General features: G+C 38.3%; 1 protein-coding gene across 1 annotated transcript; it reads right to left on the minus strand.

The window, feature by feature from the left end:
* Positions 1-2,535: 2,535 nt before the first annotated feature.
* ROS1 (ROS proto-oncogene 1, receptor tyrosine kinase) lies at positions 2,536-117,623 on the minus strand. The gene is made up of 44 exons (XM_039246027.1): positions 117,501-117,623; positions 111,070-111,114; positions 109,898-109,957; positions 108,197-108,223; positions 101,441-101,501; positions 93,872-94,020; positions 93,086-93,224; positions 89,202-89,403; positions 88,417-88,493; positions 86,823-86,945; positions 86,468-86,652; positions 84,980-85,077; positions 80,690-81,186; positions 79,092-79,304; positions 77,803-77,913; positions 76,609-76,787; positions 75,419-75,610; positions 71,276-71,376; positions 63,653-63,867; positions 62,816-62,976; positions 61,854-61,998; positions 59,327-59,589; positions 56,832-56,895; positions 56,086-56,288; positions 54,337-54,542; positions 52,928-53,214; positions 49,621-49,797; positions 47,512-47,714; positions 45,704-45,848; positions 44,714-44,946; positions 44,450-44,626; positions 40,001-40,169; positions 39,159-39,276; positions 36,030-36,220; positions 33,958-34,041; positions 30,840-30,975; positions 29,469-29,631; positions 27,777-27,841; positions 26,738-26,867; positions 20,935-21,032; positions 20,516-20,719; positions 19,403-19,537; positions 11,546-11,709; positions 2,536-2,834 (listed from the first exon to the last, which is right to left on the minus strand). Exons 1-44 carry the CDS (start codon positions 117,621-117,623, stop codon positions 2,536-2,538), a joined length of 7,017 nt encoding a protein of 2,338 aa, XP_039101958.1.
* Between the last annotated feature and the right edge of the window lie 18,916 nt (positions 117,624-136,539).

Raw genomic sequence — 136,539 nt, forward strand, 5'->3', positions numbered from 1 at the left:
TCAATAAGAAAAGAAAAACAAATAAACTAAAATGAAAGTTAGATATATTGATTGACTTTTGTATTATTGTATTTTGTTTCTACCAATTATGCCTTTTGCCTTTGGAGCTATTATTTTTTCCAAGTCATATTTTGCAGATAAAATATTTATCACTAAGATTTTATTTCTCCCATTAATTTTTAGTGGAGAATAATTTTAACAAGTACTATTTTTAGCCATTGCCAATTTCTCCCTCTTGATTACAAAGTCTAATATTTCCAGAATTAACTTACATAGTTTTCAATATTACCACTTGTATTTTATCACTTTTATCTGTATAAATTTAACCCGGAGATTCCAGCCACTATTTTAGTTTGCATTATATATTTCTGTCAATATTATTTATCACAAATTATTAAAAAATCCACTAGTTTACATTTATATCCTAGCTGAAACATGATATTTTATGGGCTCTTCCCCTCAGATATTCTATAACTTTCTCTGTTGTCCAAACTGTGATGCACATGGACAGAAAATCCAATTCTTTAGACACTTCTGATTTCTTTGTGTCTTCCAAAATAAAGGTCCATGCCACTGGCAGAGCACATGCACTGTTGCTGCAAGCAACAGAAACAGACTCTGGCTGATTTAGAAGAAAAGCATTTATTAAAAGGATATGAGGGTAACTCACAGAATCCCTGGGGAGGGCTTGAGAGCCAGCCGGGAGCCAGGAGCACTGGCTCAAAGCAGACAGCAGAGCCAGTCTGATCTGGCCACTCCATCTGCTAGGGGCCTCAGGTTCCACATTTGCTCTGCAGACTCTCCTGGCCCTGGACACCGGTTGCCAGAGTCAGACCAACTGCAGTTGCCACCACCCACCACCAGGGAAGACTCACTGTGGTCCCTGTTTCTTTGCTTCCTTACCTCTCAATTTTAGAAGCCAGTGGTGGGTGTGTCTGAGTGGTGGGGGTCACATGCCTGCCTTCTTGCTGTAAGAGATCTTGGGGAAGCAAATGGAACGTAGCTCCCACCCAGAAGATAAGGTAGAGGAATTTCCCAACATGGGAAGGGGCATCACATGCTGGACTATCAAAAAAGAATGATAAATGTCCATTAGAACATCAGAAGATTAGACAGAAAATATCTTGCCCCGTTCAGTGGAATACAGATGTAGCAGAAGCCACAGATTCTGGACCTTTACTTGGGGGCTGTTTGCCACAGAACTTCCCTGTGTTCCTCACCACATAGCCAAACATCCGTGCAGCTTCTCAGGCAGTAAGCAACGAACTAAATTATCCAAGATGGAAATGGATATGCGATCCTCTTCCAGGAGTAATTTTTAGCAAATTTTATAATCACAGTGTTTTCTATACCTAGCAAACATCCTGTATACTACAACAGAATAATAACATAAAGAATGCTTTCATTAGTATTGCTGCTAGAGTACTTGAAGCATTCAGATTTAAATGGGTAGCTGCGAAGAAGAAGAAGAAGAAGAAGAAGAAGAAGAAGAAGAAGAAGAAGAAGGAGGAGGAGGAGGAGGAGGAGGAGGAGGAGGAGGAGGAGGAGAAGAAGGAGGAGGAGGAGAAGAAAAAGAGAGAAGAAGAAGAAAGGAAGAAAGAAAGAGCAAAAAAGAAAAGATTGGCTTTAAATCAGTGTTTCTCTGAAGAAATTTTTTTAATAGTTCTCATTTCGATATTTATTATTTCACGTAGTTTTAAAAATCACAGAGCTTAAATTAACATCATATTATCATTAATATTTAATTTTAAGTATAATTGATACTAAATGTAATCTTAAGTATTTTATGGGGAAGATAGATGTGGCAAATAAAAACGATCTCAATATTAGCTAATTTCCATAGCAGCACACAATCACAGAGCTATTTTCATACGACTCAAAGTCCGTGGAATGCTAAGCTTTAGGATTTAGAACGATCTTCATGGTCCTGTTTTCAATATGATTGAAGCTGCTGTTCCAAGCTTCCAAAATACAAAGTATTTTAGAGTAGTCATTAAAGACAATATTTTACAGTAATAGCTTTCCAGATGATTTCTCATGTCCTAGATGTTGGTTCCTTCTCTATGTGTAGAATTATTTAGTCATTTCCTCACGGGTATACATAAATCCCTTTGGGATAATCTGTAGTTCAGTCATTCCCCTGAGCACGTTCTTCATTCTCCTCCTTCAGGTCCCTGAACAGAGCTGTTTTGTGTCTCACCATCTAACCAAGAGGCTCCCGGTGCAGTGCAGACTGAAGGGCGGGCAATGGACTAAGGGACCTCAGGGGAGAATGGGAGCAGTTTCCTTCCAGATTCTTGAGTCTTCCTAAGCTTTCCAAATGTTCAGTGCTTCACTTCAGGATTCTGCTGAAGGGTAGGCAGTTGTTATGGGGATTGCCACAATTGAAATCAAAGGGCCCTTGGAACTTTGCGATGTTAATTTGGAGTCACAGACTACCACAACATCTATAGTCTATCGTTCTACTAGGGTTTTCTTTCAGTAACTACTTAATGGGAGTGTTTATCTCAACCCTGCATTTCCCAAACAGAGCTATTAATCAGACCCACTGTGAGTGAGACAGGCATAGTTCAGGCCTTCAGGCTTGCCAGCAGGGCAGTAAGCCACTTGTTTTTCTTGGCAGATATCTTTGTCTGCATGTGGTTCCTTCTCTTCTTTCCTCAGACCACAAGATTCAGATTCCTTGGAGCCTAGAGGACCCTCAGAATTTTCTTCACCTTGACTACACTCTGTAGCAAGTACCATATAGTTTAGCCCTTCTTGGTTTTTGGTTTCCATTAAAGCAACTGGCATAACATCACCTGAACTCAAACAGACCACACTGCCATCTTCATCTGTGAAAAAAAAAATGTAAAAGTTATGCTGGTATCTTTGACTTCCTGTATCTGTAATATACAGGCTGTACAAGAATTATAACAATGCCAACCTTACACATTGGCTCAGAAAACATTTATGAGGACCACCAAGAGAATACAAAAATAAACAAAACATGCTCCTTGTCCTTGAGGCTATTAGAGTCTCGCAGAGGAGCAGAAACACTACTATAGATGACGAGGTATGCTGTATATAATAAAGGAATATGTAAAAGGTGGTGAGAGCACAGAGATGATAACTCTGCCAAACTGAAAAGGTCACAGCCTCGGTGATAGCAATTAAGTGCCCTTACATTGGCCCTTTCTGTCTGAAGCACTTAATTTTCATTCCACGTTTTAATCCCCCTTTAAAGATTGTGTAACTTAATCATTTATTAAGATGATATTTATTGGACGCCTACCACATGCCAGGCTGTGTTCTAGGTATTGATGAGGCAAGAATGGAAAAAACAAAGTTGTCCCTCTTTGGGGTTTACATTCTGATGGGAGAGAGACAGACAATAAACTAACAGACAACTAAGTCTATGTCAGGGTGTGATGAGTACTATGAAGGAAAATTTGGAAGAAAAACAGAGCAAGAAAATAATGGTGGGGGTGAAGGGGGCTGCTATTTTAGATGAAATGTCAGCCAAGTCCTCTCTAACGAGGTAAAATTCAAGTAGATACCTGAATTAAGTGAGACAGTTGGACACGTGGACATCTGAGGGAGAACATTCAAGGAAAAGAGAACAGAAAGAGCACATCATGTATGGATCGATATGGCTGGTCCCCCTCAACGATCTCCCTGGGACAAGCTGCATTAATACTAATTAGCAAATAAATAAACTAGCATGCTTATGACCTCATAAGGCTGATAGGGAATGGATAGGTCTGGCAAGTTTTGATGACAGAGTTGAGGGAGAAGGAAAATGACATGAAATATAATAGTGATTATTATTGTTGTTGTTAACATAGAGTATGTACTACGTACCAGGCACTGTTCTGAACTATATACATATATTAACTCATTCTTCTATTAAGTAAATGCTAGTATTATCCTCACTTAACGGTTGAGGAAACTGAGGCACAGAGGGGTGAAATAATTTGCCCAAGGTCACACAGCTGTAATTTGAACCCAGACTATGTCCCCATATTCACCCTCCCCAGTGGCAGCCGTGCTCTGTGAGAAGGAGCTAGGTGGGTGGGCAGTCTGCCCCATAGGAGTTTGAAAGTCACAGATTCTGGACATGCATGTGTGTGGGGTCAGGGTGGAGCAGAAAAATGGGCAGCCAGAAGCTAATTGACCTTCTTCACAATTATGTTCATCTTATTTTGTCTTTCTTTACTTAAAGACTGATCTTGGGGCACCTGGGTGGCTTAGTCGGTTAAGTGTCCGACTTTCGCTTAGGTCATGATCTCGCGGTTCGTGGGTTCGGGCCCCGTGTCGGGCTCTGTGCTGACTGGCAGCTCAGAGCCTGGAGCCTGTTTCAGTCTGTGCCTCCCTCTCTCTCTGACCCTCCCCTGCTCACGCTGTCTCTCTCTCTCTCCTAAAAATAAATAAAAACACTAAAAAAAAAATTTAAAAAAAAATAAATAAATAAAAAATAAAAATAAATAAAAAAAAAAAGACTGATCTTTTTACATAGAAAAGTGCAAGCATTCTTGCTGAAACCTAACAGCAGAGCTTCTGAAACATTTCACAAGATTCTAGGTAATCAAAAGGGATAAATACACAATCTAAACATAAATATATAAATGAGTGTTGTGGGGATGGTTTTTTTGATCAATGATTTTCAACTGCTGAGTGTTACTACCTAGATGAAAAATTTATGAACAGAAATATTACTGTTCTTGGGGATGCCTGGGTGGCTCAGTGGGTTAAGCATCTGACTTCAGCTCAGGTCATGATCTCACAGATCATGAGTTTGAGCCCTGCGTCAGGCTCTATGCTGACAACTCAGAGCCTGGAGCTCACTTTGGATTCTGTGTCTCCCTTTCTCCCTCGGCCACCTTCCCCTGCTATTATCTCTCTCTCTCAAAAATAACTATTATATTTTTTTATAAAGAAATATTACTGCTATTTCAGAACATATCATATTTTACAAATCTGAAACATTTCAGGCCATAGATGATGCTCCTTCCTTTGTCCTCATCCTCCTTCCCTCAAGAGAGCATCCAGGAGGGTGACCAATTTCAAAAGACTAAGGCAGGCACCATTGTACCTACTTTTTGCCAACGGAATTTATTGGATCTACCTATTTTTCAAGTTCCAAATCTGATCTACAAAGCTCATTTTATTGTAAGAGCATATGACCTCTGTCCCTGCTCTGTCTTACTAGGTGCACCTTTCTTTTGCAGGTCTTCCCACATGGCTGAAGGACACGATGGGTGAGCTACAGACCCACAGACATGACACATCATCTCATGTTCCTTCATCGTTCAGACATCATTATAGCATATTTCAAACCACATGGATCATCACATAGTGTAATAAAATATCTCTCCCACAGAAATAACTTTATCAGATGCCAAGTTTTGTTAATGCTTAAGCTTAATATCTATAGAAGCATCCTACTGTTATGATTATGGTCAATAAGTACTAAGAGCCACCGAGAAACTCATAAGAATAATTTCTTATATATGATAATAGCAATCAAAACTATCAAAAGAAATAAAAGATTTTACTCTAAATAGTCCAGTGACCGAGATTGAGGAATTTGGATGTTCCTAAAGGGCTTAAAGAAATTAGGCTAAAGGAAAGTTAGAAAATTTCAAAACTAAAACTATGATATATAGGTCTAGCTGCTTATGCTATCAGATGCTTCATTTTTATACGTTTAGTTCATTAAATAACATACTGGGAAGCTTTCTACTCATACATGATTTAAATTCTTTTTTTGCCTCTTGCTGAGTTATTTGAAAAAAATTTTTATATAAGGCAAATAAATTTTTTTACAAATTCTGGCACCGTGTGTCCAAGAAAAATCATTAGCTAAGTACTCCATTGGTTTATAGTCCTTAGAGCAATATTTAGTAACTTGACCCTGGCAAGCTTTCAGCAATTAGTACATCTTATTGCATAAAGAACTTATGAGAGATGGTGGGGAGGAGGGTGTTTTGTTTGTTTATTTTTGTTGAAAGCGAAATAGAAAGCCTGCAGTTCAGACCTTAAAGCAGAGATCCTGAACAAAGATAGCATGTGCTCAGCAACTCTTTCTTTAAGAGGAAAATATTAAAATAAAGACTTCCAAGCAAGACAGGGTATTTACAGACGAGACATATGCCTGCTGACTGGCTATGTTTAGAACAGCAGAGGAGCATTTAGATTTGTTTCCTGTAGAACTCTCTGGGACTGATGAGGTGATGTTTACAAAAATGTCTGGATGAAGTCACCGGGATATTTTTACTAGATGGCCAGATACGTTACTAATCTTCTCTCTCTATCCCCTCTCTACTCCATTAGGTCAGTAGGACCATAGGATAGGCATGGTATTATTGTTCCCTGTAATCCTAATACCCCACCCCCTTTTTTCAAAAAAGTCTTTCCAATGGCTTTCTTATTTTCTTATGTATCTCCAATAATAACAGTCAAGACAGACGACATCTTCCTGCTTTGCTAAATATGCCCAGCAGTCAGCAGAGCAGTAAACTATTATTAAACACATTCTCTCTTATTAAAAAGGTAATTAGGTTTAGGCTTCCCTTGAAGGGATGTTTTGTGATTTCTATCCTTTGCAAATATGCAAACTCTGCCTGTCAGCCTATTTCTTCTCTCTCTGCCCCTTTTGCTCAGTTGCATCTCCACAATCAAAAACTTTGTGATTCCCATAATCCTTTTCATTTCTTTACCTTCAGTACTTACATTCATTGTCAATAACAGAACAAGAATTTCTTTTCTACTAAAATGCAATTTCTGTCATGGCACAGAATTGCTTGTTTCTGGCTAAATTATCAAAGTTTGATTATATTCCCTGTTAAACTCTTCCTGCTTCACTATTCTGCATGTTTGTCTGCTACTCTATTTTTTGAATATTACTTAAAATTTTAATTCACTCTGCCAATAATAATTGGCACCTAAATAACCAGGACAAACTGGTGTATCTTTTCTAGCAAGCCATAAGTAATAAGTTCTTTCACTATACCTGGCTACACAGCACACTACTGATTACAAACTGGGGGAAGGGAAATTACCACAGCCATGTCTCTGTGAAGGCTTAGAGCAAAGGTTCTAGAATAGAAGCCATACTCCAACCCCACCTCAGCAGTATAACCATTGGCAAGTTGCTAAACCTCAGTCTTCTCATCTGTAAGATGGTGATATAATAATACCATTTCATAAGGCTATTGTGAGGATTTAATGAATTAACCCATATAGCACAGTGAAAGACACATTAAAAAGTACTAAAAGGGGCAGCCTGGGTGGCTCAGTAGGTTAAGTGTCCGACCGCGGCTCAGGTCCTGATTTCACATTTTGTCGGTTCGAGCTCTGCATTGGGCTCTGTGCTGACAGCTCAGAGTCTGGAGCCTCCTTCCGATTCTGTGTCTCCCTCTCTCTCTGACCCTCCCCTGCTCATGCTCTGTCTTTCTCTCTGTCTCAAAAATAAATAAACATTAAAAAATTTTTAAATAAAAATAAAATAAAAAGTACTAAAATAAGATTAGCTAATATGATGATTAAAAGCCACTCACAAAAAGAATTTTGTTCTATGTATTTAATGTGAGGATTGTTTGCTACTTATCTCAGCCTCACAAGTGAACTAAGTAATGCAACAGAGTAAAAAGATCTTAAGTGTTCATAGAGACTTCTGGTAGAGGCACAGGTAAAGCTCAGCTCTCAGGCCCTCCTAAACCTGTTATGGCAGCCTCTGTGATTTTCACAGACTATCTTCACACATTAGAAGGGAAGGATTCCATGAATAAAGAGTGAAATTTTAAAATACAAGTCAACTGTAAAATCCTTACAAATACTGCAGTATTTGACCACTGCCTCCTTCATGAGGCTTTCTCTTTCAGATTTGACGATACTCTCTTACGACCTTCCTATCTTCTTATGGCTTCTTTCTGTCCACTATCTTTCTTTGTCATTCCCTAATATATTGGCTGTTCCTAGGTCCCATCTACCATTCACTTCTCTTCTTATTTTATACACCTAAGTTGAATGACCTCATCTATACCCTTGACTTTAACTACCTGTATTTACAGGACAGACCTTTCAGCTGAATACTAGGCTTCTTCACTTATCCCACAGTCAAATTAAAACAAACATGTGCAAAGCTACTCTTCCTCCTAAGCCCCTCGTCTTTGGGAAGAGCACTACTTTGTACCTACTTTCACAAATCACTGGGATTCACCATTGTCTCATCTCTCTCTGTCACTCAGTTAGATGCCAAGTACTACAACATCTACCTCTGAGCTTCATTTCCTCCTCTCTACACTTATTACCATTCATTAACTCAGCTTCTATTAATTTTCATTTTTTTACCTGATTGTTTATATATGACCCATATCCCTCCAATTTCATCACTTGCCATTTCCCACCCTTGTGTGTGATAAATTACATGCAGTTTTGGGAATACCCTCTATTCACTATTATCCCTTGCCTTTTTACATACTGTTTCTTCCACCGTGAAATATTATTTCCCTGCAAAATTCAGCTTTTATTGACTCTCTGACACACGATATGGATTTGGCATCCTTTCTCTGGACTCACACAGAACATGGATTCCCTCTCAATGGCAATAGAGAATGCTTCCTGGCTCTGCAGAAGATTTAGCATAAAGTCATCCGCTCCCCAAATCCTTACATATCAGCTCACTTATAAGAAAATAAAAATAGTATAAAGCTGACTAGAGAATCTATATCCCACTCATTCCTTTAGATTACATAAATTTTATCTCTAAATCCAGCCAATACATGTATAAACATATATAAATGAACATTTCTGTCAACGGTTCCATATGCCTATAAAATATCTAAAAGCATATAACCAAATTGTTAACTATGGCAGTACTGGAGAGTAAGAATAGGGAGGAAGTAGCAGACTTTGCTGTTCATACTGTTTAGATAGTTTTGTATGGTTTTTAGCAATAAACATAAATTACTTTCATAACAGAGATCTTTAAAATATAAATACAGTTATATAATAATATAGCAAGAGCGGTTACTATGATTAATTATCAGAAAAATTCAAAGGAAAACTGGAAAGGAATCAGGGGTAATTTTTCCGATTGACATAAAATAACATAGAATTTATTTTTCAGCCTTTAAAAGATAATAATTGTGCTTAATTTTATAAAGTCTACGAAAAAGATATTCACAAACAAATTCGAATCAGAGTCTTATCAGTTAAGTGTTGCTTACAGAAATAAGAGCAGTGATCAAGTTGTGAAGTCACCACAAATAAGAACCAGGCCAAGCAAGAGCAGATTCAAATGGCTTCAGCAAAACTCTAGGGATAGACACCGTCTTATGACAAGGAAAGCCCATAAAAGCAGCGCTATTAAACTTTACTCACAAAATTGAAGAAACTGACTCTAAAGTTTCTCAAGGGAAAGAAAAACTCTTGCCTCCTTTTGTTTTTTCTTAAACCCAATGGAACACATTAAACTTAGGTGCTTAACACTATGCCTTGCAACAAGTCAATAAGTATCTGTGGATATACTTTTTTCTTATCAAAATTTCATTTAGAAATATACACTAAGTACAAGCTGAGAAAATGAGAAGGACTTAATAGTGTCTAGAACGGCTTACAATCTGTCTTTCCTTATCCTGTGTGATCGTCACACAGGTACGTATATGTGCAGAAACCCCCAAAAGGTGGGGTTGTTGCTGCAGTTGTAACCCCTCAGGACTAGGTCACTGGCACTCAGAATTAGCTGAGTTCCGTGATGAGACTGCAGGTGGAGCCGATGTGAGACTATCAAAAAGGCTCGGTGGACGAGGGTTAAGGCGCATGCTCCAGACAAGCACAGCCCTTTCCGGTCTGTCGCTTGGCTATTAATGCTAAAGAAGCCAATGATCAGTTTTATTTCCACGCATGTCATGGATCCTCGTTTACCCCAAATAGGTATTCAGAAACACGGCATCCAAGACAAGTAGATGTCCACCCTGTGCTTCTTATTCTTCCCTACTTATTAGTCAGGTGCATCACCCCAGCGAAGGTGTCATGCCCCATTCCACAACAATGGTCAGCCTCCTGTAGTCAGTCACTGCAAACCTTAAGAGGCCTGATTTCTGAGAAATTCCTGACTCGTGGTCCATCTTGCCAGCTGTATTTTTATTTTTTAATGTTTATTTATTTTTGAGAGACAGAGCAGCAGAGAAAGATAGGGAGACACAGAATCCGAAGCAGGCTCCAGGCTCGGAGCTGTCAGCACAGAGCCCTATGTGGGGCTTGAGTCCACGAACCGTGAGATCATGACCTGAGCCGAAGCCGGACGCTTAACCGACTGAGCCACCCAGGTGCCCCTTGCCAGCTTTATTTTTAAGCAAAAATGTCTGTATTCACAAAGGGCCCTGTAAACGTTTAGTAGCTGGAAGTTCTAGAGCAGCTGGAGAGGATCATCTGAAAATTCAGTGTCCCATAGCCCAGTGCACAAAGGTATGATAAATCTAATTTTGAAAATGAATTAAGTGACTACTGCATTTTAATTCCATTTTGTACTTTTCATTGAACTAAAAAAGGTTAGTCTATCACAGTTGAATGATTCCAGAAGATTGCTGCCTTACTTACCAAATTCCTAAAGTTGTGGGATCAGACTAGACCTTCACAAGGCATGAGCCACTACAATGATCCTAGCAAAATTCCCAAGCCAAGGATTAGACATCTACGCAGCAACATGGATGGGCTCTTAAACACATAGCGCTCAATGAAAGAGAGAAGAAGCTTTACAAACACAGTAGCATATGTGCACACAAAACAACACATTTTGCAGCAAAACATACAAATGAAAAGATACACATTAAAGACACTAGAACGGTTCCTGGCAAGAGGAGGGAGGAGCTACAGCAGGAGAAGAATATGGAGATAAAGGGACTAAACAAACAAACAGGAGAGAAGCCCTGCACAGACCCATGATCATGAGATACCACCAACTAACAGTCTGTAATTAACTCAAGGTGAATTACTGGTATGAGGGTGAAAAACTCGTATGAGGAGTGGAGGGGAATGAAAACAGATCTCACGAAAACATAGTCTAATATGTTCACTCTCCTCCTTACTATCTTAGATTATAAATCCAGGGGCCACGTCACTATTCTTTTTTTTTTTTTTAATTTAGTGCACAAATCAAAACAATTTCCAGGGGCAATTTCCAGGGTGGCTTAGTCGGTTCAGTCTCTAATTCTTGATTTTGGCTCAGGTCATGGTACCAGGGTCATGGGATCTAGCCCTGCCTCTGGCTCTGCACTGAGCAGATCCTCTCTTTCTCTCTCCGTCTGTCTCTCTCTCTCTTCTTCCCTCTCTCCTTCTGCCCCTCCCCACACATGCATGCATGCGTGTGCATTGCCACGCTCTAAAAAAATTTTTTAAGAAAAAAAAATCATAATAATTTCCAAAGAGGAGTACAACGAATACATGGTACCAGTATATTATTTTTCTTACCATAAAATGTCTTCTAGGTATACCCCATTTTAATCTATTCAATTCAGACTAGGGAGAAAACCAGAAAATTCTGAGAAAGAATCAAACTTACCTTCAAAGCCCTCATTTATGACTCCACTGGGATCTGCTTCTTCTCTGCATTGAGAAAAACTATTTATGGAAACATTTTTGAATAACTGAAGCTGGTCTTGTATTTTGTGGAAAGTAGGTCTTTGGTCAGGTTCTTGAGCCCAGCACTGGGTCAACAGATTCCATCTGGATACACAGGCAAAGACACAAAAGTAAATGGTGATTGGAGATTACTAGACAACCAGTACTGATAACCCAGGTAAGGTTATTTTAGAAGGCAACAAATTTGAGTTATTGCCCTTTTTTCATAATTAGTATAAATAAGCCAGAACAAAATCTTTGGTTTCAGCTGATAGTGCCTTCCAATATTACAACTGTTGTTAGATAACACCTTTTTTATTTCAAAAAGCTATTATTTTTAAATAGATGAATAGATGGTTGGAAAATGATTGCTCAAAACATAAAGGCACTAACAGCTATAGAAATTACTAAAAATATGAATGGGTTGCCTAATGGCTCAGTCGGTAAAGCGTCCCACTTTAGCTCAGGTCATGGTTTCATGGCTTGTGAGTTTGAGCCCCACATTGGGCTCTGTACTGAAAGCTTAGAGCCTGGTGCCTCCTTCCAATTCTGTGTCTCCCCTCTCGCTCAGCCCCCTGCTCCCCCCTGCTCATGCTCATGCTCATGCTCTGTCTCTCTCTGTCTCTCTCTCTCTCTCTCAAGAATAAATAAAACAGTTTTTAAAAATTAAAAAAAAGAAATTACTAAGAATATGAAGACTTCACATTCACACACTGATATCTAAAACAAAATCTAAGATTACGCTAAACCACATAGATCTTTAGCAGCAGAACCCGAGATAGAAACCACATTCAGTTCTAATGCTTTTAACTCCTCATTACACTCATTACACTGTCAAGTTAAGTAAGAGTGGTTTCCTCAGATGTTAGTAGCTGGTTTATTAAACATTATTTTTTCCTTAACAGTTGTCTAAGAAATGTCTGTGTAACACTCTTAACTGTGTTAATTCATTCAGCAAAGATTTGTTGGAAACATATTAAATGCTAGTAATATATACAGAGCTAGGGATAGTGGCTCCCGTCCTCTTAGAAATACATATAGTAAATGTAAGAAGGTGACAAAAATTTATCTCACTACAAATCATGTGAGCAGGAAAAAAATGTAGCTCTCTTATATTGTCTGCTAATAATTAGGTCTTTCTTAGAGCCCCCACCTTGAAGGAAAAAAAATTAACTCCATTAAGTACAATGGTGTTTAAAACCTGGTGCAATTCAATATTTTAAACAATCTTTTAACATAATGCTCCATCTTTTCTGGATAATAACTCAATCTGTAGTTTTAGGCTATTCCTACCCCCTCTGTCTTCTTCAAGATGTTGGCAGGATATATGTTGGGTGAAAGTCTTATATGACTTATGATGACACAGTGAAAAATCCGTTGGACTCCACTTTGCCTTACAGATCTTTGCTAGTCTCAGAATAGAATGATTAGGAATTCAATAAGGGGTAACCAGTCTGGTCCATTCTGTAGGCATCAGCTGCTATCTGCAATCTCTGATTTCTTTACCTTTTCTTTGTATCCTCCCTCCTTCCCACCCCCCACTGAACTGGTCTTCCCTTTTCTGTTTCTAGCCATAACCATCTCAGAGACTGCACCATGTCCTGTACATGCTGACAAGGCCCAGGGGATCCTTACCTGTTTCTGTTGTGAGGCTAAAGGATGCTCCTTGCCCTAATCTCTAGCATTCAACAAAATGTCCACACTGAATGGGAAACAAAGGAGGCTCGGAATGCAAGCTTGACCTTCTCTGTCTGTACATGCCCTTCTACCTTATTCATGATGCTAGGTCTTCATGTCAGTATGGGAGAGGGGTCCACGGCTCAATGATCTACTTGCCATCCTCCCAAATTGGGAGAGGTGGGCAGTTGTCCACACTTAATCTTACTGAACCTTACACAAGAGGTTTTTCAGGACCTAGATACTCAATTTCTTTGCCGTCCAACCTCTATCTGTCAAGACTTTCCCAGGGCTTTAAAGAAATGGGGCATCTACTCCTCCCTCTTTTTAATTAGATTATCCTTATATAGCATTACAGGTTCTAATCACTCAAACCTGGCATTTATCATACTAACAAGAAGCTAAAGGATTCTAGATAACCACTCCTTCCTTCAAACCTAGATTTCAAGTATACTGATTTACCAAAAAGTTCAAATATCTGCTCTTTTTTTTTTTTTTTTTTTTTTTTTACTTTTTTACTCTGGAGCTAGAGGGCATATTGTGGGGCAGGGAAAGAAAAACTGATAAAGAAATGTGAGATGGAAACTTTAAAAATATTAGTACTACTATATCAACAGATTAATATACAATTACAAATGGCAAGTTCTAAAAAAAAAAGTACTAAAGAAAACAAACGTGAAATCTAATAGAGATGGAACATTTTTAGTAAGTTGCTCTCAGAAGCACACTCTGAAAAGGTGACATTTAAGCCAAAGAACTTCATAGGAAAATAAGATGCTAGTCATGAGAATAGGGTGGGGATGGGAGTCAGGGAACACATTAGAAGAGGGAAAAACATGTGTAAAATCCTAAATTAGGAAACAACGTGGCTCGTTTTAGAATCTGAAAGAAAGCCAGTTTGGCTGAAGAGCAGTCATTGAGGGGGGGAGTGTAAGAGAGGAGATGGGAAGAAGTAGCAGAAAGCATGCAGGTCTCACAGGCCAGACTAGGATTGGATTTTATGACACTACAATGGGAAGCTGTTGAACGTTTTTAAGAAGGCATGATCTTAAATTATAAAAAAAAAAAAATTACTCCAGCTGACATATGTGGAGAGTGAATTGTAGATGGGAAAGTTAGAAGCAAAGAAATTATAAAGACAAAGGGAGAGATCATGAAGGTTTGGACTAAAGTTATGGCAATGGTACTAGAGTATGGATGTATTAAATCACTAGGTGACAATGACCAAGAAGTCATTATAGGTATTGGATTTAAAATAGCTAGTGTCTATTAAGAAATTATAATGGAAACTCCATTCCATTATAGTATGGCATGCAAAGCCCACTTCTATCTCTTTCATTTCTTGACAAGCGCCTCAGGTCAGAGATAGTACTCAAAGTCAGAATGTAATGGGGAAACCTAATATTGGTCTACTTTCCAATACTCATCTGATGACTTCACATATATTACATGGAATTTACATTTTAGATATAGAATATGAAATTTGACTTTATTTCTTAAAAATTAGAATCACAGCCAAGAACCTCTCTTTTACATATTTCTTTATAACCTCTCATTTAAAAATAGGGATGACAGAATGACATAAATGAAAGATGGTTAGACTCTGAAATAAAATATTATAACATATTCAATCATGAAATTTAAAGCAATAGTTAAAGTAAAATCTTGTTGATTAACCTAAGGGTTGTCCTAAGAGATGAGACGAGAAAGTATAATTCACCATGGGAATCATATCCCTTCTGTCGTGATTCAAAGGTATTGCCAAAATGTAAGTAGACTCTCTCAAGACTTGTCATATTTTAATTATGAAAATTTTTTACTTATTTGTTTATAACTGCCTCACTTCTACAAAGGACTCAAGATCCTTAATGGAGATTATTTAGAAGGAGAGAAAAGACAAAGCAAGAAATGGGGCACCTGGGTGGCTCAGTCAGTTAGGCATCTGACTTGTGGTTTCAGCTCAGGTCATGATCTCACAGGCCCTGAGTTTGAGCCCTGTGTCAGATCCTACTTGGAATTCTCTCTCCCTCTGTCTCTGCCCCTCCCCTTCTCTCTCTCTCTCTCTCCCTTTCAAAATAAATAAGTAAACTTTTTTTTAAAAGTGAGAAGGAACAAGGAAGGGGAGAAGGAGGGAGAGTGGAAAGAAGAATGCCATCCTTTCAGTTGTCACTTAGCCAGACTGTTTCTTACCCACTCACACCACCCTCTAAACCTTCAGGCTCTTGTTTAATCCATGTAATGTATTTAAACAAACTTTCCTATTATTTTTCATCTATGGATGCTTTAATTTACATTGAACCCAATTATTCATTATTCTAAATTTTCTGATGGCAAAAATATATGACATGAAAGTATATCAAATCTTTCTTTCCCGCCATCCTTGAACGAACATGGAATTGCACTACATTAAGAAAGGAGGAACTCCATAAAGCAATAGCTATTTAAAAGTAAAGAGTACAACTTGCGCTCTTAAACAGCATTAAGCTGACAATGGAATGAAAAGGATTTTATGAATTTAACAACTTCTAAAAAGTGGATTTCTTGGGGCACCTGTGTGGCTCAGTCAGCTGAGCATCCCACTCTTGATTTCAACTCATGATTTCTTGGTTCGTGGGTTCGAGTCCCACATGAGGCTCTGTACTGACAGCGCAGACCCTGCTTGAGATTCTCTCCCTCCTTCTCTCTCTGTCCGCCCCCCTCCCCACTGCTTGTGCTCACTCACTCTCTCTCAAAATAAATAAAACTTAAAAAAATGGATCTCTTATATCTTTCAGGTAAATTAATAACAACTATACCTTTGGCACTGGGTCTTCCCTTACAAATATGTACTTGTCACAATTCAATATCATGCATTCAATATTTGACTAAGGTATAGTTACAAATATTCTATCATGTTACTCCAAATAAATTTACAGGTCATTCACTTTGTAAAAATTTCCCTACCCTCGTGTTTCTAGCTAAGTAAAATACTCACTCATACTTGAAATATCTCACTTGTCTAAGTGTTCAAGTTCAAATTTCTCCATTCACATGCCAACCGTTTAGTCTTCTTTGCCTCAGTGTTTTTTTTAAAATAGCATGAGACTCACTAGCCACATTCATTATTGGTCTCAATAAGTATTAAAGTCCTTGAATTCATAAAGCAATTGAAATTCAACAGATGAGGGGTTCCTGGGTGGCTCAGTCAGTTACGTGTCCAACTTCGGCTCAGGTCATGAGCTCAAGGTTCATGGGTTCGAGCCCCCCATCAGGCTCTGTGCTGACAGCCCAGAGCCTGGAGCCTGCTTCGGATTGTGTGTCTCCCTCTCTCTCTCTCTCTGCTCCCTCCCCTGCTCACACTCTGTCTCTCTCTCTCTCTCTCAAAAATAAATAAAAACATTTAAAAAATGTTAAAAAAAAGAAATTCAACAGATGAAAATTTCATATCATCTTTCAGTTTAATAATGAAATCGCCTTTAATAGGGGATGCGTTTCTATAGGAATTGAAACAAAGCACATAAAATACAGATTTTTAAGCACTCTTTTACTCATTATACCCAACCCCAGAGAGACCAAACTAGCATCTAAGTGTATATATATGTTTAAGAGGTAAAAATAAGATGGTGAACCTTCATGTTCTCCCATTGTTGCCTCCTACTTATGGGAGACTCTCCAGTTAGTCCAGTTGCCACTGTGTTACACCTGTCACAGAACCCCAAAGAGCTCTCACTTGAAGTAGATTGCCCTTTGATCCTGTTTCTTCTCAAGAGTGGCGCAGATATTGTGCAAACTTAAAGTTGAAGAGAATACTGAGGACTGGGCTTTCCACCATACATCCCAGGCTGCGAAAAGAAGGGCAGGAATGCTCTGAACTCCTGCATTCCATTAATAGCTGAGCACAGCGTAGCCATCTATGGGCTCACCTGACCCAGAGTGCATCCAGGTGCTGAGCATTTAGGCAGTGAATAGAAGGTGCAGCATGGCTCAGTGCAGACTTTCAACCCTCTAAGCTGGGCCTGTGATCTCAGAGAACTGCTTCAAATAAAAATCAGTTCCCTCTGTACTCTAAGGCGAGTAGTTAATCTTTATCATGACAACTTAAGGCCACGGCCAGATTGAATGGCATGGCTGAGAGCTCCATTTCCTAGCACAGCTTGTTTTCCTGGTTGGCAATGGATCCTTAACCCTTCCCAGGGCTCTGAGAGCATGTAACACTCAGGGGGCTGGGAGCATTGTTTACTTTTTAATTACAGATGTCCCCAGTGAACTTCAAAATCACCAATGGAAAACTCTGGCTTTAAGAAAACTGTATTTTTTATAAAATTAGCTCAATAATATAATGAATTATTCAAGATAAAGTTGTATAGAATATTATATGACTTGTAGAAATATTTGCTTTATAAATATATCACATCAATGTTATATAAAATATCTTTTTCTGCCTGTAAACAGGAATGTTCTTCTAGCTCTTTTATAGCATCTCTTCCTCCTTCTCCTTCTAGTTGCGTTTTTGGATCTATTTGGGTAAAGTCCAACATACCTACATTTTTCTGCTCCACAACCACCAAGTAATTATTCACCTCCATCCTCCCCAAAATAAAGGTAGGTATGATTTATATCAATCAAAATGTATAATTCTGTGATTGAATCATAAAGTGCCTATTCAAAAAAATGCATAATTGTGATGAGGTACCCCCTAGAGGGGAAATATGCCAGATATAGTTCTAACAGGATAATGAAAATTTTGTGCATTTGAAATTCTGGGGGAAATTTCTGAGTGTTTGACAGATATGTAAGAGATGTACAGCAGTGGCTACTTTACTAATAAAAATGTATTTCGTGCTTACGTATGCTGGGATTTCCTCAAACCCAAGATGAAAGATTTTCAAATTGTGTATAATTTCTTACTTCTAATTTCCAGAATATTTTCCATCTCCCCCAAGAGGATCATGAATCATTTTTTAAGCATGGTCCCCAAACTTGATCAGGTATGTGTACATCTGATCTCCCTGTAAATGTCCTGGTAAAAGCTAAATCAGAAACAAGCAGTGACTCAAATCTTCTTCTTCTGACTGGAAGATTTAAATAATACAAAACCATTCAGCAGTAGAACATCCAACCAAGGTGCCCAGTTCTTAATCATCTTTTGGCTCCAGTCTGAATAATCCTCTAAAATAACACAGCATAGTCAAGGCAGTACAACCACGGTGTGTATCCGCATACTGCTAATTCCTTTTGCACTTGTCTGTACCACACAGTTTAGCACTTTATTACATGTTGGCTTGTTATCCAACTGTTCCATGTGTGTTTCTTCTCTTTCAAAATACATTCTGAGACTGTGAAGCACCGGGGCCATTATTTAAACACCATGTATTCCATACAATACGTGGCACGATACCGTGCACATAACAGAGGAGTTTATACTTGGTCAATATGTGCTCCTTTCAAAACATGTCTTGGGTAAAACATCCTTTGGAAAAAGTTTTAAAACTTCTTTCTTTCTGCTGATGTTCTTCACAGGAAGGTAGATTATTACTCGACAAAATAACTGAGCTTATTTTCTTTTGTAACTAGATCAAAGTCACCTACTCTCCTGAGAATCATAATTTATTAGACTTCAAGAGGATCCAGAATCAGTTTGATAGAGTCACTAATACTTAGTCACTTTGTGTTAAGTTCATAAATAAATCACAACCTGTGTAGCTTTTAGCAGTACTATATCCCAATATCAGCTGCATCAACAAAGGGAATCCAACTTTTAAACAATATATTCCTCTTTAATAGAATTTCTTAAAATGCAAATTAAGATATTAGCCAAATTAGGTCTTCCAAGGTAAAATGAGTATGTGTATGTATAGAGACACACCCAAAGCTTTTATTTATTTATTAGAATTCATCTCTCAAGAATATAAATATATTCTACTCTTCTAAATATTGTTTCTGAAATGAAATATCATGTATATATAAAAGAGACCATTATGCATTTAGTAAATTAACTGTTACAACCAACTTACATTCTGTGTAGACAACACAAATATACAAATCTCAGTTTTTATTTTAAAATACCATGCCAATGAGGCATAAAATTGCATAAGCACATGGTTTTGGTTTTTAGGTGTTTATATTAGCATAATTAACTTACAAATCATCAGGACAATTTCTCGGTGGCTCCAGTCTCCCTCCTGTTTGCACATAGTTTAAAACATCAAGGTTGGAATGAGCTGGATAAGGTTGATGACCAAGAGTTAAAATCTCCCAAATCAGAATTCCAAAAGACCTAAGGATGTTAAAGAGTTTACTTTAATTATACTTACTACAAGCATCATGTTTACAGTAGGTTCTCCAATGTAATTTTTCCTGGGGCTATTTGGGTCTACTTTGTGATTGGCATTATTGGCCCCATAAAAGGCAAATGGGAGACTTAAAAGCAAGCTGACCTCAAAAAAAAGTAGCAAAAGCAACTGCCTACCAGCAACACTTCAAAGGTGATAGGAAGACTTAGTGGGGGCGCGCGCGCGCGCGCGTGCCCACGCACACACACACACACACACACACACACACACACACACACACTTCGTTCCTCCTACCCGGCTGAAACTGCACTGCAGACCTTCACTATGTAAGGCTTTCATAGCATCAGTATGCAGACTCACATAGGGGTAAGCAAGAAGGCATTTCACCCTTTTCTTCCTGAGTTTGAATGCTAGCAAATGTGGAGACAAAAGGCATGAATGTGAACTGGCAACACTAGGGACCAATTTTATCTCCTCACCAATTTTGCCTATGGCCAGCTCAGCTTGAAAGTTATTAAACAAATCTTTACATTTTGAGTAGCTCTAATCAAAATTTGGGATCAAAAAGCAAAAATGAGGGCTCCTATTCTAATAATAAATAGACATCCAAACCTCCTCAATGTCATAATGTTTTTGAGATCCATGATTTAAAATCTACCTATAAATTAATGATCACACATGCCAAAAGAGTAGGCATTTGGACATATGCTTGGACATCAATTCTGTGTACCAATTCCTATTAGTTATAGCCTCTATGCTTTTGGACTGTGATAAAATACTTGAAGTAAACGTACATATTTCACATATACTTGTAAGATAACAGATCAAAACTGATTAGGGTGAGAAGTGAAAATATTGAGATCCAGGAATAGTCTCACAAGGTTAGATGACCTCTCAAGTTCTTTTCTGGCCCTGACATTGGGTGGTTCTGCCTAAATTTCTCTGTGTGCTGTTAAACTTACCACACGTCAGATTGAGTAGTGAAGATTCCATCCATCAAACTTTCTGGAGCCATCCACCGAACAGGGAGTAGGCCTTCCCCTCTCTTTCTATAGTAATCATTTTTATAGATGTCCCTTGCAAGTCCAAAGTCCCCAATCTTCACTACCCGTGATGGACTGGTATAGTCTTTCACAGAGACAAGGCAATTCCGAGCTGCCAGATCCCTATGGCAGAGGCTATATTTAATAATGCTAATAATAAAGTTCCAGAGATCAGTCAAGTAACCCTAGCTGGTCTTTAGAGAAGAGAGACTTTTTACAGAAACGTTTGTGATTTTGAAGTAATGAAAATGTTTAATTATCTCATGCGTTTTACCCAAACCACAGTTGATTATTGTGCCGATGTCTGTAGGACCCTTGTATCCAGAATATCACTGTACCTGTGAATGAAATGCATCTGTTCCAAGTAGACACAACCTTTTGAAATATCTACGCACAGATCTACAAGGTCAACCAAGGTGAGTAAAGGACCGTGAAACTGTAAGAAATGAAAGAAAAGTTACAGGTACTTTTCCAGTTTGTACAAAACATATACATATACATACGTACACACACATATGTGATGCCTTAAATGCACTTTCAGCTATGGTTACAAGAATTCAAATAAGGAGTAAAAGAACTAGATTTACATACTTTCTATTGAAATATACATAAATAAGACCATTTTTAGTAAGCAGAGGCAATACAGGATCTTTATTGGAAAGATCTCAGGGTGTCAGTTTCAAATAAAGATTTGAAACCTAGTTCTGGTACTTACTAGTTGTGTGAATTTGTTTACATTGCTCAATTTGCTAAGTAACTTTCTGATATGTAAAATGTGAATAAGACTGACCATATAGGATTCGAGATAAGATAATGTAATCTGGCTGGTATATAACAAGCAACTTGATAAATAGTAGCTGCTGCCGCAAGTAGTAATAAGGATCATTTAATCAGTACTAACTAGTTTAGTCGTTGGCCCAATGTCACACTGTAATGTCAGTCATGACAATGGGCTTGTTCCCCAGATGAGCCCCCATCTGTTAGCAATTGTTAACAATACTCTAGTTCAAGGCCACAGATTACTCCTCTCCTCCATGAAAGCCAGCATGAATAGTTGAGCCTATACTGGTTGCAATGATTCCTACATGAAAAAAGCCAGCTGAAGTTTTTATTGGTACCATATGGAAAAAATTCAAAGTTCCCTCCCCGAGGCTACATCCATATATTGTCTTTCCTTTGCCATTTCCCCACAATTACCCTGGTTCAGGACTTTATCATCCCTATCTGACACAGCCCAAACTTGTCTCCAGCCTCTTGTGCTTTAATCAGCCCACTTCATTGTGACCCAGTGATTGTGGAATCTATTATAGGCTCCTAAGCACAGCCTCCGTGGCAGCCCCGGGCTGCACCAGCCTCTCTTTGCCTCCACTTATTTCGCTAGTGTCTCCTCTCACAATCTGTGCTTCAGTCATGCCAGGACACCAGCAGTAATTTATCCCTGCTCTGCATTTTTCAACCTCTCTTCTTTAATTCTGCTATCATTCTAGAATGCTCTTCTTATTCCTGATTTCCATCTACATCCTTCATTGACCATCTCAAATGATTCCCAACCTTGAAATCCCTCAGTTTCTCATAGATGAGTACACTCATGTGCTACTCCCCCTTGTCTCCCCTGACAAGCCCATGTCTTGTTCCAAAACTAAGAAGACTCCTCATGTTCTCAGACTCAACATTGCTACGGTCCTGCTCGACCCTACCTCAATCTGATACAGAGGCTTGATCTTACTCCCAAGAATCAATTCCCCCACAACACTGTTTGGGTCCAGCAGACACCAGACATGGGTCTCTTGGCCTGTGTCTGCCTCCCTGCTGAGGCTCCCAAACTGGTTCATTGGCTCCTCTGTGAGTGGAAGCCTGCTTTGCAGTTGGCAGAACCCACTCTACTGAAGATGTTTCTCACAACCTTGGTTCTGAACTTCAGTGTGATGGCTAGCATCACATTCCCTGCTGACAGGTTTTGAGAATGCTGCCTGCCTGCCTCAATCTCTATTGCTTGCTTCTGATAGCCCCTGTGGCAACCTGTTGGGATACCTCACACCCTATGTTGGGGCTCTTTGACCCCCGATGCTGCTGTTCCGGGCTCACCTGTCATCTTTCTCTTGCCGAATCCCCCTAGACATCCTGAACTTCCACCTTGGTCTGTTCCTAGTCATGGCTTTTCATGACTCATGTGGTAAGATACAGTTTCAGAGACTGTTCGATCCCCTAGTTTAGTTATGTCTCAAACAGAAGACCTCCTCCATGAAGCCTTCCCAGGTCTCCTCCATTGGAAATCATCTCTCTCCTCTGTGCTCACAGTATATTCTCTACTGCACTCCAGTGGGCCCTCCACTTTCTATCTTAAATGAGTTATTTTATGTGACTCACCTCCCCACCATGTGGCAAGGTCATTGAAAACAAGAGCCACAGTCTTCACTATTGTATAATAAACATTCAGCAAAAAATGGATGACTTGCGGGGCGCCTGGGTGGCTCAGTCGGTTAGTGTCCGACTTCGGCTCAGGTCAGATCTCATGGTTAGTGGGTTCGAGCCCCCCATCAGGCTCTGTGCTGACAGCTCAGAGCCTGGAGACTGTTTCAGATTCTGTGTCTCCCTCTCTCTCTGCCCCTCCCCCACTCATGCTCTGTCTCTCTCTGTCTCAAAAATAAATAAACTATTAAAAAAACAAATGGATGACTTGATTGTATCTGGATACTTATTTATACTATTTTGATAGGTTGGGTTTTGGTTTTGTTTTTTACTTTCTTCCATCCAAATATAATCTTAGGAAATCAAAGCTAAAAAGAGCCTGAGGACATTTTCAATTCAATATTCCATTCTATAGATGAAGAAACTGAAAATAAAAGGCTAGACTAAGGTTTATGGGCCTACTTGTCATCAATCCTTATATATTTCACCCAGCACTGTAGTTGGGGAGCAGGAATAGGCAGAAGGATGTTTGCAGCTCTTCCGGAACATTTCCCCTGAGCACTTCCTGTGGAGAGGAGGCTGCCTCCAAATGAGCTTAGCATGATGGGGACTTAGAGCCTGGCACTCAGCACCTAACAGCATCCTGTTCTCTGGCTGGGGCCGGGGCAGTGAAGGATGGAAGCTATCCTGGGCTGGGAAAACAGTGGAAGAACACTTGAGGACCAATCAGTATAACCATCAGGCTCCTGACTAAATAGAAATAATTTGGAAAGAGGAGGTCCATATTTTTATTTGGTCTTTATCCCTTCTTTTCTACCCAAAACAAACAAACAAGATCTACAGATAGACATTCTTGTTAAAGATGGAGGATTTTCAGTTCTACTCTTTCCCCAAACCTTACTTAAAATGACAGTATAGGGGAATGTTTATAACCTCACAAGGATAAATGTATCAGGAAAATAGATTTAATGCATGAACCGTTTTGGGAAAGGGAAGCAGATGGGGGTCATTCAGCAGAGCCAAGAAAGCCTGGCTGCCTGCAGGGGGAAAGACAAGAATTAAGGTATGTTTCACTATAAAACCCCCTAAAGGCTCAGCAATTGGAGGTAGCAGGTATCTCTGAATGCAGGGCTGTAGGGCAAGGCTGAAAGCAAGAGGAATGTTTAGGAGTTTATTTTAGGAGCCAACTAGATCCTAGACCCTCCCACAACAGCAGGAGGCTTTCCTCTTGAGAAAACACATACACTGAACCAGAACAACTCCGAGTTCAAAGATACCAGTCCCACTAAGGCTCTGTGCTGAACATGGAGAGGAAAATTAAACAAGAGTCCACATACTCAGCCTTGAGACCTCCACCTCCTTCCCCTCTCACCTCCCTGAACTGAGGCGTAAGCATTTATTTCTCCAGCGGGAGACTAGCAGATTCCCCTCCCATGAACCTGACATGTTCCAGGGAAGATACTGTCATCCGAGGATTAGGGAAACCCCCAGCGAGAAGGCAGGGTCCCCCATAACAACCAAAAGGAAGCTGCCAGACACACACACAGCTTCCAGTCGGCTTCTCAGGCCTCACTGTTAAATAGGAGGACCGGCCACAAATCACCAAACATTTGAGAAAAGCTTCTCAGGTTACAAACAGATTCCAGAACAAAGAGGATAAAGGAAATCAGGACAATGCAGGAAGCAAATTAATACTTAAAAAAAATTATAATTAGTATCTCAGAAAAGATCAGAGAAGATTTTACACATGTGAAAAAGCAATACTGTTTTAAGAAACGATCAACTTTTAAGAATGAGTGTGGAAAATTAAAAATTTTAATTCTATTTAAGAAGTTATGAAAAGCTACCAGAATTGAGAGTAAAAATACAAAGAGTTAGAAAACAAGAGAAAACAACCACTAGAACAAAAGGACAAGAGGGGTCCATTATCCAACCAATAGAGTTTCTAGAACAAGGAAGCAGAAGGGACAAAGAAAGTTATTTTTATCTCAAAAAACAATATAGAGGCATCTGGGGTGACTCAGTCAGTTAAGCATTCGACTCGATTTCAGCTCCGGTGATGACCTCATGATTTGTGGGTTCAACCCCGCATAGGTCTTGACACTCACAGCACAGAGCCTGCGTGGGATTCTCTCTCCCTCTCTCTCTGCCCTTACCACACATGCTCTCTCTCTCTCTCACTATCAAAATAATAATACCCCAGAACTGAAGGACTGAAGGGGGTGATTTAGGGTCCAGATTGGCTAAAAAAAAAAAAAAGTACCACAGATAAGAATTTCCTATAATTTTCCAGAGAGGGGGGGCAAAAAGCAGGTCACTGATCATCAGTCCAGGAATCAGAATGGCATAAGACTTATTTTTAAAAATTTTTAAATGTTTATTTATTTTTGAGAGAGACAGAGACAGAACATGAGTGAGGGAGGAGCAGTGGGCAGAGAGGGAGGGAGACACAGAATCTGAAGCAGGCTCCAGGCTCTGAGCTGTGAGCACAGAGCCTGACGTGGGGCTCAAACTCACAAACTGGGAGATCATGACCTGAGCCGAAGTTGGACACTTAACTGCTGAGCCACCCAGGCACCACATAATGGCATAAGACTTCTTAAAGACAATAGTAGAAACTAGAAAACAAAGACAAAGGGGTTTTCAACCTAGAATCCAGCCAATTTGTTCATCTGGCGTGAAGGAAGAATAAAGGACACTTTCTCAAGAAGAGGAGGGGATAGGCGATTTTTTGCCTCACATGCATGTGTTCTCATGCTTTCTCTCTTCTAAAACAGAACAAAGAAGTCATGGAATAGAGGAAACTAAGGTCGGGCAAGGAAATCACCAGGGTAAATGTGAAGGAAAGCGCCGGGGTCCTAGCTAGGCAGCTAGCCCAGAGGACAGGCACCACACTGCCTCTAGGAGAAAAGCATCCAAGAAAATAACTGTTAGGTGCTGGATCATGTGATATACTTAACATACATTGATAGAAGTGTTACAATTCTGTCCAAGAGTTTAGTTAGGTATATAGGAAACTAAGCAAAGGGGGAAAAACAAGAGGCATTTACCATTTTAGCCCAAGGAAAAAAATCACAGTATTTGAGTGACTCAGCTGCAAGTAATTGTCATAGTAATGTAAATCTGCAATACTGAGTTATCTGAAAAGTGTGATACAGTTTTCGATGTGTGGAGCTGGTGGGGTTGAGACTGATAATGAGTAAGTGTAAGAGAGTTAAAGCCTTACCTCTCATAGTAGGTAATCAGTAGATTTCCCCCAAGATTGAAAATTCAACATGCAGCCATATAAAATAAGTAAAGCCATAAAAAAAACTTTTTAAAAATCCAAACAGATATGCCAACTGGATAGGGATATATTGTCCTCAATAAAGACATACAGGCTTGAAAATATCAATTTGGGACAAATAGGCATAAAGATAAAGTGCAGAGAAAGGTGTGCCTTTCCAACTCCACACAATCTCTGTTCTCCAGAAAACATGATTCTGGCAGTGAGGTACCTATTTTCCCATTAAATACTAAAAACAGGCTCAAATAATCAGAAAATGCCCGAAGTTAGCCCAGGATTCTAACTGTCCTAATCCATCTGAAGGAAATACAAGAATTCTTTCTGCAGAAGTCTTCTAAGTTTCTACCGTCAGCCCAAATTGAATCAGCCTATTGATTTAAAGCAATTTAGCAGGAGATTATAGGGCATTTGCATTACAAAACCAGTACTGGGACCGAATTTCCTACCTGTGTCATCCGGGCTTTGCGCAAATAGGTAAGAAGGTCTCCTCCTTCCATCAGCTCCAGGATTATGTACTGGGGTTCATTCAGCAGACAAACTCCAAGCTGCTTCAGGATGTTGGGATGGTTAAACTTGCTAAAAGATGGAAAGAGACAGGTAGGATTAAGTGACAATAACACATGCCTTGGCTGAAGGCCTTTGGGAAACAGAACAAGTCTTCATCTACAGTTTCCTTCAAATTTCCTGTTGTTGTTGTTCGCTAATAAATGAAAGTCCCCTTTTCCGAGTACTGTCCTGTGTCATCATACAGATGATTCGGCAACCCCTAGTGGCCACTGCATACAGATAGAATGGGGTGATCTTTAGAAAACGTGTATATGAAGTATTTCACGTTTTAGGAAAGTAATTTTAACTACTATCCTTCTTCAAAAGATATTTGAAAGTATTAAATTTTTGGTCATCATAGATATGAAATATTATTCTCTTCCTTTTGGAGAAACAAGTCTGCATGCAGGTTTGGCTTCAACCACTTTCTCAATATGTCAAAGCCAGTAAGCTCTGATCCTGATTAGAACCCACAGCTTGGATCCAATTGACCACTGCCCCAGGCCGTCCCTTTAAGATGCCTCTCAGCAGTTTTCATGACCAGCAACTGACTTGGCCCTTTACCAAGTTTACCAAGACAGAGGATATTTTCACTGACATCATTGTACTTAGACTCTCCCTTACTCCGTCTACTTGACCTATTATCACATGTTCGAAGAATATAAGCATGCCTAGAGCTGAACAACTTCAGAAGTCACTTGCGAAACACACTTCTTACCAAAGGTAAAAGAAAAGACCTTTTGCCCGAGGACTGCCTTTTGAAAGGCTGGCTTCTGTATAATCCTCGTCACTACAGACTATTTATGTTTAAACTTGAGCCATGTTTATTTTGGGTGTGATCTGTTATGTCAGGTCATCTTGAGTGGTAAAAAGTTACCAATTGGATATAAAAGCTTGCCACTCATATCAAGGAAAAATTAATCCAGGCTGCCCAGATACCTCATCAGATGTGCCTCTTTCAGGAATTCAATCTTCTCCTGGTCTGTGGAGCCCTTCTTCAAAGTCTATGAAACATAAAAATAAGCCAGGAATCAATCACAGGACATTTCTGTGCTCAGTGGGTTAATGGAGACAATCTTGGTTTTGTTTTGTAATATTCACTCTGACAGCTGGAAATAGATCATGGGTAATACATGTATGTCTGGTCTGTAAGCTTATTTAAAGTTAGCCCATGCTATAACCAGTGTTCAAGTGAGAAAACCTGAGAGATAAAAGGTTGGGTAACATTTAAACAAATTCCCTCCAAAATGTAGACATTTTTACAAATTTGGTATGTAGGCCAGTTTCTTACTTTTCAAGGTTTTCTACTCAATATCGGTCCCCCCTGCTTCCTTGTTAACAATACCCTAATTTGTCTCTTAGAGGAAAGATGCCCAATCCCAGATCATTGGTCTAAGCTAATCATGAAAATTGTGTTTTGTGATTCTCTGACCTCCCTTGCAAATAGGGGCGGTCATCTGACTCAATTCTGGTCAATGAGGTATAAGGGGAAAATTGCTGAAAGGGGAAAGAAGCTTGTGGAAAACTTTTACTTTTTGAACATATATGTTTAACATTATCCTTATCCCTTCCCCTGACCTGAATAAAGATATAATGCTTGATCTTTGGCAACCCTCTTGGGAACATGAGCCAACACACATGTACAAAGTCAAGAGAATTTCACATTTACTGGCTCTGACCTAACACAGTGCTGCACAAAGCCAGCAGTCCTCTCATTATGTGAGAAAAATAGACACTTGTTTACACCATTTGAGGCTACAGTAATTTAAATCCTTTTAGATGATATCATTTGGAAGTGGAGAAGATTTTGCTAATGTTTCTAGTTGTATAGCCCACCCTCAAAGCAACAAATTCCTAAAAAGCAGTGATCAGGATACTGCTCAGTTCCATAAAGGATTCATCAACCGTCAATCAAAACATTTTACACAAATATGAGAGTGTATATACATAGTGCTTCCTTAAATCTACATTAAATATACCATGACGAATAAGTATAGTACAGGTGTCAGCAAACTATAGCTTACAGAACAATTCCAGTCTTGTACAGCTTGAGATCTGAAAATTATTGTTAACTTTTAATTTTGTATTTTTCCAGCTTCACTCAGGTATAATTGACATGTTACTTTTTCAAATAGTTGGGAGAAAAGTCAAAGAATACTTCTTAACACATGAAAATTATATGAAACTCAAACTACAGTTCTCATAAACAAAACTTTACCAGAATGTAATCACACTCATTAGTTTACATATTGACCAGAGCTGTTTGGCATGGTAATGGCAGAGTTGCATAGTTAAAACTGACACCAAATGGCCAACAAGCCAATGATGTTTACTATCTGCCCTTGAACGTAAGACACTGAGAAGGTGCTTTACAACCCTTGTTCTCTTATAGTACATTTGAAGGGGAAAACTGCCTGCTGAGTCTTCACAAATTAGTAACTTTAAGTTAATTATAGAGCTTATGTAAGAAATGAAAGAAAAATTATAATTTCTGGAGTCATGCATGGACTTCCACCTTCCACCAGTTCTTTTTTCAATTAAGATCACTCATGTTTTATTATAGTTTCACCCATGTAAATTCATGTAAACACGTTGAGCCAGCATGTTAAGGAATTTAAAGATCCACATTACCTTCACTGCTACTTTGGTTTCTCCACTTCCAGCCCCTAAGATGTCTACTGCTGTCCCTTCGTAAACTTCTCCAAAGGCCCCACTTCCCAACAGGAGACGCAGAGTCAGTTTTTCCCGAGGGAAGGCAGGAAGACTTTCAATCTCTTCTTGGGTTGGAAGAGTACTGGAAAATAATATTTTTGGTTTCCCAAAATATATCTGCTTTTCGAGTTGGTGTTGGTGTTAGTGTTTGAGAAAGAAAGAGTATGAGAAAGAGAAAGAGAAATCTCATGACTTTGCAACACTGTTCTATGTAATATAGCAATGTGGAATTCTGTGTTTCTATTCTCTCCCTATTCCACCATCCAGAATATTCCTTCCCTATTCCAAAACACAGACAGAGCTTGTCATTTCACTTTTAGGCACTGTAATCTTGATAGAAACATGTATATGTGTGCATTGCCTCAATAGTTTTAACTGTAGTTTGTTTTTTAAAGCTAAGAGTTCTTACTTTCTTTGGGTTAACAATTTATGTAAAAAGCTATTGCAAATTAGTAATAAATATATCTGGGTCTATGAGCCTAAAATTTTTCATTTTTAACTATTTCACACACCTGATGCCTTATGTAAAACAAAATTTCATATGACTACAAAAATCAACTTCTTCTCCATAAGGTTAACTTTTAGAAGCCAACTCTCACTGGGAATATTATGAGGGGGAAAAATTGTCTGCACTTAAAATGCTTTGAGTTTTTGAAAGAGAATCTTGGGAATAAATTTGCTGAGTATTTTCTCAAGGAAAAGTCACCTCTGAATCACTAATTTTGATCACCTCTGTGTATACATTTAATCTTCACTTTTTATGTCTTGGAATTACAAATACCAAGGCCTACTAGCATAGGCCATAATATAGTGTCTTGGATAAAAAGACATTTAAATATTTTCTTTAATTATGACAACAACATAAGTTGAAATTCAGCTATCTTAAAGAGCTTTTGTAGGCAATCACCATACAACTTTTGAAAACAGATTAAGGTTGACTTAACAGCACAGGCATGGGACCTTTGGAATTCCTCTCTTCTAGATGCCGCCAGTTGAACCAAACATGTTGCCATCTGTTCTCTTCAATACAGTATTTATTTCCTTATTTCATTTTAACTATGTGATAAAACACTGGAAAACAATGAAATTTTGATGATGTTCCCTATACTAGCATAACCACATACTTTGCCATTCATCTCAGGTCACATTTGAAAATGGAAGGGGTAGTTATTAATAATTATGCCAAAATTCTGAGCATAGGCCAGAACAATCCTGGGATCCATGGGCACTCTCTTTACAGTTGCCCACTGTTCATGTAGGTTCCCCATAATGATGGCCTGGGTTACGTACTGTATGGCATAGCAGGCATTAGCCAGTCCTACTCCAGAGGCCAGACCTCGAAGTTCAGCCAACTCTTTGTCTTCGTTTATGAGACCCGTCAACCCTTCCTTGGGAGTTTTTTGCTTCTTTAATTTTCTATGCCAGACTATAAAATAAAAAAGAACATAATTTACAAAACAAAATATTGCTTTATTGCTCCTTTAAGAAATGTTAACAATACAATTTATATCTTTATATATAAGAACGCCATTGATAGAATAACAGAATTTGATTGAAAAATTTGTCCAGAGCAGAAAAACAAACTAAATCTAGGTACAAAGACACATAAAAACACTTAAAATATACCACGTCCTTTCTTATCTTGTGTCTCAAACCAAAGCTTAATGCATTTCTTATCGCTGTTATAAACAAGTTGAAGTCTGTTAATATCATCAACAGGTTTGATGCCTTATTTCTCAAAATGACCCTAATCTAGAGTCAAAATCAGCCCAAACTAATTTGCATTATAATTATTAGTGAGACAAATTTATTTCCGCTTCCAGATATGTTCAGGTTATGCTCTTAGAGTAGATCTGAAGAACACTTTCCATATAATGGCATGCTTTTTTTTTTAATGCAGAGTACAAGAGTTTATACCATTGTTGTTTATATACACATACTTAAATATACAGAAAAACTATTGGAATGAAACCCATCAAATATTAGTAGTAATATTCCCTAGCTGTGAAATCATGGATGATTTATATAGTCTTCTTCATACAATAAGCACACATTATTTTTATAATCCTAAAAATAAGTAGTTTTGGAAGATTAAAATACAATTATAAGGTCAGCCATCTATACTAGACCATCGGCTCTAACATTGAAAACAGGAAGGATATTTTGTAAGATGATCATTAAAGTTTGAATTTTATTCCACAGTAGCTTCTATATCCAACAGGTTAGAATTTTGGTCAAGTGAAATTCCATCCAAGGGATCGCATGGGGGAAAGATCGTAAGTACCTTTGCCAATGCAATTTTTCAAACCTAAAAAGCTCTCACTATCCGTCTTCATTTTTAAAGGCCCAGCTCAAGCCCCCAACCTCATCCTCAGTGATGCCTTCTAAGACCTCTACAACTCTGCTGATTTCTCATTTTTTAATTTATAAAACCAGTTGTAGCTCTCCATTAGCATTTCTATGTCAGTGTCCAGTGCATTTCCTGTACTATTGCCTTTTATATCTCACTCTTTATAATTTCACACAGGTTATGTCTCACCTCCCTCGTTAAATGGTAAGCTGCCATGGTCAGCAAGCAATTACATTTTACAACTTATTTCCCTCTGCTTCCAAGATAAGGCTAACGTTCCATGTTAGATATGACCACTCATCAAAGCAAAAGCTGTTGATGTTTATTTTTAAACACTTGCTTCAATTTTATATTTATAAGCACAATTGCTGTGAACCATCGGCACAATACAGATTTTTAAACAATTGCCACTTTTCATTATTTTAATAACTCAGTCTTTTCTCATGCACTCACACATTCTGACTAGTCAAACCACATGCACTGCTACTAAAAGCAAAGAACCAAATTAGCTTAACGGTACTACAAAATTCATAAGTTCCAAATAGAATAAAGACCTTTAAATCCCGAGAAAGTCAGATATCCATGGGATGTCTTGAAAGCATAATATAGCTTGTCTGAAATGATCTCACGCTCACCCACTAGAGTTATGGGTTTAAACAATGGTGATGTACAGTAGGCAAGCAAAGGTCAGATAAAAGATTCTTCATGTAATACTCCTTCCCAGTAGGAAAGCAGACAAGCAGTCCAGCCTATATGCCAACTGCCAAATATACTACCGTCGTACGTGTAATTCTGGAGGGGCTGGCTTAGTGGCACTAGCATCAGCTGTGCAATACTTAGACTCCCTGGAACCACAGGTTAAGATCCTGGCAGGGTCAGCTGAAATTTTTAGCTTTCCAAGTTAGCTAAAGGAGTTCCATATATTATCTGGGTGGAATCTGTGAAAAGAAATCTTAATTCACGTTTCAGTGTGCTCTCTGATAGTTTATAATTCCTATCAGTTTGGAGAAAGAATAAAGATTGAGATCACTTAATAAAACACTGGCTTTCTTTACCCTGAGAGAGTTTAGCTTTATGTTGGTAACTTTTCCTTAAACTTTCCTTTCTTTCTCTTATGTAGGAAAAAAATCAAGCCATAATTTCCTCAATATGTACTTTAGTATCCTTTTCTGGTAAGTATAGTGTCTTTCTTATAATGCTTCAGCATGTCAGGGACTCATAATATTAGTGATAGGATGATGTCTTATAATCCAAACCAGGATATTGGGGCACTGAAAGAAAGTCCTATTAATGTTCATGCTGAAACAAAAGGAATGATCCAGGATATATGATCACCAAGATAACCCTATAGGCCCAATATTTCCAGACTTGTCACTGTATTTTCTCATCATTAAACTGAATCTTTAAAAAAAAATCTTTTAGGACTAGCATATTAGTATGAAAATTAATAGAGGGAACAGCTACCTTTTTATCTATCTAACAAATTTGTCTGCTTTCCTGGTCATTTATAAATGAGCAGGGATTTGAAATAAACAATAGACATCTGAAAGCGAGAGTAGACCCTACAAGCCAGAAATGGGTTTGTCTGCAAAAGAGAAGCAGTTCCTTCCGAACCATCTATCTCCCTGGAGACTGAAACTACCCCAGCTGAAGACTGGGGTAGTTTAATAGGGGTCTCCTATTAATCCTACAATTTTTTTTTCATCCAGAGTTATTTTTCTTTTATTTATTTAAAACTATAAGCCACAAAGCACTTGACATGTAGCCAATCCAAAATACTGTTTAAAAAAAGCTAAAAGTTGGTGCCCTTGTAATTAGTTTTATCTAAAGTGCACCATGAAGTAGAAATGCAGATGTATATTTCATAAGATAGTTACTCCAAGAGCCAAAAACAATTCACAGAAGTTAGTGGTTATGAAAATCTAGCCAAAAGTAACTGTGAAATTTATGAATTTATTTCATGTGGGAATTTGAATACACTAAGTGATAAATCAACTAATATGATCAAGCAAACAGTTTACTACCTATATTTTTAAATAAATTTATTATTATACTTACCAAAAATCAATGGGATTGTAATAACCAGAAATATTCCAATTATAATAATAAGTATAAAGCTTGTTTCTGGTATCCAAAAACCATCTAATAAAATAAATTAAAAAAAAAGTAAATTTGCAGAATAAAGCCAGGTAGTTTCAGATATACCTGACCTACCTCCTATTAGATTTTTGCAAACCAGTTGTTAAACCACTGGTAGTTTGAAATCACCAATAGAAAGAGTGTTTAATACCACAGGAAATCAAAACCAAGGTTTATTTTGGTTTTGTTTCCCAAAGATCTGGTTTACCAATCCAACATCATGATATACCCACTCAATCTTCTACTTAAAAATAGTGGAGGAAACACATACAATATTTTTAGTGAATTTGGAACAAAGAAATCTCAGTCTTCATATATTATATACTCAGAATTATTGTTTCTTCTATAACACCTTGAATTACATTCAATTCTATAGGTGTTAAACTGAGGAATATAAACATGGAAACATGGTACCTTCTCTTGGTAATTTCAGTTGAGAAGAGACAGACATGTAGAGCAGAGCTTGGCAAACCATAGCCTGTGGGTCAAGTCTGGCCATAGTCTGATTTGCACTACCCATTAACTAAGAATGATTTTTACATTAAAAAAATTTTTTTAATGTTTTATTTATTTCTGAGAGAGAAAGACAGTGTGAGCAGGGGAGGGTCAGAGAGAGAAGGAGATACAGAATCTGAAACAGCCCCCAGGCTCTGAGCTAGCTGTCAGCACAGAGCCCAACGCAGGGCTCGAACCCATGAACCGTGAGATCATGACCTGAGCTGAAGTCGGATGCTCAACCAACTGAGCCACCCAGGCACCCCTGATTTTTACATTTTTAAAGTATTATTTGAAGAAGAAGAAAGAGGAGGAGGAGGAGGAGGAGGTGGGGAGGAGTAGAACAGAAAGAAGCAACTACAGATATCAGATATAGCCTGCAAAACCTAAAATATTAACTGTTTTGGGTTTGTTTTTTTCAGAAAAAATTTGCTGAGGTCTTATCCAGATAACTAATTATAATACAAATAAGAATGATGCAAACATTATATAGAATAATATCGGCTGTGTGTATATAAAATGCAATAATTCATCTTGCCTAAGGATCATCAGTTAAGCATCAGCTCTGGGTTCATTTAATTTAGGCCTTGAAGGATGAGAAGAATTTCAATTGACAGAAAGTGAAGGAAAGGAAAACCCAGCTAAGGGGTGATTGGTAGGTGGTGGGAGCCCACATTCTAGACTAAGGGAAACAAAGACTAAAGACTTAGTGTCATAAAACGCTTTTTACCAGTCCAATATGGCTACAGCATAGGGGTAAATATTGGGGACATTAACATGGAAGGCCTTAAATGTCACACAGAAGTTTCCACTTGATTCTGAAGGCAGTGAATAGAGAGTCATTTGGGGGATTTCAGAGATGGGTTAAGTGATCCAGCTTGTGCTTCACCTAGATTAACTGTCAGCAGTGTGATTAAGCCAAGAGCACAGACAAGAAATGATAACTTAAATTAGGAAAGCCAAAGTGGAAATAAGAAGATGAGCACCCATAAGACAGAAATCAGGATGGTAAATAAATAGAACTTGGTGACAGAGTAGAAGGAAAATTAAATATGGTATTGAGATTTCTAGGCTCTGTGGTTTGACAGATGATATAGCATCACCTACAATGGGATATACAATGGAAGATGAAGATATTGAGGAAGAGACAAAGCATAGTTTTAGGCCTGTTATGGAGAATGTGAGAATATCAGGAAAAGGAACATAAGGCTGGATCCAGATCAGACTGTGGACAGCCTGGCAAGCCTATCCAGGAAGAGGGACTTGATGTGCCGGGCATTAAGGAGTAGCTGATTATTACTGAAGAGAAAAATGGCATGAGAATGCTGATATTTTAGGAAGATCACATCACATGAAATGAATAGTTCCATAGTCTGAATGTCTGAATGATAAATTATACAGTCACCTAACTTATTTCTATTGGTTAAGAATCCACTTACCTTTATCTCTGAATATTTATATAATCAGTTAGAACATAGACAGACATGGTAGCATACCTCCAACTAATATAATATTCTCACTGACTCCACTATAGTCACCAAATCCCAGATTATTTGCAGCCACCACTCTGAACTGAAATGTTCCTTTCAGGTTTTTGGACTTCCATGTGCAAATACTACTGCAGGATCCATTAAATGCCATCTTCCACATTAAATTCCGGTTCTGTGAATCATTTGAAGTGCTCTTTCTACAAAAAAAAAAAAAAAAAAGAACAAAATGGTCAATGGTAAATACAGAAAATATAAGAGATAATATATGTGTTATTTCTAGATGCTCATACATCATTTTAGCAACAGAAGTCAAGAGCATCTCCTACTGCACACTTTACCCTTGATGTCATTCATCCCACACAGCATAATCTTATAAAGACATCCTGGCAATTCATGGAGCCAACAAACTCAGCCCATTGGGAAACTAACAAATAATCAATGGCCAGGAGAGAGGTGAAGAGGTTTCTCCTACTATTAGAATGTGTAAACTTTCTTCATAATTCCAAACACATCAGACAATTGTTCTATAATTTCTAACCTGGATTTTTAAAAATTCTTTCTCAATTCTCAGTCTCTTATTCCATGTGTAATTTATGTATACCATAGCTCTGGATAAAATAAAGACAGGACATAAAATTAATAAGAAAGGTATAAGCTCAATGCCTTCCAAGTATGCCCTCTCTGACAATGAAGAACTTTTCAAGTCTGGGACTTTTCAGACAACAGTTTTAGGACTTGGTACCAACCCACAGTAAGCTTAGGGATAGCTGCTTCTGTCTCTACAAACTGAGTGGGCATCCTGAAAGGGAGGGGAAGGCTCAGCCTTTGAAGGACAAGGAAAAGACAAGAACTTCAGGAGGATCAGGGCAGCAGTTGGTTACAACAGTTACCAGGAGCCAAGTGTCCAAGGGACCATCCTGCATAAGAGTCTTTATACAATGTTTTTGTACATTTTGTGAAGTCTTGTGTTAGGCACTGACAATTCATTGTTCAATTCAAACAACTCTGATCCAAAGGAAACCCTTAAAAATTTATAAGATGGCTCTTCACAATTATTGGCCATTGAGGAAGACAAGAAAAAATTCTGATATTGGCTGAGCATCTCCTATTTATAACACACCATACTGTTGCTTTTTATTTTGTTTCCGTTCATTGAGTTTTCACAACAACCTAAAGAGGTAAACATCATCATCCCAATTTACAGATGAGAAAACTTAAATTCAAAAAAGGATAAAGCAAGTACTTAAATGTGATATTGGGTTGAGTAGTGTCTCCCCAAAACTTATGTCTACCCAGACTTTGTGAATGTGACCTTGTTTGGAAATAAGGTCTTTTGGATAAATCAAGTTAAAATGAGGTCATACTAGATTAGGGTAGGCTTAAATCCAATGACCAATGCCTTCTTTTAATTTTTTTACGTTCATTTATTTATTTTGAGAGACAAAGTACAAGAGTGGGGGGAAGGGTACAGAGAGAGAGGGAGAGAGAGGGAGTCCCACGCAGGCTCCACCCTGTCAGCACAGATCCCAGTGTGGGGCTTGAACCCACGAACCATGAAATCATGACGTAAACCAAAGTTGTATGCTTAACCAAATGAGCCACCCAGGTGCCCCAGTGACCAGTGCCTTTTTAGGACGAGAGAAATTTAAGCACAGATATACACAGAGAGCACCATGTGATGACAGAGCCAGAGACGGAAATGATGCATCTACAAGCCAAGGAATACCAAGGATTGCTGGGAAGTCTGGATCACCAGAGGCTAAGAAGCAGCAAAGAAGGATTCTTCTCTAGAACCTTCAGACAGTGCATGGTCCTACTGATACTTTGATTACGGACTTCTAGTCCCCAAAACTGTGAAAGAATAAATGTCTGTTGTTTCAGGCCACCCAGTGGTGGTAGTTGCTCATAGCAATCCTAGGACACTAATACAGTCTGTTCAGCTTCCAAGTTCACACATCATCACTACCGATGTACCATCAGCAAATACCTAGGGCGTACTAGTATCCTGACTGAAAAAGTGACTTTGAGATACAGAAATTCATTATATTATCCCATCACATCTGTCATGAGAGTAGAGGCTTGGGGCAAGAAAATACAAAGAATTTATGGAGCTATGCAGTTAAGGAGTCACTGAAGGCAACACACTAAATGGTTCCTAGCAAAACAGTGGTGTGGGCTGACTGGTGAATATAATTACAGTCACAGACCACCAACACAGTTCTGCAGATCAGAATGCATTTGACTCTGCATGAAAAATAATAACAGAATTTACAAGAAGGTTTCAGTTAGAAATATGGCCCATGTAATCCTCTGCCGTGAGCAGAAAAATTTTTTAAGGTTATGGGAGTACCAGAGCAAGATGAAGCAAAAATAGATCTAAAGCTCGAGTTGCCAGGACTATAATTATGGAAGCGACTTTTGTCCTTGGAACTTCTTAAAAGATAGCTTCATAGATCCATGACCGGAGTGTCTGTGGAATCTGGAATTCTCCCCTCAAGTTGGCGTGAAATCAGTTCATCTGAGCCAGTTACCATTTACAGAGCTCCCCATACTGGCCAGCTCTGAGGCTGTATATTTTCATTAGCTGCATGGTTTTCATTCAAGGCACACTTTCAGACCCTCGGGCACACAGCGCAAACTACACTCTTCACAAAAGATAAGGAATCCTGTGTGACCATTTCAGTCCTTGACCTGTTTTTGTATTCTGAAATATACCTGCTTCACTGCCAGTTCTTAGTAGACATTACTCATCTTGCTAAAATAAATTATCACCAGAAATTTACATACATACCATCATCTAACGTCAAATATCAACCCAGCTTCTTGAACGGAATAGATATTAAATAAATATTAGCTGCACGTGCCAACAATTGAATTATTTCCATAAAGTTTTGACAAGTAGTTGCAGATTTCTGAGAAGAATGATGTGGTCTCCTTAGGATCGGAGTGCTAAGGCTGACCACTAGGAATTGTGCAGAGAACATAACGGTGTACTGAAGATCCTTATGCTAAAGATTCTTCATATTTATTTATAAATATACATTCATAAATATTGTGAATTTTGATTTAATAATACCTTACAATTAACCACTAAACTCTTTGTAGTTTATAAAGCACTTTGGTAAACAGACATACCTGACCTCAAGGATATAGTACATAAGCCGGCTTCCATTATCTTCAGCTTTTTCCCACTGTATTGAATCTTTACTCCCTTCTAATAATTTTGGAATGCCTGGTTTACTTGGGACTCCAGCTTTGGAAACATAAGAAAATGCTGATTGGTATGTTGGAAGTATACAATACTCTGCATAACGTCTTTCCATAGAATATATTTACTAAGAGAAAAGCCAAATACATTAATGAAATATTCAGAAATATTCTCATATGAATGCATATTTTTAAATGCATATCTGAAGTTTTTATTAGTGATGGATTAGATGGACCAGTGACAGGAATAGCAGTGTATGTTAGCTTACCACAAAATAAGTGATGCAAATAAAGAAAACTACTGTAAATTTTGGCGCATTTTCCCCTTGATTCTTATAGGGATCAACTTGGAGTTTCAGTATACCTTTTAAAACACTAATTAGGATTTTTTTTAGATTTTTTAATTTTTAGCATCTAGAATACAGTAGTCAGTAAGTTAATATTTGTTGAACACTCAATAACACTGCTTTACTTTAGTTCTCAATGCAAAATGTCACTGCTGGACAAGAAAGCAGAGAATACTGGAAGGTGGAATCATCTTGCCCCGTTCAGGATTCTGTAAAACCCGGTCAATATTATCTCATTAGTGCCTGTAAAGACTCCTGATTCCACTCAACTTCTTCACTCAAACTCTAGAAATAGTAATTTACTCCTTTTCAAAAAAAAAGGTTAACCTCTAGTATTAGTGAAATAAGTGATTTAAAAAAACTCATTGAGAAACTTACAGGGCTTTTTGAGTATTGAGGATTATTGAGTATATCAGTACTCACCTTTTGTCTTAAAGCTTTCTGGGAGCGAAGTGCTATTTGCTCCTGTCCTATAAACCACGACTACGTGGATGTTATAGGACGTATAAGGCTGTAGATCTGTGATGCTACAGACATAAACAAGTCCTTGGAGGCATGAAGTGTTAACACGGTAAAACTCATTATACTTCCACTAGAAAAAGAAGTCTCAATTAATTTTTTTGCTTCCTTAAGAAAACCTTCTTAAACATAGAAATCCACAAGTCTATGGCAAGCAATTAAAAATTTAAATAAAATTTATTTTCTATTAAAATAAAAGCTTCTTTATGAATGTTTGATCCCAAACATTATCTCCACCACTGACCACCATTTTAAGGTTGTGACAAACTATAACCGACTTGAATAACAGTTCTTAGGATGAGTCCAAGGTGGGACAGACACCTCTTACTACATAGATGTCCTTAGGGAAGATCTGGGGCTTGGCTTTTTGTGATCCCTCCTCATAGACTCCTACGTTAAATCAGGATGGCTGAGAAGGGAAATCCATAGCTGAAGGACCATGCTGGATCAAAACAATGACATTTTCAATTCCATGGATTTGTTAATTTCAAAATGATAATCTTTTTACATATTTTGATTCTATCAAGAGGTCCACAGTGACTTATAAATTCAAACATGTAGTTTTTCCCTTCAAAACTCTTTTCAGTCTAACCAGCCTTCCTTATTTTTGTACATATGAAGCCTTTCCCTAAAAGAAGGAAATTTTTGTCCACCATCACTCAGCCACTGAGTAGAAATGTTAGAAGTGAAATAGAGGAAATCTTACTTTCATTCCACTGTAGATACTGGGTGTCTAATTATAGCTATCTTATACTTTCTTTGTGCATGGCTTTTGAAAAATCTGTGTATTTGGATGCTTCATGTGTTATTTGAAAATGGTGATTTTTTTTCAATGTACAAATAGGAAAAGACAAAGAATGTGGCATTATGTCAAGGGTTCTTAGTGCATTTTCTCCAGTAGAGTTTCCTAAGAAGGTCAGTTTCCATAAATAAACCTTACTTTACATCTCGTTTTTCATTTAGCACTTACAAGGTCACATCATTTCTTTGGATGGACACTTTATATTAGTTTTGTATTCAACTAGGAATGATTCCTACAGCACCTTCAGGAAGTAGACCACCTTGTTATAAAAAGAAAGAGGAAAAGGAGAATGGAAGGAATGAAAAAAATTTTAAAAAAACCAAATATGCTGGTGTCTAGGCCATTGCCTGCTAAACTCATAAATGTATCAATCCTACTAAAACATACAAGCTAAAGAAACAGATGCATTGGATCCCTAATATTTACTCTGAATTGAGGGAAAGAAAGAGACACAGAGTGACAGAGACAAATGCTGATTTCTACCTCAAAAATTTTAGCCCTCTGTGGTCCTGCCTCCTTAATAATCTGCTATATAAACTACCTTAAGTGAATAGTCTAGATCGCCCAACATCCCACACCACCCAGAAATTATCAAAGCTCCTTGGAAGGTCAAATGTGTGACCAAGGGTTCTGCTGGAAAACAGTAGAGTCCTGGCCTTACCACAGCAATGAATGTTCTGGGCAGACCACCAAGTTGGGGAGGTGCCACAGCTACCCCAGTAAATCACAAAGGAGTCCAGACCTTCCATTTGTCAGAGGCCAACAAGTGCAGGAATGAAAGCTACCACAGAGGGATTTTCAAATTATTTGGGTGGGGGTGTGGAGGAAATAGTGCAGCCTATCATGTCTCAGAGACCGGAACTTCAGAAAATGGTTGGTTCTGGTAGGAATTTTCCTAGACAGTTGAGAAAAACTCAGTTTTAATGCACATCCATTAACATAGTTTACCAAAGTGAAACTACTTGTTTCTTCTCCTCAATCTCAAATTAAATATGTTCTTCTGCCATACACTGCTTTGATAAAGAATCTATGGAATTTAAGACCTAGATAGAAATTTAGCCTTCTGCTTTAATTCCTTCATTCTCCATAGAAGAAAATTTGACAGAAAAGTTGAAAATTGGAAATGTATCCTTCTCTCTCTTTCCTTTCTAAAAAATATTCTTAATTAGAAAGACACATATTCGCCCTTATCACTTCCTTCTCAGAGTTCCAGTATGGAGTTATAGCATCATTCCCAGCTGGGTCCTATCTTTATGACGTAGGTTCAAGTTGCTCTAAAGATATAGAACTTTCTGACTAGATGTACTCATCAACCCTCTTGGAACACAACTTTCTACTGTGCTCATGAGTTAGTACTTGTAGATGGTCATATGTGACGATTACTGTATCTCACATTTTAAGCCTCATGATTTTCTTAAAAAAAATTTTTTTGTAATGTTTTATTTATTTTTGAGAGAGAGAGAGAGAGAGAGAGAGAGCATGAGCAGGGGAGGATCAGAGAGAGAGGGAAACACAGAATCTGAAGACAGGCTCTAGGCTCTGAGTGTCAGCACAGAGCCTGATGTGGGGCTTGAACCAACGAACCGTGAGATCATGACCTGAGCTGAAGTTAGATGCTCAACTGACTGAGCCACCCAGGTGCCCCAAGACTCATGATTTTCTAAGTGGTATATCTGGAACCTGTTTTCAGCAAGTGTAGGGGAAGTTTTGAAATAAAAAACATGTGAAAGTCACAAGGACTGAGCCAGGCAGTCCCAGTCCGCTGTCCTCCCAAACTCTGAGGTGTGGGGTGGGTGCCTTAGTGACTCATATTCCTTCCATGGATAGCACCCAAGTAGGACTGCTGTAGGATGAGTCAGCCCCTGGGGTTCTTCCCTGCCTGGCTGGTGCTATCTGACTCACTATGGCACCTGTCTGGGTCTCTGAATTCTCATCAGTAAGAGGAGGGGCTTAGAGTCACCAGCTATAAGGTCCTTCCCCATCACATTTCTTTGATGTAGGAAGTACACTTTACACCCCCCACTTTGCCTTTAAACTGAACTGCATTAAACTTCCTTAAATAGATGTCTTAAAAAAGGTGATACTCCAATTTCTCCAATTTAACTGCATTTTAATAAGATGACCTTTTTTTTCTTTTTTTTTTTTTTAAATATTTTTATTTATTTCTAGGAGAGGGAGAGAGAGAGACAGCGTGAGCAGGGGAGAGTCAGAGAGAGAGGGAGACACAGACTCCGAAATAGGCTCCAGGCTCTGAGCTGGCAGTCAGCACAGAGCCCGACGCGGGGCTCGAACCCACGAACCGCGAGATCATGACCTAAGCGAAAGTCGGACGCTTAACCGACTAAGCCACCCAGGTGCCCCAAATAAGGTGACCTTTTTAATTTATTAAAAAAAATTTTTTTAATGTTTTATTTATTTCTGGGAGAGAGAGAGAGAGAGATAGCATGATCAGGGGAGGGTCAGAGAGAGAGGGAGATACAGAATCTGAAACAGGGCCCAGGCTCTGAGCTGGCTGTCAGCACAGAGCCCGACGCGGGTCTCGAACCCATGAACCCTGAGATCATGACCTGAGCCGGTCGATGTTTAACTGACAGAGCCACCCAGGTGCCCCAAGATGACCCTTTTTAAAATAGGTAACAAATCATCATGAACATGCTCAATGAAAAAAGTCCAATAAACTATGGCTTTTGGTTTTATGAACTTGACATTCACTATTGTTTCATAGTTTTCATAGATTTTATCTTAAAAGTACAAGATTATAGAAAAATATCTTACATAAGTAAAATTTTAAAAGATTCCAGGGTGCAACTCCATTTTTGAAAAAACAGCGAGGCCATGACTACACTGATTTGTTTTTGCTACAACTGAACAAGAGATTCCTAACCAAACTTACAGAATAAATAATACTGAAAATGAAATGTAGCAATTCCAAAAAAAAAAAATCCATTTGAAGTGTATCAACATAAAAACCAATACAGACTTCCCTCAGCAGTGAATTAGTTAGATTAGCTGATGTTTTGAAATTCAGTGGATATTTTTATATTAGTGAAAGTGTGAAGAATTTTGGATGAAGAACCATTTAAAGTGTATAAGCCAAGATCAAACTAGTTCAGAATAAATTGCTCTTATTTACTTTTTTCCTCTTGCTATGCACCTTTAAATGGTTGAAAGAACATTTCTAAACAAGGTTTTGGGTTTTGTTTCTTTGCTTGTCCATTTCTTTTATTTTTTTCATAGGAAACACCAAATTGCTGGATACTCGATAGTCATGCTGATAACATCTAAACTAAGTAAAATATTATGAAAGCCAGTAAACCATAGCTTATATCCTTTCCCATGGAGCCTTTTAAGAGCAACTAATGTCTCTGGGAATTCTTTCCATCAGAAATGATCCTAGATAGCTTCTGTATATGGCAAACCTAAATCAATGAATGCTGTAAATTATATTGCTGATTTATACAAGAGAATACACTAAGATGTGAAAAAGGCCTTCTAATTCATCCCATAGCATAACACATAGATTTGCATTAAAAGTGTATGGTGAGATCTACCTTTTGGAGTTCAAACCAAAATCTGGTGAGGTTAACATTAGATGGAGCCTTCCAATCTAATTGCAAACTAGTGTTCTCTGGGACCAAGGCATAAGGTTTCTCTGGCGTGTCAAACATTTTGACAGTGACAGGATGACTCTCAGCACACCACATTTCCTCAGCATGACAGGCCAGAACCTTTTTGTAAAAAAAGAACAATTGCTTAACCTTTTCGGAACCTTGCACCTGAGAATGGCACTAAAGTGCCCAATACACTTACTATACCTTTAACACATATGGTTTTCCACCAGACAGTCTAGTAACAAGGAGAGCGAGTCTTCCATTTGGATATTCACTTTGTCTTAGAGGAGTCTCTGGAGTTAGGGCCAGATGTGAGATTTCCAACTGATAGCGAACCGACTCTATGGGTCCATTCGGCTTGTGAGATTCTTCCCAGGATACAAGAAGGCTGGAGTCTGAGTGCACAGTTGTATTAATGAGCCTAACTGCCTCTGGCACTGAAATAAATAGCAACACATGATAAGGGATGTTGCATCAGCACTGAAAGGTGAAAGAAGGAACAGGGTTCTGGCTGAGGAATAATCATATTATATGAGCAGAACGAATGGCCAGTATTCTAAAGGAAAGCCAGCCTCTTATATAATGGTAAGTTAACAGGCGGCCTGAAAGGCTCTTGCTCATTTTTGCCTAATGACTAAGTCATTCTGACTCCAGCTCAATGAAATGGCCGATGATGATGAACAAACCAATTCAGATTAGTTTTGGGAATATCATCAGAGACATTCAAAAGAAATGGTATGACCCGAAAATAATCACCACCTCTCAGAAAACCTTTTCAGATTCTAGATTCGTATTCCTTCTGGCAATGATATGGCTTACTTTAAATCTCAGTAGCCTGAGTAAAATTCGCACAGAGGAAAGGCTTAATTCTGCATCTCCACATAGAGAGACCTGTGAATATGTGGGGAGAGGGTGACGCTATGTGGTGAGACTGGAAAATGTGTTTCTGGGTCAAACAGTGTTGATTCTGATATTTTGCCTTCTAGTTGCTTTTCATTCTGATGGAGTATTATTCATCTTCTGTTGTTAGAGCAAAAATCAGCTTATCAGAATATTGTCAATAATACATTTTTTCTTATTAAGCTTTAAAAGCTCACATAATAAAGATTACTTAGCATCCATATTAAAATATATATGTACATCACATATATCACAAAATGCCAGTCTAGAATTATGCCCAAGCCCATAACTCACCTCCACTTTTAGTTTTTCCCCAAATCTCTTTTCCCAGAGGCAACTGTTCTGCAGGGTCTGAATAATAATTCTTTACAGCTGTCTGTATCACATATGTTGAAAATGGTTGTAAACCTCCAATAAGGGCTATCCTCTCCTGAAATTCCTGTAATTAATTTTTGAAACTCAATATCTAGTTCTTATTTTTTTATACAAATAAGGAGAAATTAACCAAAGGAATACAATATTTAAAAGATGTTTTAAATTTATCTTTTGTATTGAATCAAGAGAATGATAATGTTCACTGTCCTAATCTGCCCAGAGCTGAGTTGCTTCCTATCTCCAAGAATCAATATCAAATGATCGGTCAATTTTGTGACATGCTCATTTCACGTAGGAACCTAAGTTCTCAGAAGAGGATACTAATTCACTAGCATTGCATACAAAGTTCAGCAAGATGGTCTGGTAAAGATGTGACTCAGGGATGCCTGACTTTGGCTCAAGTCATGATCTCACGGTCTGGTCCATGAGTTCGAGCCAGTGTTGGGCTCTGTCCTGACAGCTTGGAGCCTGGAGCCTCCTCCCGATTCTGTCTCCCTCTCACTCTTTGCCCCACCCTGTTCATGCTCTGTCTCTCAAAAACAAATAAACATTTAAAAAAATTTTTTTAAATAGTATTGACACATAAGTGAATATTATAAAATATTAAGTTGAATTACTTAATCATTATTAAAGGTAAAGTTTAAAAAGGTAAAAACACTTTCCTTAGACCAACAGTTCTCAATTTTAATTGTTCTTTGGAATCAACTGGAAAGTTTTAAGAAAACACTTGTGCCTGGGCCCTACCCCCAGAGATTCTGATTGCATTGGTCTGAGGTGAAGTGTCGGCCCAGAGATTTTTAAAACTCCAATGTGCAGTCAGGTTTGAGAATCATTGCCTTTGACCCAGATTAATCAAAGTGAAAATAATAGGGACAGACTGGCTGTAGTAACAGAAATACCCAGTGCCACTAAACTAATCTTGGTCAGCCAAGTGATCCCATCTGTCTCTGAAACACTGAAATATGTAAAGAGAGGTTAAAATAGAGAAAATAAAGGACATAAGAATCAGGTGCCCTTTCTGGCAAAGTATATAGTGCTTAACTTCCAACAGATGATGGTCAATTTCACCTTTTGATGCAGATGAATAACAAGCACAGAGCAAAATATCGGATACACATGACTCCATCACAAGGACAACTGAAATGCCAGTACCAACAATGGAATGAATTGTGCCAATTAATTCATCCATTCAAGAAATATCTAGTGAAAGCTTCTACAAAACCAACTACTTACTATGCCAGATGCTAAGAATACAATGATAAATAAAAACCGGCACACTCCCTACATAATAGCATAAAGGAAATAGCAGACAAAAATAGAACATACCATTTTTATATTAAATAGATGCTATGGAGGAGGGGTATGCAGTAATGTTCTTTCTGTCTAATCATTTCTTACCCCTCAATCTGCATTCCGCTGCACAGGGCACAAAAACACATCTCTATCACTTTCTGGGGAGAATTAGATAGTCAGGAAAGGCACCAAGCCCAGTTCTCCCGGGACCCTCAGGAAACTGTCACTCTGGCAATCCACCACTGGCCAGAGTTGATATGCTTCCTTGAAGCTTAACTCCCAGCAAGACAACTTGCTTTGATGAATCAGCTGTAAAAGTTTGCATAGTAGGGTGCTTCAGGATACAATATAGAAAATAGTTTACTGTGAGTGAGAAGTTTATATCAAAAACAGGTATCTTCTGAAAAGGCAAAGACCACCAGCTCCAATCTTACCAACATTTTATATTTCGGCTCAGAGCTGTTTTTCCCGCCATTAACTTCTTTGTAATAAACCAGGTATGTTGGAGTAGGGCAGACGAAGCTGTGCCGGGTGAGCTTTGTCCTGGCAGGCGGTAATCTGATTGTGAGGCTGCTGTTAGTGGTGTTAAGTATATTTGGCTCTGCAGTATCTGAAGCTAGACACAGTAATGCTTTATCTAAAATAATAAAAGATTAAAAAACATACACATATATGTATGAAAGAGAAACAGCAGATATATTTAACATCAAGGGTTAGACCATCTATTTTTTAATATTTGGCTGACAGAGTGTGATATATTGAAGTGTTGGAAATATTATTCAGGAAAGGAAGAAAGGTTTTTTTCCCCAGTACATTTTGGAAGTTGGTAAATGGCTCAGAAAAAAAGAGCAAGGTAACTGATCATTGCTTAAAATTTCCAGCAGGGGGAGGTAAAGTACACTGAATAAGGTACACAGACCATAATAAAATCAAGTTAAGCCTTTTTTTTTACTTTGAAGAAAGTAGAGACAGCATACTATTAATCATATTTGGGGTGGGGGGGGAGCCTGAGTGGCTCAGTCGGTTAAGCATCCAACTTCGGCTCGGATCATGATATAGTGGTTCATGGTTTGAGCCCCATGTCAGCCTCTGTGCTGACAGCTCAGAGTCTGGAGCCTGCTTGAGATTCTGGGTCTCCTCTCTGCCCCACACCCGCTAATGCTCTGTCTCGCTTTCTCAGAAATAAACGTTAAAATGTTTTTAATATTAATTATATTTTTAAAATTAATTCCAGTTACAAAAACTCATGCTAGCTTTAGGACTTTTATTTTTAAGGATGTGCTTGTATATGTGTGCATTCAATTTCAAACAGATTTTTCATGGACTTACTAAATCTCCTAAATTTCTCAAAGTGAAAAATGAATTACTTTACCAGAATAGGCACCTGCCTTATTTATAAAGTCTCCCATTTTTCATATTTTATAACTCAATACACTTAAACAAAGAGAGTTTGTTACAATTATTTCTGCCCCTCTTTAGGGGCTAATTATACTTAATTTACAATGATATTGCCACCTTAATGGCAGATAGCTTGAGAAAAAACTCAAAACCTTTTTAGGTTTGAATGCCACCCAAGAGTGTATGTAATGTTTTTAATTTTGGTTGGTTGGTTTTTAGGTTTCAATTTTTTTTTTTTTTGTAGTATTATGACTCTCTGTGGAAAATATATAGCTAGTTCTACAGGGTGTCATCCATGCATTCCTAAAAGTCACTGCATTCTACAAAACTGTACAATAAAATCCACAGGGTTTATAAGGGAGATAGAGTTAGAGGCACAACATTAAAAATCTTCATGAGGGGCTCCTGGGTGGCTTAGTCGGTTAAGTGTCTGACTTTCGCTTAGGTCATGATCTCACGGTTCGTGGGTTCGAGCCCCGCATTGGGCTCTGTGCTGACCACCAGCTCAGAGCCTGGAGCCTGTTTCAGAGTCTGTGACTCCCTCTCTCTCTGACCCTCCCCTGCTCACGCTGTCTCTCTCTCTCCTAGAAATAAATTTAAAAAAAAACATTAAAAAAAAACAGATTTATAAATAAATAAATAAATAAATAAATAAATAAATATCTTCATGAGTGACCCATTTAAAAAAAGATAGGAACTTAATAAAAATGATAGCACACATGTACACATGATAAACAGTTGGCATACATAATACTACAATAAACAAAGCCTTTACCTTGAAAAAGACCTGAAATTGTATGTAGTGCTTTTTGACACACCTGGGATTTCTAAAACATTGTCAGAGGAGAAAAAAGACAGAAAAGAGAGAAATTATGGGAATGCAAAGAGAAAAGAAGCCAGACAGAGAATGAGTAGACAAGGGTTTCCGTGTTTAAACTGTCTGGGACAACTCAAGCCATATATGCCCATGGAGATCAATTGTGATCCAGGGCAAACAGCATTCTCAGCATGCACCCATCCTGACAGTGTGAGCAACACTGAACACCATGAAGGGTTTGGTGGGGCAGCCTGGAGAGGGAGATACTCTGAGCCTTTTCTGCCCCCCAGTTGGGAGAACATGCTGATTAGGAGTGTGATTTTATTACCTGGAAAAGGCTGCAGAACGGAACTGTAGGCCAGGATACGCTTACTCCCTTGGGCCCCCACCTGGGAGAGGATGGCCCCATTGCTTTTCTTTGCTTGATAAATCTGTGTGCTGTCCTTTGCTGAGGAGATCCAGTAGAGATATTCCCCATCCACAGTTAAGCTTTCAAGTGTTTTTCCTGCTCATGAGACACGTAAAATAAAGAACATAAAGAACAAAATACAGAACTCATGTTTTCTACTCCAAGCAATCTATGGAATCCTTTTTCTACATTGTAATTGCTAATTTTTAATTTTTCTATCATTTCAATAAGGAAAAAAATACCACCTTTATTTTATGTCATTAGGTCAAGGATTTTACAGATATTTTCTCATTTTAGTTCCATACTAAGCTAAAAGGTGAATACTATTATAATTGGCCTCATTTTGTAGAAGTGTAAACTGAGGCTTTAAAGAGTGAAATAATCTCCTCAAGGCCACAAAGTTAGTAAGGAGCAGAGCTAAGATTTTTAACTTAATCTGTGTGATTCCACATCAAACGATGCCTATTGGAAAAGAGCTGTTTAGATGATAGGTCCAGGGCTCAGTATCTTGCTCAATATTTTTTATCAGTAAATTGGAATAAATACAGAGTAATATACTTATCAATTTTGTAGATAATACATGATTCTTACTGACACTAGTATGTTCATTCACTGACTTAAAATTTGAAAGTATCACAACAAAATCAGGAAATGGATTGAAATTTAATAGGAATAAATGTGACATCCTAAATTCAAGTTTAAGATCAATTCTATAAATGACAAATGAAAGAAACCTGGCTTAATAATGTTAACATGAAAAAGACCAGGGATTTTTCAAATGGCAGGCAACTGAAAGACCTGATGCCACCTTCAGCTTCAATGAAAGAAGACGGAGGAAGTCAGAGCCCCCTGCACTAAGCAGAACATAACAAGAGTACAGGGAGTCATTATGGGGGTGACATTTAAGAGGATATTAAGCAGCTGGAGTGAAACCACAGGAGGGTTACTAGGGCAAAGAACAATCCAGAAACCACATCGCGTGAGGAGTAGTTACAAGTACATGAATTTTTCCTCCAACGGAAGTACTCAGAATGAGCAATGACAGAAGTCCCTAAGCAATTTGAATGGCTGTCATGTAGAAAGTGACTGATTTATTCTTCACATAATTAGAGGTCAGAATTCAGATCAATGAATGGGAGAAATGGGGAGAAATTTTTCCGTAACTATAAGAAAAAATCTAATATTTGAAATTGTTCAAAAAAACCTTCCTTATAAAGACATAATTTTTTTATAAACAGGTGTTCAAGCAAGGGTGTTTTTGTAGCAGAGATTTCCTCCAATATCATGCCAGCTAAAATATCTCTAAAGTCATTCAAATTTTCTAATTTTAGGGTTATAAATTTCAATTATGGATTCCTGAAAGACTTACCAGTTCTATACCTATAAGATAATGGCCTGCTAGATAAGTCTTGTGTATTGGATGATAAAATTTATTCTGACACTTGTTTAAATGATAAGGAAGACTTTAGTTAAGACTTGCGATATTTCAGTAGGAGAGAGAGAGATGTGCCCAACTTCACATACAACAAAGAAAGGTGGGGTTCAGAGCCAACAACAAACGTGAGGGGGTCAGTGGATAGAAAATTACTAAGAAAAGACATCAAGGGTACAAAGATTCTTGCTAAACTGGCTTCCTATGATTTTTGATAAAGGCAAGCCAAAACATCAAGTGTCGGGGATGAAGAACTTGATCAGATACCAAGGGTGGGGGACTATCCCTAAACTGATTTAGCAAGATTCTTGCTAAAACTACACTCAGCAACAACAGACAATGAAGACTGAGTTCAAGGCCTAGTTAAGAAAATGGCTCAGAGGAGCCTAACTAACATTTGATCAAAGAAGGAGTCTGTTACATGGGGCGCCTGGGTGGCTTAGTCGGTTAAGCGTCCGACTTTCGCTTAGGTCATGATCTCGCGGTTCGTGGGTTCGAGCCCCGCGTCGGGCTCTGTGCTGACTGCCAGCTCAGAGCCTGGAGCCTGTTTCAGTCTGTGACTCCCTCTCTCTCTGACCCTCCCCTGCTCCGCTGTCTCTNCTCTGACCCTCCCCTGCTCACGCTGTCTCTCTCTCTCTCCTAGAAATAAATAAAACATTAAAAAAATTTAAAAAAAAAAAAAAAAAAAAAAAAAAAAGAAGGAGTCTGTTACAGATTCAGCAGAAACAAGTAATTCTCCTAATATAAGAAGTCCAAAATATTATCTCTAGTCTTAAGCCCATTGAAAATATGTTAGAAAAGGCTCTGGTTAACATGTCAACAAAACCATACGTGCAGTTATAACACACACGTGTGCGCATGCACACACACACACACACACACACACACACACACATCTGCAGTTTCAAAACTTTACTATAAACATCAGCAATGTCCAAAAACACTTTTTTGATGATGGAAATATTTTATTTCTCTGCTGCCCAATATAGTAATCATTAGCCACTTGTGATTTTGAGCACTTAAAATGTGGCTAGCATGACGGCAGAATTAAAATTTTAATTTTACTTAATCTTAATTAATTTGAACTTCAATCGCATGTAACTAGTTGTTACTACATTGGACAGTGAAGAGTAGACTTTTAAGAATGTAAGGAGGTATTTAGAGTGCTTTTTTTTTTCTGTTGCAATTATTCCTCATTAGAAGGCCTCCAAATCACTTGAGACATTTAAGTATATCCTCCAGAAGCATGTGATGTCAAGTATTGACCAACTCATGCTGAATGCAGAGTCAATGGGATCATCAAAACAGAAGTAAAGTGTGGTCCTGGTAGTAAGATCATAGATGCTGTAGTTAGGCCCACTTTCCAACCCCAGCTCCTCTATTAATTGCAGCCCTTTGGACAAGTACCTTACCTTTCTGGCTCTCGGTTTTCTCACCTGTAAAATGAGCATACTAGTATCTACTTCATCAAGGTGTTTTGAAAATTAAATGAGATAACACATTTGGTAGCTTGCTTAGAATATATGGTTGAACTCAATAAATTATAGATTTATTTTTAATTATAAAATAACAACAACAACAATGAAACCACAGATCCAGAAAATTGTGTGAATGTCTGTGCACAATTTGCTTGGAAACAACTTGACTTGAATTCTACGGGAATATTTGGCATCATCCAGAGCAAACACTCATGTGTGTATTCTTTGAATAAAGGTGGAATGCACAATCTTTTTAACTGGACAGGAAGGGCCACCATTACTAATGAGTATTTATGTACACACATAGATATCTTACCAAGCAGGGTAGGCACCATGATAACCTGCCAACACTGACATCCTTCCAGATCCATGGCCCAGATCTCTTGCCCTTTGACAAAGTATATCTGCGGTTTCTCTAGGTCAGAGGTGTCAATAGTCATTGCTCCATTAAACTCGAATTGAGTAACGCTGCAAAAACACTGTTTCCTTCCATTTGAATGGTTTGTGGTTGTGGGTGGAAGAACGTGACTCAGGGTCTGGTTGATAATACTGTAGTAGAAAATCTGAGGGCCAAAATCGGAAACTTCTGTCCAATACAGGCGACTATGGGGGAAAAAAAGACCCTCCACCTTAATGAGTAAAACATATTATTGCAAATGTTAGTTTCCAATGAAGATTAATCATTCCTAATGATTGGAGAGACAAATACAGCCTTTGGAGAGAATGTGTCCACATGTCCAATGACCTTCTGAGATGGAGGGGGCCAAAAGCAATCTAGTTTGTACCATTTTCACATGATTTCTCAATAAATGTGTTTACAACTAAAGCCTTGGACTAAAATGATCTGAAGGTGGTATATGAATGGTTCATTAATGGCTGTAAGTGTGATAAACGTTTGCCTACTTTTCATCAACACCCATTTCCATTCCCCTTCTCTCAAGTTTCTTTCTGCTGCTTAATACTGGTTAACACTAGTTTCAAAATATAATAACCATGCGTATGACACAAAGAAAATACATCTTTCAGCATGAAGAACTGCTATCAGTTGCTGGATGGGGGCCTTAAAACTCATCTTACAGGGGCGCCCAGGTGGCTCAGTCGGTTGGGCATCTGACTTCGGCTCAGGTGATGATCTCATGGTTTGTGGGTTCGAGCTCTGTGTCGGGCTCTGTGCTGACAGCTCAGAGCCTGGAGCCTGCCTCAGATTCTGTGTCTCCCTCTGTCTCTGACCCTCCCCTGCTCATGCTGTCTCTCTCTCTCTCTCTCTCTCTCTCAGAAATAAATAAAACATTAAAAAAATTAAAAAAAGCTCATCTTACAAGGACATTAATTAAAGAAGGATGAGCCCAGAATAGCGTTAGTTGTGCGTTCCATGCTACCTGTCTATCCCTGCTCAGCTCCTGCCACTGTCTCAGTCCCCTCTCATCCTTTTCATATGAAGATATTAGGATATCCATTGATAGAAGGATCTGCTTTTGTTTTCTGTTGGTAATAACCCTAACTTTAGGTGAGCCAAATTGTCAGTATGGATTAAATTTACATATTTCTGGCTGTGGGCTCATAATTTATGTGTAGATTTACTTACTATAAGTTATTATAGCTAGCCAAGGACAGTTAGCAATTTACTTTCCCATCAATAGCTTCTAATATTAAACCAAAGATATTATATTGAATATGCCTCTATTTCATCACAATAGAAACAGATACTCATCATACTTTACATACCTTAAAAAAGGATATACAGAAAAAGAAATTATTGTTGAATTTCTATTGCAAATGTCCAACTTTCTGGGGTATTTCATCTTGTGTTCAAGATCAACATCAAATATTTGCATTCCATTTTGTGATTCTTTTAGCACAAAGTAGAGATGCCTTGAAATCCAGTCAATTGAAATAAGTGTGATATCAGAAACCAGTGCATCTCGGAAAATCTTAACAATAGGTAGAAAACACAACCAAGGAGATAGTGGTCATTTTTTTCCCCAAATTTGAGGACTTTTTGGTAATCTACCATATTACTTATTTACTGCACTTCGCTGTAATCCAAAACCTCAATAGCTCTGTACTGTGTACCATTATAACATTGATCCTCTTCTCACATTGAATTCTTTCCCCTGGTTAGCTTCAACTACCCTGACTTCAACTGTAATTCATAGACCAGTGCTACAAGAACAGTAGCAGTATCCCTCATTGAGTTACTGATTCAGATTGACTACTGAACATATGAATGATCCCAGGAAACAGAATTCATTACTCTGCCCCCAAAACCTTCTTTTCACCTACAGATTATATTTTTATGGATTTCCAACATTCATTTGAACGGCAATCCTGACAAATGTGGTTCATCCTTGACATCTTCCTCTCATGACTACCCATAGTGAATTAGTCCAATTTGAAATAGATCCCAAATGTGTCCTGTCCTTTCTCACTTCACTGCCTCTCATTTCCTGCCTAACATTTCCTGTCTGGCTTTCTATGATAGCCTCCTAAGTGTCTCAGATTTAACCTTCCCTAAGTCATTATTCATACCACTAATGGAGAGGTCTTTCTAAAACATAACCTGACCATGTGAATGACCCACTAAATTTCTTTAATGGCTTACTGTTGGGTTCAGGATTGGCCCTCCACACCTTAGCACAGTCCAAGAAGCCCATTATATTCAGGCTCCTGCCTACTACTTCAGCTTTTTACCTGTCTTTGTTCATCCTCACTCCCACCTGCATTCCAAGCCTACTCTATTTATAGCCTCCTAGATGTGCCATGGCTCCCTTGTGTCCCTATCTTTGCACTTGCTACCCCTTAAGCTTTTCCCACCTTCACCCGGCTCATCTTCTTTGTCCCAAGGTGTCTTTCCACTCACTACCACTCCAACCTGGACTGATCATCCATTTTCTGTGATATCACAACACCCTGCTTCAGCATAGCATGATACTGCCTTCTGTCTTTTCCACTAGCTGACACTCACTGAATGCCACCACATGCCAAGCATTGTGCTAAGTGCCTTATGTAAGTCATCTCATTTAATCTTCACAGGAACCATATAAAGAGATACCACAAGTTAAATAACTTGCTGATGGTCACAGATCTAGTAAGTAATCTGGTGAAGTCAGAATTAAATTCTGAATTTCAGATCCCAAAGCTCAGCCATGAATCATTACACAACCCTGTCCTCCTACTATTGGACTAATACTAGACTGGGTTTGTTCAAGGACTACAATTTATTTTTTTTACCTCTATCCCAGGAACTAACACAGTGCCTTAAACCAAATAAAACTATTTACAAATTAAACCTGAATGACATTTGCCCAAATCTAACCTCTATTCATCTGTGACTAAATAATTAGGCAACATGTGTCCTTTCCAGCCATTGTAATCTTAATGGCTCAACCACTGACCAGTCTATTTAATTACAGGGTAGTGTGATATGTAAATTATCCATGCCCTTCCTTCCAGAAGAGTTACATAGTGAGATACCTCAGAGCTGGATCTGTTGTGCATGTTCAGAAGGCAGAGGGAGTCTCCTTGAGCATAATACCCCATTCCATTATCAGCTGTGTAGCCCATGGTATGGATGTCTCGTTCTGCTGAAAATGTCCATACAATTTGATTTTGATCCATATCTAATAAAATTATCTTGCTGTCAAAAAGAGTTATGAGGTATGGAAATGGGTTGATTTCTGAAAACAAAAAAAAGTAGATAATACATATAAGAAATAAAAACCTTTCGTGTGACAAAATCCCTTAATTCACTCTCAGGCTATTCTGAAATCCATGGTCTTCTTTGCGTTCATCTACTGCTCTAGTCTCAATCAATGCTGCCAAGCTCCCTTAGCTCAGGTTGGTTTAAGTGTGTTTGGTGATGATAAAATTTGGTTATTTGGCTTTAACTTCATCTCAGAGACAACATTCATATCCCTGAGAATACCAAGGGTCAAAAATATTTTTAAAATGCTGGGGCGCCTGGGTGGCTTAGTCGGTTAAGCGTCCGACTTTCGCTTAGGTCATGATCTCGCGGTTCGTGGGTTCGAGCCCCGCGTCGGGCTCTGTGCTGACTGCCAGCTCAGAGCCTGGAGCCTGCTTCAGTCTGTGACTCCCTCTCTCTCTGACCCTCCCCTGCTCACACTGTCTCTCTCTCTCTCTCATAGAAATAAATAAAACATTTTAAAAAAATGTTTTTAAAATGCTAATTGTTTCTTGCACAGGTTTTAGGTAATGAATACCTAAGGTTCTGGATTTGACTATGTCAGAAAATGGTCCAGGTCCTTTGGATGTGAAGGCTCGAACCTAAAGAGAGAAAAGGATACCAAAAAAGAAAAAAAAATGCATTCAACAGCATCCTCAATGACAATAATTACTTTCTGAGACTGATAAATTATTGAAGGTTTCATTTCACAATTTTGATATCAATTACGAATAGTTTCTTTTTCTGTCAGGTTTTCATTTAAATTCCAGTTTGTTAACACACAGTGTAATACTAGTTTCCAGTATAGAATTTAGTGATTCATCTTGACAACACCCAGTGCTCATCACAAGTGCCCTCCTTAATCCCTCTCACCTATCTAGCCCAAGCCCCACCCACCTCCCCGCCAGCAACCATCAGTTGCTCTTGGTAGTTAAGAGTCTGTTTCCTGGTTTGCCTTTCTTTCCCCACCCTCATGTTCATCTATTTTGTTTCTTTAATTCCACATATGAGTGAAATCATATGGGTCTTTGTCTTTCTCTGACTGAATAGTTTCAAATAGTTACTTCCCTCTGAGTATAAAGCAATAAATCAGTAAGAAGTAAATATTGCCCCCACATTCATGCTGGTGGTGTGCTTTTTATCATTGCTATTGTTGTCTGGAAGAGTACAAAGTATTGGCACAAATCTCCACTGCAAAAGATTTGAATTTCTAAAAAAGGTCTTAAGCTATTTCCAAAATTAAATTATATAGAACATTTAACAGAAACAAAACTATGCACATTATGGTAAAATTCCACATACTGTGAAATAAACATCTAGAAGCTTTAAATAATTAAATTTACTGTGCTTTATAAAAATAAGGAGATTTATAAAAGAAAATAATAATTAAAACTTATATTTGAATTTTTTAACGTTTATTTATTTTTGAGAGAGGGTCAGAGAGAGAGGGAGACACAGGATCCGAAGCGGGCTTCAGGCTCTGGGCTGTCAGCACAGAGCCTAACATGGGGCTCGAACTCACACCTGTGAGACCATGACCTGAACTGAAGCTGGATGCTCAACCGACTGAGCCACCCAAGCACCCCACATTTGAATATTAATTATGCATTTCAAACCACTCTTACATACATTATCTCTTTTGGTTCTCACAATTAAGAGTAGAAACTAGACAAAATCAGAATTAAGGTAAGTAATATCCACTATGACATATGCAGAAACTGGCATAAAAACCAAGTCCTCTGGGGTTTGTGTACTTGTATACCATGCCACTCTGCATCCTAGTACCAAACTTTTTAAGAACAGCTTTTATTAGATGTCTTTTATTGTGTAATAAGTCACTTCCATTTCCAAACCTTGCATGTGTACAACAGCCTAAAAAGGAAATTGACACCCATTAGTGATGGACTCAAAAGGTAGGTCCTCAAGTGCCCTCTCAGTCAACAAAGTATTAGATTATTTTTATTATACTTCTACTGTTAAATATATTTTACCATACTATACATACTACTATCTGTTCATGGGGCGTGTGTGTGTGTGTGTATCATGATGGTAAATACATATACCAAGATGTCTTCACTTTTGCACAAGACCATGTTAAGTGAAACTCATGCATATCCATGCATACCACTTTGCACAATCCTGTGATGACTGAGATCTGAAACTATATGTACATTTAGAAAGATACACTTAACCAGAATATTTATTTAACCAGAACACACAGAATTCTTAACAAATAGGAATGTGTATTATCTTTAATGTTTATGTACAACTTCTTCAATTCGCATATGTAGATGTAATATATTAGCAAAATAACTATTAAGTTAGAATTTTACAAAGAGAAAACAGATCCTTAGGAAACTCAAACCTCTAAAACACTCCCCAAAGCATTATGTTCTCCAAAAAGAAATGGAAAATAATTCTAAATATGTACAACATTGTCACCAACTTGGTATTTAATGAAGATAAAAAAATCATCAAGTCGTCTACCATAAGCAGAAAGCTATTTCATATTAAAGTTAGAATGTCTAAATGGGGTGGCCATAGCTTTTTATTCTTGACTCCTATTCTCTCTCACTTTCTTGCTAGACAGTAACTCTGAGATGTCAACTATCTAGACTCTCGGTGATGTGATCTAGGGGAAAGGACTCCAGAAGCTGGACTACAGCACACGACTTCCTAGCCATGCAGCGTTAGTAATTCACTGATATACCCAGAGACATGGCTTTTTCTTCACAGACAGTAAGAGGATCAAATGAGATAAGGAATATAAAAGCATCTACCATGGTGCATGGCCTATACTGATCACAGGAAAAAATAATGGTTTGTTCTGGATCTGAAAGCAAGAAAGTTGTCAACCTGTCCTTTACCCTAGCTGTTCCCTCTGCCCTCCATATCCTTGCCACCCACTTGACTTCTGTGACCACAGTGGACCTCAAAGTATTGACAGAGTAGCAGAATTCTTAACCTACTCCTATAATCAGTCTTCTGTTTGCACTACTGAGACCCTCGTGTCCCTGTTCTCACTCTTCATACCTGGAAGGCAACAGTGTACCCAGGATTCATGCTTTCAAGCTGAAAAGACATCTCTGAGGGGGTTGCGTTGACAGTCATCCAGTCTTCGAATGTTTTATTTGTGTCTCTCTGGTTGGATATTTGATACAACATTTCAAATCTCATTAACACACCATTTTCATGCTTAGGCTTATTCCATCTAAATTCCACCACAACTTTATCCTGGTTATGGTATTTTCCACTTGGTGATATAAATATCCTGGGATTCTGGGGTGCCGATGGAACTAAAAAGCAGAGGCACAGAAAGGGTAGAAAAGAATAGGAGGTTGGCTTTTTACCATTCATGATGAGGGGATGGAAAAACTTAGTAATAAATACTTCTCATTCCAGAAATTGAAGCGTATCTATCTTGTTCTTAAAGATCCTCAGGAGAGAAGATTCCACAGATTTCTTCAGGAACCTAGCCTAGTATTTCAGCAAATCTTTCTTATCTTCAACCCAAATCCCTCTTACCACCACTTAGGCACATCTTTTTCATCTGTGCCCTGTACAGATGGAAGGTAGCTGGTTCTTCTTATAAAATACAATATTTACTCTCATTCTGACACAGTGATTTAGCTAGTGGTGGAAATGACAGTCACGGGAAGAAAGGTAGCAACTTGGCCCGGCCTTCAGCCAGTTTAGGATATAAAATTCAGCATGTCACAGATCCAGGCTCTCTCACCTTGAACCCTCCCAGGCAGCAGTACCTTGAACCTCCCAGACAGTAGTACCTCAAGAGTATGGTTTGGGGGCTCCCATTTATCCTAGAGCCAAAGCAAGCAATTTAGTGTCTCCCATCCCTTCAATGAATTTATCTCCTTTTTAAGAGAAATTCCTCTGCCTGATGTCTATGTCATTTCATGCAAGATGCCTGTCTTCCTTCTTCAGACTCCTCTACAAGGTCCCTCTTCACTCTCAACTGGAATCACATCGCTTCTCAATGTTCAACACTCCCATTGTTATCCAATCTCCAGGCCTTCTTAACACGGTGCTCACATGGGATACCTTTTCTTGCATCATTCCTCAGAGCCCAGCTAGAATTCCCCCTCCCCAAAAGCCTTCAGTGGCCATTCCAGTCTATGATCATTGTCTTCTCCTGAGAGCGCTGGGGCTGCTTGATAGAGATAAAGCATCTGTCTTGTCTAGTCGCTCTATGCCATGGAAACTCACTTCTCACTGTCTCATTTCTATTATCGTTGGAAGCCTGTGTTTAGCCTTCTACCATTGTTTGAGCTCCATCAGAGAAAGCACCTTTCCTTATTCCTTGTTAAATCCCCTCAAATCTAGTAGAGGACTTGCACACATTAAGTGCCTAATAAATATTTGTCAATTTGAATAACACCCCGACTATATTGTAAACTTGCCTGGAGGCAAAGGCCAAATCTTTTCATTTTTTATTGCCTCCCAACATCCAGCAGAGTGCTGCTTATCTTAGGCCCCCAGGGCATCCCTGACAGATGCAGGCAAAACCATTTCCATGGAAGAATCCGACCAAAGCTGGCACTCCAAGATAATCTCAAAGAGACCATACCTGGATGCAAATGTTAACTGCTCCAGGACCTGCCCAGCCTCAACTATGTTCCTGTTATGAGACTCATGGATAAATGTTGTTGAAAGACTCTTAACAGTGAAAAAAACAAAAAAAACAAAAACAAAGACAAAAACAAAACCCAGAATGGATATCTATGCTTATTGAGCTCTTTCTGCCTGCCACGTCTTGTGCTAGTAAGTTTATATTGAATAAATCAATATGATACTATCATTTACCAGCATGTGCAGACATGATTGAATGGAGATTTGATAAAACAACAGTGAAAAGTGTGGATTAAGTCCCAGCCCTGTCACTTACTAGCTATTTTACATTGTGCAACCCCTAGGCTTCTGCTTTCTCTTTGCGTAACTGAGACAGTACACCTGTCCTACCTTCCGGGGAGCCACGGGAGGAGCAAATGCAAAGATGAAATGATGTTTCCGACACATGATATGTGTGCAGTAAATGCTTAATAAAGGAGCTAAACATATAAATGTGCTTTGTACAGTTTATAGTGACAAACATGTAAAGATACGACTAGTATCCTTTTTAAAGCATATTCCAAAGTAACACATTAAATTCAGGCATGAGTTGTCCACCTATGAAAATTTCTGAGTTACCATCTGTGAGAACATCTTCAGACAAGCCTGCCGTCCATGAAACCGTCTCTGCCGTTATATTCCCGTTTTCCTTCTCAAGTGTTTCACAAGTTACCTGAAACAGGTTTCTGCATCATATATATTATTATAATCAAGAGAAACAATCTTTAAGAAATCCTTGAAATATGTTTTTGGAATAAATGATGCAGATTGATATTAATGGTGTTATTCTCATCTCCAAAAAGTCATTGAGGAGGTATTAAATCTCAACACATCTACAAAACTGGAAGTTATTTTTAAAAATTATTAGCTATTTATTGTCGATTGTAGAAAGTGAGGCTTTGCCTTTTTAAAAAAGGAATTTTAACCCCTGTACCTGTTTCAGGTGCTCGAAGTGACAGAGATGTTTTGGGGCCCTTTCCCCAGTACGTATAAGGAGTGACAGAAAGATTAAATAAGGTATAGGGCTCCAGCCCTTCCACAGTAAATACAGGCGAAAGCTGTTGCTCACTAGCCAGGAACTAAAATATAAGAACACATTAATATCTTAATAAGGGAGTCATAAAATCCTTTATTCCTAATTAACTGAAATCCCCAAACTTTGATTCACATATTAAGTCAAAACGTGTAATTTTGGAAATGCCACTGTTGCCAAATTCTGTATAGTTCAACAAAGACGAGTTAAAATGTATCTAACATACCAATTGTTAACATTTACCACAAAACAGGGGCGTCTGGGTGGCTCAGTCGGTTTAGCTTCCGATTTTGGCTCAGGTCATGAACTCACAGTTCATGGGTTTGAGCCCTGCATCGGGCTCTGTGCTGACAGCTCAGAGCCTGGAGCCTGCTTCAGATTCTGTGTCTTCCTCTCTTTCGGCCCCTTCCCTGTTTGTGCTCTGACTGTCTGTGTCTGTGTGTGTGTCTCTCAAAAGATAAATGAACATTAAAAAAAAATCTTTAAAGGTTCTAAGGAAAAATCTTTTCTTTTTTTAAAATTTTTTATTTGAGAGAGAGAGTGTGTGAGTGAGGGAGAGGGACAGAGGGAGAGAGAGAATGTTAAGCAGGCTCCATGCTCAGCACGGAGCCAAATGAGGGGCTTGGTCCCATGACCCTGGGATCATGACCTGAGCCGAAATCAAGAGTCAAATGCTCACAAATGCTCAGCCGACTGAGTCCCCCAGGTGCCCACTCAGGAACAATCTTAACAACCAAATGCATTGGAAGCAATAAAGGAGACAGGCTTGGCTAAATGAAGGAAGCACAAATTAGTATGGGCAGGGCTAATGCAGAATGTAAAGCCTGTTTGAGGAATGGAAGTTACTGGCACCAACACTATACCTTAGAATGAGAACTGAAATCCACACTGTAGAAAATTATACCCCAACCCACTGCTGGGGGTGGATTCCACAGGATTTGAAAACTTGAAGCATTTCCTTCGATCCTAAATGAAGACTCTTGAACAGAATCTGGGATAACCTTGGGGGTAACAGAAAAGTTCCCTATGGGATGAAAGAAATAATAGAGGGAGAAAGAATTTAGGATTATCAAACATCATAGAGAACATGGATAATTAATATAAATTACTAATAATTACTAGCAAAACAAAATTTCCCTTTCCTTTAATATACCCTGACAATCTGTTTTTTATGATTGGTCCATGCTGCAAATTTGGGTTAACAGTAAACTGCAAGCAAACCAACAGACACTACTAAAGTCTTTTTTAAAAAACTTAATTCTTTTTAAAAAGTTTTTCATTTATTTTTGAGAGGCAGAGACAGAGCATGAGTGGGGGAGGGCAGAGAGAGAAGGTGACACAGAATCTGAAGCAGGCTCCCGGCTCTGAACTGTCAGCACAGAGCCTGGTGCAGGTCTCAAACCTATGAATTGTGAGATCATGACCTGAGCCAAAGTCAGACACTTCACCAACCGAGCCGTCCAGGTACTCCTAAAACTTAATTCTTAAGAAAAAATTCCCAAAGGGGCACTTGAGTGGCTCAGTTGGTTGGGCATCCTCCACTTTCTTTTTTTTCTCTCTCTCTCTCTCTCTCAAAGATAAATAAACATTTTAAAATTTTTTGAAAAAAAAGAAAAGGAAAGGAAAAAATTCCAACATAAACACTTATTTAACAAAACATGTTTGGAGGAGAGAGGGTACGCCGGGATAATATACTGTACCTGGCAGAGGCTTGAGGGACGTCTGAATAATTGTGAACTGATTAAATTTGGCTGCTTCCAAAACAGAGACACTGGTTCTCTGACCTATTTCCTGAGCTGTGATAATCCTAAAGCCATTGATCCAGAAGAGCCGACCACTATAGTACATCAGTGTATTCCGGGAAATTTCAGAAGTACTCCAGGCTGCAAATTCTGTGATGTTGGTAGCTCTGGTGCTGCTAAAATATGGCGCCAGTTAGCCTGGGGGAAGGGCTGGTACACTCAAGGACTGGAGAGAATGTATGTTTGTGAAAGTGTGCTGGTGAATGCAAAAACAAAAAGAAAATACTTTGCAACAATAATTATTGTTATTTTTAGTTCTGTATAAAGCTGATTTTTATGCTTTTCTTAAAGTATATCTAAAGCAAGTTTCCTAGGACTTTTCTAATTAATGTGATATTGCAATGGCAGGAATATTACACAGATTTTAAGAAATACTTGTGATTCTCGGTAATACCCTACATCAGAGGTGTAACCTACTGACTGGTTTCTCCTCATTGGGCTGTACCTCCCTCTTTTACTTGATTAATCACATTATTTATGGGCCATCCATTATTCTTGCCTGTTTCGTCCTTCAATATATACTATTCACAACTGCTGCTTCAATGATAGTTATTAACTTCGTTAGCTCATTCAAAATGCTTCTTTTCAGACTGGGGAATTCAACTCAACAGACATTATTTACATCAATGTTAGAGTTTTCTCTCAGTGACAGAATTTTACAAAGGTTTCACTTTAAAAATCTGCTTCGTAGTTTCTAAAAATTACTCTAGTTTTCTCATATTCAGTAAATAAAAACTACCTCAATGATTTTCAGCTTTTAAAGTGATAGTTTGACTTTTTCTTTTAAAGGTTTCTCGACATCTTTTTAGAGTGTTGACATTTCCCTCTTTAGAAAAGTAGAAAGAATGGCATTTTAAAATTAAAATAAATAAAAGCTTTAATTTGAGAATTTCACAATATCTCCTTGACAAAACTGTAATTACCTAAGAGTACAAAAACTGGAAGTTGGGATCCTTATAAAGAAGTATACTCACTAGGACGATTCACATTGCCCTTTTTCTAGTAAAATAATCTATTCATACTTACGCAGTTCTGAAGACAGCATCTGGTTTACCGTGAGGATTTTGACTCACTTGTCTAATTTACACCTTGCTATTACCATTTCTCATTAGAACTTTCCAGCAACCTTGTGAAATATATGAAACCAAATTCCAAATGGAGGGAAGCTCACTAAACAGGATGCACTTGGGCTGAGGTGGCTGGTCCTTCTGGACCACACACAGAGCTGCTGAAGCCTGTATCCTGTGAATGCACTTGTGTTAGCTTTGCCGTTGTTTGTTTCAGCATTTCCAAAAGTGTCCCCAAGACAGAGGGTTTCCCTGCAAGGTGAGACTGAATATCCCTTAGCTGCTCCTAGCTTGGATGGTCCCTCATTTCCAGCTGAAGACTCCTCCCTTATAAAAATCTCATGGGCTAACTGGGAAATTCTTGACCTCCAATGTTCACGGCACTTCAGCAAAACCTCCTCACTTTCAAGAGGTCAATATGGGGCTTCCTTCCATCTGTAATTTCAAACCCTTCAGTCCTCAGCAATAAGTAGAGCTAGATTTAAATCAAAGCTCAACAAAAAAAGTTATAAAAAGACAAATTTTTCCATAAAGTGTGAAATATGTGTACAGGTCAGCTGAGGTTACTGTGCTGTAACTCTGTACTGTACTGTTCATGCATTCACTCATTCATTCAACATGTGTTTTGTACCCCCGCTCTGTGTTGGCCACTAAGAATACAGTGATAAATAAGACAGAGACAATCCCTGGGGTGCCTGGGTGGCTTAGTCGGTTAAGCGTCCGACTTTCGCTTAGGTCATGATCTCGCGGTTCGTGGGTTCGGGCCCCGCGTCGGGCTCTGTGCTGACTGCCAGCTCAGAGCCTGGAGCCTGTTTCAGTCTGTGACTCCCTCTCTCTCTGACCCTCCCCTGCTCATGCTGTCTCTCTCTCTCTCCTAGAAATAAATAAAAACATTTAAAAAAATTAAAAAAATAAAAAAAAAAGACAGAGACAATCCCTGCCCTCATGGAATACACAGGCTAGCAGAAAAGGCAGTCTGGAAGAAGATGAGCAAACACTACACTGCTGAATGACACTGTAAAAGGAAAGGTAGAGTGGATTCCTTAACAAGGAGACCTGTGGTCAGAAAAAGTCTGGTCATGCCAGAGAACATGTTTAAACTGAGCCATGCAGACTGAATACCAATTGACCAAGGGAACTGAGTCTGGGAACATTGCAGGCAGAGGGAACAGTAAGGACATAAAGTCCTTTGAAGCATGTAATCAGTTCTGACATAATTAAATATAACTGAATTGTTGATGGGTACACCCTCTTCAAGTTCCAGGTCAGCTATGTTATTATACTTGTACCTGATTAATTCTTTTATACACTAAAGGAAATGGATGGACTTAGAGAAGGAAGAGTAATTTCAAGAGTAGCTCCATTAGGGGCACCTGGGTGGCTCAGTCAATTGAGCATCTGACTTCAGGATTTCTGCTCAGGGATCATGATTTCTTGAGTTTGAGCCCTGTATCAGGATACAGCATGGAGCTTGCTTGGGATTCTTTTTCTCCTTCTCTCTCTGACCTTCCCCCACTATCTCTCTATCTTTACATAAATAAATAAAGTTGCCATAGCTATGCTAATATCAGACAAAGTGGTCTCTAAGGTGATGAGCATTATCATAGACTGATGAGGGCATTTTATAGTGGAAAAAAAAGGCAGTAAAATCAAGTATACAGATAACAATATAATACAAAGGATCCAGGTACATCGACTGTAGAGAACCATAGGCAAATCTACGATCATAGTTGAACACTATAGCACCTTCCTCTCAGTGATAGATAGTACAAGTAGACACAAATATTTAAACTACACTATCAACCAATTTATGTACTTGACAGTTACAGACTACTATACCAAATAGATATTAATCTAATAATAACTAATCTAATAATCTAACAGATTATTTAGCAGAATAAATACACATGGAACATTCATCTTGATATACCCAGTGGTGGGCCATAAAATAAATGTAAATACATGTCAAAAAATTAAAATTTATGGTGTATGTTCTTTGGCCACAATAATATTAAATTAGAAATTAATAGAAATAATACCTAAACAATCCTAAAACCCTTCACAATTAAGCAACATACATTTTAAAAACATATGAATCAAAGAAAACTAATGAGAGAAATTAGAAAATATTTTGAAATCAAAAATAATAAAACACAGCATACTAAATTTTGTGGAATACAACTAACATCGTCTTTAAAAGAAATGTATAGGTTTAAATGTCAATATTATAAAGATATTAATGGAATGATGGAACACAATTTTTTTCTTTCATCTTAAAAAGCTAGAATAGGGGTGCCTGGGTGGCTCAGTCAGTTAAGCGTCCGACTTCGGCTTAGGTCATGATCTCATGGTTCGTGGGTTCCAGCCCCGCATCAGGCTCTGTGCAGGCAGCTAGCTCAGAGCCTGAAGCCTGCTTCAGATTCTGTGTCTCCCTCTCTCTCTGACCCTCCCCTGCTCATGCTGTCTCTCTCTCTCTCTCTCTCTCTCTCTCTCTCTCAGAAATAAATAAAACATTAAAAATTTTTTAAAAAGCTAGAATAGAAGAGGATATTATAAAAGAAGAAGAAATAATAAAAATAATACTGGAAAAGGGCAAAATGGGAAATGGAAAATCATAGAGAAAATCAATAAAACTAAAAGCTAGTTCTTTAAAAAGATTGATAAATTAGATAAAGCCTTACCAGGAGTGATCAAGAAAAAAATGTATCAATATCAGAGATATGAGGACATCACAAAAGACTTATAGACATTAAAGTGATAACATGGGACTATTATTAAATTTAATTTGACAACTCATTCAAAATGGATAAATTCCTTGAAAGGCATGAATGAACAAAATTGATTCAAGAAGAAATGAAAATTTAAATAACTTTATTTCCTTAAAATATATTGACTTATAAGCAAACAATTATTTTCCACAGAGAAAACTCCAGGCCCAGAAGGATTCACTGGTGGATACTATCAAAACTTCGTATCAGTGCTATAGAAAAACTCAGAAAATTGAGGAGGAGGGAATGCTTCCTAATTCATTTTAAAAGACAATTATAACCCCCAAAAGCATTCTGTATGTAACCGGAACAGTGAATTTAGCAATGAATCAAGATAATCCATTTACCAAGGAATTTACCAAGTAAATATACAAAACCCAATCTGATTTCTCCATACTAGTAATAAGCATTTAGAAAATGAAATTTTTTAAAACATCACTTATAAAGCATCAGAAAAAAATCAGAGGGGCACCTGGGTGGCTCAGTCAGTTGAACGTCCAACTCAATCATGGTCTCATGGTTCATGAGTTTGAGCTCTGCTTTGTGCTCTCTGCTGTCAGCACAGAGCCCACTTTGGATCCTCTGATAAACCTTGCTCTCTGCCCCTTCCCTACTGGCTCTCTCTATCTCAAAAATAAACAAACATTAAAAAAATTTTTTTAATCATACACTTCAGGATTAATTAATGAAAGGAGTGCAAAATTTCTATATTTCTAGGAGTGCCTGGTTGGCTCAGTCATTAGAGCACACACTTGTAATCTTGGGGTTGTGAGTTCAGCCTCATGTTGGCATGGAGCCTACTTTAAAAAACAAACAAACAAACTTCTACACTGAAAATATAAAACACTGCTGAATGAAATTAAAGAAAACCAAAATAAATGGAGAGAGATACCATTTTTATTGATTGGAAGAGTCAATACTTTATGATATCCAGTCTCCCTAAATTGATAAGAGATTTAAAATTCCAACAGGCTTTATTAAAGAATTAGTGAGATGATTTTTAAATTTATTTGGAAAGGCAAAAGATCGAGAATAGCCAAAATAAAAATATTGAAAAAGAAAAACAAATTGAGGACTTAATATCACCTATCCTTAAGTCTTTTCCTAAATTTATAGTAATCAAGAAAATGTAGTATTGGCAGGAGACTAGACAAATATAACAAAGGAACAGAATAGAGAGTCCAGAAATAGACCAAAATATATTCAGTCAAATAATTTTGAACAAGGGCACAAAGCAATTAAATAATGAAAGGCAAATCTTTTTAACAAATTGTACTAGAACAATTGGATACTCATATGAAAAGGAAAGAAACATCTAAAAACCATGTCTAAAAACCACGTTTAAGTGGATCACATATTTAAATAAGGAAGATAAAACAACAAAAAAACACATCATATAAAATTGTCACAACCTTGAGAGAGGCAAAGATATCTTATAGCAGGCACAGGAAACACAAACCATAAAGAAAATAATTGAGGGGTGCTTGGGTGGCTCAGTCGGTTAAGTGTCCAACTTTGGCTCAGGTCATGATCTCACAGTTTGTGAGTTCAAACCCCGCGTCAGGCTCTGTGCTGAACAGCTAGCTCAGAGCCTGAAGCTTGTCTTTGGATTCTGTGTCTCCCTCTCCCTGACCCTCTCTGACCCTCCCCTGCTCATACTCTCTCTCTCTCTCTCTCAAAAATAAATTTAAAAACATTAAAAATATTTTTAAAAAAGAAAATAATTGATAAATCTTAAGTCAAAATTAAAAAACTTTTGCTCGCCAAAATACACCACCAACAAATATATAGGTAAACCAAATACTGAGAGAAAAATTTCACAACACATATATTCTACAAAGGACTTATATACAGAATATATAAAGATGTCCAGCAGCTCAATAAGGAAAAGATATGCAACCAATTAAATAGTGAGAAAAACACTTGAAAAGCCACATCATAAAAGACAATATATAAATAGTCAATAACAAATTAAAAAGTGGTCAACATTATTAGTTATTGGTGAAGTGTAAATTAAAAGCACAATGATGTATTGCTACATATACCAATAAGTGGTGAAAATTTGAAAGATTGCCAAAGCCAACTGTTGGGGGAATGTAGAAGAACCAGAACTCTCATACATCTCTGGAAGAAATGTAAAATGGGATAAACCCTTTGAAAACCAGGAAATTATTTAAGAAGGTAAGCATATATCTTCCCTATCACCCAGCAATTCTACTGCAACAATACATCTAAAACCTTGTATATAAATATTTATACAGTTTTATCCATAATAACCAAAATCAGGAAGCAATCCAAATGTCCATCAAGAGGAGAATGGATATGCCAACTATGGTATGTTCGTGCAATGGAATACTACTCAGCAATAAGAAGGAAAGACTGATACTCCTAACACATGGATGAATCATAAAGATTATGCTAAGTAAAATAAGCCAGACACAAAAGGTACATATTTCAGGGGTAAGGGGGATTGATTGAGTAGGGGCACAGGAAAATTTCTGTGATGATGGACACATCTGTGTCTTTTTAAAAAATTTTTTCATTATGTTTATTTATTTACTTATTTTTAAGACAGAGAGAGACAGCGTGAGCAGGGGAGGGGCAGAGAGAGAGGGAAGAGAGAATCCCAAGAAGGCTCCACACTGTCAGAGCCCAATGCAGGGCTCAAACTCATGAACCATAAGATCATGACCTCATCCATTCCTCAAAAAATTAACAATAGAACTCCCCTATGACCCAGAAGTAGCACTGCTAGGAATTTACCCAAGGGATACAGGAGTGCTGATGCATAGGGCACATGTACCCCAATGTTCATAGCAGCACTGTCAACAATAGCCCAAACATGGAAAGAACCTAAGTGTCCATCAACTGACGAATGGATCAAGAGGATGTGGTATACTTATACAATAGAATACTACATAGGAATGAGAAAGAATGAAATCTGGCCATTTGTAGCAACATGGATAGAACTAGAGATTGTTATGCCGAGCGAAATAAGTCAGGCAGAGAAAGACAGATATCATATGTTTGCACAGATAGGTCGATTAGGAGGAACTTAATGGAGGGCCATAGGGGAGAAGAAGGGGAAAAATAGTTGGGGAGAGGGAGGGAGGCAAGCCATGAGAGACTCTTGAATGCTGAGAACAAACTGAGGGCTGATGGCGGTGGGGGAGAGAGGAAGGGGAGTGATGGGTGTGGAGGAGGGCACTTGTTGGGATGAGCACTGGATGTTATATGGAAACCAAGTTGACAATAAACTATTTAAAGAAAAAAAAAAAAGATCATGACCTCAACCAAACAAGCCACCCAGGTGCCCCTGGACATATCGTGCCTTAAAATGTATTTGTCAAACTGGAGACCTGGTTTGAGGACACAGATCAAGAGAGTAATTCATGTGTTTCTTTCCACTCCAGTCTTCATGTGTGGTACAGGATGATTTCTGCCTAACTCCATCATGTTAAGAAGAGGAAAAACACAACTTCACTGTACTCTCTTTCTACTGTCGTATTCAACTGTCATTAGTTGTTTACAAACCTCCCTCTCCCCACAAGCACAATGCCTGCAAAACCAGTGGACAACTAGTAAGTGCTTATTGGAAGAATAAATGAATTCTCATGCACTGTCACATCACTGAGGGGCAAGTCGTTCTCATTCTCAACCAATTGTTTTCAAGAGACAGTACTTACCTCCGCCCTCGAAGAACAGCTGTGTACAGGTGAATACATTGGCTGTCTTGAACTAACCAATACAGGAGCCCACCACTAAGATCTAAAGTTAGAGCAACTACCTAAATAGAAAATAAGATAAGAAAAATGAATCAAATACACGTTTAGAGGATACCTTTGTGAATAAGTCACACTTAAACTATAGATTTCTCTTTAATGTCCCCTTTGGAATAATAAACTCGGTAATTTTTACCTTTCACTGAATAGAAAAATTATGTGAGATTCCTATTTCTATGTAATTTGGATATAAACACAGGTTGCCTAAAAATCCTCAGAAGGCAGGGACTTCTATAAATTTAGCTCTGGTGGTTCTCAAAGTATGATTCTTGGACCAGCAGTATCAGCAGTACCTGCAAAATTATTACAAATTTTCAACCACACTCCAGGTCCTACTGAATCAGGAACTTTGAGCCACTGTGTTAAGCCTTGCCTAAAGCTAGTCATAACTTTGGACTCTGGCCATATAAGCTAATAAATTTCTTTCTTGTTTAAATCTGTTGTTTTCAAACATTGATGCACTTTAGAATTACCTGCTGAGTTCTTCAAAACCCTAAATTCTCAGAGTGCATCCTATTAAATTATAATCTTTGGAGATGGAACCCAGGTTCCAGTATGTTTTCAAATTCCCCAGATCATGCTAATGTGACACCCAGCTTGAGAACCAATGTTTTAAGCCATTTTAAATTATATTTTTTGTTCATTACAACCAAAACATCCTGACACATTTTAAAAATATAATACACAGTTTTGTGTTTTATAATTGAATAGAGTCATATCATATAAAGTTCTATGTCTAGCTAACATACGAAAACCACTTCTTACTAATCTTCCTTTGTCTTCGTGTTACAGTTCATGCCTTAATTTTATGCCCCGTTACCTAGGTAAGACCTGAGGAAAGACTGCTTTTCCTATGAAATAGACTGCATGAGACAGAAATTACAATCCAAGGGAACACTCTTTTGCTTTCTTTGCCTTTATAGGTATTTTTCAAATAAGCTGAGATGGCCAGGTGTATGGCCTCAGAGTGGTGGAGTCTTTCTATAGCAGATCTAGAGGCTAAGAGAGATCAAGGACTAAAGTTGATGGCTACATGTTTCAGATTCTGTCTCCCTCTCTCTCTGAACCCTCCCTTGCTCATGCTCTCTCTCTCAGAAGTAAATAAAACATTTAAAAAATTTTTTAAAAAGTTGATGGCTACATCTCTAACAAGATACTGCAGCATAAAAACAAAAATGATGACCCAGTGAGAAATGTAAAAAGAACACAATAAGGTATCCAAGAATAAAAAAAAGTACATGATTGCAAGAACCTCCAGCTGTCATATAAATCACAGCCTCTGTCTTCAAGGAAACAGTCTACTCCTTTCCAAGATTAAAAAACAAAAAACTGAAAAGCAAACACACACAAAAAATTATCTAGCAATCCCCAGCCTTTTGGGAGTTGAATCATGTTCTTGCCTCAGGCTAAAAGAAATTAATTGAGTCTTGTGTCTGTTAAAGTGAAATCGGGTTAATCTTGCTTGGTTATTTATAATGAGATGCACTCAAGTTTTCTAAATTACAAAGGCTATTTTATCTCTTAAAAAAGAATACTCTACAACTCCCTGTTCTAGAATACAACAAACTATTTGAGCCGTAAATAAAATTCAGGTTTTGGGTCATTACCCAATTCCTTTACATCAGTCATTTGAGCCCATATTTAAAAAGAGCCAGAGGATGTTCCATAAATCTTTGGTAACAATTGTTATGTCTAATAACAGACATGCCTTGGAAATAATCCCTTTGGCCTAAAGTATAAGCTTGAGGTTAAATCCTGTGGTAATGTGTTCTACATGTATATATATATATACATCCAAGTATATATATACATACACATATATATATGTATATATATATGAGCCTGTGCGATCTATCAAATGTGGCAAAGGTTATATTTTCAGTTTAGATGAATAACTCACTGCATTCTCCTAATCACACAAATATCAAGCCTTTCTATAAATAATTGTCTGGTTGTTTTATTATACCTATTGATTGCACAGTATCTCATGACTTCGTGATAAATCTATAAGCAACATATGAAGGAATGAGTGACAGTGAAATGAGAGTTGTGCTCGGTGCAAAATACGTTGCCTTCAAAACACCCACTAACATTAATGGAGGCAAATGGGTAAGACATCAAACCACGGAACCAGAACACAGATTTGTACAAGCAGCACTCCCCAGCCTGTGAAGGATTTGGAATGGGAATTTAGAGGAGGGTGTGTTTCCCCAAACATACTGAGAAATATAATTTTCTACTCCTTCACAGAAAAGTCCCCAGGGCCACTATAGAACTTTGCAGAATGAACATTACTCAAGCAACGAGATTGGAGCAGTGGGGGACATTACTGACAAAGTCCCAGGAATAGACAGAAAGTTACTCTTGAGATAATATTATTTTTTCTTTACTATGCTTTTTTCAAAAATAAAAGTGCTTTCCCCTAACACTTGTTATCAAGACATAAAAAAAATATACTTTCTTACATTCAGACTCAAAGTCTCCAAAATAGAATTAAGAGATGTTTTCATCATTTGACAGGAATGATTAATCTCTGGATATAGTATGTAAATTTGTATATCTTTTAGGAGCACGTGAGTGGTTCTGTTTGTTAAGCGTCTCACTCTTGATTTCAGCTCAGGTCATAATCTCATGGTTCTTGAATTCAAGACCACTATTGGGCTTTGTGCTGACAGTACAGACCCTGCTTCAGATTCTCTCCATGCCCCTTCCCTGCTCACCTTCTCTCTTTCTCTGTCTTTCAAAGTAAATAAATAAAATTAAAAAACAGTCTCTGAAAAAATTTTGTATTTCTTTTAAATGTCTGTGCTATAATCTGTGTATGCAAATAAGGTCTTTTAAATAACCTAGGTATTATATATAGCCCATATATCCTTGTATTGGGGATCATGTGACTCAATAACTTGTTTATAAATGATCTGGTTTTTTATATTATGGGTATTTTATCTCTACCGACAGAAAAAAAAAAGATTAAAACAATAAGAAAAAAATTAAGAAATATCCTAGGTAGAAATAGTATGAATGCTTTCTTTCTTTCTTTTCTATGCTTTTCTGTGATTTCTAAATTTCCTACAGCAAACATATATTACTATTATGAACAGGAAACACAAAATTCAGACATTTCAGATGATAGCTACAGGGTATCAAGAAGATAGGTATTGCTTCTAGAAGTTGAGGATCAAGAAAAATGGGTTTTTTTTCTAGAAGCTGAGGATGTAACATCTGTTTTAGAAATGTTCCTATATCAGGTGTGCTTTTCAGATTTAGTTACAATAATAAGAGCTTAACCATTGAGCGGTTACCACGTGCCTAGCACTATTCTCAGTACCTCACATTAATTATCTCATTTCATCTTTGCAACAACCCTAAGAGGTAGGACAATTGCTAATATTCCCATTTTTCAGACAAGGAAACAGACAAAGAAAAGGGAAATAATTTGTGTAGGAGTCACACAGTTTTTAGAGCAGTCAGTACTCAAAATTGAGAAAAAATAATAAAACATCTAATCATGACCTGTTAAGAAGGTCTAAAATATCCAATACAATTCCTGAAGATTATAAAAACAATCAGAAATTAAAATGCTTTTAAATGTGGGTCCTTTCAAGATAAAGCAAATTATAGCCTGGGTGGCTTAGTCGGTTAAAAGTCCGACTTTCGCTTAGGTCATGATCTCGCGGTTTGTGGGTTCGAGCCCCACGTCGGGCTCTGTGCTGACTGCCAGCTCAGAGCCTGGAGCCTGTTTCAGTCTGTGACTCCCTCTCTCTGACCCTCCCTGCTCACGCTCTCTCTCTCTCTCCTAGAAATAAATAAAAATATTTTAAAAAAAGATAAAGCAAATTATAAAATTCTCCATATTGTATTTTAATTTATTTAATCAATTAGAAAATTAAATAAGCCTTAGAAAAATTTTGGTTACACCAGGATCTTACTGTAACAGTATTTCCTTTCAAATTCTTCTTTAACTCTTCACAATAAGCAGAAACAGTATTGTCATAACTATTCAATAGTACTACTTAATATTACTAAATGATCAGGTCTTGTTTTCACCTTTTTCCCAGAAAACCAAGGCTGTGTCTGTAGTACAAGGGAACTTTCTCCATTTAGCCTGGTGCTTTCAACTGAATATAATGTGGTCCAGTAGAGATATCCTCCAACGGCATCCACCACCATGTCATTCACCAACAACTTCACATGAGTCACAATGTCTGCGTGCCCTGTCAACAAAGACTGCCTTTGTATCTATAAAACATAATGGTATGGTTGGTTAATGACTTTCGAATGACATTGTCATTTCTGAACAGTTTGTTGCAATCATTAGTAAATTGATGGGTTCATCCAATCACCAGTATTTATTAGCACTACGTGCTGGGTAGTGTGCAAAGCCTTGGGGGCCTAACAGTCATGGTAGCTGCCCTCATTGAGCTTATCTCTTTTCATGACTCTAGGGAAAAAATGAGGCAAATTTATTTTGAATTAAAATACTTATTCTGACTAATCATACAGCTAGACAACTCAAACACTGCTAGATAAGAATGTATTTTAATTAATTAATTAATTAATTAATTTTAAAATGGGGCACCTGGGTGGCTCAGTCAGTTAAGCCTCCAACATAGTTGAGGTCATGATCCCGCGGTTCATGGGTTCAAGCCCTGCGTCGGGCTCTGTACTGACAGCTCAGAGCCTGGTGCCTGCTTCAGATTCTGTGTGTGTGTCTCTCTCTCTTCCCCTCCCCTGCTCATGCTCTGTCTCTCTCTCTCAAAAATAAATAACATTAAAAAAATTTTTTTAAGTATATTTGATAACAATTGTTCTAGTAGGTATTTATCCAAAGGATACAAAAATGCTAATTCGAAGGGGCACATGCACCCCAATATATACAGAAGCACTATCAACAATAACCAAATTATGGAAAGGGCCCAAAACTCCATCAACTGATGAGTGGATAAAGAAGATGTGGTGTGTATGTATATATTGGTGTGTACACACACACACACACACACACACACACTGGAATATTACTCAGCAATCAAAAAGAATAACTAGTACAACAATAGTGGTATAAGGCTTTCTTTATACATAAATTCCTTTTAGTTAAAAATTGAGTATATTTGGAGACAAATATTAAATAAATAATAGCATAGGTGGCACACAAGTACGCAAAAAAGCATGAAAACTCTCAGTCACTGAAGTGGCTGGGTATTGTTCTAGAGCATCCAGAATGCTGAGCTTTAACTTACCACATATGTCTTTCCAGCCCAGTAGAGAAATTGGCCCAGCCAATCAAAAGCTAAAGCGCCTGCTCCTGCAATGTTGGCTATGTGATATTTCTCTGAGATATCTGTCCCATTCAGCAGCCACACGTAAACATCACCTTTCATGTCGCTGTAGTAGATGCTGTTGTTATACCAATCCATGTCTCAGAACAAAATGAATTGGTAGCAGTTATTTTTCATGTATGCCAGCATAAACCTGGTGAGTCAGCAAATCACACAAGCACCTCCATATAATTTTAAAGCACATACTAACATGATATTCATTAGAACTTCAGGGATCTATCAAGAATACTTCAATAATATTATCTCAAAAGCTCAACCCCAGGGACTAGGATCAGGAACTAATATTCACTGAGCACCTCTCTTTGCCAAACATTGTCCCAGGCACTTTACATATCTCACTTAAATCTGAAAACAAAGGTATGAATTAGGAATTATCCCCATTTTTGACATGGTGAACCCTAGAGTCAGTGAGATTATGTATTTTGCCCCAGGCCTCACATGGGACCTCAAAATGGGAATCCAGATTAAAGACAACTCCAAACCATCATTCTTTCTACTATTACCATACTACCTCCTAAGTCCACCTCCTATGTTTTTCAGAAATACTGCTGTACTTTTAGTGGCCCAGCAAATAGATCAAACAATTAACATAATTATAGAAGATGTCATCTGCAGGCAAGCTCACTGTTGTGTCATCCTACAATGAAGGCTTTCCTTCATTCTAATGTGTTCTAGGCAAAACTGGCCACTTCTTACTTAAGATTCTTCTTTGTCAGGAAATTATTTCTTACACTTTATTTAGAACTTCATACAAGCATTCCTTGCTTCAGTCTTATAGCAAACATAATAAATTACTTAAGTATAGCTGTTTTAGTGGAACCAAATAGACTGTTACCAGGAAACAACATTGACAGATTCAATACAGTCAAATACATCAATAAATAGCCTCACCATTTGTGAAATAATAAATAGCCTCCATACCTAAGAACTGACATTTTCTCAATTGTATCACTGGCAGTGTAGTTCACTGAATGTTTTTTCCTTTCATTATTGACCTAATACCAAAACATTCAATTCTTTCAATGGATTAAAGAGTGTAGGAAGCCATATAAGTAGAATGCTGACATCCAAGTGAACGAAGGATTTGGTGTTTACCTGACACATTTCCTATATCAGAGGATAAGAACTCTCCTGGGCCAAAGCTATTTAATGGCTTACTCCAAAGACCATCTTCTTTCACAGCCATGATAAATGGTGGTTCTGAAGCTGTTTGGTAGAAAATAAATTAAAAGAAATATCACAGAAAGCATATGTTTTAAGGTACACATCTTACACCCCAAGATTTTCTTTAAAAGTAAAGAATATCAACATTTGAAATACTGTGGAAGGATATGATTACATGTGCCTAATGGAATTATCTATCATATTAAACATATTTTCTGATTTTCGCATAATTGAAGTTGAATGTGAAGAGAAATGTGTGGTGACATTGCCCCTTTAGCAATGTCATGGTCATGACACAATCCCCTTCCCTTTGGCTATAGGTTGCCATGGTCCCATGCAGAGCATCCAAAAGCCACTGTGATAATAACAGCAGTATAAATGGTATAGTTATCTTTCCATTTTCTTGTCACAAGAGGATGGAATTCAGCATAATTCACCGCCCCTCAACTTCTCTCCCAATGACCTTCTGAGTTCAAGAGCAATTATCACTTAAAAAACCGTGAGAAAGAAGAAAGCCACAAAGCAGAAGAAAAAGATATTGTTTCCTCAAAAATATCTTGAAAAGTTTAAAATAACAATTTAGAAATGTATATTAAATATCACACAATGTTTTATCTGCTTTCCTAACCCAGATAATAAACACATACTCAAGTGACCAATGCACCCTCATTCTAATTTCTTTACCACACTGGGGGCAAGGAATTCTTATTTATTTATTGTTTTAATGTTTTACTTATTTCTGAGAGAGAGAGAGAGAGACAGCATGAGCAGGGGAGGGTCAGAGAGAGAGGGAGACACAGAATCAGAAACAGGCTCCAGGCTCTGAGCTGTCAGCACAAAGGCTGATGTGGGTCTTGAACTCACGAACCGTGAGATCATGACCTGAGCCGAAGTCAGACGCCTAGCCGACTGAACCACCCAGGCTCCCCAAGGAACTCTTAAGGACACAGGGAATAAGCCTATTTTGTCAGGATTACTCCCTAAGTCAAGGACAGTTTCAGTGCACCTGGGTGGCTCAGTCAGTTCAGCATCCAACTCTTGATCTCAGCTCAGGTCATGATCTCACGGTTCATGGAATCAAGTCTCACGTCGGACTCGGTGCTGACAGTATGAAGCCTACTTTGGCGATTCTCTCTCCTTCTCTCTCTGCCCCTTCTGCACTCATGCTCCCCCCCCCCCCCATAAATAAACTTTAAAAAAGAAAAAGAACATTTCCTCACCTGGCACCAGAGTGGTACCCACAGAGGGCTCTGACCAAGGGCCTGGCCCCTTGGGAGAACCGGATCTCACAGAAACCTTGTACCTTGTAGCACTCTGGAGCTCAGGCACTTTAAGCATGGTCCCACTTATGTTAGAGAAAATACGAGTGATTTCAGGAAAGTCTTCAGTTGATACTTTCACCTCGTAAGTCCAGTTCTGCCAGGCAGAGGGGCCTAATCAGAAAAGATAAGCAACATTACTGACCAGGATGACACAGTCAATGGCAAACACAAGACTGCCAGTAAATTCATCTACAGCTTCATCTTGAGCAGAAGGGTAATTGGGCAGTAAAACCTGTTACCCCGCTAGTCATCAGGGTTCATCTCACGATATGACTCGGACACTGTCCATTTCAGCCATACCATAGCTTTTGCTCTGTCGAAGGAGACATCATTTCCAACAAATCAGAGTCCAGCTCAGTCAAAGCTAGATGTGTGGCTGCATAAAATTGTCAGAAGGGTGTTCTATAATACCACCAAGTGTAACCAGGCTCCTAACAAAAAAATGTTTAATGATGAATCTCTTACACAACTCTCAGTGTTAGTATAGCACCTTCCTCCTAGAAGTCCAAACTATACAAGAGCAAACAACAACAACAAAACTTCCTATACAGCAGTTGAAATATACAGCAAACAGGCATAGTTGGCTTTGTCTTAAAATCAGAAATAGCCCATGTTTGCTAAATAGTCTAGAATCAGGAGTTGGCAAACTACAGCCCACAGGCCAAATCTGGCCCACTGCCTGTTTTTGTAAATAAAGTTGTACTGGAACACAGCCACAGTTCCTCATTTACATATCAGCTATGGCTGTTTACACACTGCGAAGGCAGACTTGAGTAGCTATGACAGAGACCATATGGCCCACGGAGCTGAACATATGTACTATCTAGGCCTTCCCTTATATAAGTAGTTTGCCCACCCCTGTGCTAGATACTGTTCTAAGTGTTCTACTTAAGCACTTTAATTTAATATGTATGACAATCCCATAGAATGATGTAATTAACATTCCGGTTTTCCAGTAGTGAAAACCAATGCATGGAGTGGTTAGGTCATGTGCTCAGGATCATTCTAGTAATAAATGACAAGACCAGCCTTTGAAACCATGCATGCTGGCTCCAGAGCTCAGCTGCTTATGCTCCACACATACTGTTCCCCCAGAGATGGAAGTTCAAGTTCAGAAAACTTGAAGAAGTTGCTCCAATTCATGCAAGGTCTGGATGGATACAAATCTCAATCCACCTGCTCTATCCCTCTGGCTAATATATTCACTCAGACATTCACACAATGTCAGTGCCTGGCCCCTGGTAGACATTCAACAAATGTTCAAACTATTCTGTTGGGACATACATGGGAAATATAGAGATCCTCCTTATGCAAAACCAATAAATGCAGAAGAAATGTATAAGCACTTTTTCTGAAGTTAAAAAGCACTTCTGGTTGATAACTGAATAATCACCTATGGGTTCTCAAAACTGAGTCACATGTCAAGCAGTTCAAACTCTCCTCCTTCCAGCAAGGCCAGGAACCACACTGGGGGGCGGGGGGGGAGGGGCACTCACTGGCTCCTATGGCGAGAGCAGGGGGCTTCCACTGAGCCAGGGCCTGGTGGGAGCCAAACAGCACGGAGAGCTGCTGGGGGCGGCCTGGCAGGGGGTGTGGCTGGGCATAGGAGCCGAAGATGACCAAGTTCCCAAATCCAAACTCTTCTATATGACTCAGGTCACATCCCACGATGAATTCATTGAAGGACAAAGAGTCCTGTTGGAAAACAGCTTTGCCATCTGTGACAAGGAAGTCATTGTTTTCACAAGCAAAGCTCTTTACATTGGCAAAGGAGACATGAGCTAGGACCAGATGGGAGGCAGAGCCGTCCAGAAATGTTGACATGAAGACACGAGCGGTGTCATTGAAATAAATGATTCGTTTGGACTGCGGCTTCACTGCAAAGTCCTTTAATGTGAAACTCTCCACAATACGTAGGGCTTCCGAGTCCCTCCCAGATGGCACAGGGAGATCTACTCTATAAATGCCGTCTTTCAGGAGATAAAACACATACCTGACATAGGAGCAAAAGAAGCCATGCGTGATCCAGTGCAAGGGTGGATGGGTAACACTTTGTCCTGTTGTGCAGTCAGAACCTCTTATTTTACCAGTCACAGAGTCCAGGGTGTACCAAGGTGCAAAACACTAAAGGTAGTTACTAAAGATATGCACTATTCATTTAAGTCAGATGCTGAAACATTGCAAATTTTCACTTACAACGCTTTGTCTCCCAATTATATGTGTGACTTCTAAGAAATCAGAAAATTTAAGAGCAAGAAGGTCTTTAAGATTTTCTAATGAAGCCTACTTTTATTTTTTTTAATGTTTCATTATTTTTTGGGAAAGTGCAAGCGGGGGAGGGGCAGAGAGAGGGGGACAGAGGATCTGAAGTGGGCTTTGCACTAAGAGCAGTGAGCCCTGTGTGGGGCTCAGACTTGCAAACGGGGAGATCACAACCTGAGCTGACGTCAGATGTTCACCTGACTGAGCCACCCAAGTGCCCCCTAAGTAAGCCTACTTTTAAAGGAAAACATATTATATAGAAATTACATGGCTAAATGTGTTATTTATCGTAAAATACTTTTCTCCAAAATCCACATATTCTTAAACCTAATTCTTTCAATAAATTTCCCCATGCATTGTGAATGATAAAATAAAGCAAAAAGGTTTAACCTATTTTAAAGCCACAGTTATTATGTTGCCATATATATATATGCCACATATATATAACTACTTTGCATTTTGGAGTAGACCAAGGGTTTTTTTTTTTTTTTTTTTTAGTATTTACAATTGAGTGGGGCAATAGAGCTGCCACTTTACAAATCATGAAGAACTGCCCCACAAGACAGCAATACAGCTGGGATGGACCACCCAGCAGTTAGGAGAAGCCAATGGAAATCTCAGGGTAACAGTGAAGTGAGTTTTTAATAATAAAAACACCACCAAAATATTTCATTGATAAACCAAATCTGCAAATAGAATTTGAACTAAAACATAAAACTATTGATTTGGATGAAGCTAATTTTGAATGTGTGATCATGGAGACAGATGTTAACAAAAGTGTATGTCTGCTTAGTAAATCTTTCTTACCACAACCCCGGGAATTGACAAGATTCCAACATCTCATCACAACTGTCCAATTATTTTCTTTGTCCTATTCAGTCCTATTCTAGTTCTCCTTGATGACTATTCCAAATCTGTATCAATATGCCCAACTCCTGTGCTAGAATAATATCTGAGCTATTAACTCCACACTGAGATGTGAACCTATGTTCTTTGTCTTAAGAGAGGGTTGTAGCAGGCAAAAAGCAGAAACTTTTTAAAACTTGGCTCTTCACTGCCTGTTTCTGTTTCCCAAATTCAAAGCAATTAAGGGAATATAGAGGGACTTCAGAGTAGATAAGAACAAGATATGGCGTGAATATTACAATCCTTGAACTGAAATAGAAAGGAGTGCTGGTCTTTAACCCTCTTTGCCACTTAGGAGGGGAAAGAAAAGAGAGGGAAGGTTATAGCAGAGCTGGGGTGTTCAGGGGAAGAAGGTAGAGGTGAGAAAGAGAAGAAGCAGGGGTGGGGAAGAAGGGCAGAGGCTTAGAAGCCTCAATAAGTGAATAACTCACTGGTACAAAATAACAGCATAAAGGAAACCATTTTTAAATGTTTTTTTAATGTTTATTTATTTTGGAGAGAGAGAGAGTAGGGGAGCAGAGGGGGATGCAGAGGATACAAAGCGGGCTCTGCGCTGACAGCCGAGAGCCCCGTGCAGGGCTGGGACTACTGAACTGCAAGATCAAGACCTGAGCCAAAGTCAGACACTTAACCGACTGAGCCACCCAGGTGCCCAAAGGAAACCATTTTTAATGCCAGGAGAGTAAATGATTTCACACACCTGGAATTCCCTAGGAACACTATATGCAAAGTGTTGCTGAAAGTTACATGCTGATTTTTATAGAAACTCTATTATTGTGTAGGGTGATGATTAGAAGACAGATCCTGGAAGCTAAGTACTGGTCCCAGTACTTAGAGTACTGGGTACTTAGTACTCTTTGAAAAAGAGCTGTGAGATCTTTGCAAGTACTAACCTGTGCTTTACTTTCCTATCTGTAAACTAACATAATAAAAGTACTTACTTCATAGGGTTGAACAAGAACTAAATGGATTTTTGAAAGTAGTACACTTAGCAGCACATATTAAATGCCCAATTAATATTAATTATCATTTTCATTTCTAGTCACCTTTCAAAATCTAAGCACAAAACAATTTTATCCTAATGGAAAAAAGAGCCACCAAAAATCTCACTGAGATGAATTTTGAGTGATTGATGTAGTGGGTGAATTTTATTCTCCTTATTATATTTATTATCGATAATATTATAAATATATTTATTATTATTTTAGTGGGTGAAGTTTATTTATAAAATGAGTCTTTCTGTGCAACTGCCGGCAACAAGGTTCATTTCACAGGATCTTAGACTTTTACAATAGAGAAAGATAATATTCAGGGAGCCCAAAGGACTTACCCTACATCACAGTGTTTTTAAAATACATTTGTGAATTCAATGATTCATTCAATCTTAAGACAAAATAAGTAACTAGTAAATTATGAATCAATATGAATAGAAAACTTGATTTCAGATCAATAAAGAGCAACCTTTTTTTAAGAATATCATTTCATGGGGTGCCTGGGTGGCTTAGTTGGTTAAGCGTCCGACTTTCGCTTAGGTCATGATCTCACGGTTTGTGGGGTCAAGCCCCGCATCGGGCTCTGTGCTGACAGCCAGCTCGGAGCCTGGAGCCTGTTTCAAATTCTGTGTCTCCCTCTCTCTCTGACCCTCCCCTGCTCACACTGTCTCTCTCTCTCTCTCCTAGAAATAAATAAAACATTAAAAAAAAAAGAATATCATTTCATGAAAAATAAAAAGTACCATGGGCTATATATTTTGTTTTCATTCAAACCTAAAACAATTTTATTCCTACAAGAAAGAAAAAAATTACTCTTACAAACATTGGCCTTGCTTATTAGTTATTAACTTGTTATCTGTTCACATTAAAAAAATAATATTCACAAAATAATTTTCTGTGTTTACATCCTTCACATTTGTGTACATTTGGAGATCACAAAATATATTCACAGGGAATACCTCATTTCATCTCCAAAATAACCCAACTGGGCAAGCATTGTTGTCTTCCACATATGAATGGATAAACCAAAAGTCACAGACACAAAGTTCTTTGCTCCAAGTCATACTGCAATTTAAGCAGGACAGCTGAGCTAAAATGTGTCCGTTTCATTTCTGGGGGGAAAATAGATATTTATAATGGGAAATTTTTCCTTGTTATTAACCATCAATAGCTGTGTCCCAAGGTGGGTGATAGCATCTATCTTGCTGAGCCAGCTTCTGATAGGTCCGAGAACCAGACCAGAGAAATGAATTGGTGCTGAATTGCTCAGCAAAAGAAACAGTACAAGGAAAGGGAGCACAATCAGGAAGGACTTCCCACAGGGAGTATTGAGGGAGCAGAGGAACCCAGAGTCATGCCATAAAAATGACAAATTCAGGACTGGAATCTCTCCCTGAGTCCCACAGAAGAGATCTTTCCCATACATCCCATTCACTTGCAAAAAGTTCGCAAGTAATTTCCTCATGGCTCTATAGAAGGAAAACTTTGCCTAAAATTGTATTTGATTTGATTTGAAATAAGATCCATAGATTGGCTCTTCAAATTCTATGATGTTTCATTATCAAGAAACTTTCCCAAAGATTCTTGCCAAGGAAGAATATTCATAGTTATAAGGTTAACACATACCCATTGTATGAATCAGCCACAATTTTTTGAGGTGTGGTAATTGAGGGAGGAGTAATTTCTTCAATGTTTGAGCAGTTCTCTAAATCACAGGTGTACGCCTAGAGAATCAAGCATGCATCAGTATAGATCAGTGTCTGTCATATTCAGTTTGGCCAACAAGCATTTCTTTTTTTTATTTTTTAACTGTGTCCCCCACCCTCACCCTGTCTCTAACAATAAGTATTCCTGAGCATCTGTTCTGTGCTTAGAATTTGCTAGTCACTGATCACTTTTCAAAGTATATTAAAAAAAAAAAACCCTTAAAAGTTAGTTTTAGGGGTGCCTGGGTGGCTAAGTTGGTTAAGCGTCCGACTTCGGCTCAGGTCATGATCTCACGGTTCGTGGGTTTGAGCGCCGCATCAGGTTCTGTGCTGCCAGCTAGCTCAGAGTCTGGAGCCTGTTTTGGATTCTGTGTCTCCCTCTTTCTCTGACCCTCCCCTGCTCATGTTGCCTGTCTCTCTCTCAGAAATAAATAAAACATTAAAAAAAAAGTTAGTTTTATATCCTCATGGGTGTGCATCTTGTTTATATCAATGAAATATAAAAACCTATTTTCCTGGCTTGTGGAAGCACTCAACTATTTTTTTTAAGATTTTTCTTTTTTAATTTGAGAGAGAGAACACGAGCAGAGAAACAGGCATGGCAGGAGGTGGGGGGAGGAGAGAAAGAGAGAAAGAGAGAGAGAGAGAGAGAGAGAGAGAGAGACTCCTAAGCAGCCTCTAGACTTAGCTCAGAGCCCAACACAAAGCTCAATCACATGACCCTGGGACCGTGGCCTGAGCTGAAATCAAGAGTTGGACACTCACCTGACTGTGTCACTCAGGCACCCCAAAGACTTTCCTCAAGTAATGTGTACACCCAACATGGGGCTCGAACTTACCATCCCAAGAGCAAGAGTCACATGCTCAATTGACTGAACCAGTCAGGCACCCCTCAACCATTTTTAATATTTAAGCTATATCCAAGTGTATGGGCTTCCAGTAATGGTGATTACAATAAGCCTGTCCCTTTGAAATAAGGAAACTTGAAACACATCAAGACTGTCTTCTCAAAGATTTCAGTAATACTGTATTTTCAGAGACCTACTAAAGTTACCTCTGGTTATTTTATAATTTAAACGACTTGCAGTTGATTTTAATCATAATTGGTAGTCTAGTGATAGCACAGATACAACCACTCTCTTATGCAAAATGAATTATCACTAATATAATAGGCCCATGGCTCTAAAAAATCACAAAAAAAGATGACTTAAAAGTAGGTCAGGACTAGTCCTAGGTAAATTCTGGACCTGCCTATGGACCAGATCTATGATTCATTGCTAAACCAGCATCTAAAACACAATAAATATTCACTGAGTATTTATTGAATGAATTATGTTTACTTGTAAACATACCAAGATATGCATGTGAGCATCAATATCTAGTTATTCAGTTTAAATCTCAGACTAACCCGTTCATCCATGATGAAATACATTCTCTGATACAGCCAGTCTATGGAAATGGAAGAAATTAATCCTGAACCTCTGTAAAAAATTCTCAGGTCAGACACATCCGACATGTTGGCAGCCTCTTTCACCCATATGAGAGTTCCTTCAGAGAAATAAACAACTTGCTGGTGGACATTAATCGATATTCCTAAAAGAGCCATGCAAATACATGTGTATTATTACATAACAACCAGAAAAAAACTGTACATGAAAGGAAATGTATTTCATTTCATGTTTAATAAGGAGGTCAAAACAGAAGTCAGTCTGGATCTTTTTTTTTTTTCACATGAAGGAAACATTTCTTTCTGTCACACTGACCTGTAATATTATGGTGTATTGCATCTGAATGAAGGCAATGTGCTTCATCCACTAGATGCTTTAAAGATCTCTTTCTTAGAGAAGATTTTCTGGATAAAAAGAGCCACTGTTCCTCTTCTTGAGCTAAAACAATAACACGATTTACAGACAGATCAACCACATGCATAGTGACACACACAAAAACACCATTACCATCCTTCAAAGCAAGGCAACTAATGCTTGAAAGAGGCTGGTCAGATTTTTGTCTGAAGGCACTGGGACATTTCAACTGCAGTATAAATTACATTAGTCCATGATGAGGGGAGGGAAGTACAGGGTCAATCAAGTAGGATTTATACGTATGCGCCTCTAAGGGTCCCCAAAATAATATCACATAAAGAATCACCATTTGCTACAGCCTTGCCCCAGTAGGAGCTTAGCTCATTACCCCCAGCCATGAGAATGTGACTGCTTGGTGGAGGTGGTCCAGCCCAGGCCAGACTGGGCTGTTGCATAACACCAGACAGACATTGCTTGTCTCTGTTTTTTCTTCAATGATCTCTCCCTCTGAGGCCAGAGAAAAGTCCTTAGAGCAATGAAATCTGAGGACCGCAGAGCTCTGCTTGACGTCCCACTCAACTGGAGACTGATGCAGTGTGTGTTGATGAACACTTTTAGGGCAATTAATAAAAGTTATGCAATAATTGCAGTTAACAACAACCTTAAGCCTGTTCTATATTTAACTCGCCCTTCGGATGCTTCTTACATAACAAAAATGCCTCTCCTTTCCTAGAGCCTGGTAACAGCCAAAAAACCAAAGGCTAGTGATAGATGACATTCAGTACACACTGGCATAGATGCGTGCAGATTAGGGTAAGGGTCAGTCCATTCAGGGAATGGTAGTCTGGTGAAAACAGAAAACAGACGTCCAGAATTCTGAATCTTTCCATGTAATTCCAAACTCCTACTAGTGTCCCCCAAATATTTCTAGTGCTTCTTAGAAAGCATTTTCATTATTATTTTGCCCACACACAGGCATCATATAGGAAGCATTCAATCTCTCAAGGCAATCGTTAAAATGCCAAAAAGGAAAAAAAAAATACTTGCAAATAAATAACAAAAGCTAATTTGGTAGATTGAATATTAAAAATGGTAAAATGTAAATTATTATATCCAGATATATTTAAAAACCTTAAGGAGGATGGAAGAAAAAATATCTTAAACGTATTCATTGATGAGACATAATATAAAATGGGGGTGAGGGTCAAAAGATTATATGTATCCCTAAGTATATAAAGATGAGTCACAATCACTAGTAATTTTATCTGAAACTAAGGATTTGCTTGAGGCCATTTTTTATCCCTAAATTTTTCATTCTAATTTTTAAATTCCTAAATTCTAATTTAAGAACTTTGGTCTAATAACTTCCTTCTGTTTCTCAAATAATGGGATTCATTTAAAATCAAAAGCTTACCAAGTACCAAGAGACAGTGTTTATTTGGGCAGAAGAGGTGGGGTTCCTGGGATCAGCCAGATGGCCCCAGACTCTGAGCTCTGAACCCACCCTTGCCAACCCTCAGTTCCTGAGTAACAGAAGGACTTTCCCAGGCTGTACCTGCTGAGGATGGAGTGGTAATATTTGATTCTGCTTCTGGCCCCTCACCAACTTCATTTACTGCTGCAACGGAAAACCTATTCCAAAAACAATTTGGAAAGATGTGTTTCACATGGCATGGTGTGAACATGGGATGAAAAGAGAAGGAGCAATAATATTTCTATTTAAAGAACAATGTGGCAATGCATGGATCTAGTTTCTCATACCACTGCTCAGCACCGAAACAACCATCAATCACATCCTTGTTTGCATTCCCCATAGAACAGGTCAGGGTCACAGAGGTCAAAAACTGAACTCTGCTATCTGCATGACCCCCATTCCTACCCTAATTTAAAGAGGCATTAGTAAATGGTAGAAAAGCTAACAGTAATAAAATAATCCCCCTAACAGTTAATTTAAAAAAAAAAAAAGCACCACAAACAGAGTTTCACCTCCTAACTTTTATCATGATTAAATGAAAAAATGGTACTCATGGTGTTTATGATGTCTTTATTAGTGTCTATTTGTAAGGATCCTCTGATACATATATATTCTCAAAATATATATACATATATATTATATATTCTCAAAATATAATAGAAGTATTTGAGAATGTTTTTGCTTAGGACACTGTAATCTCTCAAACACACACACTTGAGGAAAGCTACAATAACTCCAACCCAGCAGCACAAAGTCAATGGGAGTTCGCCAAATACATTTAAACAACTTTTGGGCCATATTTCTTCAATAATTATTATGCCTGCAGCCATGATGGCTACAATTTCCTTGCACCACTTAATTCTTACCTGTAGGTGGTGTTTGGTAGAGTGGAGTAAAACTGGAAACTGGTTCTCTGGGTCCCTGAGTCTAATTGTTGATTTTTGCTGATCAGCCTTAAGTTATAACCCAAAATAGGTCCTCCTGGGAATTGTGGTGGGGCCCAACTGACTTCCACAGTGTCAGGACTTGAGCTCTCAATATTCCTAATGGAAGGAGGAGTCTCCGGAACTAGAAGAGGTAACGGTGACATGGTAAAGCAGGAAAATTACAGGCGAAAATGTAAATCGGATAGGAAAAACGTTTAGTTTCTTGAAGTGTAAAGTAAATATTTTTAATAATATTCAAAATAAGCGATAGAAGGTGGTAAGATATCTATAGGCTGCAACTCTTGATCCCTGAATGACACCAGTTACCTACTTTCCTAAGGGACGCTTCCAAACATTACTTTCCTTGCATCTACTTTATGAAATAAAATGAAAAGTGGAGGTATGCAAATAGGAGAAATGTTCCAGAAAAAAATTATCAAAAATCTCCAGAGATCTGAATGAATTGAAACTGTAGGGTTGAGTCCGGTGAGGAAGGAGAGGAGAAGCTATAATAAAACGGGAGTCAATGATTAACGTGAGTTGAAAGAAGTAAATCCTGGGCCTTTTCACTCGGAAGAGTGCTATAGCCCGACTAGCTCCAGCTGAAGATACGGGTTCAGATAAGCAGGAATTAGAACAGTGTGCTTCCCTCTCGCTGGCATGAGCTCCACTGGCCTGGGCTGTGTGTTCCTTTGTCCCAGCTCCCAGGGTTCCCTGGAATCCAAGCTGACTGTATTTTAGCAGGACCCTCTCCCTTACGAAGGATTAAAGGAACACGCGTGAATTAATTAAGCATCCACTCACAGACTTTAGAAGCTATCTAAGTAGCAAAGAGCAGAAAGAAAAACAAATGATCTAACAGCTCATCTGCCCTTCATGCCTCCACCTACATCTCATACCTCCCACCCCCGAAACCACACTCTTTTATTTCCTCTTCCCAGAGAAAGACATACTCTGATGACACTTTGTTCTTGTGTAGACTTCGCTCCCTCTGAACACTTTTGGCAAATGCTCTGCATCACTCCTGACTAATGAGAGTTGGTAGAAATAAAACAGTTCAGCCTTCACAGTGGATGAGGGTTTTTTTTTTTAATGTTTTATTTATTTCTAGGAGAGAGAGAGAGACAGCGTGAGCAGGGGAGGGTCAGAGAGGAGGGAGTCACAGACTCTGAAACAGGCTCCAGGCTCTGAGCTGGCAGTCAACACAGAGCCCGACACGGGGCTCGAACCCATGAACTGCGAGATTATGACCTAAGCGAAAGTCGGACGCTTAACCGACTGAGCCACCCAGGTGCCCCATCACAGTGGATGAGTTTTTAAAGAGCCTGCCAATTGATCTCTCAGCCTTTCTCTGGTACAATTCCTCCTCAACTCTCAGACTAATCTTTGAAAAACACAAACCTCACTGTGTCAACTCCTCTGCTCCATGCACTCAGTCACTTTGCTGAACAGAGGGGTACAAATCATCTTTCACTGACCAGAACCAGGAGGTCAAAAAACCTAATTCATTAGGATCAATGCTCAGATACGATCTGCTTCACTTTGAGCGAGTTAGATGCCGCCTACATGGTGAGGTGTGATTAATTTCCAAATCTCTCCCACAAAAGTCCCCCCTGAAAGGTTGGTCAGGTTGGGCAAGATAATCCCTGCCTAATAACCATTCCACTTGGTTAAGAAATTAGCTTCATAAGGGCACCATCTAAAATCATACATTTCCCATCAGGAAAAGAAGCCCCTTTTGGAACACAAAACAGAGACTTAGGGGGCACCTGGGTGGCTTAGTCGGTTAAGCGGCCGACTTTCGCTTAGGTCATGATCTCGCAGTTCGTGGGTTCGAGCCCCGCGTCGGGCTCTGTGCTGACTGCCAGCTCAGAGCCTGGAGCCTGCTTCAGTCTGTGACTCCCTCTCTCTCTGACCCTCCCCTGCTCACGCTGTCTCTCTCTCTCTCCTAGAAATAAATAAAACATTAAAAAAAATTTAAAAAAAAAAAAAAAAACAGAGACTTAGAAGTTTCAATGTGGTTAGAAAAGTGAGGAAGAACTGAAGAATAAGGTGCTATCCATGAAAAGGATACCCATTGTAGGTCTGGAATACCTGGAGGACATGAGAGCTTACAAATCCAGAAGGCAGGCCCAGAAATAGAAATAGAAAGCAACATTTGCCTTTGTTGTTATTTTGATTTGACTAGCCTTGTGCCCTCTCCAGCATCAGAAAATGCTCCAGCACTGTCAGAATGCATGAGGCATTAGTTTGAACAAAGAAAGATCCATCTATTCTACTCTGACCTGGAAGATTTCAAATATTGTCACAGGCCAGTGTCTGACCTGAGGGTCTGAGGAGGGTCAGGGAATAAGCCGCACAGGTGGCCACACACACAGCCTAAAATCTGATCAATAATAAGAGGGCACTGGTCGGGGAAGGAGAAAACTTCCTCAACCAGCTTCACCAGCTGTCCAGCTATGCTTACGGGCATAGTCTCGTTCAGCGTGAGGCTCTCTGCACACTGCCAGGTCTCCAGAGCTAGGGGTATAGGGACTTCTAACATCTGGCCTGGGGTAGCTAAGCCTGAGGTCCATTCAGCTAAGCCTGAGAGTAAAGGCACCAGACAGCTCTCCTTCATTGTCTGTCCCAGGCATCCACCCCCCCCAACCAAAATGCTCTCAGCCTGAATCCTTTTCCTAGTGTGGAAGTCACATCTTCAAAAGAAGAAATCAGAAAATGCTCCAATATGTGTGCTGTTTTTTAAAAATCATGTCCGTTAAAATGTTAAAGTATTATCATAACCTCCATGCTGGTCACACGACGTCTGTGCTTCCAAATCTCTCTCATTTCCTCAATTCGGTCTATGTGTAGTTGACAAGATTTTCTTTTTAAGAAGCGTGTGAAGCAATTATTTCCCTGCTTTAAAACCATCCTTAACTCCTAGATGCTTATCGAGGCTAATACTGACTACCTTATTTAATACCTGATGTCCTTCACCCCATGCTCCATTTCCAAACCCCTAACAGACAGACCCTGTTCAAAATGTTCCTCTTACTCGGGCGCCTGGGTGGCTGAGACAGTTAAGTATCTGACTCCCGATTTTGGCTCAGGTCATGATCTCATGGTTTGTGAGTTGGAGCCCCATGGTTTGTGAGGAGACCCACATGAAGCCCCGCATGGGGCTCCAGGCTGACAGCACGGAGCCTGCTTGAGATTCTCTCTCTCTCCCTGTGTCTCTGCCCTTCCTCTGCTCTCTCTCAATAATAAACTTTTAAAAAAAGTTCCTCTTATCAGAATAGACAGCACCTTTCCAATTACAATCTACCTTCCTTTTTATTATATTTACTCCTTAGAATATGTCTCCTCCTCCAAAAGGTGACCAGCACAAGAACAGGGAGTTCTGTATTGATCATATAGGTACCAGGAGCACCTAGAATACTACTTGGTGTATAGTTAGATACTCGGTTACTGAATGGATTGATTGATGAAGGAATCATTTATTTCATTATTTAAAATAAAGACAAACTAGGGGCGCCTGGGTGGCTTAGTCGGTTAAGCGTCCGACTTTCGCTTAGGTCATGATCTCGCGGTTCGTGGGTTCGAGCCCCGCGTCGGGCTCTGTGCTGACTGCCAGCTCAGAGCCTGGAGCCTGTTTCAGTCTGTGGCTCCCTCTCTCTCTGACCCTCCCCTGCTCACGCTGTCTCTCTCTCTCTACTAGAAATAAAAAAAAAAAAAAAAAAAATTAAAAAAATTAAAAAAATAAAAAAAATAAAATAAAAACAAACTAAACTAAAACTTTGGAATAATCTCCTTATTCTGTAAGCAACGTGTGCACACCCTACCTCCGTAAGGATGAGTCCTGTAACTGGGACTTGGTAGAGAATACAGCTGTAGCTGGGCTGTGAAGATCCAGACCACTCGAAAAATATACTCAGTGAAGGGATGCAGGGGCTGTACCACACAGGAGAGCTTGGACACAGCCTACATTGATGAGAGATAAACACTCAGCATTTACAGAATCACTCCCGCACAGTGAGACTCAAGAGCACAGATTAGTTTGTAAAAGATGCATGACTTTTGGCTATGGGGTGACCCAGGTTCTATCAGACCAGAAGAAACAGAGGCCTGGAGCTTAGAGCTGAGGCATCCAGATGTCAGTCTGCATATTTCACACCAAAAGTCTCTCCTTCTTCAAAATTGCAAAATTACGGATTCAGCTATCTGCCATTTACATCACGGCTTTACTGTAACATTTCTATGGGACTATTCTCTGGACTTGCTCGTGCTTTCCTAAAAGGGACAGCCCTAGATGACCTTCTTGCCCTCCATCCTAGTCGGAATCACTGTAGGTGGGATGGGCAGATAATGATCAATGACATAAATAGTTGACTGTGTGATGCTGTGCTGAAGGAACAAAATATGTGTCTAATAAATGGTTTTCCTCAAAAATAAAGGATTTAGCATCAACATGTTAGAGTAGCAGAGATTAAAGTTCATCTAATCCAACCACTCATCTTATACTTGAATCTTCTCTAAAATGTCTTTATGCCTATAATACATGTAGCAATTTGGCACTTTTAACAATTTGAAAAAAATCTGTGTGTATGTACATACATAGCTTTTAATACCTCAGTATAAATCCAGCTTCCAGGAAGTTGTGTGTATTTCCACTGAATGATGTATTTTACTCCAGAGATGTTGGCAGATTCCCATCGTAATGTCACACTATGGCTTCCAATGGAAGAAGCAAAGGGTGCTGTGGGGAGCTCTGCATTTGCTGGGGAGAAAAGAAGATTTCATTCACCATGAACCTCTGTCTGTCAAATCAGGAGAAGGGGTGTCTGTTTCATCTAGTGCTCTCGGGACTCTCTTGTTACGACTACATCTTGCTACAGAACTCACCTGAATAGTAAAAGATGCATATATTCAATTGGTTAATATTTTGAAAATCAGCTAATCAGTGTGGCATCTTGTTTTCCCCCACAGAATTCATTAATCTTTTTTTTTTTTTTTTTTTACGGAAGAGCACCATGGAGCATTCTGAGAATGTCCAGTTTTCTCTTACTATACCGCTTCCTTCCAGGTGAAGGGGCTGGGTGCCAGGAGAATGATACATAAGAGAATCATCCATTGTCCAAGAACGTGTATCCCAGTTTACACTACAATCCTGTTGTTATTACTCATCTTGTCAATGAAATTGACAAAATACAATATTTTTATTTTTTTAAGTTTATTTATTTTTGAGAGAGAGAGACAGAGCATGAGTGCAGGAGGAGCAGAGAGAGAAAGGGAGGAGACACAGAATCCGAAGCAGGCCCCAGGCTCCAAGCTGTCAGCGCAGAGCTCAACATGGTGCTCAAACTCACAAACTGTGAGATCACGACCTGAGTCAAAGTCAGATGCTTAACTGACTGAGCCTCTCAGGTGTCCCAATAAATTATTTTTATATGTACAAGGAGTTGTACCCCAAAAGGATTCTATATTCAGTTGTTCTAGACCGTAAGAATATCTCATGTCTTAAAACTGGCAACACGCCTTTACTGGTGCTACTTTCAGGCACTATACAAGGGGCTAGAATTTGGAACAATATGTTCCACTGGGATGAAGCTATTTTACTTTACTTTTTCTATTTTCCAAAATTGTGACTGATTTAATGCTTTAGCTTACTTTTTCCTCCCAATTATTTATTGAATAAAATACAGATGACATAAAATTTACTATTTTAGTCATGTTTAAGTGTGTTCAGGAGTATTGAGTACATTTACATTGTTGTGCGACCATATCACCATCCATATCCAGAACTCTTTTCATCCTGCAAAACTGAAACTCTACCCATTAAACATAAATTTCCCATTCTTTACCCCCACCCCAGCCACTGGCAAACACCATTCTGCTTTCTGTCTCTATGATTTTGAATACTCTAATTCCTCACGTAAGTGTCATCAAATAGTATTTGTCTTTTTGTGACTGGCTGATCTCACTTAACATAATGTCCTTAAGATTCATCCATGTTGGAGCATATGTCAATTTCCTTCATTTTTAAGGATGAATAATATTCCATTGTGTGTACATATCAAATTTCACTTATCCATTCATGTTTCAATACTTGGATTGCTTTCATGTTTTAGCTATTGTGAATTCAACAAGAAGTGGATAGCATCAGTGTATAAATATCACTCCATGAGCCCTCTTTATTTTGAATATACACCCACAAGTGGAATTGCTGGATTATATGGTAAATCTATCTAATTTTTTGAGGAGCCATCATGCTATTTAGCACAGAGGCTATACCATTTTACATTCCCACCAACAATGCACAAGTGTTCCAACTACTTCACATCCTCATAACACTTCTATTTATCTGGATTTTTTTGAGAGTAACCATTCTAATGAGTGAGGCTCTATTTTGTTGTGGTTTTAATTGGCATTTCCCTAATTATTTAGTGATGTTGAGTACCATTTCCTGTGCTTATCAATCATTTGCATATATTCTTTGAAGAAATATCCACTCAAGCTCTCTGCCAATTTGTGAATTGGATTGCTTGGTTTCTTTTGGTGGTTAAATTTTAAGAGTCTCAATATATTTAGATTATTAATCCCTTATCAGGTATATGATTTGCAAATATTTTCTTCATTATGTTGTTGCCTTCTGCTCTATTGACAGTGTCTGTTGATGCATATTTTGTTAATTTTCATGAAGTCCAATTTATCTATTTTTTCTTTTGTTGCCTTTGCTTTGTGTCATATCCAAGAAGTCATTGCCAAATCCAGTGCTGTAAAACTTTTGCTCTATTTTTAATTCTAAGAATGGTATAGTTTTAGGTCTTACATTTAGGTCATGAATCCATTTTGAGTTAATTTTTTCATATAATATTATGTAAGGGTCCAACTTCATTCTTTTGCATGTGGATATCCAGTTGTCCAACACCATTTACTGAAAAGATTATCTTTTCCCCGTTGAATAGTCTAGGCACCCTTGTCAAAAATCATTTGAATATCTATATGGGATTTATTTCTCAACTCTTTATTCTAATCCATTGGTCTATGTATCTGTCTTTTTGCCAATGTCACACCATTTTGATTACTGTACCTTATTACTATAGTAAGTTTGAAATCAGGAAGTATGGGTCATCCAGCTTTCTTCTTCTTTTTAGGGTCTGGGGTCCCTTCAGATTCCATATAAATTTTAAAATGTGTTTTTCTGTTTCTACAAAAGATACTGAGATTTTGATAGGGATTACATTGGATCTGTAGGTTGTTTTGTGTTAGCATTGACATCTTAACTATATTGTCTTTCAATCCATGAATATGGGATATCTATTTATGTCTTCTTTGTTTAAGAGATGTCTTAAGTTTTATTTTGCCGGTCTTTGACCTCCTTGGTTAAGTTAGTTCCTAAGTTTTTTATGCTTACAGATGCTATTGTAAATAGAATTGCTTTCTTAATTTCCTTTTCAGATTGTTCATTCTTAGAGAATAGAAATGCAACTAATTTTCATGTATTAACTTTGTACACATTTATTAGTTCTAACAGTTTTTTTGTGCTATCTTTAGCACTGTCTACATATAAGATCATCTTATCTGCAAACAAGGATAATCTTCCTTCCTCATTTCAAATTTGGATGGTTTATTTCTTTTTCCTGTCTGGTTGCTCTGGTTAGGACTTTCTGTACTATGTTGAATAGAAGGGTCAAAAGCAGCATCCTTGCCTTGTTCATGACCTTAAAGGGTACACTTTCTTTCATAAAAAAATAATCACTACTTTGGTTGAGACAATAAAAGTTTTTGTAAGAAACTTAAAATGGGTAAATACAAACTTCCCTGACCGCACTCTTTCTGGTTAAAAGTTGACACTATTCTGATCACTATAGATACTGAATCTGGATTAATTAAAGTCCATACTACCAGAATATCCTGTGACCCAGAAAAAAGAAAGCCACTGTCATCTGAGGTTCTAGCCCACAGAAAGGCTTAGCACAACACTTCTCTGCTGATTCTTTAATTATGGTTCATTTTTAGCTGTTATAACTATACAAGCAAACCACAACTCCATCCCTACCCTCCCACTCTCCCCCCCCCCCCCACTTTTACAGTGTGAGACACTTATTCATGGGGACTGGAATATGCAATGGAAAACCTTTTTCAAAAAATAAAGGAAACCTCATTTAAAGTTGAGTCAGGAGGCCCTGATGGGGGAGCTCTCACATAGGTACCATTCTTTGCAGCCTGCATAACCAGCAGAGAGAAGGGCGATAAGAATGATCATGACAAAGAGGACATTTTTCATATGGGAATTTCTTTTTCTTTTTCTTTTTTTTAAGAAAAAGAAGGAAGATCTCTCCACACTCCAGCAACAATGCACTAACCACCGCTCACAGCCAATGAGAAACCACCACAACCTCGAACTCTTGTTCTTCTCCAGTGAACTTTTGTTCAAAACAACCCTTCCCAATTTCTCCCTTTGCTCTATAAAAGCTGACCTTCCCTTTGTTCTCCAAACAAAGGGTTTGCCACAGTTTGCTTGCCCTGAATTGCAATTCCTTTGCTATTCCTTTTTTTTTTTAATTTTTTTTAATGTTTTATTTATTTCTAGGAGAGAGAGAGAGAGAGAGAGAGAGAGACAGCGTGAGCAGGGGAGGGTCAGAGAGAGAGGGAGTCACAGACTGAAATAGGCTCCAGGCTCCGAGCTGGCAGTCAGCACAGAGCCCGACGCGGGCTCGAACCCACGAACCGCGAGATCATGACCTAAGCGAAAGTCGGACGCTTAACCGACTAAGCCACCCAGGCGCCCCTACTATTCCTGAATAAACTTATACTGTTAGTGAAATAACTGGCTATTTTATTTTATTTTATTTTTTAAATGTTTTTTTATTTATTTCTAGGAAAGAGAGAGAGAGAGACAGCGTGAACAGGGGAGGGTCAGAGAGAGAGGGAGTCACAGACTGAAACAGGCTCCAGGCTCTGAGCTGGCAGTCAGCACAGAGCCTGACGCGGGGCTCGAACCCACGAACCACGAGATCATGACCTAAGCGAAAGTCGGACGCTTAACCGACTAAGCCACCCAGGCGCCCCCTGGCTATTTTATTTTTAAGGTTGACACATGAAAGAGGAGTCCAGTGTGGAGTCGTCTGCAGAGTAGAGGGAGATCAAAAAAATCGTAAAGAATGTAAGTTGAGAACTGGGTAGAAGGGACCAGAGTTATGTAAGTAAATGCACGTAAATGTGAACTTCATAGCTAAATGTAGAGATGTTTCAAAGCCATGGCAATGTGCATGGAAAATCAGAGGTCAAGTAAGTTTGTTCTAAGATAGCAGAACAAGAATCAACTAAATGAGAAAGAGAAGTGGAACTGAGCTGTATGCTCCTCTCAATACACAGCTGAGTTGTATCTACTCTCAATACACAGCTGAGTAGGTGAGAAAAGGCTCCGAAATCAGACAGCTGGGTTAAAATCAAGTTACTCCCTCTCTCGTTCATTCAAGTTCATCACTTTCTATGCAGCCATAAGCAAATATATATACCTTGTGCCTCATTTTCTCGTCTGTAAAATGGGAATAATAATAGTATGTATGCCTCTGAGCTCAAAAAGAACTAATATCTATAAATTACTTTTAACAGTGCTTGACTCATAAATGTCTATTAAATATTGGTTCTTTTTATTTCAATATTGCTGTTTGCACCATGTGGAAAAGAGATATGGATGGTATTTACAATAGAATAATATAACAGACTCACGGATAGGTGGACTAGGTACCAGACTGTTAGAGACAAACAGGGTCTTAAGTATATGGGCAAAAAGATTAATTATAACAAACTGAAGATATGGTCTGTAAGCACAATTGCTTTTATTTAGACTTGGTACATCTCATTTGTTAATGCTATATAGACATTGATCTATAGCCAATGAGAAATATTAAATAAAGCACTGGTTACACTTGTATTATAACAATATATGTTATATTGTTAAGTTATAACATATAAGTTATATATATAACTTATAACTTACAAGTTAAGTTATTGGTATAATTCTGGACTATAAGAAAGGAATGTAAATCAAAGTTTCCCAAACTTTCTCAGTTCTGGCATCTTTAGTTACTCAGTAATTTTTCCATAACTTCCTGGACCAAAAGAATTACCAAATACCTCCATGTATTAAGTATAACTTAAGTATGTATGTCCTTTAAACTTATCAGATGTTTGAAAAAAATAACGAACATAAATAGAAAGACAATATATGTATTCAATTCTTAAAGAGAATTGCACACTGGGGTGTCTGGATGGCTCAGTTGGTTAAGCGTCCAACTCTTGATTTCCATCAGGTCATGATCTCGCGGTTCAGAGGTTCAAGCCAACAGCACTCCGTGCTGACATTGTGGAGCCTGCTTGGGATTCTCCCTCTCTCCCTCTTTCTCTCTCTCTCTCAATCTCATTCTCAAAAATGAATTGCACACTAATGGAATCTGTGTGCCTACTGTGCTTGGCACAATTTCTCCAATATTATAATCAAGTTGGGCACCATCATCCTCATTTCCTGTTCCAAGTTGAGTTTCTTATGGTACTTGCTTTTATCCCAGCAATCCTCCAAAAAACTCAGCGTTGCAAAGACATGATATAGAAAGGAATGTAGCACATTTCATTGTTTATACCATGAACTACCTCCAGCTAGAAGTTCCAGTGATGTCCAGAAGATCAACTACCCCTGTGTTTCTCTTGAGTGTTTAAAATGCTCCATGCCTTCCTATGAGGAATGCATGATACATTGGTGGGTGGGGGAGAAGGGAAGGTGCGGGGGGCAGGGTTCTTCGGTGCCCAGTTTGGAAACCATAGAATGTAAATTTTATCCATAGCTAATCCCCACTAAACAGAAGGAAAAGAATGTAATACCACTTATCTCTCCACAGAAATGTCAAGGACATTCTTTTCTGGGATACCAAAGGGCAGAAGTAAATCAGGACAGCAAGGCAACATCCTCCTTCCAGTTTCCGTCAGCTGCTGAGAGTGAGGAGCAAGCCATTGAAACAAAGAGTACTAGGGCGCCTGGGTGGCTCAGTCAGTTGAATGTCCAACTTTGGCTCAGGTCATGATCTAACAGTTTGTGGGTTCAAATCCCGCGTTGGGCTCTGTGCTGACAGCTCAGAGCCTGGAGCTTGCTTCAAATTCTGTGTCTCCCTCTCTCTCTAACCCTCCCCTGCTCTCTCGCTCCTCTCTCTCTCTCTCTCTCAGAAGTAAATAAAACATTTTTAAAAAGTTAAAAAAAAAAAAAAAAAGGAAAGAGTACAACTTAGAGAAGAATCCATCATTTCCCCATCTGGAGGGAACTGTCTACCTCTTAGTGGGAAGAGGACCCTGGAAATTCTGGAAAAGAAAGCTACCAACATTCAGGCTGTGACTTACCAAAGAGTTGGTTCTTCAGAAACCACCAGAGAATTAACACACTAGGCAAAGCCACTTAGACACACCCAACCTGCTCTGAAATCAGACAAAGGGAGGCGGAGACTACAGCCAAGTACCCTACTTACTCAGAATCTAAATGCGAGAAGCAAAGCTTCTAGACATTCGACAAACTTCCCAGGGCCCTGTAGGGAGCTCGCGGATAGCAGACATAGCAGACGCTCTGTTGACTAGCTGTTAGCTGAATAATTGACTGCATATTAAATAAAATATTCTGTTCATTAGAACAGTGGCATTTCCTGATCTCAAGTGTAGTTAGGATTCATAGTTGTCTCTTTCATTAAGATAGAAGTGATTTCACCTACTGAAGTGAGGGCAAAACCCCCTATGTCTCTCTAAAAGAGTTTTGCTGAGTTTCTATCACAACGGCTTCCACATTTGAAATTATTGAATTTTTTCTATATGTTATATATTTTTGACATACTGAGAGATAGAAGTCTAAATGTTAAAAAAAATAATTCTTTTAACATTTATTTATTTTGAGAGAAAGCACAAATGGGGGAGGGGCAAAAAGAGGGAGACAAAGGACCCGAAACAGGCTCCATGCTGTGAGCACAGAGCCTGAGGTGATGTGGGCTTGAACTCATGACCTGAGCCAAAATCAAGAGTTGGCCCCTTAACTGACTGAGCCATCCAGACACCCCAGGAGCCTAAATATTTTAGAAGGTGGTTCATTCTCCTTACATAAGAACCCTCCCTAGTGTGGTGTTGATTATTTCCAGTAACAGTTGCACATGTCTACTTACCCAGCACTTCCTCCTCGTATGCACCTTCAGCACTGCTGCAGCCGACCTCACATGATTCTCGCTATGGGAAACAGGGAGCGTACCAGTCAGTGCAGCCCAAATACTGGTTTTGTTGATACATTTCAACTAAATTGTGAAATTGGAATGCCTGGTGTATAAGTATTCCTGTATATCAATTATTTCAACTGCAGTATGGAAATAGAACAGCACCTTTCAAACTTTTTTGACCATGTCCCAAATTCCAAAACACATTTTAAGAAAACAACTCAGCACACACAGACATTTTGGGGAAGAAAATCTTGAAACAGTACTTACTTTTTTTTCCTTTTTAAACAGTTTTATTGAGATATATTTCATAGCCATAAAATTCAGCCGTTTAAAGCACACAGTTCAGTGGGGTTTTTTGTATATTCATAGAATTGGGCAACCGTCACTACAGTCTGATTTTAGAACAAGTTTATCTCATTAAGAAACCCCATACCTGTGATGCACTCATGTATGTTCTGTTCTGTTCTATTCTATTCTCCCATTTTGTTTGTTGTGACTCTTTATTCACCAAATTGATTTCATGATCCTATAATAAACGGCACCTCACAGTGGGAAAAAAAACAGAGTCCAACAATACAATTATGTTTGCCATTTTGGTCAAAGGTTAGTTAGTTAATCACTTTAAACTTTAGCCTAAAATGGTGCCTATTTATTTTATATACCCATATTTTCCTTGAAAAATTAAAAACTGACTACTTTTCTTAATAACTTGAACATTTTAATGAATATGTTAATACCAATGTTAAAGAACTTTTCCAAAGACATCCAGATGGCTAACAGACACAGCAGAAGATGCTCAACATCACTCGTCATCAGGGAAATGCAAATCAAAACCACCTGACAGAATGGCTAAAATTCACAACCCAGGAAACAATAGATGTTGGCAAAGATGTGGAGAAAGGGGAGCCCTTTTGCACAGTTGGTGGGAATGCAAACTGTATGGAGAACAGTATGGAGATTCCTCAAAAAATTAAAAACAGAGCTACCCTATGACTCAGCAATTGCACCACTAGGTATTTATCCAAAGGATACAGGAGTGCTGATTTGAAGGGACACATGCCCCAATGTTTATAGCAGTGCTATCAACAATAGCCAAAGTATGGAAAGAGTTCAAATGTCCATAGGCTGATGAATAAAGAAGATATGGTGTGTTTATATATATGTATATATATATACACACAATGGAATATTACTAACAATCATAAAGAATGAAATCTTGCCATTTGCAGCAATATGGATAGAATTACAATGTATTATGTTAAGCAAAAAAAGTCAGTCAGAGAAAAGCAAATATCATATGATTTTACTCATGTGGAATTTAAGAAACAAAACAGATGAACATAGGAGAAGGGAAGGAAAAATAAAATAAAAACAGAGGGAGACAAACCATATGAGACTCTTAAACACAGAGAACAAACTGAGGGTTGCTGGAAGGGCGTTGGGTAGGGGAATGGACTGGATGGGTGATGGGTATTAATGAAGGCACTTGTTATAAGTACTAGGTGTAACATGTAAATGATGAATCACTAAATTCTACTTCTGAAATTATTATTACACCATATGTTAACTAACTTGGGTTTAAATAAATAAATAAATATTAAAAATAATAAAAATATATTTACCAATTCCATTAACAAGTATTTTTAGTCACATGACACAGGGTTACTCACTGAATAATGTGTATCGCTTTCCATATCATAGAAAGTATACACCATATACTCCTATGTTATAATTATTTATTTCCAGATAATAGATAGGATGAGCACTGGGTGTTATTTAATGTAAGTGATGAATCACCAAATTCTACTCCTGAAACAATTATTGTATTATCTATGAACTAACTTTAATTTAAATTAAAAAATGTAATTTTTTAAAAAAAAAACAGTAATGTTAAATTTTAAGATCTACAAAAGCTAACAATGATTAATATTTTACTTCATTAACCGAAAAGAGTAAACATTTTTATAACTGAGACACAAATTTCCTGCAATTATTAAGATACATTAGCATGAAAGAAAGAAAGAGAGAGAGAGAAGAGAAAGAAAGAAGGAGGGAAGCGGGAGGGAGAAGGAGGAAAGAAGGAAGAAAGAAAAAAAAGAAAGAAAAGAAAAGAAAGGAAGGGAAAAAACTCTTGGAGAAAAGGCACAAATTGTTAAGACTATAACACAATCAAGATCCATCTTCCTGCTCTCAGTCAATTTGCAATTATGATACCTAGGACAACAAGCTATTGTTTCTCATGGTGATAGTGGTAACCATGACACAATACATTTGCCCTAAATATCCCAGGTAATTTACAAACACTAGCTGCACAATGTTTGACCTGGGTACTCAAAGGAAGTACAGGCTGATAAGTTCGGGTTTGCTTAGTTAAGGATTAATTTAAATACCTCAGTCTGGTCTCAGGATTATTTAACTTAAGGGTTTAGTATACTTTTCACATCCTTATTGCAGGTTTCAGTAAAATACATTCAACATGTTCATTACTTGTGGAGAATAAATATACCATATGGCAACAAAATTATCATGTAACATGGAAATTTTTTCCAAGAAGTTACCGGAGAAGAAGAAAGGAGATGAAATAATGTTTATTTGGAAATATAGCCAGTACTCACTATCCAGTAAATTTGGGGCTTATTTTTCCTGATTTTTTTTCAGGGAGAAATGCATAAATAAGATTTTGATCTATCTAGGAGTTTAAAAAATGTTTTGTTACTTTGTGAGCCTTGCATTTTGTTCAGCTTTATTTAGACATAATTGACACATAAATTGTGTTAAGTTTAAGGTGTACAACGTATTGATCTGATACATTTATATGTTGCAAAATGATTACCTCTATAGCATTTGCTAACATCTCCATCTCATCACATAACAACAATTTCTTTTCTGTGGTGAGAACATGTAAGATCTACTTTCTTGGCAACATTCAGGTATATAATGCCGTATTATTAGCTATAATCACCATGCTATACTTAGCTCTCCAGAACTTGTTAATTATAAAACTGGAAGTTTGTGCTCTAAGGAGTTTAAATGTTACATCAAGTGGATGCAACACTATAAATTAGATTGTGTGTGTGTGTGTGTGTGTGTGTGTGTGTGTGTGTGTCTGTTATCTAACATTGGACTTCGAATGACATTATCCAGTGCTCAAATTGTCTAGAAAGAATCTAAAGGTTTTGGATTGAAGGAATTCACAGAATCTGAGCCCAGAGCCCATGAATGGGGCATTTATACAGTGTACTCCAGGCTACTGAGCTAACATTCCCACTGCAGAAGCCAAGTTCATGCTTCCCACGGGCTACAGCAACCTGCTGGCTCTGTTTTAGTGCATATTCCCGTTTCTCCCATAGTAGTAAAACCACCTTTCTCATTATCCCTCTGGCTCCACTCCTGTGTTATCAGACTGGCTCATGTGATGCCAATGCCTTTTCTTACTCCTGTAGCACAAGGAGAATATACCCACCACGCTTCTGGGATGCCCCTAGTACAGCCTCTCCATATGAATTGTGACCTCTTTTCCTAAAAAGACATTCATTCATTCAAACATGTTTCCTGAGTACATGTTTTGTATGTGCCAAGCACTGGTTTAGGCTGGAAGGATTGGGCAATGAGCAAGACCAGTAAGTTCCCTACCTTCATGGAATGTACATTCTCTTAGAAGAGGACAGGCAACAACAGAAAAAAATTCTTTTAAATAAAACACATTCAGAGAAGCTTCAGTGGTTCAGTTGGTTAAGCATCTAACTTGGGCTCAGGTCATGAACTCCCAGTTCCTGAGTTCAAGCCCCGCATCGGTCTGTCTGCTCTCAGCACAGAGCCCACTTTGGATCCTCTGTCTCCCTCTCTCTCTGCCCCTCCCCAGCTTGTTCTCTCTCTCTCTCTCTCTTTCAATAGACTTATGAAAGAAAAAAGAATCCTTAAAAATTAAAATAAAACAAAATAAAATTCAGATAATGAAAAGTGCTATGAAGAAAATAAAGCAAGTCAAATGCATAAGGCCTGACTGGGCAGGAAGGCTGTCTCATCAGGGTCTTGAGAAAGAACCATGCAGAGATGACCCTGGGGCAAGACCTAAGTGAGTTCAAGGAGCTCAGCTCCCCTAGGTCTTAAGGACAAAAGCTGGGATTTTTCTCAAATGGCAACGCAAAGCCATTAAAAGGCTTTTAGGAACAATATGATCTAATTCATGTTTTTAATTATCAGGGATAAGCCATCTCACTGGCTAACATCATTTTCCGACTTAAACGTTGCTAAGCTAACACTTCCAAGACTATTTCTTCTAAGGAACATGTGCAGAAATTCCCACCTTCCTTGGTTGAAGCATTAATGGTTGAAGTTTGATTTCTTGAAGGTGTGGGTAGCTGAGTTAAAGTATCTATCCGCATACCTATCTCAATCTCCAGGTCTATAAAGCATGTACTGCTATTCATTTCTACTTTATTTAAAGTGTAAAATAGCAAAGTATTGGGGCGCCTGGGTGGCTCAGTCGGTTCAGCAGCTGACTTCAGCTCAGGTCATCATCTCATGGTTCATGGGTTCAAGCCCCACGTCGGGCTCTGTGCTGACAGCTCGCAGCCTGGAGCCTGCTTCAGATTCTGTGTCTTCCTCTCTCTCTGCCCCTCTCTGCCCCTCTGTCTCTCTGTCTTTCTCTCTTAAAAATAAACATTAAAAAATGTTTTAAGTGGGGGCGCCTGGGTGGCTTAGTCAGTTAAGCATCTGACTTTCACTTAGGTCATGATCCCACGGTTCGTGGGTTCGAGCCCCGCATCGGGCTCTGTGCTGACTGCCAGCTCAGAGCCTGGAGCCTGTTTCAGAGTCTGTGACTCCCTCTCTCTCTGACCCTCCCCTGCTCACGCTGTCTCTCTCTCTCTCTCCTAGAAATAAAAAAAACATTTAAAAAAATGTTTTAAGTGTAAAATAGCAAAGTATTAATAGAAAAGAACAGAGTAACACTGTGAGAAAAGCATACATTATATAAACACAGAGAACTGGGCAGCACAATTATTGCCAGGGAACTACAGCATTAGAAATCCAGTCCTGGGCTATTTCAGGACTTGAGAGGCTTGAACTCTTTCTACCTTTCTTGACACGGTCTTCCCAGGGATGGTTTTGGGAGATGGGGAGGTAATTTTATTTTAATCACATAAAAAGATTCTCAGGCAGTTTTTGTGTATGTTTTCTAAAATCTCAATCAGGAAAGACCTATAATTATTTTTTTTTTAACATATGGAGTGAATTCTTCGCTCTGTTTTATCACATCTTAGCCAACCCTGACCCCTCCATCTATTCCCAAGGAAAAAATCACTTTAAGTGCAGAGTAAGCACAGACTATTGAGAATATGTTACAGTGTAACTTTTTTTCTTTTTTCTTTTTATTCTCTGGTTAAGACATTTTTCTATTTTACTAATAGATGATAATTTATACTTCTTTCCCAGGCAGAATAAAATAGTTCTGTTCTCTGGTTTCAAGGACATTTAAGTAGAATACAACATAAATTTTAAACTGAGAAATAATGCATTTTCTTCATAAACATCTATTGTCAACCTAAAACTAATCCTGAGGGCCATAGAATCCATAACAGTTGAGGAAGACCAAGTAGGAAGCAATCAAAATCTCTATGGTCTTTCTGAAAAGGAAGAGAAAATCCAATGCAGGGGAGGGACCAGCATGGGCAGGGGGAGCAGGCAATATGCTGAGAAGAGACCCGAACAGCCAGCATCAGCACGAAGTCCCCTGATATCATAGCAGGGGAAAAAACAAAATAATAAAATATTTACAAAGCTGTGCTTTAAAGTGTTGTCAAAGGAGTTTGTTGAACAAGGAAGAAAACTGCAACTACAGTGTTCTTTTTTAATATTCTGTATTTAATGACAGACCACTGTGATTTATGGGGAAGAAGATGAAATCAGCAGAGGTAAGGGTATCCCTAGATGTGTACTTTCCCCTCTCCCCCACCCACCCCCTCCCCACCAGACTCCCAGAATTAGAAACTGTCCTATCAGATTAGATATATGCATATATGTGAATGTGTGTATACATATACACACATAAATGCACACAGGTATATAAAACAGCAAATATTTGTGTCAAAAATGAAGTCTTACAGTCATTTTTACACCCTATTTTATAGCAATCCAGGTGAGCATTTCTGTGCTGTGAGAATTACTAAGCCTTCTTCACTCTTTTTTTTTTTTTTTTTTTTTTCCAGAGAGAGCGAGCAGGGAAGTGGGAAAGAGACAGCGGGACAGAGGATCTGAAGCAGGCTCTGTGCTGACAGCAAAGAGCCAAATGCAGGGCTCAAACTCATGGACCAGGAGATCATGACTTCAGCTGAGGCCGAAGTCAGACACTTAACTTGACTGAGCCACCCAGGTGCCTCTCTCTCTCTCTCTCTCTCTCTCTCTCTTAAATGTATTTATTGATTTTGAGAGTGACAGAGAGAATGCAAGCAGGGAGAGTCAGAGAGGTGGAGAGAGGAAGAGTCCCAAGCAAACTCTACCCGATTGCTACACAGAGTCCTAAACAGGCCTCAAACTCATGAAACTGTGAAATCATGACTTGAGCCAAAATCAAGAGTCTGACACTTAACCACATAACTTACCAAGTTACCCAGATGCCCCAGTTTCTTCATTCTTATTTTAATAGCTTTTTAAATATAAGAGATAAAGACATGGGGTTCAATGACATCATTGTGATTGCCAACTCACCTCACAAACAGTGGCATAGGTATCGTTCTGCATGAAAAAAAAAGAAAAAGAAAACTACTCAACAACCTTAGAGTTATAAATAATTTTAATGACACTTTGCTATATATTTCTTTCAAATTAATTTCTTGCCCCACCATTGACGAATAACCAATAAAAACAATCAAAATCATGAAGCCCAGAGCTGGGCTTTCCATCCAGGCAGGCCACACTGTACGAACAGCTATAAAAGTCATGTTTGTATCACCAGGAAAATGGTGAAGTCTGATGTCTACTAGAAAATCCCAGGCAACTAAGAGGTAATCTGTGATGGACCAGCGTAGAGAATGAAGAGGTGTTGGCGAAGCCCAGTGGAGACAGAATCTGAAAAGAAAACCACCCATAGCTCTGGCTAGCAAAGGCCAGTATGTTCCTCTGCACAGACTGGCTGCTCCAGTGCCCACTCTATTTCCTGGACTGTTCCCAGCAACAAATGATACTCCCCATTCATTCATTCAGCAAGTGCTCTCTGAGCACCTGCTAAGTGCCCCCACTGTGTTCTGTGCAGTAGACACAGTGTGAACCAGAAGGAGAGACACCCACTCTGACAGGTTTATATGTCAGAGCAAAGGATAACCAACACATACTAGACAAATAATGATCTTAGCTGAAATTTGTAAAAGTGGTTCCAAAGAAAGGCAAGAGTGTTTTTAGAATGTGTAATAGTTCCAAAATCCATGTTGCACCTGCTCCACCTTTCGGTAACTCCCGTTCTATGGGGCACACAAATGTGAGAGCTCCCATAATAGTGACCTGTGAGGACACGCCATACAGGAAAAGTTATGAGCACCATTTGTAAGGAAAAGTTAATATCCTTATTTAAATCTCAATGATATAGTTTCACTGATTAATAGAAAACAATATTAAAATGAACCCCAAATTATCATGATTTAACCTCCAACCTGAACAATCTGAATAAAGGAATGAACCTACTTTTAATTAACAAAAATCTTATTCATTAGATCAGAGTAATTACAGTGTATCAGGCATTATCCTTAGGAAGGAGATTCTATTATTATCCTATTTTATTGGTGAGAAAAGTAAAGTATCAAGAGGTTAAGTACCTTACCTAGCTATACACTAAATGGCAAAGCTGGGATAAATTAAATATCAAGTATTTAGGGATGTATTTTCTACATAGAGTGAAGTGAACGTAGGGGCTGTGACCCCTGGAGTAGGTTGCTGCCATGTTCCCTGCAGAGAAACTTTGAACATAATCTAGGGCCTTGCTATCCAAGTGTAACCCAAGGACTACCAGCATCACATCACCTGGGAGCAAGTTCCAAGTATAGAATCTCATGTCCCACCCAAGACCTACAGAATCAGAATCTGCACTTTAACAAGATCCTTAGATAATTGTACTTTACAGTTTGAGACGCATAAGACTAGGAAATTTAACAAATGCCTGATATTCTACTAAAAGGCCTTTATGCTTTGGAGCAATTGGGCATTCCTGGGTTCCATGGTTTGCATTAACCTCCCTTGGTCTCTATTTGCATTAATAACGTTTATCTTGAATTATGTATCACTCAGGCTACCTTACTTTTTCTTTAGAGTCAAGCAAACTAATTGAAAGCCAATGGAAATTCAGATGGGAATCCTCTTAGATGACTTTTCTATTGAAGGAAATATTAGCATCAACACAGAAACATAATTAATACTTACACACTTCAAAGCACAGTTGTCCTGATCTACAGAGTTCCAAAAATGACATCCTTGGATGCACTGCAAGAGATCATTAGAGATGATGGTGACTAAAGAAGTGTGACTTTTTCTTGTCACCTGATAGGGCAACTGAGTAACAAAGAGTATTTGAGAAATACATATCTACCCAGGAATCTGTGGCCTCAGAAGGATGAAGACCTTTGGATCTAAGCAGAGTCCTCCTATCTACAGGCAGAGCAGGGCTTGGTGTGAATCATTACAGCATAGCAGGGCTGCTGAGTACAGGTTGATGGTCAGGCCTAGAAGCCAGAGAGCACCCAACCTTCAGGAAGCACACTGTCCACTGGGTGGCTGGCAGCATGGAAAGTCCTGGACAACATGGAATCGAGCATATCGTGGGCCCTTGCCATGTCCTCAGACAACAGGCAAAATTCAGGGGCGCCTGGATGACTGAGTCCATCAAGCATCTGACTCTTGGTTTTCACTCAGGTCACGATCTCATGGTTTGTGAGTTCAAGCTGCACATCAGGGCTGTCAACGCAGAGCCTGCTTGGAATTCTCTCTCCTTCTCTCTCTGCCTCTAACCTACTCATGTTCTGGCTCTCTCTCTCTCTCTCTAAATAAATAAATAAACTTTAAAAATTAAAAACAAAAAACAAGCAAAACTCAAAACTAGGAACTCAACCAGAAAACAGCATATCAAAACCCAAATAGGTCAACAGTGGTTGGGAAGTCTGTTCATGTTTATATTTTGAGTCACTAAACACTGTTGAATAAATGGATACAGGTTCAGGAAAGTAATAACACCCTAAGTGTAATTGTTATAGGAAACACTGGAGATCATCTAATCCAAACCTCTCAGATAGCACATAATGAAACTAAGTCTCAGAAATATTAAGTATTTGTCCAAGGCCACACAGCAATGTAGAATCAAAATCACAGAGTTGGATTAATCCTGTGTTCTTTCCTCTTCAACACACTGTGACTGAGTTCATTTTTTGAATATTCTATAATTCAGATTTCTCACTATTTTCAACTGAGTTTCCTCCATCAAGGAATAATAAATGAGACTTTACTTAGGGATTATTTTTATTGTAATAAAACCTGACCATTGTCCCATTTTTATCAATGCAAACACTATAAACTTCCTGACAATGGAAGCAATTACTCACCAGTTCACTCAGATTATATGGCGTACCAATGTCAAGCTGCCTGCCCTGAAGTGAAGAAGGAGATAATAAAAACCAGCTATCAGTATTGTGTTCAGTACAACTACCACACCTTTTTTCTAAAAAGCTTCCTGGAATAGTGTTGCCTCCTCCACACTTTCTAGTAGAAAGTACAATGTTTTAAAGTCATTAAATCAGTCATGAAATCAAGTAAAATGCCAGTGCAAATTATAACATGGAATGTCTGAGAATTCTGTAAAAATGATAAAGGTGGGAGTGGGGGTGCAACTCTAAGGAGTAGTTAAGGGCAAAGGATAGACTCTGACATTAAATAAGCCTGTGACTTTAGTCGATTCATCAAGTCAAAGGACTCATAGGCTTAAGGTGAATTATGTTCAGATATTTTTAAAGCAGTCTTACTAAGCATAGAGAAGAAATACAAATTTAGAATTTTACATATAGCAAAATATCAGATTACTCTTTTTTTCTTATATTTTCACAACTGTTAAGAACTTTTTGTGCTGGGGTAAAATAAAAGAAATAGAAACTAAGGGGGAAAAAAATCTATAAATTGTTCATCCTTTCCCTGGTCATCACATGAGTAGAGTCCTTGGTAAATAGAAAGGCTTACAAAGGATGGCGACATTAGGCCTATGATAATCAGGTATGTGCCCAAATAGTATTCTTTGGACATGTCTAATTGTCAACCTGCCTCACTGACTGATTTAGAATTATGACCAGAGGATAACTAAGTGAATACTCCTAGTACCTCTATATTGTTCAGAACCTCCCCTGAAAAGTTGCTGGATTTGAACCATTGAATTGAAAAGACAATTAATCCAGTGAAGAGCATACCATCTATCCTTGGCTGCCCCAGCCCTACAAGCAAGATATGTTTCAGGAGATGATAGAAAATCCAAAGGGGCCTTGTATGTGGTTTAAGCATCTCTTGTGGTTTTCTGAATAGCCTACGATTTTCAGAGGAAAGAGAAGATCTGTTTATCACTAAGCTCACTGAGTACTCTCTCCCCATCCACATGAACACCATTCATTTTGCTCTTCACTCTGCTTAGTACCTATAACAGTCCAGAGTGATAAGAGATGTTCAATGAATACATATGGAAGAACAAACCCGTAAATTCAAGATGGCCTATTCCACCCAAATGCTCCAGAAGTCCTGTCTCTTGGAAGTCTCATCTCGTGACCTAGCATTGTGGGGGTTTACTTGAGAAGTAATCAGACCCAGGAACCAAAGAACCAATGTTGCCTTTTCCACTCTCATTTGATGTGTGAATGAAGATTCCTCTAACTTCCGTTCCCTAACCCCTTATGCTTAACATGTTTTGTTTTTTACATAATAAGTACTTAGAGAGTAAGAACAATATCTTTATTTTTGCAACCATGTGCACAATAGTACATTGTTTCCACTTTGTTTCAAAATGAAGCTTTTGATTCTCCTTTAGATGACTGAACCACAATCATATAAAATCAAATGTAAGAGTCAGTTTGCAACTGAATTTGTTCAGTTCATATCCCTTCAAAAATCTGTTAGTTCATAAAACAACAGGGTGGATGCTGGGTAGTTTCTCCATTCCATTTATTTTATCTTTTTTTTAAAGTTTTTATTTTTAAGTAATCTCTACACCCAATATGGGGCTTGAGTTCACAACCCCAAAATCAAGAGTCCCACGTTCCACTGACCGAGCCAGTCAGGAGCCCCTCTCCATTCATTTTAAACAATAGGCTAACAGAGATGTTTCTTGGAGACCATAAAGTCATACTGTAACAGTACTGAGTCAAGATTAAATTTAACAGGCTGAATGGAGAGCCCCTCAAGCAACCTTGGGCAAGGTAGCCTCATGAGTCAGGTTTACAGGGTTCTGCTAAAGCAGATTTTGTCAACACTCTTCCCTAATCTCATGGCATTCTCCACCCCCCTCCTCATCATCATTATTACAGCCACCATTCAGTGAGTGGTTCCTATGTTCCAGGCATTCTACAAGGTGTTTTACACTAAATCTAATTCAACATCTCAACAGCCCTATTAGGTAAGCATTATTATTAACTCCATTATACAAATCCATTATACAGCCACAAGGAGGTCTAGAAAATTGCCCAGGAGTTAAGATTTAGAGATCTGAGAGTTGTCTCCAGAGCCTGTGCTCTTAACCAAAGCACAACATCTTCTGTAATCTTCACCAAATTCACATTCCTCACTTCGCAGTTGGGATCCTCACCAGTTTACCTTAGCTCCACCTATTCCAATGATCTGCTTAAAACACGCAATCCCAGTCCTGGATCTCAAATCTCCTTAACCCGTACCTACTTCTTGGCACAGCCTTGTCTGTCCTACCCACCTTAGCTGGAACTAATTCCATTTCCATACTTTCGACCCTGATAAATGAAACAGAGCAGAAGAGTCTGCATTTTAGTCCCATATACGACTTGCTTGTGATGAGAGATTTTCAGTTACCTGTGCTGTCTAAATTTAGTATTCTCATCAGAAACATAAGTAAGATAATATTTAGTTCACAAAACTCTGTGAGGACTCAAATAATAATGTATTAACTATAATAGTACAGTACCATGAACTTGGAAATCTAGTGGTAGTATTATGTGCAAACATGTTGTAAACAGCTTTTTGCAGATATATCTCAGATACATTTCTTGTGCAAGTGTACACGGGAGTGCTGGTTTACCCGAACCTTGCCAACTATAAATGTTCTTATCTTTGCCAACATAATGAAAGAAAAGTTGATCGTTTTGCACTTCTGTAGTTGCTGTGAGGTTGAACATCTATCACATGCATGTTAGCCATTTCTGTTTCTTCTTTACTAAACTTTTCAGCTTCTAAACTTCTTTTAAATACTTTTGTATATAGAAGGGTTGGTAAAATTCTACTTCTTGTGTGATACTTTTTCTATCTTTTGACTTTGTTTTTGTTGCATTCTGCTTATTGTCATGTAATTTAAGTTTCTAAGTTGTCAAATTATTAATAATTTCTCTTAGGGATTCCATATTTTTGAATCAGGCTTCCCAAGGCATTCCCACTTCAAGATTGTAGAAATATCATTTCATAATTTATGCTAATATTTCTATGGGGTAAAGTCCTCTTTTGTTTTCTTTTTGTCATTTGTGTATATTTAAATCACAGTACTTCTTTAAAGCACACTATTTTTTAATACCTCCTGAAATCTATTTTGAATCTGCCAGTATTGCAAGGAGCTAGCTTTTTAAAAATTTCTTTAAACCTTTTTTAAAAGACTTTATTTTCTTAGAGTAGTTTTAGAATTACAGCATAATTGAGATTAAGGTATGGAGATTTCCCAAATACGTTCTGCTCCCGCACATGCATAGTCTCCCCCATTATCAACATCACTGACCAGAATAATACACTTTTTACTAAGATTAAATCTACATGGACACAATATAATCACCCCAAGTCCATAGTGTGCCTTAGAGCCCCCTCGTGGATTTGTATATTCTGTGTGTTTGGACAAATATGTGTAACTTATATCTATCACTGTATCACACAGAGTATTTTCACTATTCCTCGGTGCTCTATTCATCCCCCCCTCCTACCACATACTAACCCATTTCTGGCAACCACTGATCTTTTCATTGCTTCCACAGTTTTGCCTTTGTAAAAATGTCCTGTAATTGGAATCATACAGTAAGTAAGTAGCCTTTTCAGGTTGGCTTCTTTTACTTAGTATATGCTTTGAAGTTTCTTCTATGTCTTTTCATGGCCTGATAGTTCATTTCTTTTTAGCTCTGAATAATATTTCATTGTCTAGATGTGCCACAATTTACCTATCCATTCACCTACTGAAAGAAGGTATTATTTTTTTGTTCTAAATAAATAGCTCCACTTTGGTCTGAATTGCCATCTTTATCATATTCCCCTCACCCTTATGTGCCTGATTCAATTTCTAGACTATTCTGTTGTCCTGGTCTGCCCATTCCTATGCCAATACAAATGGTGCTGATTTCTGGATATTTTATGGAATGTTTGGATTCTGGTTTTCTTCTATTATCTTGTTATAAAGTTTTATATTGAAATACAAGACAGGTATTGATGTTTGTGCTTTTTTAAGCAGGATAACCTTCTGAACTCTATTGTTTCTAACAATCTTTTATCGAATTGAGTTGATGCTTCTAAGAGCATTTCTCAACACCCATTCCTCAGTTGTTGGGACTTGATACTCAAAAAAAAAAAAAAAAAAAAAAGGTTTTGTTGCCAAAAAAGATCCAAAAACTATGATTAAATGAATCCACTCATATGTTATTGTGGTCTATGAATCTACAAAAAGCTGGCAAAAGCATTTCCATAAGTTATTTGACCATGAATCTGTTTTGTCTCTCTATATAAAGGATCTCATTATACTAGTATTCTGAAGAACATTAATTATTTTTTGTTCTCTATGGTGCAGGCACATATAATTCAAAAATATCAAATCAGTTAATACATTCAGCTAGCACTTACAGATCCCTCAATTGATGTAAAATACTCATGTTCAAGCATAGAACTATGATTTGTGCATTTATGGACAGAAATTCTAACATTCTTGTGGACAAGACTTCGTGTTTCTTTTTAAAAAGCAAAGATGCCTCAGTATCAAGAACCACTCGGTGAAATAAAGAATTGCCTTCACAGCAAATGTCCAGGCTAAAACAATGGAACACAAAAAAAATTCAAACAGTATAATAAACTCAAGCATTTTCCATATCCTTTCCCCTGATCCATGGCTACATATTCACTGTTCATTCACCTAGGATTTGTCGCTCCGGGCCCTATGTGGGAGGCCCAGATGGAGAATATTTCTTACAGTCACCAGTGAAATTGGCAGACCATGTCTCTTGTGGCCACCACCACATCAGCTGTGCCTTTGTCTGTAGGTGGTGATCGGAAGGCCATGCAACGGAACAAACTGCCCACTCCTACTGCCTGAGACCAAGGAACCCACACAGAGACAAGAAAAAATGAAACTTAACTAAAAAATTAAACAAACTAAAATAAAATAAACTGGAGACTACAGTAATGGGAACAACCAACATCAGTTTTGATAGTATGGGGAAATTTACAAATGATGGTGGTAACTTTATCGGATGGAAATATTCTAAATACATTAAAGATCTTGTTCCCATGAAAACTTTCAGGATTAAAAAAAACCTTTCAGGATATAGCAAAAACTTACAATGTAATTTTAAATTAAAAAGGTGAGTGCCCAGCTGTATGTAAAATTACATACATATTAGAAGAAAGAATACTTTTTTCTTTATTCTCTATTTTTTCTCTATCTTATAAATACTTTACAATGAATTTATGTTCTTATTATAATCAGGGAAGAAAATGTTTAATTTTTTTTTAGTAAAGAAAACATTTAATAGTCTTATTCTTCCATTTTTAAGTTTGGATGACAACTGTAAAAACCTAACGCATACAATTATACATTAATGGCAATGAAGTCCTCAACAATGAATTATATAAAATACCAAACTTCTCTAAAAAGTGCTACTATCCATACTTAGCTTCGGTAGTGTTTTAAACTATAGTTTAAATTAAGCCAGAAGAGTGCAACACAAATAAATATCTTTTGTATCTGCCACAGACTCCTATCTCCAACTTTAACATGACAATGAGTACTGTATTTGGTACTTTTATTATTCTAATAAGTAGGAGTATAAGTAGTATGACCTGTAAGCTATCTTGCTATTTCCTTTATCTTTAGGTATGAAGAGTGCATCTTTCTGGGGCTAAGATGTATTTAATTTTTACAGTTGATTCAGTGGCTGTTTTAAGCACATCTAAGTCACAATAACTGAAAGATACGAAACAATTTATATAAAGCGACACCCAGAAATGAGAAAGAAAACATCAATTTTCTAACCAAAATCTCATTACTGAAAAAATTACAAATGCACATATAGAGGTAAAGGAATTTAAAACAATTCTTGCTTTTCAAATAAAACGTTGCTCTATATGGCAGCTGTATCTGCTTCCTTGGGCATCCTCCTGATGCCACCATCCATCAACAATATAAATAGTACCGCTGTCTGTAGCTGGTAGGCATTACCCTGTGGCCAAACCTATTTCTTGCTTCGAGACAAACAGAAATGGTTCTGTAATAAATGAATTTAAATTGATACTTTTAAAACATGCAAAATTTATTGTATTTAAGCCTCTCTAACCCAAGTCTTATGCCCCCTCACACACACACACACACACACACACACACACACACACACACACACCTATGAACAGATAGAGAACTAAAATAGCTCCCCTACCTTCTATAGAATCTTTCTTGCCTTGCTACCACTTCTTATGAGAATATGTCTCATAAAGAGAAAATAACTCACTCATTTGTAAGGAGCTGAATTTTCCATGTTACAGATCCTGCAAAGACAAATATTAGACCAGCAAAACTTACCAGGTTAGTTACACATGACTTGAGGCAGCTGTTTAAAACTGTACACCGTACCACAGAAATCCATACACAGCCAAGGGTCACAAAATTGACAAGTCTCAGAAGAAGCCAGCAAATATTCTTCATCACGTCACCAATGGCGGTTTTAGATGATGTGCTTTTCGTTTTCTCCATTTCACTGCATCAATTCTTTAGCTTTCAGTTGAAAGAGTAGCTGGTGGACTTTTGGGGTATTTTTTTGACATGTTAGAATATCTTTGCCTTTTAAAATAATATTTAGACCTTTTACTTTAGACCTTTGAATCCTAGATAGCTTGTAACATTCACAGAGCAGCTATTTCATAATTTCATTTCCTTTTACTCTCACAAAGAAAGTCACCACTGTCTAAAGGTTAGAGCTTAGAAGTGCGCTTCAAATAGGAAGTAAACAACGTAGAAAACGCAAACTGCATTTCAGCAAGAGTGTGACATGTGCGCAATCTCAAACTGGAACACTTCAGGTCATCCACCACTTCACTTCACATCCACCACTTCACTTCAGCTATGCAGGAAACTGGATTTTGACCATCTATGCTTTAGCAAACAGTAACACTATTATAATAAAGAACTATCAGAAAAATAGAATCAAACGATGCTGCAGAGGGGAAAAACAGAACCCTTTGAAATACATATTTTGAAATTAAAAAGCAAATAAAGCTGAAATTAATAGACAAATACTCTGAAGGTGAGTTAAAGACAAGGAAGTGTGTTAGCACACTTTGAGAACTTCACTACATATTAACTAAAATACTCCCTTATCAAGGCTATTGAGACAGAGAGCTGAAACTAGCCACTGTCTAAAATATGTACAAGTGTAGCTGTCTTGAAAAGGAAATATTGTACAAATTTCAATTAGCCTGACATCAAGATAAAATTAAGAATTTGATATCTGCAAGGTACAGAAGTGAGTCATTCTGGAGAGCTACTTTTTAGATTGCTGGGGGTTAAATCATTAAGGCCAGATAGTTTTGTGTTTGCTGTTTTTTCTTATGACTTAGGTATCAAATCAACTTCCATGCCTTTTAAAAAAATTTTTTTTATGTTTTATCTTATATTTGAGAGAGACAGACAAAACGTGAGCAGGGGAGGGGCCGAGAAACAGAGACAGACTCTGAAGCAGGCTCTAGGCTGTGAGCTGTCAGCACAGAGCCTGACATGAGGCTTGAACTCAGGAGCAGTGAGATCATGACCTGAGCTAAAGCTGGACACTTAACTGATTGGGCTACCCAGGTGCCCCAGACTTCCATGTCCTCTGCTTCTTCCTTTTTTTTAATTAAAAAAAAAAACAAAAAAAAAAAAAAAAAATGAGGTATTGCATTGGGCCCTAATCCAATTTGACGGGTGTCTTTTTATTGATTTTTAAAATTTACATCCAAGTTAGTTAGCATATAGTTCTATACTATGTCTTCTTACATAAATTATACTCATGTAACGAACCTTTTTTTATTGGCACCAGGTTCTCATTGTGGGCGATACATGCATGGGTTTTTTTTTTAAAGCTGAACATCTTTGAGCAAATGTTGACAAAACTGCTGTATAACATAAAGACAAATGGTACTGACTTCAGAATTGACCCCTAAAGCCTGTTGTCTTGAAAAAAGTTCCACACTGCCACCTGATCTTTGTTCATTCTCTCCATTCTAAAGAATGCAGATTAAAGAATATACAACTATCTGATCTCTTGGTCAGAGGAAAATGGCCATCTTTCCACAAAATACACACTTAAATCAGAAAATAAACTTCCTTGTCCATGGGATTTCCCCATTCCAACAAAAGATATCTTCTTTACGGTGGTACCTATGTCTTTTGCCATATTAGCACAAATAATATTTGTAACATTTACTTCGCTAACAAAATGGACCACTAAATACTTCCTTGATGTAGCTTTATTGGGGGAAGGTGAAAAAGAAATAACCTTCAGTTTCAAGATCTTGTGCTTATTCTGTTTTTTGGAATTTAACTGGCATTTAGTTACTCTCATGAAAAATGGACTGTGTTCAAAGATATTTGTTATGGAATTACTTACATCAAGAGATTGGAAACAATCTAAGTCCTATAATATAATACTGGATCAATCAATTCATATATCTTCTCCAGGTGATTTCTCCACATGGAATTATTTGGACTTCTTTCCAGCATGATGGTCTCTAAGCAACTGGAGAGCTTATGCGGTGGCTTGGAGCTTTGGTGGAAGTGCTCCAATGCTAAGCTGCATTGTCTTTTATGATTCAGCTTCAGAAATCATAGTTACCTTTGCTGCATTTTATTGGTTGCCAGAGAGTCATAAAACTGCCCAGAATCATGGAGAAGGAAACAGGCTCCGCCTCTTGATGTGAAAGTAGCGAGGTTTGAGAAGAACATGTAGAATGGAAGAGATTGTTGCACTAACTTTGGAAAATACAGTCAGCCGCCAAATGGGCAGTCATTTGCATCATTCTAAAAGGCAGACATTGGGGCGTCTGGGTGGCTTAGTCGGTTAAGCGTCCGACTTTTGCTTAGGTCATGATCTCGCGGTTCGTGGGTTCGAGCCCCGTGTCGGGCTCTGTGCTGACTGTCAGCTCAGAGCCTGGAGCCTATTTCAGTCTGTGACTCCCTCTCTCTCTGACCCTCCCTTGCTCACGCTGTCTCTCTCTCTCTCTCCTAGAAATAAAAAAAAAAAAAAAAAAAACTTTAAAAGGCAGACATTTTATTATGTTTTAAAGTAATTTCTATTCCCAACTTGGGTTCAAACTCATGACCCTGAGATCAAGAGTCACATGCTCTACCCACTAAGCCAGCAAGGCATCCCTGAAAGGCCAAAATAATACCAGTCCTCAAATAATACAATCCAAACTTTAGTTAGCACAAATGAAAGAATGAGGAATGAGGAATTTCATTAAGTACAAACTTCTCTACTATTTCTTTATGAGAATGAGTTTTACAATTCATTAGCAACAGCATTGATTTGATATGATCCAATATATCTGAGTTCTAAAATTATATTTATTGAAAATATAGAATGTGCATCCTGAAACTCCATTGTACTCCATCAGTATCATATAACTCCAGGGAAGTGAAATGTACAGTCATCAAAAGGAGTTCCAAACAATGACCTTTTAGATTATCAGACTGAAGAGGGACCTTGCCAATATTCAAGGCCTTAAGAATTTGCCATACAAGCAAATTCTTTTTCATGCACATACCTCTGCCATCATCCCTTACTCCTTATCAGGCCTGCTAGAACCTGATCATGGTCCACCGTGGCACATAAGGTGAAACTTGAAATTGGCCCAAAGGTATACATTGGTCATCACCAGGGCAATCATTATTTCTCTGGGGGGATATTTGGGGGCAAGGGGGATGGGGGACAGTCATTGTCTCTCATGTAAATTCCTTGCACCCAGTGTATCTCATCTTTATGCCTCAGGGAAGGGATGATGCTACAGAATGAAAGAAAGAAAATTAAATAATCAGCTTTTAAATTTCAAGAACCAAGGTTTCAGCCTAGAGGAATGGAAGCTAAAAAGACAAAGGTCAGTTTCTAGTCTGCAATTTCATTTTACTACATTATTATCAAATTAAAATTTTATTTTAGCCTGGAACCTCAGTAGTTAAAATGCAAAAGTGAGCTATTTGACATTCTTTTTCTCTGCATTCCTTGCCTGAGGCTTGGAAATGAAAATAGGATCAATAAGTGCCTGCCTTTTGCTTCCTATAATGAAAGATAAAATCACAATGCAAAGGCATAATTTGGGGTCTGAGTTGTTTTCATTGTTTTGGAGGGTTTGGGGTTTTTGTTTTGGTTTGGTTTTGATTTTTGGTTTTGGGGTTTTTTTGTTTTTTGTTTTTGTTGTTGCTGTTGTTCTTCTCAAACTTTTATTTACCTCCAAGTGCTCAGGGGATTTCATTACTGTTGCTATCATTGTTACTATTGTGGTTCAGAGCCTTTTTCCCTGCTGCTTCCATTCTGGAGCTTTTTCAAAAGCCATAAATTCTAAAAGGCTGGCTTTTTAAGTGGTTGCTCTTTCTTTGTATGAGTTATTGAACAGTCATTAAAAATCAGCCCAGAGTTCTGCACGTTCAGTTGACCCTGAGACAGCATGAGAGTTAGGGGCACCCGGAGCCCTCCACAATCCAAAATCTGCATGTAACTTTTACCTCCCCCAAAATGTAATTACTAATAGCCTACTGTTGACCAGAAGCCTTGCTGAGAAAATAAGTAGCTGATTAGCACATATTTTGTGTGTTATAGCTAGCATCCATTGTATTTTTACTATAAATTAAGAGAAGAAACTAGAGAAAAGAAAATTTGAAAAATCAGCACTATAAAGAGTTTTTTATGGTTTAAGGAAATCCATGCCATAATATTAGGTAGAAAGAAGTATATAAATCTCTATTATGTATTCTGAGGCTGTCTCAATTATGAAAAAAAAAAAGAAGTATGTCTTCTTGATACTTTCTCCATTTCCCATATTGTCCATGAGCCACACACTGTAGTAAGAGTGTATTACATCCATTGCAGCCTTTAGACACATTTCACAGCATTCTGCCTCATCTGATCCCCTGACTCCCTGTGTCCCCAGCCCTCAACCTCTCTCAGGTGAACCTTCAACAGCTGACTCACCTGTGTCACCAGGTTGGGTTCTCAATCCTATCATTGACTAGAATTTAATCATTCCATAGATGAGAGCTGCAGAGAATCAACTTTGGCTGTATTTCTCCTTTTGAACTTGTGATTCACTTGCCATTTATTGAGTTTCTGCCAAGAGTCGGGGGGTTCCATAAACTTCGGACAGACATCTGTAGGTTTGCATCTTCACAAATAGTGTGCTCCTTGACCCCTGGTTCTCGCCACGCACTAGCTGAACACATTTGTGTTCAGGGTGCTGACACCCCTAGGGTTTGTCCTGACCCTGCTGTCTATAGATGAAGGATATCCGCCCCCCGCCCCGCCCCACTCCTCCTAGGCACCCAGTGCCTTCTTAACCCTTGTTCTCTTTTTTTTTTTTTTAACTTTTTTAAATGTTTATTTGTGAAAGAGACAGACAGAGCATGAGTGGGGAAGGGGCAGAGAGAAAGAGGGAGACAGAATCCGAAGCAGGCTCTAGGCTCTGAGCTGTCAGCACAGAGTCCCATGTGGGGCTGGAACTCAGGAACTGTGAGATCATGACCTAGGCTGAAGTCAGACGCTTAACCAACTGAGCCACCCAGGCGCCCCTTAACGCTTGCTCTTTATTTAATTATTTCAAAATACTTGTATTTTCAAGCCTTTTAATCTGATCATAGGCTAAAAGACATTAGGTCTTCATGGAAGACACTTTCAGTGGTTCAGACCAGATATTGGATGACAGCTTAAACGTTTTACTTAAAGCCAGCCCTGGAGTAAAATGCTTCAGTAATAAACAGGTTTTCTAATGCAAAGTCAGGCCCCTAAAACTTTTTCCCTGCTCCCATCCTCCAGATGTGGATGTCGTGTGGATGTCATGAAGCCAGAGTCTGAGGAGGATTTTCACAGTTCTCCTCCCTCAAGAGTGCTGCGACTTTTGTTCTTCCTGAAGTTTCTCTATGCCCCGGGGTGTCGAGGCCCAGGGATCCCTTATCACACAGCATCACCAACGACCCTGCACAACGTTCCCCCACACCCTACCACTGACACCATCTTCTCGGGCTAGAGTTGCTGCTGTTTCAAACCCTTACCCCAGGCAGGAAATACAGGACTGAGAAAAGAAAACAACTGCCCAAGGACAGATGGTGGGCAGAGGTCAGGGAAATCACCCACGCAGATCACCAAGGCAGGGAACTGATGGGAGATGGAGGCAAGGGAGAGAGGCTGGAGCTTTGACTCATGAGAGCCAAGCCTCAGGACTTTCTTCTTCTAATGCAATCACACATTTTAAGAAATGCATGATTATAGTTGTAATTATTAAGTGACATTAGAAAAATCTGAACGTTGGCCTTATTCCAGATACTGAGAAAACAATGACTGGGGAAGAAAAAAAGGAAACTCTACTACTAATTAATTAAATCACTTATATTATTGACCATTTATGAATGATTAAGCAGTCTGAGCACAAAACCAATTAGCTTTGAATACCAACTTCAGACTTAAAACTGTCTTCCTTGGCGCGCCTGGGTGGCTCAGTTGTTTCAATGTCCAACTTTGGCTCAGGTCATGATCTAATAGTTCGTGGGTTAGAGCCCCGTGTCCAGCTCTATGCTGACAGCTCAGAACCTGGAGCCTGCTTCAGATTCTATGTCTCCCTCTCTCTCTGCCCCTCCCCTGCTCATACTCTTGTCTCTCTCTTTCTCTCTCAAAAATAAAATAAAACATTAAAAAAAAAATTTAATGTCTTCCCAAGAATGCATCAAAGTTCACCTAGGAAAGAGAAGAATGGGAATCTTTAAGATTTCCTTGCTTCAAGAATTATTGCAGTGGTAAAGAGAGCTTCATGGTACAGCAGCAAATGGTTCTTGACCCTTAACACAGACGGAGAGTTTATGAGGTGGTACACATGGTATTGGGTTCCAATGGACTTTATTTCTCTTTCCCCACCTTAGGTCTCTAGATCCAAAGCCCACACTTTTTCTATCTTCTGGAAATATTACGTACAGTAGTTAGAACAAGGACTCCCATGTACACCTATATCCAGTCCTGGCTACACTTGTGAGTTTAGTGACCTTGGCAGTTACTTCATTTCCATCCTCATCTGGAAAGACAGATAACAGATTCAATATCAAAGTTTTAGTACCTGCCACGTAGTAAGTTCTTAATCAATTTCTTCATGTTTAAGAATTTTGTTGGGGCGCCTGGGTGGCTTAGTCGGTTAAGCGTCCGACTTTCGCTTAGGTCATGATCTCGCGGTTCGTGGGTTCGGGCCCCGCGTCGGGCTCTGTGCTGACTGCCAGCTCAGAGCCTGGAGCCTGTTTCAGTCTGTGACTCCCTCTCTCTCTGACCCTCCCCTGCTCATGCTGTCTCTCTCTCTCTCTCTCCTAGAAATAAATAAAAAAACATTAAAAAAAAAAAAAAAAGAATTTTGTCACTTAAGATACTCTGGTTGTTCCAGTTAAAATGGTCATAATGATTTGTTAAATGAATACTCAACAGTTATTGAGTACCTACTATTTGCCAAAGAATCTGCAAGGCACTATGAAGACAAGAGTAAACTAAACAGATAAAAATCCTTGTCGTTATTTGGATTGGGGCCAGAGGAGGACAAAACAGATGTACACGGGTAAAACGTGTGCTAAGTTATTATATGGTAATAAATTCTAAAGAGAACAAGGACAGGTATGCAGGAATAGAGGGCTGTTTGCAGGTGGCTAGTTTAGATATTATAGCATTATGTAAACTCTACATAATTTTGTGTATTATTAAGTGGGATATAAAATTGTTATTTTAATTGGAATGGTGAACTACCTTTGCTAATATAAAAAAGGGTATCTGCTCACAAATTATGAAGGTTTGCACAAAATTGTTTTCTTTAGCTATTTATATATAATCAAAAGGTTTCTCAATCTCCTCAACTATTTTCAAAGAGAGTACTTCGACCGCTTCCAAGTAAAGATTACAGCTGAGAGCAAAGTGCTTTCTTTCAGAAGTTCTTAAGACTACTAAAATGATATACACAGTTTAAACTCAGGGAGGATGAAGAAACAGGAAACCATGGCTTCAGATTTAGTAAGGATCTGCAGCTCTTCATTAAATCAACTGATCTGAATTGTAACAAGTATGTCGGACAAAGTTTCCAATTGTATCCTTTGCTACAAAGAAATTTTACATGCAAAACGATTGCAAACCCCTTCTAAAATGGGGATTTATAATAATATAATTTACGTTTACAATAATTAATATTTATTGCAGCACCTGGATGGCTCAGTTGGTTAAAAGTGTCTGCAGCTCAGGGCATGATTTGGCGGTTTGTGAGTTCGAGCTCTACTGCATCGTGCTCTGCACTCAATGTGGAGCCTGCTTGAGTTGAGATTCTCTCTCTCTCTTTCCCTCTCTCCCTCACTCTCTGTCAATATAAAAAAAAAAACTTTAAAAAATAAACAAATAATTAATATTATTTAAATTATTATTATCCTTAAATCATTATATCAAAATTCCTAATTCTTATTTATATTTAAATTGAATTTTAAAAATATTTTATTACTAAAATATAATTTATAATGTATTAATTGTAGCATAACAATTAGTATAATATATAATATACTCAAATATTATTAAATGTATTAAATAGTATAACTTAGTACTACTAAAAATATATTTAAGAACATAATTTAGACCACCACATCCACAAGATCTCCATGCCCTGTGTTTTTTATATCTTTTCCCTGGGAGAACCCTGACAGGAAAGCACAATTAATGAGTTAAGTGGGGATAATGGCCATCACAGGACTTGAGCTTTGAGTTTTGAGCTTTGAGCTTCTCGTGAGCTCAAGTTTTCTTTGTACCTCCAATTTTGACTTTAAAATTCATGCCAGATTAGCACATTACTCTGTTACATGTTTTAATATAAAAGGCAGTGAAAAATTGAGTGAACACTGGACCTACCTCGTTTCAGATTTCTTCAAGTGAGATCATGTTTGTGTTAAAACATTTTCCAGTTTCTTATTCTGATTCTTAGTCAAGAGCTTCTAAAGAGTATTGATACACTATAATAAAAGTAAGACTATCTCCCTCTCTCTCTGACCCTCCCCTGCTCACGCTGTCTCTCTCTCTCTCTCCTAGAAATAAATAAAAATATTTAAAAAAATAAGTAAGACTATAAAATCATAACAGATAAAATGAAGCCCTTGCTCCACTTCCATCTTGCAGGTGATACAGAAATGTGTGTGGGTGATGACTATGGGTATCAAATGGGAAGAGTTCTGATGTCAAAAATTCAAAGTAAGAACTCAGTATTTTCCCTGGTAGTTTATTCCACCCACATGGGAAGGATGAGTCCTAATTAAGCCTCAGGAGCACAGGGCTGTTATTTACCAGTAAGATTTGTCCCAGATATTAAACATTCTTATCCAACCACAGTGCACTGTCTTCAGCCAAGATGGCGGTGTGTTCTAATATTACATGTAGTGTGATTGCACAAAGCAGACCAACTCCCGTAGTCATTATTGTGCTTTTCCAGTTGCTTTTACATCTGCCTTGAATTCTCACTGAAATATTCACTCCAAAACCCTGGCCCAGTTGTTTTCAGGGTTCTTCTCAAGAGCCCAGCAATCCACTCCAAGCAATTTATTTCAAGTGTGTTACAAGAGAACTGTGATGTCTTCCTTATGCCACCTCCATGCTCAATCTCTACTTCCATCTGTTCCTCTGGAAACGAAATAGTAAGAGTTGCTCAGAGGAACAAGAGAGCCTGTAAATGAATCTCAAGTGACCCAGCTGGGAGGGCTGTGGTGAGAAATCTGCCTCCCTGTTCAAGCACCGCCCTCACGAGGAGTGGACGGTCTGTCTGGAAGGCCAGACGCACAGGTTCTCTACTCCCGATGCCTGGGTCACCAGACGCCAGTTCAGACTTTGGACACTTCATTCTGTTCAGACCTTATTGCAGCACTTGGAAATGTGGACAAGACAGTCTGCTGTAACTAATTCTATACCAATACGCAGTGTAAAACTCAGTTGCTCCCCTGCTTACGCCACTTTGGTGCCTTCCCATTTCCCTTAGGATTGTTAAATTAATTAAATAAGGAAGCCATTAGACTGAAGTGGCTCTAACGCTTTAGTTGCTTAAATAAGGAAACCGGAACCTAAGCCTATAAATGCCTCAATGTTAAGAAATTGAAACCTAGGGGCAACCAGTCACGAATGAACAACCAATTAGCCCTTTCCCAATTACAGCAACTTTTTAATTAAATAATTTCCTTGCTTTGCTTCTACACCTTCTCTACATAAGAACTTTCCCTAATTCCTGTTGGCAGAGTGCTCCTAACCACTTCCAGCCCCACACAGCCTGATTAGAATCTATATTCACCCCGATAAACTCTTAAAATTGTTAATATGCCTCAGTTTACCTTATGACCATTCCTGTCTAAAATCCCTAAAATGTACGTGTTAGCAAAGATCTCCTCAGTCTACCTACTGGAATTCTCTCCCTCTGCTTTCCTTCTCCTACCTCACCCTCCAACCAGCCAGAACTCCTTCTGGTTTCTTCTCTTTACCATAGGTCTTCCCTCATCGGTCTTCACTGCCCAGAAGACCCACACCTGTCTCCATCTGACTTATCCCACCCATCCCTCATATCACTTTCCCAGGGGCACCTTCACTGACCCCCGAGACTGGGTTTGGTTTCTTCATTGCACTGGCCTGTGGCTCCTTGCATGATTTTGTTTTGTTTTTTGTTTTTGTGGGTTTGTTGTTGCTGTTGTTTTGCTTGGAGTCGACACACTTGTAGTTATTTGTTGACTGATTACTCTTTAATAATTTGTATAAAGGTTGCATTCCATAGTAAATTATTAATCCCTTGAGAGTAGGAGAGTTTTCACTGCTGATTCCTTGAACAATTTTAACCATAGGTTCAACCATGTGGAATGGCTGATATTTGAATATTTTGACCTTAAAAATTACCAGTGTCATATGCTTAAAACTAGTACCTGTTCAATAAGTATTTATTTAAAAATACATTAAAAAGCCATTCATGTAGGGGCACCTGGGTGGCTCAGTCAGTTAAGTGTCTGACTCTTAATTTTGCTCAGGTCATGATCTCTGTTTGTGGGATTGAGCTCCTCACTGAGCTCTGTGCTGACAGTAAGAAGCCTGCTCGGGATTCTCTCCCTCTCTTTCTGCCCCTCCCACCTCAAAAATAAATAAATAAACTTTAAAAACTTTTTAAAGTTATTCATGTGGTTTTTAGGCCCGCTGTGTGTGTGTGTGTGTGTGTGTCAAACAGAGACAGAGATGAGAGAGAGATCAGCTATTAGTATAACTATTAACTAGAAGAATCTTTTAAGTGACACTATTTTTTTAAAAAATTCATTGGGTTTTACAGAGATTTTTCAAAGTTAAATATAATAACAAATTCCAAAATTGGGTCCTATTTGAAATACAATTTCAGCAGTTTCCCTCTGCTGCCTTGTTCTTAGGTCAATTTTCTATTTACTTAGTTTTCTCCCCTCTATGAGCTAGAACTCCAACAGTCATCTCTTGAGCTCCCCGGAGCCTCACAGGTGAGATCTGTATGATTTCCTTCTGACCTGTGGAAGATGACCCAGGACCAGATTGAGACTTCGTACTGCCCTTCCCAACTCCCATGCTGAGCATCAGGATAGATGGTCGTAGCCAGAAGCCCTTCTCATTGTCCCCTCCTGAAATTGATTGAACTGTTTAAATCCATGGCTGGTTCCCCCACACAGGAGCTCTCCTCCAAAATGCCTTATAAATCCCCGTAACATTTATAACTCTCAAGAAAGGCTCTGATTCAAGCACAACAACACCAAAAAATCATGGTATGGTAATACCAAGTCTAAGGCATCTGAGTTAAAGTCACTCTAAGGCATTTTTAAAAATATTCAGTTTTATTCTCCTCATAGATTTACCACCCCAGAGACTTTGGATGAGGGGAATTTTGAAGGAGGAAATCATTGAGGAAAATGAAAAAAGGCAATAACAGAGGACATGACAAATATTGCATAGAAGTCTGCCCTCCATCCCAAAAGCCCATTGTTATAAATTAAATGGTTTGTTCACCTCAGGTAAGCAAGTCCTGTGTGCCAGCTCTGTGACAGTTGGTGCTTTAGAGGCACTGGCTGCCTGCCTTATGAATAAATCTTCCTGAAGGAACTGCTTCTTTCTGCTTAGACTAATCTGTTCTTCCTTCATCTTTGTTTTCTTGTGACCAGCCGCTAGGTATTTTGTGATTGATACCACTATCTTTTGCCTTATATTTAAAATGAGATTGTTTCGGGGTGCCTGGGTGGCTGTCGGTTAAGCCTCCAACTTCAGCTCAGGTCATGATCTCACGCTCTGTGAGTTCGAGCCGTGTTTAGGGCTCGGTGCTGACAGCTCAGAGCCTGGAGCCTGCTTCGGATTCTGTGTGTCCCCTTCTCTCTGCCCCTCTCCTGTTCATGCTCTGTCTCTGTTTCTCAATAATAAATAAATGTTAAAAAAAATTTTTTTTAATGAGATTGCTTCTCTCAGGAGCTACTCCTCCAGGAGCCCTTTCTCACAGAAAGTTTGGGGTGAAAAGCTGTCCCAGTGACAATCTACTGATTTGAACTTCTTTTATTTATTTATTTTTTTTATTTTGAGAGAGACCACAAGCAGGGAAGGGGCAGAAGGGAAGAGAGAGAGGATCTTAAACAGACTATGCACTGTCAGCACAGAGCCTGATATGGGGCTCGAACTCACAAACTGCAAGATCGGAACCTGAGCTGAAATTTAGAGTGAGGCACTTAACTGACTGAGCCACTCAGGTGCCCCACTGATTTGAATTTCTGATGAATGGCAGCTCTGAGGAGCTTATCAACATACTCAGATCACAGACACCAACCCCCTTAAAGGTCAAAAGCCCCATGTGGCCTGAAAGGGGAGGCTTTCCTGTCTTCCCCATGACTCAGCACTTGGTCACACCTGGAATGACAACAACAACAGGAAAGGTACAAAAGGCAGCTGTGAGAATCCTGCCTCAGGAAGCCAACCACCTCACTCAACACCTAGGTTTCTTTCCTCCTTACAGCTCAACTTGATGAACACGTTGTCAACCCATTTTAAAGGTGACGAAACTGAGGCTTCAGGAGTTAGGTGATGGAGCCAGTCATACCCAGATGTATCTGATGCTAAATCTCCAAAATTCCACACAGGTAAAGGTAACATCTGAAATTGATGGCTTCTTTACTCTCTTAAATCATTTAAAAGTTAGTTTTATAGACCTGATAGGAGTTAATCATAGAAACTTACATATAAATTGATTTTTCAGATTTTTCCAAAACACTCATCATAGTTTTTGCCAACAGTCTGCTACAGTAGAACCCTGACACCAAGGACCTATTTACGTTTTTTAAAAAAACAGCTTTACTGAAATGTGATTCACCTGCTATACAACTCACCCATTTAAAGTGTGCTATTGAATGGCTTTTAGTATAGTTACAGAACTGTGCAATCATTACCACTATCTAATCTGAGAACATTCATCATGTAAAAAAGAAACTCTTATCTTTTATCCCTTCATTCTTCCTCCCTCCAGCCCCTAGCAACCACTGATCTACTGTCTATCTCTGTGGATTTCCTTAATCTGAATATTTCATATAAATGGAAATAATACATGTGGCTTTTTGTGACCATTTTTATTCACTTAGGGTACTGTCTTCAAGGTTTATCCATTTTGTAGCATGTATCAGTATTCATTCCTTTTTATCGCTGAATAATATTCCATCTTATGAATATACCACATTCATTTATCCACTTGACAGTTGACAGACTTTTGGATTGCTTCCGCTTTTGGGACCATTATGAATAATGCTGCTCAAGACATTGGCTCCGTTTACCTTTAATTCAACGGACTTTCCCTTTACCCTAAAGAGGGCACTGTGAACTCCTTTAAGTCTGTGACAAATGGCTAGAAACAAAGAAGGCTGCAATCCTTAGGCAAGACAGCAATCTGTGTGTCATACTTAGTGTGAACCATTCTTCCTGGTTTCTCTAGAATTTCCCCAGTTTTAGTGCTGAATGTACTATGATCTGGGAAAACGTTTAGTTCCAGGCAAACCAGGACAGTTGGTCTTCCTAGACTGAACTTAGTTCAGAAGGTAATTCTAGAAAAGCCCATCTCCTGAGATGAGTTTTATGGTTTCTGGTGAAGGTATAGTTATAGTTTTAAAAACTGTCTTATGCAGTATCTGTTACTTTAAAGAGTTTCATTTTAGTGGGAAACAATTACTGTTTTATTTCCTATATAATGAATAATGTCTCAAAATTTCACATATATTAATTTTAAGCTTAAAGCGTACATATATTATGTATTAAGTTTAAAGCATATATTAGGCACATTTATATATATTTAAATAATACATTATACATATAATGCAGGATGTATGTGTGTATAGATATAGATGTAGACACAGATATAGATATATAGATATATTGTGGGATATATATATATACGTATATAATATTTTTAAGACTTTATTTTTTGGAGTCATTTTAGGTTCACAGCAAAATTAAGAGGAAGGTACAGAGATTTCTCATATACCATCTGCCCCCATACATGCATAGCCTCTGGCATTATCAAAATCCCCCACCAGAGTGGTACATTTGTTACAACAGATAGGCCCTGCCTATTTTTAAGTGGAGTACTAATTATGAAGTCCTTCCTAAGAGCTGAAAAGCCTCATGTCCACAGGGTGGCAGTATGACACTCATAAACCCAAACAGAATTGAAGTAAAAGCTGTGTTAATAAAACCTCATCATAGGAAAATGAGTAAGTCCAACCAACTACTTGTGAGATCCATGAATTTGTTTTATACTGGCAAACAGCATCACATGCTTTAACCATTGATGTCTCCAAACCATAAATTTAAGATAAAAAATGCAAATTCAATCAAAAAGTTTTCAAAGGCTATTTATTAAAAGGCTATTGATTTAAAGTTAAAATTTTTTTTAATGTTTATTTATTTTTGAGAGAGAGAGACAGAGAGACAGAGTGCAAGCGAGGGGGGGAGGGCAGAGAGAGAGGGAGATACAGAAACTGAAACAGACTCCAGGCTCTGAGCTGTCAGCACAGAGCCCAACGCGGCTCAAACTCAAACTATGTGATCATGACCTAAGCCAAAGTCAGATGCTCAACCCACTGAGCCACCCAGGCACCCCTAAAATTTTGTTTCTTAATTACAGCTGATAGAATTGTAGAATTATGAGCCTTAGAAATCACAAAATTCAGTGTTTTATGCCTTTTTCCACTGAAAAATTGAACAGGTCACATTTTCAGATACTATGCCTATGGGATTTTTCATGAAATGTAACTTTACCCTTTTTCCTTCTCTTCAGCAAGGTATTTAAAATTCAGGTGAGTGACAGGAATATTATAAGGATAATATCAAATCTCCTTTACTTTTTAAGTCAGTCGTTCACTAGCTTCAATACTTGATTTTTAGAAATAAATTACTTTAACATGCTCTACACCCAATCTAGACACATGAGTATGTTAAAATTCTTAAACCAAGAGAATGTGATTCTAGTACAACCTTTCATTGAATGCTGAACTTGTCTTCTAGAATGTTCTTAACAGTTACCTATCTGAGAAATAGGCACAAAAGCAATTACCTTCAACTTGCATTGGCTTCATTAGCAAAATCCCACTGTTTACAGCCCTGATATTCATAAATTATATATATTTCTGCATTTACATTAAAAAAGAAATATGAAGAAAATGTATAACTTTTCCTACAAATAACAGCAGACTTGGAATTTGGAAACTGTCTTATTATTTATTTGCATCATTAAAAGTAAGGGTAAAGGGAAGGGTGGGCTAGTTTCTTTTGCATGAAAAGAAAAGGACACTTTCTTCTTCATGAAAATACTGAAATTATTGATAAAAATAACTTTCCTGTTACAGGTTCTAACTGGTACTTTAGGTCAGTGTTCACCTTCTGTTAATAAGAAGGCACTATAGACTCAAAGCTGAGTAAAGACATATTAGCAAAGGAGGAAAAAAGAAAATGCAGTCTACATATGAATCTTGTGACATATATTCACACTCTTCCTTTTTGATGTCAGGTCACAATATCTACAGATTAAAAAACAGTCTGATATCCAAGAGCTCTTCATGCTGAAATCTGTCTTTTTCTAGGAGTCTTTGGTCCTAATCTTAGTTGTTTGTCTTCTATCTGTCCGTGCTGACTCAGCCATTTATTGGTATTGCTGAAGTTCAAATATAGTCAAATATACTGTAGACAGTAAGACTCTAACCTAAGAGAGAATAAAATAGCATATGTTTCAATTCTTACTGTGTTCTATAAATTTTTGTTTTGAGATTCTGAATGCCCACCTCTACAACTTTTCTAAACACAACCACTGAATGATTGTGATTAGATTAAACACTCATTTTGTTTGTTTCTAATATTGTTTTTAGTATTAACAGGTGCCCTCCAGGACTGTAATCCACTTGTTGCAGAGGATCTTTGAGATATAAAATGTAAATAAGATAAAATAGAATAATAAAAATAAATAAAAATAAAATATACCTAGGATGTGGAAGCTGCTTTCCTGAAAAAAATAAATGTATTGTCTGCCCTAAATGATATATTCTCCACACCGTATTGCCTGATACATGTGAAGTGATGGATTGCACTTTAGTTGACCCAATTACTCTCTCTTCTACAAGAGGTCGGAGACTTCCTTCTTACAAACTTAGTTTCCCAATAGATCCTGAAGTTTGTGTAATAACTTCCTGTTTGATAGAATAGGAGGTACAAGCACTCTTCTGATATGAATGATGCTTTTGAGAGCTATGCTTTTGAAGTTTCTTACAGGGATGGTTGCTCACCTTTATAACAGATTTCAAAGGCCCATTAAGATAATTTGCCTGCTAAGATAATTTGGTTGTTCTGAAATGCAAAGCCAGCTTTCTGAGCTCATGTGGGTTTGTTCCCAGGAACTCCCTGGAATTGCCTGTTCCCACCACTAAGAATCAGTGTTCCATTTAGAGACCCTGGATGTCAAACTAGAATTGCCTGAAGGTGTCAGTCATAATAGCTACCACTTATTGAATTCTTTATTAAGAAGGCTAGCCTTTTAATCCTCAGAACATTGAAAAGCAAACATTATTCACAGGTACAGATGAAGAAATTGAGGCTGGAAAACTCAGTAACTTACCTGATGCAGAATGTGGATTGAACCCGATCCTAATTCTCCTGTAGCACATGGCTATCCTAGGACTCCTCACACAAAGGATGATGGCAGCTTATATCTCTACCCCAAGAGGCAGCACGGCAGAGTGACATAGATCCTACCTCCCAAATTAGAAAACTGACACCTGTAGCCTCAACCCTGAACTACTAAGGCAGAACACTTGCCCTCCATTAAAATAAAATCATTGGGTTTTGTTATTGTTGTTGTTTTAAGATATCTAGGTTTCAATTATTTACCTTTTTGTGGTGGTAAAAAAAAAAGCACATAACATAAAATTTACCATCTTAACTGCTTGTAACACAGTGAACAGTGCAGTAGTGTTATCTGTTATACAACAGACCTCTAGAATTTTTCTTTCTTGCAGAACTGAAACTCTGTGCCGATTAAACAACTCCCCTTTTCCTTTCTGCCCCAAACCCTGGCAGCCACCATTCCACTTTCTGTTTCTAAGAATTTGACTACATTAGATACCTCGTATAATAGAATCATACAGTATTTGTCTTTTTGTAGCTGGCTTATTTCACTTAGCATAATGTCCTCAAGGTCTATCTATGTTGTAACATACAATAGAATTTTCTTCTTTTTAAAGGCTGAATAATATTCCATTGTATGATTATACCACATTTTCTTTTTTTATTGAGATATAATTGACATGTACCATAGTATATAATTGACATGTAACATGGTATATAATTGACATCACAAGGTATACAACATATTGATTTGATACATTCAAACATTGAAGTATGATTTCCATCATAGTATTAGCTAGCACCTCTATCATGTCACATTTTCTTTATCTAGTCCTCTGTAGACAGACATTTTAGTTTGCTTCCACCTCTTGGCTGTTGGGAATAATGTTGCCCTGAACATGGGGTGCAAATATCTCTTCAAGATTCTGTTTTCAATTCTTTTGGATACATACTCAGAAGTAGGATTGCTGGATCATATAGTAATTCTGTTGGGTTTTTTTTTTTTTTCTGAAGAAATTGCATACTGCTTTTCATAGTGGCTACACCACTTTGCATTTCCATCAACAGGGCACAAGAGTTCCAATTTCTCCACATCCTCACCCAAACTTGTCATATTCTGTTATTGTTGTTTTTTTAATAGTAGCCACATTATTTTTTGTTATAGATATCCCTGACTCTTATCCTTTTCTAACTTTGCCCTATTTCAAGGCTCTTTCTACTTTATTCATTTCTATGTTGTTGTTTGAATTTTTATAAATCTATTGCTTTTATATTTTTAAGGCAGTAAAGTTGCTTTTTAAAAACATATGTTGCAAGGAGTTTGGTCAAAACCAACATTAAAGTGGTATTTGATAGTTTTAAGTAAAACATATGTCATCAAATACTGAAAGGAATGATGGTGTTGAACTATGGATTTTCTGAACAGTCTGGAGCTGAGACTAAAAGATCAGACTGTGGTCCAGATATCTCTCACACCATCGTCTGTCTTCTCTATATCCAATCAAGTAAGGCTGGTTGTGAGTAAGGCAGGCATTGGAATGCCAAGTGGAAATTAGACTGGTTTCTTTTGTTGAGCAAATACATTCATTAATTGAAAATAAATAAAAATATTGTAACAAAAAATGAAATTGTGGAATGTGAGATATAACTTATTGGAGAGATAAGAGAGTTCTCAAAGAATGAGGGCCATTCTTGGAGAAGCAAGTGTGGTCAACAGAACATGTGCTGATCACATGTTCTGGCAGCATGTGCCTAAGCCCCACCTGCCCCAGCTCCTCACTGATCCTGACACCAGGGTGATTCAGGCATAGGATGAGCCCCCAAGTCCGTTGTACATCTTATTGAAAAAAAAAAAAAAAAACCGAACAGATAAAAGTTGAGTAATTTAGTTTTTTGAATTCTAAGATGGCCCGTGTCAAATCAACTTATGTCAAATTATCATATGCTCCTAGCACCAACAGGCTATGTGACTTTGACCAACTCACTTTAACCTCTCTATACTACTTCCTCTTCCAAAAATGGGAAGATTAGAATGGATAACTGTGCATTCTCTTTTAGAGCTAATGTTCTGGGATTTAAAATGTACTTTGAAAATGTCCATGGGCTCTCAGGATGACTGAGAAGATAGGTCAGCCCCAAAAGGATCATGAGCACAAGACTATCCAGGGTAGGAATAGCTCCATTCAAGATACCACTCCACACCATCTC

This window comes from Hyaena hyaena, unplaced genomic scaffold (genome assembly GCF_003009895.1).
Source record: "Hyaena hyaena isolate Hyena2069 unplaced genomic scaffold, ASM300989v1 scaffold_279, whole genome shotgun sequence".
NCBI classification, from domain to species: Eukaryota; Metazoa; Chordata; class Mammalia; order Carnivora; family Hyaenidae; genus Hyaena; species Hyaena hyaena.

Excerpts from the sequence above, each read along its gene's own strand:
- ROS1 (XM_039246027.1), bottom strand. The coding sequence starts at position 117,623 with ATGAAGAATATTTGCTGGCTTCTTCTGAGACTTGTCAATTTTGTGACC. Across the intron at positions 30,976-33,957 it reads TACAATCCCATTGATTTTTG|TCTGGCATAGAAAATTAAAG; the intron begins GTAAGTATAATA and ends TTTATTTTATAG. Across the intron at positions 20,720-20,934 it reads CAGATGCATTTCATTCACAG|GGATCTGGCAGCTCGGAATT; the intron begins GTACAGTGATAT and ends CCTCTGCCATAG.